Source organism: Lepus europaeus, chromosome 6 (assembly GCF_033115175.1).
Source record: "Lepus europaeus isolate LE1 chromosome 6, mLepTim1.pri, whole genome shotgun sequence".
Lineage (NCBI taxonomy): Eukaryota > Metazoa > Chordata > Mammalia > Lagomorpha > Leporidae > Lepus > Lepus europaeus.
This window is the reverse complement of record NC_084832.1, coordinates 64,718,251-64,862,429: the sequence shown is the minus strand read 5'-3', so window position 1 is coordinate 64,862,429 and position 144,179 is coordinate 64,718,251. Positions and strand designations below refer to the sequence as shown.

General features: G+C 44.7%; 1 protein-coding gene and 1 pseudogene across 4 annotated transcripts; one reads left to right on the top strand and one right to left on the bottom strand.

Moving 5' to 3' along the window:
- Nucleotides 1-10,710, top strand: part of LOC133762102 (guanylate cyclase soluble subunit beta-2-like) — a 73,761-nt pseudogene extending 63,051 nt beyond the window's left edge.
- Nucleotides 10,711-33,462: 22,752 nt separating this feature from the next.
- Nucleotides 33,463-107,908, bottom strand: RNASEH2B (ribonuclease H2 subunit B). Of its 4 annotated transcripts, none has more exons than XM_062194243.1 (11): nucleotides 107,818-107,908; nucleotides 82,871-82,942; nucleotides 80,779-80,886; nucleotides 75,801-75,877; nucleotides 70,946-71,060; nucleotides 60,586-60,650; nucleotides 57,893-57,998; nucleotides 55,641-55,722; nucleotides 52,860-52,902; nucleotides 48,203-48,283; nucleotides 45,449-45,885 (listed from the first exon to the last, which is right to left on the bottom strand). In XM_062194243.1, exons 2-11 carry the CDS (start codon nucleotides 82,914-82,916, stop codon nucleotides 45,778-45,780), a joined length of 831 nt encoding a protein of 276 aa, XP_062050227.1. In that variant the 5' UTR covers nucleotides 82,917-82,942; nucleotides 107,818-107,908; the 3' UTR covers nucleotides 45,449-45,777. The 4 variants fall into 4 exon arrangements, with proteins under 4 accessions (XP_062050228.1, XP_062050227.1, XP_062050225.1 ...); XM_062194241.1 differs by lacking the exon at nucleotides 107,818-107,908 and adding an exon at nucleotides 107,394-107,500; XM_062194244.1 differs by lacking the exons at nucleotides 45,449-45,885; nucleotides 48,203-48,283; nucleotides 107,818-107,908 and adding exons at nucleotides 33,463-34,454; nucleotides 107,394-107,500.
- Nucleotides 107,909-144,179: the final 36,271 nt, after the last annotated feature.

The following is a 144,179-nucleotide window of genomic DNA, read 5'->3' as shown; positions in this document are numbered from 1 at the left end:
CGTTGCAGTCATTTGGGGAGTGAACCAGTGGATAGAAGACCTCTCTCTCTCTGCTTCTGCCTCTCTCTAATTCTGACTTTCAAATAAATAAATCTTTAAAAAGTAAAATTGGGGCCGGCGCCATGGCTCACTTGGTTAATCCTCCACCTGCGGTGCCGGCACCCCATATGGGCACCGGGTTCTAGTCCTGGTTGCTCCTCTTCCAGTCCAGCTCTCTGCTGTGGCCTGGGAGTGCAGTGGAGGATGGCCCAAGTCCTTGGGCCCTGCACCTACATGGGAGACCAGGAGAAGCACCTGGCTCCTGGCTTTGGATTGGCGTAGCTCCAGCTGTGGCAGCCATTTGGGGGGTGAACCAACGGAAGGAAGACCTTTCTCTCTGTCTCTCTCTCACTAACTCTGTCAAAAAAATTAAATAAAAAAGTAAAATTGTTACTTTTTAAAAATTTATTTTAAGATCCTTCCTTAGAAATGTTTTTCTAGAAATTCTGACTTCCTGATACATAGTGACTTTACCCACCACATCACAATGCTGGCCCCTTAAACAGACTTTAAAACAGAGTGGGAAGTTTTACATGACATCAGGTGGTTGACACAGTACTCTTCTTTCCTATGTGACTTGTGCTATTACAAAGCCCCCAAAAGAAAATCACAATTATATTGTACCAAACAGAAATCCCAGTTATCTCTGACATCTGCCCATCACAACACATCTGTCATGATCCCAACATTACGTGAGTCCTGATGTTTCCTCTGAGTTTTCCAAGAAAGACGACACTCGTTCAACTTAGCTTTGGAGTTTAGATTGTCCCAGGTGTCATGATGTCAGATATCCATGGCTGATGTACACTGTCACTCTCAGCTCATTGGAAAGCATAATGAACCAGACTGCTACGTCTCCCAACTGCGCCTAATAGTGAGCACTGATGCTCCTAACGGGCAGTCCTTGGATCAGGAGCAGCGTGATCGAGGGATGAGAATTCATCTCAGGCAAACGAGATCCCTCTGCCATCTGGGTGGTGCAGTTAGATCGGGGTGAAAGGTCAAACATCCACGCGTGGGAATTCTGAGACTCTCGCAACTCCACGCTGAACAAGTCTTGTCTGACATTGTGAGCACAGGCTCATGATGATGGAGTCATGTTTAGCCTGTTCCCCTCTTCATGTAGTATCTCCGTTCTTTTAGCTACTACAACCCTACTTGGTCATGTTTCTTCCCCTGTTGATCAGGAAATGTTTTTTCGTGGAGAGAAAAGAAGAATGAGGCGATCCAGTTCAAGGGAGATGAGAGTGGAAATGAGGACATGAGACCCCGGGAGGCACAAGTGAGAAAGTGACGGTGGCAGGCTCGAGGAAAGGCTGAATCAAAGACAGTTCAGTTTAACATTTTTTGCAGAGAGAAATCAGAAGGAAAAAAAAGTACTCCAGGAAAGACTGTGGAATAGAGTGTCTGCTAAGCGTTCTGTGGAATATCATTCTTAGCATTACAGTCCTTCCAAATTCCTTGTGAGAATTTCAACCGGAAAACAGATTCCTCACCTGGTTCCAAAGAAATCTGCTCTCTGGAAGCGGGGGGGGGGGGGGGGGGCACCTGGCTGCTCCCAGGTGGAGACGATTAGTTACAGACTTCCCTGTATCCCCCTCGGCTTCAGCAGTTCCAGCTCCAGCTAGCTCCATTTCCGTTTTTACTCGGATCAATCCCAGCTCTAGAGAAAATGATAAAGGCATGAAATAAGTTTTGTGACCACAGTGCTAGTTTATGGAGATTTTTCTCTCTCTGATTTGGGCACCATTTCTACAAGTTGAGTGGGAGACAGATGTGCTGTTTGATATCCTTTGACAACCAGAGAAACTGAGGCACAAAAGGCATTAGATGTTTGAGCTCCATCTTTATTAATAACGAGCAGTAATGGATGCAGAGGCAGGTGGCCAGGTTTTCTCCACAGAAAAACTGCACTTGATCAGTAGTCAACTGCTTTTCCTTTGTCCTCTGTGACACGAAACCCAAACCGAGCCCAAACCTTTCAGACACGCTATCTTTATCATTTAAGCTCTGTGTTTCCGCTTTTGGAAATTGTCATTCCTTTTAAAATTGTAAGAACACTTATATCTAAAAGAAATCAAATACTGAAGTAAACTACAGTTCAAAACGAAAGGGAGGAGGGTTACGGAAAATAAAATTAGTAGAGAATTAACGGAAAACAAAACCCCTCATATCTGAATAAGTAACAATTTCCAGAACGCATAACATATTGCTGAACATGATCCCATGTTTTGTGAAAGGGACACAGAGAGAGGCTGGGCCATGGCGATGGAATGAATCTGTAACCAATGACTTCTGTACTCAGCCAACTGTGGTTTGGCCCCACCCACCAAAATGCTTCATTTGAGAGTTTTCTGAATCTCGATTCTGCGTTAGATTAGCTCTACTTATGCATGAGCTGCACACCCACACGAGGTTGCTCCAGGTCATGGCTGCCCCCCGCCCAGAACCTTCCAGCCCTCCTGTGCTCCAGAACCCTCTCTTGTCCTGAGATGCAGGTGAGAGCCAGCGAGAGCTGTCCCCATGCATCACAAGTGGCATCACCTGTGTTCCTTAACGAGCAGCACATGAGCAAGTGGAGCTGGTCTCAGTCTACCTGGCTCTGCAGAAGACGACCCATAGCTCTTAGGATCTTAAAGCAGAACCAGTAACTGGCTGTGGATGGAGAAGAAACGTGAGGTGCTAACAGCCCCGAATGGTGAAAGAAGCCATCCATCCCCTGGGGAGCAGAGCTAAAGACAGGCCCTCGAGACTTCTGCTTTCGAGAGCACTAGATAGATGTGTGTGCGTGTGTGCATGTGTGTGTGTGTCTCAGCTCTAAAACATCAGCCTCTTGCAACTCGAGTGTCTCTGGAATAATGATTTGAAGACAAGGCGAGCAGAGTGATAGATGGCTTCAAAGCTCAGACAGCGACCTTTCCAAGCCAGACGGCAGGCAGAGCACGGGGAGGTGGGGCTGGCCTCCATCCACCTCTCTTCCTACTCCCCCTCCTGTCTGGGCTCACCGTCCCAGAGGTGGTTCCTTTCCCAGGCCTTCTCCCTGGCCTGCTTCCAGCCCTTGGAAATCTTGGTGTGGGGCATGGAGTCAGCCCCCTCGACAGAGAATTTAAGGATCAGATGGACTCTGGGAGGTAGCTATGATTGTTCATCCCTAAATCTTCAGAGGAGGAGACAGGAGGCTCAGGGAGATGAAGCAATGCGTTCACGGCCACGTGTGGAGCAGTAGCAGCGCGGGGTCTGCACGCCAGCCTGCATGACGTCACTGCTCTGAACTCCCAGGCAGCCCCAGGCCTGCAAGGTAGGGGCAGCAGCACGACGAGGTGAGTCAGGTCTGCGGCATGACTGGTGATGATGGACGATGCGGTGTGGAGCCTCACAAGGCAGGGGCCAGCATGGGCGTCCTTGGCCTTGGTGGCGAAGGCAGCCTTCCCGGGCCGGGAAGGAGAGGACACCTAGGGGGTCGGCACTCTGTTCCCTGGGGCCTGGCTCAGATGGAGCCCTCTGAGAGGAGAGTCCTGTCCATGCTTGCAGCTTGACTAAGCGCTCTCCCTCTGCCTTGTTGCAGCATTGGATGGGCTCACACCTGCTGCCAATCCAGTGGCCGGGCCGGGCTCAGCGGACTGCTGGTCAGAGGAGACAGAGACATATCGCTTTCCCAAAGACTCCCTGTCGTCTGGTTTCTGTGTTGTGTTGTAACAGAGGCAAAACAGCCCCATGGGATTAGATCTCCCACCTCGGCCCCCTCCCCCTTAATTCTATGGTGACAAGGAAAAATAGCTTCAGTCCTCAGAACATTTTCAGCCGTGTCTCTGCTTCATGGTCCCTTTGAGAATCGAAGTCTAGAAACACAATCCTGATAAGTTTGGAAAATGTGCTTTTCTGATCTTGGTTCAAAGCCAGCCTCTGAACTTTGAGCCTTCGGTTGTATCTGTTCCCTAGGTGGCAAGCCTGGCCATGGGACCTGTCTCTGTTTTCCTGTATCGAGAAGGAAGGCTTCCTGCTCTCACGGGAACACTTCCTCTAAACCTTCCCTTAGGAGCAAGAGCCCCAGGGGCTGACTTCAGAGGACACCTTGGCCTTGGAAGCTTGTGTGAATTTTCTCCTTTTACCTGGTTGTGAAAGGGAGAGAGAGAGAGGAGAGGAGAGAGGAGGAGGAGGAGGAGGAGGAGGAGGAGGAGATAGGGGAGGAGGGACCCAGACTCTGTAGTTTAAACACAACACAGAGATTTTTTTGTGAAAGCACTCAGCCAGGGGTTCGGAAAGGAAGTCATTTTCATTCCCAGCTCTGGGAATTCTGTAAAAGCAACAGAACAAAACCTGCATTCCCCAGAGAGTTCCTGAAAGTAAAATGGAGGGGAAAATGTGAAAATCAGTGGAAGGCCAGAGCTCGGACAGATACGGAGACAGGGCCGTGTGCAGCCAGACACCCGGGCCCTGGGCCGGCTCCTCTGCTGCTCCGGCACAGAAACACCCTGTGCCACTGGGGACGTTCTCAGGGGCCCTTGCACTGGGAGGAGGGTGGAAGTCGTCTCTGGGTCATGTTTCTGCATTTGTTGATGGGGAAAAAATAAACCTTCAATCATCGAGAAAATCTTCAGAGCACACATAAGTCTGTAACTCATCCATGCAGGTGCTTTTCTGGTCCCAAGAAGATGAACTCCCTTTCAGCGGTTCCAGGGGACATGGGCAGGACCTGACCCTGTCCCCAGCCCATCCCAGGGCCAAGACGGGAAGAGGAGGTGACGGGAGTTCAATTCCTTGCTCCTGTCTTCCTAGATGGCACCCTCCCTGCTGTGTCTAACAATGGGCAGATGGGGGCGCTGTCCAGCAGGGCACAGCAAGCTCAGGTTATGCTGACCCCAACATTCAGAGGCAAGAAAACACCTCCCCGGCTCCACCATGTGATGTCTGGGCATCTCAACTTCACCAGCTGTGGATGGGTTAGGAGGCCTATGCTGTGGTGCGACGGTTAAGCTGCCACTTTGGATGGCAGCACCCCATGTCGGAGTCCCAGCTGCTCTGCTTCTGACCCAGCTGTCTGCTAAAGGCCAGGCAAGGCAGTGGATGATGGCTCAAGTACTCCGGGAGACTCCTAGGCTGCTGGCTCTGGCCTGACCCAGCCCTGGCTATTGCAGCCATTTCGGGAGTGAATCAGTGGGTGGAAGATCTCCCTCTCCCTCTCCCTCCCCATCTCCCTCCCCCCCCCCCCCCCCGGTCATTCTACCTTTCAAATAAATAAGTAAATCTTTAAAAAAAAACTAAAAGAAATGGAGTTAGGGACAGCTGCCCTGACTACCTGACAGCTTTTCGGTGAGGCCTGAGACATAAGTGTGCAAAGATGACAGCAATACTCACGTTGGTAGTAACTAGCAATTGTAGCAGCTGGTAGGTTTTACTGAGTATTAAGCACGTGGCAGGCACTGGCCCCCATGCACTGGTCACTTCTGCTCCTGGCACCAGCCCTGGGAAACAGCTCTTCTAGTCCCTGGCTGAAAGCGAGGAGGTGGGAACTCACAGAGGTTCACATTGCCGGTGAGTAGCTGAGGCAGGCTGCCTGGCGCCCAGACTCATCACACCAGCAGGAGAGGCAGGGCAGCTTGGAGGTGTGGCCATGGGAGCCAGGCCCAGCTCTACCCCTTACCAGCTATGTGTCATTCACAAAGTCACTAGACCCGTGTGTGTGCCGGGTTCCTTTGTGTAAAATAGGGATAGCAGAGATCCTGCCCCCTAAAGTTGTCATCAGGAGCTACTGACGCTTGCAAAAACTCTTTGCTTTTACTTTTTAATTTTTTAAAGATTTATTTTTACTTGTTTGAAAGGTACAGTTACAGAGGTGGGGGAGGCAGAGAAAGAGATCTTTCATCTACTGGTTCTCCCCTCAGGTGGCCACAACAACTGGCTGGGCTGGACCTGACCAAAGCCAGGAGCCAGGAACCAGGAGCTTCATCTGGGTCTCCCTGTGGGTGCAGGGGCCCAAGCACTTGGGCCATTTTCTGTTGCTTTTCTAGGCCACAAGGAGAGACCTGGATTGAAAGTGGAGCAGCCGGGACTTGAACCGGCACCCATATGGATGCTGGCATTGCAGGCAGCAGCTTAATCCACTGTACCACATCTCTGGCCTATACTTGGTGAAATAAGCTAGTAAAAAAGACAGATATTATGTGTTTTCCCTGAGCCGAGGTAACTATTAGAGTACCTGAAATGTAATGTATTGGAGTAAAATGCACATTTTGAGATTTGATGAGTGTTTACATCCCTTGTCTCTTCCATTGAGAAACAGTGATTTTTTTCACACTATTTGTTGAACTGTTTTACTTAGTGTAGAGTAAACTTTATGATCATTAAGTAAACTAAAAACAGATCTTTGTAAAAATTAAGAATGGGAATGGGAGAGGGAGGAGGAAGAAGAGTTAGAGTGTGGATGGGGGGAGGGAAGGGAAGTGTCACTATGTTCCTAAATCTGTGTATATGAAATACATGAAACTTCTATAACAAATAAAATTTAAAATAAAATAAAACAAAATAAAAAGTTGGAGCAGGTGCTGTGGTGTAGTGGGTAAAGCTGCCGCCTGCAGTACCAGCATCTCATATGGGCATTGGTTCAAGTCCCAACTGCTCCACTTTGATCCAGCTCTCTGCTATGGCCTGGGAAAGCAGTAGATGATGGCCCAAGTGCTTGGGCCCCTGCACCCGTGTGGGAGACCTGGAAGAAGCTCCAGGCTCCTGGCTTTGGATCAGCCCAGCTCCGGCTGTTGTGGCTGTTTGGGGAGTGAACCAGTGGATGGAAGACCTCTCTCTGCCTCTGTAACTCCGCCTTGCCTTTCAAATAAATAAATCTTTTTTAAAAAGGATTTATTTATTGATTTGAAAGCCAAGGTGAGAGAGGGAGAGAGAGAGAGAGAGAGAGAGAGAGAGAGAGAGAGAGAGAGAGATCTCATCTACTAATTCACTCCCCAAATACCCACAATGATACAGGACTAGGTCAGGCTGAAGCCAGGGGCCAGGAACTTCATCTGGGTCTCCCATATGGGTGGTAAGGACACACGTACATGGGCCATCACCAGCTACCTCCCAGGTGCATTAGCAGGGAGCTGGACTGGAAGTGTGGAGTAGCCGGGGACTTGAACCAGGCACTCTGATACGGAATACAGGCTTCCTGAGTGGCGGCTTAACCTGCTACACCCCCGCACCCACCCCTGCTTTACTTTTGGAAGGAGAAACGCGGAGCCTGTGGTCTCTGCTCCCAGCTGGCAGCTTGCTTCGCTTCCTTGGCCCTGTCAGAACCTGCCAGCTTCATGCTCAGTTCTACCTAAGATGCCGGAATTTGGGGAGCAGGTGTCCTAATTCTGCCTGAAAATGGAGAGGACTTTGCTCCGTGTTTATTGTGATTTTAATAATCATTTCCAGCTGTCACTGAATAACCGCATCTCCCTGGATTTGGGAGCCTACTATTTATTCTTTAGAGTAAACACTGCTGGAGGCAGATTGCCTGTGCCCGGGGAAACCGAGCCAGGAAGAGGCAGCGCTCCGTGAGCCCACAGCAGCCCGAGAGTGCTTTCATTTTTCCCTTGGAGCTGCTTCTCTGGGTTGGGGGCCGTGGCAGTGTTGTGCTAAGCTGGGGGTGTGTGAGCATGGCCCAGAGGCTGGTGTGCGGGATGCCCACTCCTCTGCACACATGTGCAAATGTTGTGCTGGCCATCAGCATCCTCCGGTCTGCCCGATGACCAGCAGCGGAACGTCTGGCTGTCACTCCAGATAATAAACTCGTTCATGAGTAGCAAATGCTTTCCCAAGCACGGCAGGCAGTGTGAGGGTAGGCTGACCGTCCTCAGCCTTCACACCCTGTACGAAAGAAGCACTCCCACACTCACAACCTGCTAGGTGCGTGTTCCCTGTGAGAGTGCTTCTCTCCAAACTCCCCACCGCCCACTCCAGCTCCTTCGCCCCAGGGCACCTGTCTGGGGCATGGCAGAGATGGATCCAAGCAGATGGCTGGTCCACAGGCCAAACACTGACAAATCCACTGGCCTTCAGCCCGTGGAGGGAGGCGGGCTCACTCATTAGTGAGATCTTGAAGATGATGCCCGCCGTCCCTCTGCACGTGGGCCCTGAGCTTATTCCCAGGGCTTCTCCAAGCAGCCCTGTCCTTCCTCTTGACCCTTTACACACCAAGTCCTTTGGGAAAGTCGGACCATGGAGGTGACCTTCATGGATGTCAGTGGACGCATTAACAAAAGGCCAGGGGCCCCTCTGCCGCCCTCTCTTGCTGCACGTGGCGTCCCCCTGCATGGCCATTTGAGTGCTGCAGCCTGGCCCCAGCCTGGCGCCTCACCCTTCCCTGGGTGCTCATTCTTTCCAGCCACCCCAGCACCCCTTCTTTCTCGCCCTCTCTCTCTCTTCCAACTTTCCTGCAGCTCAGTTGTATGTGAGAGAAAGAAGACGAATTGTGTGCCTGGCGGTGGAATGAGCTCATTTCCCTCCCCTGGGAGCCGGCTTGGTGACTGCAAGCAAGAGGGACCCTGGCTCTCCAAAGCCAGCCATCTGGCTCCAGCACGCTCACGCCCATGCTAATCCACCGGCTGCTTTCTCTTTATTCTTTCTGTTGGGTTTTGTTCCCGAGGAGGGACACTCCGTCTGCAGCTGTAAATTCAGAGCTGCTCCCCGCCATGGCGAGTGCTCTTTGGCACCCCTATTTATTCCCACACTGCGCCCCCCTCACCCCTCTCCCCTTGGAGGTGTCAGCAACCCATTGTTATCATTGGTGGGTCCCTGTCCTTTTGATGTCAGGGCTGTACTTTCAAATGGAAATCAGGCAATTATGCTCCACATGGAGAAATCTGACAGATGCAGAGGTTTTACACCACTGGCCATGTCTAGGGCACAAAGGCAGCCAGTGCTCCCAGGGGACCGTGAAATAACTAGAATATGTTTCAAGAGCGCGCAAAAATTCAGGAATAATTAACTGTGTGAGGAGGGCTCATAGATGCTGTGGCTGTTTAACTTCAAAATGTGATAATGATATGTCAACGAACTGCTTAATGCAGCCACGCAAAGGCGGTATTAGAAAATCGATTGCAACTTGCATTGAGACACAGGCAGAGGCTGCTCTGGGCATCTGCTTTCTGGTTCTAAATCCAAAGTTTCAGAGGATTTTTAACTCGTTTTGTTTCCCCTTCCCAGGGAGCTGCAGTTGGCACCGGGGGGGTGAGGGGTGGGAGCAAGCTGAGGACCCCCTGATGCAGCCAAGTTACGTCTCCATCCTCTGTGATCAGGGAACGTCAAAAAATTTGTGGAAAATGAAATTAAAGGATTAATTTATTTTGGTGCAAGAAACGTTTTGTAATCCATGCATACTTTTTTCATAATACACATATTCCACAAACATTGTGAAGATCCCTGTCTAGTAAATCCCTTGGCGCTCCTGCTGGAAACGATGGTGTTGACATCACGGTCTCCATGGCTACTATCCGTTGACCCTTCTTAGGGGTCAGGCACCCAGCTAAGCCCTCTCCATTCTGGCCTGGATGAAGTCGGTGTTGGGATTCTCCACATTTCAGAGAGAGGAAACGGAAAGCTAAGCCGAAGGACTGGCTTGCCGACCAACTCTGACCTCTGCTCTGAGCCACTGACTTGAGCTCTGTCTCGTGTTTCAACAGATCCTGGGAAGCAAGACACCTGCTCACTCACACACCTTTATGAAGTGCCCTCATGTCAGACACAGGCAGTTGGAGTGAATAGACAGGAGAGACTGACACAAAAGTTAAAACTTAAATTCTCCTTAAAATACCCAGCTGTTGGAACAGATGGTTAATTTGAAGCCTGAAACATGCAGTAAGATTCATCACTCAATGTGTCCAACACTGCGTTTAAATTAGTTTATTTTACCAGAGTCAAGTGCCCCCGACTACTTGCTCTTTCCTGTTATGAGGAAACCCGGGGCGGGGGCGGGGGGTCTGTCTGAACCTGAGCAGCCCCTACCCAGGAACATACACGAAAGCTGATGCCAATCAGAACTGAACAAAAGGGAGGACGTTTTATCGCACAGAAAAACTATTTTTTAACGAAGTACATGATACAGTAAATAAATGAAACAGCTTTACCTAGGAATCTAATGCTTTCTCAGATCAACAATGCCATTTGGAGAGCTCGTGAGGCCCTGTGGTAGAGATAATACATTAATCAAACAAAACTGGTGGTGTCACAAGACAAACTGTCTGCTAATTTGCTAATGCTTGGCAAACACCAGTCTCCCCCACAGCATGCATCCATAATGACTCATCTGGCCCGTCCAAGGTTGGGGAAACAGAGAACTCAGAGAATCAAACCCCTCAGAAAGGGTGCCTTGGTATGCTATTTTTAAATTAAAGGCACTTAGGGACCAGCGAATGCTGGATCTTCTCTCTGAAGGTCCCTTACCTTCTTAAGGGCTAAACCTGCCAAAGAGGAGCACAATCGCCTTCCATCTTCTCATGAAAATTTCACTAAGGAAAGAAAATTAAACACATACCACAGAGGAAGACACAGAAAGTCAAATATCCCATCAAGAGCCCACGGGAATGTTTCCCAGGTCAACTTGTATACTTCAGCCCATTCATCTCCCCGAAAAATCATTTATTCTCCCCTAAAACTGCCTAAGCCTCACTTTCCTCTTCACAGGAAGAGGATATTTAAGCTCCAACCACCTGGCTATTCTTTGAGTTTTGTATTTTGTGTGGTTTATGTGCATGTTAATAAATGTGTATGTCCTTTCTCTTGTGAATCTATTGTCAGTTTATTTCAACTGATTCAATTATTGACGCTCCAGAAGGAAAGTTTCCATTTTCCTACACTCCTCTTCAATAAACACCTTAATTATAAAGGATTGCAAACACTAATGACAAACACAATATAGGCCAGTTCAGCTCCCCCAGTAGATCACTCGGGAGACAGAACATCAGAAAGCTCATGCTGTGTGTGGAGTTACACAGGATCTCAGGGACCAGCCAACTGGAATCACTCCTGGTCTATAGAGACACGATGCTAAGGATGGAGGGAGAAATATTGTAGAGAAGGAAATGAGAAAAACAATTTTTTAAAAAAACTCAAGAATTAAAATTGAAGCTAATATCCCTTCAAATGTATGTAATAGCTAACATCAATCATTTGGTTAATGCTTGTGTTTCATTTTTAACATATAGTAATTTCTCACAAATAAAGTTACTTAATGTCTTCATTACAAGTTCTTTACAAGTCTAAAATATTTTTGATCTAAAATATTTTTGATTCAGCATGTCACAAAAAAGATCAGTTTGTAAACTAAACTTTCCCAGATTCAGTAAGTGCCATTTTGAAGTTTAAGATGCACAACTGCCGAGCAATTATGTATTTTTTGAAAGATTTATTTATTCATTTGAAAGTCAGAGTTACACAGAGAGAGGAAAGACAGAGAGAGGAGAGAGAGAGAGAAAGAGAGAGAGAGAGGTCTTTTAACTGATGGTTCACTCCCCAGTTGGCCTCAATGGCTGCAGCTGCGCTGATCGGAAGCCAGGAGCCAGGAGCTTCCTCCTGGTCTCCCACGTGGGTGCAGGGACCCAAGGACTTGGGCCATCTTCTACTGCTTTCCCAGACCATAGCAGAAAGCTGGATCGGAAGTGGAGCAGCCGGGTCTCGAACAGGCGCCCATATAGGATGCCGGCGCTTCAGGCTAGGGTGTTAACCAGCTGCACCACAGCTCCGGCTCTGAGCAATGATGTATTAACTACACAAATCTAAAGTGTCTACTAACTTAGCTGTAGTTAATGAACATCAAAAATACAAATACATACACATGTTAGTCATTTTTATTAAAGGTTTATTTATTTATTCAAAAGTCAGAATTACAGAGAGAGACACACAGAGATAGAGAGAGAGGTCTTTCATCTGCTGGTTCACTCCTCAAATGGCTGCAATGGCCGGAGCTGGGCCAATCCAAAGCCAGGAGCCAAGAGCTTCTGGGTCTCTCATGTGGGTGCAGAGGCCCAAGGACTTGGGCCATCTTTTACTGCTTTCCCAGGTGCATTAGCAAGCAACTGGATTGGAAGTGGAGCAGCTGGGACGGGCGCCCATATGGGATGCTGGCACTACGGGAGGCAGCTTTACCTGCTATGCCACAGCACTGGCCCCACATAGTCATTTTAACTTCAGAAATACAGAAAATCATTCAGAAAACCATTCCAGAGCTTTTTGGCCATCAACTTATGATACATATTTTTTAAAAAAGACTGTTCAAAGAGGACTTGGTTTTGCTTTGTATTCTTTGTGGCACATTTATTTGAAAATATTATAATGGTATTATAAGTGTGAGTTTTTCATAGCGATTGTGATTGGCACAATCAAAACTGAGAAGGGAGAAAGACAGAGAAAGAGAAATCTTCCAACTGCTGGTTCACACCCCAAATGGCTGCAACAGCCAGGGCTGGGCCAGACCAAAGCCAGGAGCCAGGAGCTTCTTCCAGGTCTCCCAGGTGAGTGGCAGGGGCGCAAGCATTTGGGCCATCCTCCAATGTCTTCCCAGGCCATTAGCAGGGAGCTGGATCAGAAGTGGAGAAGCCAGGACATGAACTGGAGCCCATATGGGATGCCAGCACTGCAGATGGCAGCTTTATCCGCTACGCCACAACTCTGGCCCCTCAAAATTGATTTTGATTTAGGTTTTCTGAACATATGCATATGTGTGTGTTTGGATACTAACCAGCCTTTCAGGTAACTTATTCATTGTGACTACATAGGTGACTACGTTGCATATCCCCATGGATACCTAAGCATGGTAAAAAAAGTAAAGCACATGTCTGACCGAGAGAGTACAGATAAATCAGTAGGGTGGCCACAGAGCAGCAACGCGTTCCATTAATCATGTTGATGAAACACATAAAGCCTCCGATCACAGGCAATGTGAACTTTCAGACACCATGCGATTTATTAGAAGAAGAAAAAACACACACCGGACAGGTCAGATACGAAACACATGTGGAACTTTTCAGATTGCACGCTTCGTATCTGTGAAAAAAGTCATTTCAGCGGGAGCCACAGTCGCTCGGGGAGGTGAGTCCCAGAGCTTGGGTTTACTGCGTGGAGCGCCTGATTTGGATGAGAATGTTCATAGTGGTCGTCTTAGGAACTAGAATGGTCAGTGAGCTGACTTCTCTTCCCTTGGCTTTCCTGAGTTCTCCAAATAACCCAGCGTGCCGGGTTTTCAGCAACAAGCAGACGTGGGCGGCCCTGAAGCCAAGTCCGCAGGCTTGGAGTTTGGCTCACAGGTTTGTGCAAAGCATTTTCCACCTTTGGGCCCTCGGTGTAGGAGGGAAACAAACCATCACAGTGCCTACTTGGAAAAGTTGCTAGGATGATCACAGAGAGAACACTTGCAAAGCACATAGTGCTATTAATGAAAAAATCTTTAAAGGGCCCAGATGTGTGAAGATTTTTATAAAACTAGAAAAAGTGGAAATCTCAGGGACAAAGTCAATGATTTTCTAACCCACCTTGCTGCCTGATCACCCGGCTAAGCAAGCACTCCATCCATGCCCTTCTGTGCCACATTTCCCTGTGTTTTTCACCCATAGCATTCACTGCTATCAGAAATGATTTAATTTGTTCATGTATTTGTGTTAGTCCCCATGACTGATTTTTTTAAAAGATACATTTCTTTATCTGAAAGCCAGAGTTACAGAGAGAAAGGGAGAGACAGAGATCTTCCATCCCCTGGTTCACTCCCCAGATGGTCACAATGGCTGGGGTTGGGCCAGGCCGAAGCCAGGAGTCAGGAGTTTCTTCTGGGTCCCCCATGTGGGTGCAGGGGCTCGAGGACTTGGACCATCTTCTGTTTCTTTTCCCAGGCCTTAGCAGGGAGCTGGATCAGAAGCGGATTGAACTAGCACCCATATGGATGCCAGTGGCACAGGCAGTGGCTTTACCGGCTATGCCACAGAGCCAGCTCCAACCCAATGAGTGATTTTTAAGTTACCAGTGTTTTTTGTTTTGTTTTGTTTTTTAAAAAAGCCTGCAAAACTCCTAAATGTGTAACAAATGGCTTTCATGGATCAGCATACCACTGTCTGATTTTCCATTTTGACAATTTCAACATTTTACATTTACAATTTCAACATTTACATAGTATAAGGGAGTTTGGGTTTGATAATGAAGGAAAATACATTCTTCTCCATACCCTCAAGGCAAGCACACAGGTGTCAGTTGATTTGTAGGTAATATAAGCTGTGGGGGCCATTAGTTGTAACAAAACATGACCGAATGGAACGCTTTTTAGGTTATTATTATTGGGATGGCAAAATGTAAAGACTTGGAAACCAATAGAAGCAAAAACACAGGCCCCATCCCTGCTTCCCCTGAAGAAATGCACCAGCTCTTTGAGTGTTTACTTTGTTTTAATTTTATTGCAAAAGTCAAAACAACGTGGAAGGCACATATTAAGATGTCTTCCTTTGCTATGGTTTGAACAGGGCTTGGTGCCCCAGCCTCATGCAGACGTTTTAACCCCAAAGCCTCCTATTAATGGTTGATGCATTCAGGGGGGAGGCTTGGTCTATGACAGCTTCTGAGATGTGGGCCTGGTGGGAAATCTTCAGGTCCCCGGGGACGTGTCCTAGGAGGCCAGTGCTGCAGAGCGGGTTGGTTACATCAGCCAAGTGTGCTCCTGTGTCTCTCTCCACTCCTGGCTCACCATGTGATCCGGCCTCCACCACATGGCAGACTAAGGGAGCTGCCCCACCTTGAACCGTGCACCTCCGAACAGTAAGGAAGAAGGAACCTCTGGTCTCCCAGAAAGCCCCTCCTGAGGGACTTCAGTCAAAGTAAGGAAAAGCTGACCAACACACACTCCTATCTCTGTTCCTTTCTCTCCTTGCTCTCCTGAGCGGTAGCCACTTTTGTTGCTTGTTTACATTCTCTTTGTGAACACAGAAGCTGGTGGTGTGGCATAGTAGGCTAAGCCTCTGCCTGTGGCGCTGGCATCCCAATGGGCACCAGTTCGAGTCCCGGCTGCTTCTCTTCCAATCCCGCTACGGCCTGGGAAAGCAGTAGAAGATGGCCTAAGTGCTTGGGCCTCTGCACCCGCATGGGAGACCTGGAAGAAGCTCCTGGCTTCAGATTGGCTCAGTTCTCGCTATTGCGGCCATCTGGGGAGTGAACCAGCGGATGGAAGACCTCTCTCTGTCTCTCCCTCTCTCTGTAATTCTACCTCTCAAATAAATAAATGAAATCTTAAAAAAAAAAAAAAAAGAAGCCAACACACATGGGTAATTTTAGTCCCCACTCCTACCTTTCTTACATAAAAGATGCTACAGTGTTGACACTGCTCTGCACTCAACTTTGTTCTCTTAACCATAAAACCTGATGTCCCACCTTGTCAGCACACACACAGCTTCCTTCTCTTTCTGCAACCGTGCAGATTTTCATTATGTAGCAAGTGAAAGAGTCCCTACAGGCTTGGTCCTCTTCCCACTTCCGGGGAGGGTCTAGCCGCCCTTCCCTGGAGTACCTGCTGGCCTTAGTGACTGTACAGCAGATGCCGCACAGTGAGGCCGTGGTGGTTGCAGGCAGTTTGAGGGGTGTCTGCTCCCACCTCTGCCACCTGGAACATTGGCTCTTGAGGCTGCCGTAGACGTCTGCAGAAAAGTCTGACTGAGCCCTCTGACACCAGCACCACCTCCTTAGCCCAAGCTGGCTGTGTGTAGAGACTCAGCCAGTTTCCAGCCATTTCACCATGCCGGCCTATTCACCAGAAAACCGCATGTATGCATTTTTAAAATTCCTACCCAAGTAAATTCATCCTTTAAAGTCCACTTTTTGACAGAATTTTTCAAATACTCCCATACATCATTATTTATTTAATTAGCCTCTTCCAGATAAGTATTCAAGCTGTTTCCAACCTTGTGGTATTTCGATCAGTGATGTAATGAATAATCTTGGCAATATCTCATTTTGTACAGACATATACCTGGTTTTAGTGTGGGGTATAGATTCCCAGAACTGGAATGAGTCAAATGATAAATGCATTTGCAGTTGGGTGTATTTCCCTCCATTCTAAGTGTCCATCTTCTTGCTCATTTTTCTACTAGCTTATTCTTTTACTTTTCAATTTCTAGAGAATTAGTTTTTGTGACTGCATGTTTTTTTAGGTACTTTGTCCTTGGGTTTTGCTTATGCTGATTTTTGCCATGTAGAACTTTATTTTAAGCCTCCTATATTTTTTATTACCTTTATGCTTTTAACATTCAATATTTGATGCATGTGGAATTTGTCCTGAGGTATGAGTTATGATTCTAACTTTATTTTTTAAATTGCTATTTAATTGTCTTCTAATCATTTATTGAATTAATCCATCTTTTTTACCATTTGGAACGCTAATCTTATCTACACTAAAGTTGATTATGCATTTAGGTCTCTGTCACTTCTATATGGATTCCTTATCTATATATTTACTTAATACCACATTGTTTTATTTTTTCTAACCTTTAAAATATATTTTAATATCTAAGATGGCTATGGTATCTCTAATACCATTTTAAAAAGAGTTTTTATGGGCTGGCGCCGCGGCTCACTAGGCTAATCCTCCACCTTGCGGCGCTGGCACACCGGGTTCTAGTCCCAGTCAGGGCACCGATCCTGTCCCGGTTGCCCCTCTTCCAGGCCAGCTCTCTGCTGTGGCCAGGGAGTGCAGTGGAGGATGGCCCAAGTGCTTGGGCCCTGCACCCCATGGGAGACCAGGAGAAGCACCTGGCTCCTGCCATCGGATCAGCGCGGTGCACCGGCCACAGCGGCCATTGGAGGGTGAACCAATGGCAAAAGGAAGACCTTTCTCTCTGTCTCTCTCTCTCTCACTGTCCACTCTGCCTGTCAAAAAAAAAAAAAAGAGTTTTTATGGATAGCTTTCCTAATTTATTTTGTCATATGAATTTCAGTATCAGCACCTTGGGTTACAAAAGTATCCTGGTAATACAGTATTAATTGGAATTACAAAGATTGATGGAGATGTGACATCCTTCTACTGTTCGTTCCTTTTATTTAAGAACGTGATACGACTTTGCTTTTGTTAAGGCTGATTTGTGCTTTTTAGAATTAAGTTTCTTCATATAGATATGGAACATTTCTTAGTTTTATTCCTGGTTATTTAAACTTTTTGTTGTTCTTGCAAATTTAAAAATGGTCTTTTCTTCCACTGTATCATCTTATCCATAGTTGTTTGAATATATGAAAGTTTTTGATATTTATATATTTATATTAAGCCATCTTACTGAATTCTTATTTTCACAATCCTTTTCATATTATCCCTTTGAGTATTTAAGTACATGAACATATAACGTGCCAATAATGATAATTTTATTTCTTTTCAATTTTTATATGCCTATTTTTCTCTCTGTTTAGAATATTCTTATTTTACGCCTGGCTTTTTAAAAAAATATTTATTTATTTTATTTGAAAAGCAGGGTTACAGAGAGAGAGAGACTATGAGAGAGAGAGACTATGAGAGAGAGAGACTATGAGAGAGAGATATCTTCCATCCACTGATTCACTCTCCAAATGGCTGCCACAGCCAGGGCTGGGCCAGGCTGAAGCCAGGAGCCTGGAACTCCATGTGGGTCTCCCGTGGGTGGCAGGGGCATCTTGGCCATCTTTCACTACTTTCTCAGCCCCATTAGCAGAAGTGGAGCCATTTGGAATACCAGCATTGCAACCAGTGGCCTAAGCCATTGCACCACATGTTGGTCCCTTCTGGCTTTAATGTGGACTCCAATGGTATTTCTCCAATGAACATAATGTTGTCTTTCAATTTGGTACATGTTAGAAAAAAATATATATCAGCTGGCGCCGTGGCTTAACAGGCTAATCCTCCGCCTTGCGGCGCCAGCACACCGGGTTCTAGTCCCGGTCGGGGCGCCAGATTCTGTCCCGGTTGCCCCTCTTCCAGGCCAGCTCTCTGCTATGGCCCGGGAAGGCAGTGGAGGATGGCCCAAGTCCTTGGGCCCTGCACCTGCATGGGAGACCAGGAGAAGCACCTGGCTCCTGGCTTCGGATCAGCACGATGCGCCGGCCGCAGCAGCCATTGGAGGGTGAACCAACGGCAAAAAGGAAGACCTTTCTCTCTATCTCTCTCTCTCTCACTATCCACTCTGCCTGTAAAAAAAAAAAAAAAAAAAAAAAAAAAAAGAAAGAAAGAAAGAAAGAAAAAATATATAACTATTTCAACTTTACTGAATACTTCTTAGATAAGCCATGGAAGTTGAATTGCACTGTGTATTTTGAGGATCCAAGGACATGAATATCTTTCATTGGCCACTGTACTAGTCCACTTTATGTTACTATAACAAAATACCTGGGGCAGGTTAACTGTATAAATAAAAGGGGTTTATTGAGTCTCATAGTTCTGGAGATTCAAGGCCATGATGCCAGCCTCAGCATGGCTCAGGTGCAGACTTGACTGAAGATGGCAGAACATGTAGGAGGATGAAATCATGTTTTTTTTTTTTTTTTTAAGATTTACTTGTTTATTTGAAAGTCAGAGTTACACAGAGAGAGAAGGAGAGGTAGAGAGAGAGAGAGAGAGAGAGAGAGAGAGATCTTCCATCCGATGGTTCACTCCCCAGATGGCCACAACGGCCAGAGCTGCACAGATCCGAAGCTAGGAGCCAGGAGCTTCTTCCAAGTCTCTCGCGCGGGTGCAGGGGCCCAAGGGCTTGGGCCATCTTCTATTGCTTTTCCAGGCCACAGAAGAGAACTGGACCAGAAGTGGAGCAGCCAGGACTCAAATCAGCGCCCTTATGGGATGCCGGCACTGCAGGTGGTGGCTTTACCCGCTACGCCACAGCGCCGGGACCAGAGATCACATACTGAAACCAGAGACTGGGGTCCCACAATCTTTTTCTCAGCGACCTAAGGACTTCCCAGTAGGCCTCGCCATTTAAAGCTTCCATGCTGTCATGACACTACTAACCTGAGGATCAAGCTCCCAACACATGAAAACTTGGGGGACCAACCACATCCAAGCCATAGTAATCACTGATACGGTGAACTAACATAAATAAACTTCCTGACACTGAAGCGTCTTTGTATTCTAAACAAATTCTACTTTGTCCCATTGTATTCTTCTTTTTTATTTTTTTATTTTATTTATTTTATTTGACAGGTAGAGTTATAGATACTGAGAGAGAGAGACAGAGAGAAAGGTCTTCCTTCCGTTGGTTCACTCCCCAAATGGCCACTATGGCCAGTGCTGTGCCTATCTGAAGCCAGGAGCCAGGTGCTTCTTCCTGGTTTCCCATGCAGGTGCAGGGGCCCAAAACCTGGGCCATCCTCCACTGCCCTCCCGGGCCACAACAGAGAGTTGGACTGGAAGAGGAGCAACCGAGACAGAATCTGGCGCCCCGACCGGGACTAGAACTGGCACTCATATGGGATGCTGGCGCCGCAGTTGGAGGACTAACCAAGTGAGCCACGGCACAGGTCCGTCCCTGTGTATTATTCTTCTTTGAATCTATTTGGTATTTTTGCATCAGCATTTATAAATATGCTTTTTTAACTACATAATTATTAGGTTCTTTTTTTTAAGATTTATTTATTTATTTGAAAGTCAGAGTTACACAGAGAGGCAGAGAGAGAGAGAGAGAGAGAGAGAGAGAGAGAGATCTTCCATCTGCTGGGCCACTTCCCAATTGGCAGTAATGGCTGGAGCTGTGCCGATGTGAAGCCAGGAGCCAGGAGCTTCCTCCGGGTCCTCCCACATGAGTATATAGGGCCTAAGGGCTTGGGCCATCCTCTACTACTTTCCCAGGCCACAGCAGAGAGCTTGATTGGAAGTGGAGCAGCTGGGCCTCAAACTGGCACATATGGGATGCTGGCACTGCAGACAATGGCCCTACCAGCTACGCCACCGCACCAGACTCATAATTATTAGGTTCTTTTTTTTTTTTTTTTTTTTGACAGGCAGAGTGGACAGTGAGAGAGAGAGACAGAGAGAAAGGTCTTCCTTTTTCATTGTTTCACCCCCTAATGGCCGCTGCGGCCAGCGCACTGTGGCTGGCGCATGGCGCTGATCCGAAGCCAGGAGCCAGGTGCTTCTCCTGGTCTCCCATGCAGGTGCAGGGCCCAAGGACTTGAGACATCCTCCACTGCACTCCTGGGCCACAGCAGAGAGCTGGACTGGAAGAGGAGCAACCGGACAGAATCCGGCGCCCCAACCAGGACTAGAACCTGGGGTGCCGGTGCCGCAGGAGGAGGATTAACCAAGTGAGCCGCTGTGCCCATCATCTCTTTTTCTTTCTGTTACTCCTGTGGATTCTGACATCTCTGCTTTGGGCACAAAGTTTCATTAAGTATTTTGGGTTTGCATTTGAATACCTTTTACTATTTTTCATCTGCACTCTGGCAACCTTCTGTCTACCATTTACTTTCCCTGACCTTCCCCTTGTTTTAGGTTTTGTGTCTTCTAAATAACTTGGGTTGGTTCTTGTTGATTTCTCATCTTCGAGGAAGACGAGTTTTTCTTGGACCAAATATTTGCCATCTGTCAGTCGGCTAGGAATTTGTTTTTAATAAACCAGTTTTGTGAGTGAGTTTCAGGTTTATTGCCCCCTGGCTGGTAGAAACAGCTCGTACTGGCCTTTCTCGAGGATCAATGCCCCTCTTCTTTCCTGGGGCTGCCAAGGTTGCTTTCCTGGCGAGTGTGGTGCACATGTGTGACTTTTAAAGATCCCATCGCCTCTGCTTTGCACAGCCAAATTGGGAGAGTTCTTGCCGTCCTGGTGTGTACATTTGTTCCCTTTGTCGTAGACACAAAGTGTAGATTTTGTTTCTCACCTCACCCCTCCATGTGTACAAATGTGCTTTTGCTGGTCTGACCCCTGCTGCCACACTCCCTTCCTCTCGCCTTCACTCGGACGTTCCTCTGCTTTCTTGTAGCCCTTGCATTATTGTTCATGTTGCTGAAGATACAATTTTTGTTCTCATTTCTTATTTTTCTTTATTTTCTTATTTTCATTTCTTTCTTTTTATTTATTTATTTATTTTTGACAGGCAGAGTTAGACAGTGAGAGAGACAGAGAGAAAGGTCTTCCTTCTGTTGGTTCACCCCTCAAATGGCTGCTATGGCCAGCGCGCTGTACTGATCTGAAGCCAGGAGCCAGGTGCTTCCTCCTGGTCTCCCATGCAGGTGCAGGGCCCAAGCACTTGGGCCAACCTCCACTGCCCTCCTGGGCCACAGCAGAGAGCTGGACTGGAAAAGGAGCAACCGGGACAGAATCCGTTGCCCTGACCGGGACTAGAATCTGGGGTGCCGGAGCCACAGGCGGAGGATTAGCCTAGTGAGCCGCGGCACCGGCCTATTTTCATTTCTTAGTTTCGTTTTGTTTTGGATGACTTCAAGGAAGAGATGGGCAAAAACTGACTTCTCATGTCCACCTTCAGACCACAAAGAAGAATGTTAGTATTTCGGACCTTCAGTGTGAACAGCCTAAAGGGCTGAAGGCACCTAATTTTGAAAATCTTTTAAGGAAAAACAATATAGGATCCGCTTTCCAGCACACAAAGATATTTCACAGCCTCCAGGTGGCTTTAGAGTATCCAGGTCTTTTCTTAGCTTATCGCTTGGGCAAGACATCTAATCTCTCTGGACCTCATCTTTCCAATGAAAAGGTTTGATGAGAGGATGCCTAAAGCCTTCAGGCAGAGTTGACAACCTGCGGTTTAACTCCAAGAGATGAATCACTGATGGTGGAATCTAGGGGTAGGGGTCCCTAGGTACTAGGAGAAACGTTGGGGGGCTTGAAGTGAAAGTAAACTATTTGTCTTGCGAAACTGTAACGTATGTGCCTGGTTCTATGCTGGCAACTTCATCTATGTTAATATTCCTGGGAGAAGGTTTTATTATCCACTCCGTTCAGAGTCATGGAAAATAGGCTGTATGAGAATAGGGGACTTCAAGAAGGCAGAGCCAGGATGGGAATGTTGGACCTTCCTGGCTTCCTTCCCACAGCAACCTACCGAGGCGTGTGGGCTGGTCCTCCTGCAGGCTTTAATTGGCGTTCATTTTCCTAGCCACTACTGCCTCTGCCCCTCGCCCTCCATCACATTTCCATAGCAATTATTTGAAAAACAAGATGTTTTAATACTCATCATACAGATTTTCACCTCTGATCAGTATTTTTAATTCAATCAGAATAACTAGATCACTTCTGCTATTAATTCATGGCGACCAAACCCAAGGTGTGCTAAGGGGAACTGTGTTCAGTCTGCTGGATCCTGGGATCCAGAAGTTCTACTCCCAACAAGGCGATGTTCATTTACTAAACACTTAACAAAATAACTTCAGGTCAATCATCTTTCATTCTTGTTACTAAGTGAGAGTTAGCAAGAGACAAAGGCAGAGAGCTCCCATCCCGTGGTTTGCTCCTCAGATGCCTACGGTGGGTGGGGCTGCTGGGTTCAGGCTGAAGCCAGGAGCTGGGCACTCAATCCAGGCCTCCCACATGGGTGCTGTGGAGCCCGGTCACATGAGCCATCACCACCGCCTCACAGGGTCTGCATTATTAGGAAGCCAGAAAGCCAGGGACTCTGATGTGGGATGCAGGCAATCCAAACCGCATCTTTTTTTTTTTTTTAAGATTTATTTATTTATTTTAAAGTCAGATTTACACAGAGAGAAGAGAGGCAGAGAGAGAGAGAAAGAGAGAGAGGTCTTCAACCCGCTGGTTCACTCCCCAGTTGGCCGCAACGGCCAGAGCTGCGCCCATCCGAAGCCAGGAGCCAGGAGCTTCCTTCCAGTCTCCCACATGGGTGCAGGGGCCCAAGCACTTGGGCCATCTTCTACTGCTTTCCTAGGCCATAGCAGAGAGCTGGATTGGAAGTGGAGCAGCCGGTTCTCGAACCAGCGTCCATATGGAATGTCACTGCTTCAGGCCAGGGCATTAACCTGCTGTGCCACAACGCTGGCTCCCAAAGTGCATCTTAACCATGAGCCTAAATGCCCATCCCCTCTATTTTAAAGACAGACCAACTAGACATCTTGGAAAACCCAAGGAATCTTTACTCAGATCATATCTTACAAAGAAGACAGAACAAATAATAATCAATTAGTGCTTTTCTTCACATTAACAAAAAAAGCTGCTACATTTTGACCATTTGCTGTGGTTCACCAATGAAATCAATGCAAGTAACTTGTAACTTTCCTATTTTAAAAAAATGCATTTCCTAAAATTTTATTTTCTACAAAGTTCTTTTCACGTTTTTGTATTTCCTCGGCTTTTATAAACCTATCAGCAGAGCAAAGTAGGGGCCGACTTCCTGTAGCCAGTCCTTAGGCTTTGGGAAGGGGAGTGCTTGTGTTGAAAAGCATTAACTGGGGCTGGGGCGGGGAGGGGGAATGAGCAGTGAACGGTTGGTTTCCATTTGGCCATCAGAGGACTCTGTTTTGCTTGTTAACAGTGGAAAGCTCACATCTTTCTTCACACCTGGGTAAATGAAGTCTCGGACTTCACACTTGCCCTACCTGGGCCTGTCCAGCCCCAAGGCCCCCGGACAAGTGCTGTCCCACAGGCCAGTTAGCCAGCCCTGTGGTTCCAACCACAACTTATCTTGAAATTTTTACTAGCACCTTTAGACTAAAGCACCAGGCAGAGAAAAGTGAAATTACATCCCAGAGAAGTTCTCCAAGAACTCATAGAACTGAGACCACCTCCTTCCTGAACTCCCACTGATTCTGATGCCCGCAAAAGGGCAGGTGTGTCGTGCAGCAAACGTGTGCGCTGTGAACTCCCCTTGGCCCCATGGCCCCTGTCTCAGACCACATCTGCCTGAATCCCAGTCGAGCTCAGGCCTAGCTTCTCCACGGAGCCTCCCGTCCATAACTGGCTGCCCAGTAGCTCCCTTCCTATGGTCCTTCTAGACTGCTTGAGAACTTGTATTTCCAAACTCCTCTGCCTGGCTTCAAGGCCTGAACGGCCTTACTGCACCCACCTAAGTACCCACAGCTCCCAGGAATCCTGGCTCCATATATTCCATTTCCTGAGCAGCCAACTGGTGCTACACAGGAAAGATCAGTCATAGCTCTGCCAAGGTCGGCTGACGCATCCCGTAGTCAGCTGTCTTACTCAGAGATGGGTTAGCAATGGCAGATGGATGGATTTACATTTACCAGAGGGAGGAGCTTCCCAAATACAGTAAATGACAAATGTGTCCTCTTCACAATCATGACCAGTTACCAAATAGTCACAATAAATTACTTAACTTTATCTTATATGTCCAGTGGAATCAAGGGTATATTTCTGGTGGGCAGCTGTGATGTAGCTACTGGCCATTGCTAAACAAAGCTCTGGGAGTTGTGGCCTGGAGGTTAAGTTGCTCCTTGGGATGCCCACATCCATGCTGGAGTGTCAGGATTTGAGTCCCAGCTCCACTCCTGATTTCAACGTCCTGCTAATCATGTGCACCCTGGGAGGCAGCTCAAGTTCTTAGGTCCCTGCCATCCATGTGGGACACCAGGATTAAGTTCCCAGCTTCTGGCTTTGGCCTGACCCAGCCTGGGGGGTGTTGGGCATTTGGGGAAGTGAGCTAAATAAATACAATAAGTAAGTGAACAAAAATAAAAATAATGCTCTCTTGAAAGCAGGAATTTAGCATAGCATCCTACACCAGAGTGCCAGGGTTTGATTCCCAGCTGCAGGGCCTAACTCCAGCTTCCTGCCAGCGCAGGGCCTGGGAAGCAGCAGTGATGACTTTATTTATTATTTATTTATTGACAGGCAGAGTTAGACAGTGAGGGAGAGACATAGAGAAAGGTCTTTCCTCCGTTGGTTCACCCCCAAAATGGCCACTCCGGCCGGCGCGCTGCACAGATCCGAAGCCAGGAGCCAGGTGCTTCCTCCTGGTCTCCCATGCAGGTGCAGGGCTCAAGCACTTGGGCCATCCTCCACTGCCCTCCCGGGCCACAGCAGAGAGCTGGACTGGAAGAGGGGCAACCGGGACAGAATCCGGTGCCCCGACTGGAACTAGAACCCCAGGTGCCGGCGCCACAAGCAGAGGATTAGCCAGTGAGCCGCGGCGCCGGCCATCAGCAGCAGCAGCAGCAGGGATGACTTTAGTCATTGGGTTTCAACCTCCTAAGTAGGGGACAGGCATGGTGTTCCCAGCTCCTGGCTCTATCCTTGGCCCATTCGTGGCCGTGTGAGCATCTGGGTGTGAACAAGCAAATAGGAGCACTGTTTCTCTCTCTCTCTCTCTCTCTCTCTCTCTCTCTCTCTCTCTCTCTCCCCCACCCCACCTCCCAATCAAAAACGAAAACACATAAACATAAAATAATGTTCCCCCGCATGATTCTGCTCTGCACTACAGCCATGTTCGGGAGTGACCCTATGAGCAAGAGCCCTGATTTGCATGGATTTGAGTTCCACCTGCTTGTTGGGTTGCTCCAGTCTTCTTGTGCTGTTTGGCAAAAGAGGTTATTGCTTTTTCTTATCAGTGTGCCTACTGATTGGTTGTGAGCTGAAAAACCAGAAAAAGATTTTTAAGAATTGTTTCAAAAATAAGAATAAATGGACCTTTGTGGACTCATAGACCTCGTGAAGCAGAGGTGGGGGTCATGAAACTGTCAGAGGTGGGGGTCAGGGAGGAAGAGAAGAGGGAGGGGGTGTCAGGATGGGCTGCATAGTGACACCCTCATGCCCAGACCACACCCCAGACCAGAGATAGCAGCATCTTGGGGTGGGGGGTGCTACCAAATGAGGTAGACTTGCTATCCCACGTGCACAAAAACCAATCTGTGACGCAGGTATTTTGAGAAGAGAAAAAGGCCCTACTTACCAGCCAGCAAAGGAAGCAGGAGACAGAACTCAAATCTGCCTCCTCGATCAGGGGTCTAGGATAGCTTTATGGATTAGATAGAAGCTCCGATTGGAGGGGCTGGCAATTAGGCCACTTTTGAGAAACTCCGGGAAGATGGGCTCCAGCGCTGGCTTTCCCTGTCCCACAGACCTCTCGCTTCTGACAGGGCTCTGGCAGCTCGGTTCCAGGCGTGCTTCAGTCTCTTGGTTCCCCAGGTTGGATTTTCCCTCTCCCGCGTGTGCCCAGGTCCCCCTGTGCAACCAAGCCCTAAATGGCTCTTCTAAAAAAACAAGAACATTAACAGATGTGGTCCAACCTCTAAGGCCAGATTTATTGTTAAAACACAGGGCAGGAAAGGACCTGGGAAATACAGCAGGAGGCTTTTGCGTTTGGGCATGGAAGAGGAAACCCGATGAAGGGGCAGTTTCCATGGGGCCTGGTGACAGCATCTCTCAGAGCTGTCTGGGTGATTCCCGACACGCAGCCAAGTTGGAGAAACTCTCGCTCCCCTGACAGGCATCACTATACAGGAATGAATGGGCCAATGGAACAAGAAGCTGTGGGGAGGAAGAGGCAGTAAAGCCAGGGAGATGGCATCTGGGCAAGATGGGAAGCCCCCCACCCATCTCTGCCTCCAGCCACTTCATATACAGCCAATGCATGATCCTAAGAAAAACATTCCAGGGGCTGGCATATGGGTGCTGGTTCGAGTCCTGGCTGCTCCACTTCCTATCCAGCTCCTACTGATGAGCCTGGGAAAGCAGCATCAGATGGCTCAAGTATTTTGGGGCCTGCACCCATGTGGGAGACCCAGAAGAACTCCTGGCCATGGCTTCAGTCTGGCCCAGGCCTAGCTGGTTGTGTACACTTGGGGAGTGAATCACGATAGATCTCTCTCTCTCTCTCTCTCTCTCTCTCCCTCTCATTACATATATAACTCTGCTTTTCAAATAAATAAATCCTTAAAAGAGGAAAAAAGAAAATACATTCTATCAGGCTTCAACCATGCTAAATTTCCTGGATCACTTTTAGTTCTGCCTTTTTATAGGCTGCATTTTCTATTTGGGTCAGTGAGATACGGTTGATAGATTATAATATTTCTTTATTCTTCCAAGAGTTTTTGCAAGATAGACTTAGCTGTAGCTCTAGAGCTAGGTCATTTTCTTGTTCACTTCAAAGAATATGTAGTATATCACTCAATAAACGTCACTGACTGCAAGGTTCTGGGGGATACAATGGTGTGTCGAGGGTCCCCAAGACACAGACATACTCACGTTTGAGTATTTGCTGCAAGGACTCACAGGAATTGGCTCTCACTGTATTCCCAGCTAAGCCTTAAAGATACATGGCCAGACCTGAACGAGGAAAAAGACCCAGGCCAGAGCCTGGAGAAAGCTGCAGGCAGGTTTCCTGCTGCTCTCTCCTTCTGAGAGGGGTCTCCCCAGCAGTGAGAAAGCAGCACCGCACCTGCGAAGTTTCCGTCTAGGGAGTCCATTACAGATCCCAAGGCTGAGGCCATCCTTGGAGGCCAGTCATGCAGACACCAAAATCCCAGAGCCGCAGAAGGAGAGCAGGTGTTCAGAATCAACTGCATTGCCTACACCAGCAGACGAGGGCATAGCAAGCCGCTGGGATCCTACCAGAGTAAGGTACCTGTCAATGCCCCGACCCCCGCCTTGCAGGCCTTCCTTCCTTCCTTCCTCCTTCCTTCTTCCTTCTTCCTCTTCCTTCCTTCCTTCCTCCTCCCTCCCTCCCTCCTTCCCTTCCTTCCTTTCTAGACTTACTAAGACAGAGTTAGAGAGCGGCAGAGGCAGAGAGAGATCTTCTATCCGCTGGTTCACTCCCCAAATGGCCACAACGGCCAGAGCTGGACCAATCGAAGTTAGGGGCCAGGTGCTTCCTCCTGGTCTCCCACGCAGGTGCAGGGGCCCAAGGACTTGGGCCATTCTCCAGTTTTCCCAGGGCCATAGCAGAGAGCTGGATTGGAAGAGGAGCAGCCGGGACTTGAACTGGGCCCATATGGAATCCCAGTGCCACAGGCAGAGGCTTAGCCCACTACCGCACAGCGCTGGCCTGGAGCAGCTCTTTCCAAGGAGAGCGTCTCAGCCTGGCTGTCCACCTTTCTGCAGACAGTTGGCTGCAGTGGTCTCTGCCTTTGTGAAGCTCTGTGGGATTGGGGAGATAAAGCCCTCATCAGTTATCAGGCCTACAAACCTAAGCGTGTGCCTGTGATAGTTCCATGAAGGAGAGGTCAAGGGCACTGTGCCTGCTGTGACTGAAAGATCTGAGCCAGCCTAGAGGTGATGGGAGGCTTCCCAAGGCTTCCCTCCGGCGGCCGGGGGAAGATCAGATCTGAGAAGCTCAGAGCATTCCAGCTGAGCAAACAGCACGTCTAAGAGGCAGGCAGCCAGGGTACGACTGGCACGACTGCGGGCCTGGACAGGGAGTGTGGCTGCAGAGAGAGGAGGTAGAGCTACAGCCTATGTGGGAAAATCGATGAGGAAGGAAATCTGTGGAATCTGGTATAATCTACTTACTGTGTCACAAAATTCGCCTTTCCGACATAAACCTTTCACCGTCTAACCTCGTTTGGCAACCACGATACAAAGAAAAATGTGCTTCAATCTCCTAAAATTCCCTTACCATTATCAAAGTTTTATAACTCGATTTATTAAGTTATTATTAAAATTATGTGAGATGTAAGGAGAAGTGCGACCTTGAGTTAGGATCCCATAATTTTGTTTAAAAAGGTTTATTGTATTTAGTTGAAGCAGAATGATAGAAAGAGAGGAAGAGACAGAGAGAAAGATCTTTCATCCACTGGTTTTACTTCCAGATGGCCACAATAGCTGGGGCTGGGCCAGGCGGAAGCTCTATCAGGTCCGGAGATGGGTAGCAATGGTCAGGTACTTGGCCATGTTGCACTGCCTTCTCAGGTGCATGAGCGGGGGAGCTGGATCGGAAGCGGAGCTCCAGGACCTGAAGCAGCCCTCCAACATGGGATGCCACAGCTGCAGGTGGTGGCTTAACTGGCTGTGCTGTAACGCAGGCCCCATGGTCAGATAACTTTATGTTTTCTAGAGCTGGTCTAAATAACTTTAAAGCCATTAACAAGACAAGAATAATTCGTTCAGTCTTTATTTTCAAAAACCAACTGCTAGGGCTCAGGACTGAGGAACGACGCGCCCCAGTTTTTGCTGTGGAGTTGAGCAGTGTGGTTACTGCATGCCAGGGAAACAGACGTGCAGGCTCTGTGCCAGCGACTGAGACATGAGTCGTTTGTCTCCCTCTCTCACCTCAGCGTTGTAGACAGGAAACAGTAATTCTCAGTCTGGGGTTTTGATATACTCCAGAGCATTGCAATTATTTTCTGGGTCAATAGGAAATCTTCAAAGCAAAATTAATTTCAGCATCCATTCCATGTCCCAACACACAATCTGCAAATCATATATGAGGTACTCTAAAAAGTTCATGGATAATGAAATTAAAAATCAGCTTATTTTGCTGCAAAGATTTTGAAATCCATGCATATGAGGAGTCATCAAAAACTCATGGAACGGGTTGGCACTGTGGCATAGTAAGCTAAGCCTCTGCCTGCAATGCCAACATCCCATAGGGGGCTCTTCTTCCGATCCAGATCCCTGCTATTGTGCCTGGAAAGCAGTGGAAGACGGGCCAGGTGCTTGGGCCCCTGCACCCATGTGGGAGAGCCAAAGAAGCAGTTTCCTGGCTCCAGGCTTCGGATCCACCCAGCTCTGGGCATTGCAGCCATTTGGGGAATAAACTACTCGATGGAAGACTTTCTTTCTCTCTGTAACTCTGCCTCTCAAATAAATAAAATCTTTTAAAAATTCACGGAAAATGCATATTATGAAAACTATGCATAGACTTCAAAATGTTTTGCACCTGAATTGTTTTTAAGATTTACTTATTTTACTTGAAAGTTACACAGAGAGAGGAGAGGCAGAGAGAGAGAGAGAGAGAGAGAGAGAGAGAGAGGTCTTCTATCCGCTGGTTCACTCCCCAGATGGCCACATTGGTCGGAGCTACACTGACCTGAAGCCAGGAGCCAGGAGCTTCTTCTGGGTCTGCCACGTGGGTGCAGGGGCCCAAGGACTTGGGCCATCTCTACTGGTTTCCCAGGCCAGAGCAGAGAGCTGGATCAGAAATGGAGCAGCCGGGTCTCAAACCGGCGCCCATATGGGATGCCAGCACCGCAGGCGGCCGCTTTACCGCTAAGCCACAGCGCAGGTCCCCTGGATTATTTTTTAATTCAATTTTCCATGGACATTTTAAAAAGATACTTATATTTTTGACTGATTAAAGGAAGTTCAGGTCGAATAGTCAGGATCTGCAGTCCTTCAGGTGTGGGACAGAAGACTCCTATTTGCTTACTGGCCTTGCTTCCTTATAAAACACTGCATAGGACAATGAACATGCATAATGTGATTCTTCCTCCAAGAAGTTTACCAAGGGACACAAACATTTTTTTAAGAGTTATATTCTTTTTTATATTTTTTATTTTTTATTTAAAATTTTTTTTGACAGGCAGAGTGGACAGTGAGAGAGACAGAGAGAAAGGTCTTCCTTTGCCGTTGGTTCACCCCCCAATGGCTGCTTAGCTGGCACGCTGTGGCTGGCGCACCACGCTGATCTGAAGCCAGGAGCCAGGTGCTTCTCCTGGTCTCCCATACAGGTGCAGGGCCCAAGGACTTGGGCATCCTCCCCTGCACTCCCGGGCCATAGCAGAGAGCTGGCCTGGAAGAGGGGCAACCGGGACAGAATCTGGCGCCCCGACCGGTAGAACCCAGGGTGCCGGCGCCACAGGCGGAGGATTAGCCTATTGAGCAGCAGGTGCCGGCCAAGAGTTATATTCTTATGTGAACAAAATTTTAGGGCTTAATGGTATGAATTAATCAATGGAGTATTTTTATTAATGAATAATGGTACATGGAAAATTTCTAAAACAGGGAGGTAAATACGAGATTATTGTACTTTTATCGTTAAATTTTAATTTCCCTCAGCCCTTCCCCATTGGTTTTTTTTTTTCTTGATTATTACTATTTAAACAGTCCCACAATAAATATTCTTGCAGCTTAATCTTGGCACACATTTTACAATGATTTCCTAAGCGTCTAGTTCTAGCAGTGGGTATTGCTGAGGCAAAGACACTGCAACATGTTCAGGCTTCTGGTATTCAATTCCAAGTCGGCTTCCAGAAGTTGCACATTTTTTATGTTCTCACCAGGAATGTCCTTTTCCTGTCTCCACTCCAGCTCTGAGCACGCCTGCTTCCTCAAAGCCCTTGACACCCAGGGCTGTCCATCTGAGTCCAGCCAGGACAGCCAGGACTATCCAGGATGCACACAACCTGCTGAGTGGGTGTGTTCCTGAGTCAAGGCCTCCACCCTCAAGAGATCCAGTGGCCCAGCTGGGAGACAGCCTTCGTGTTGGGGCAGTGCATGTGCAGAGAGAAAGGGCTTATCTGGAGTTCAGGGGCATGAGAGCTGTTGATCTGTTTTCCTTTGGGTTTTCTCATGAGGCATTGCTGAGGGATGGGATGTGTAGAAGAAACTAGGAAGTGGACGTATGAGCAGTGGCTGCTGGGCTGTCAGCTAGAGACAGGACAGTGGCTGGATGCTGGGACTCCGATCACAGAAAAGGACCTAACAGAGGGCTCAGCCGACAGTCACCAGCGGAGCTCAGCTGGTGACAGGTGGTGGGGGTTGCTTTTGCTTTCTCTTTTTTGTGGGACTGTATCCTGAATTACTTGTATACAGAAAAAAGTCCCATGAATTTTTGTAGTTTTCAGTATATTGGATTTGAAGGGCCAGTAGAGCCCTTTGAAGTTCAGAGGCCAATGGAACGTGAGCCTGGGCACAGGTAAGAGAGAAGTTTCTAGTGACAGCCTGAGCATCACCAGTGTCCGTGGCTTTGGGGTGTGTGTGGAGGGTGGGGGAGAGAGTGAAGCGGAAGGCAAGCGCCACAGTTGTTCAGGGGAGCCAGTGGAAGGAACAGAACTACAGCACCACATCTTTCACAACTAGGGCACCGGGGGGGGGGTGGGTGGGTGGAGGGTGGCTCACAGAGGTCTCCCAGGGTGCGTCTGCCGGAGGAGGAAGAGATAGGTCTTGGGCGCCCCTTGTCACCTGACAGCCACTGCACTAGCAGGTGCTGGGAGGCTAATCCATCTGCTCTAGGACACCAAACCCCTCTGCAGGAACACTCCAGGGCTGGCACTAATCTCTGGGACAGTGCTTGGGATTTTGTAAGACGACGACAGAAATAGCCACTTTAATTCCACGGCTGTGGAAAGACAAAGGTACTTCAGGAAGTTGGTGGAGGGGGAAGCGTGTGGCATAGCAGGTAAGGACTCTGCTTGGGATGCCCACATCTCATATTGTTGTACCTGGGCTTCAGTGTCAGCTCTGGTTCTGATCCAGCTTCCTAATAATGCAGACCCTGGGAGGCGGGAGGCGATGGCTCAGTGCTTGAGTCCTTGCCGCCCACATGGGATACTCAGATTGCGGTCTGGGCTCCCAGGTTCAGCCTGGCTCAGCACTAGCTATTACAGACATTTGGAGAGTGAACCAGTGGATGGGCTCTCTCTCTCTTCTCTGCCTCTCAAATCTGTAAAAGTAAATATTTTAGAAGTCATGGAAAATGAAATTAAAAGAATATTTCAGTGCAAAATTTTTGAAATCTATGCATACTTGCATACTAGTGGTTAGACCTCTTTTTTTTTTTTTTTGAGAATATATTTTTTATTCAAAAGGCAGAGTGACAGAAAGGAGAGCCAGGAGAGAGGGAGAGAGGGAGAAATTTTCCATCCACTGGTTCACCTCCCAAACAGCTGCAACAGCCAGGGCTAGGCCAGGCCAAAGGTAGGAGCCAGGAGCCTCATCTGGGTTTCTCAAGTGCATGGTAGGGACCCAAGTACTTGAGCCATCCTCTGCTGCTTTCCCAGGCACATTTGCAGGGAGGTGGACTGAAGCGGAGCAGCCCAGACTCAAACCAGGACTCCTAGATGGAATGCTGGGGTGTTAAGTGGCAGCTTAACCTGCTATGCCACAGCAGCAGCCTCTGGGTCAGACTCTGGATCCCTACAAACATGGCCTGGATTTCAGAGACCGTTTGTGTAGAGCGCCCCCCTGCTGGAAGCCTGCGATACTCACACATCCAGAAGTCCACAACTGACTGTAGAGTTGGATTTGGGGAGAGGAAGACCCACCTCTGCTGTAGCAGCTCAGAACTATTGAAAGTCCCTTGAGGTTATCAAGAATCTCCATGTGTGGAAGCAAGTATGGAAAACCAGAGACTGTCTCCTACATCAGGTCTACTTACCCGATGGAGTCGGAGATTCAGAAACAAGATGATTTTCTGGAGAAGAGGTCTGGGGTCCCAGCTGGAATGAGGAAGATCAGTGGAGAGGCAGTCAGCCCATTCCTCCTGCGCGTCAAGTGAAGTGAGCCTGCTCAAACACTCCGACTTTTATTTGTATTTAAATGTTGAAAGTTAAAAAAAAAAAAAACACCACTTTTTTGGTTTATTTAATTGGAAGGCAGAGAGATAGAGAGAGAAAGAGAGAGCGAGCCGCGAGCGAGCTTCCATATACCAGTTCACTCCTCAAATGCCCACAATGGCTGGGGGTGAGGCCAAAGCTGGCAGTGGGCGACTGTATTCAGTCTCCCGCATGAGTGACAGGAACCCAACTAATTGGGTCATCACTGGTGTCTCCCAGAGTCTGCACTGGTTGGGAGTTGGAGTCGGGTGTTGGAATTGGGAACTGAACCCAGGCACCCCCATGTGGGATATGAGCACCTTAATTCCTAGGCTACACATCCATTCCCCTTCAGATTTTTGCACAAAACCTCTACTGCCTCCAAAACACACTATATACCCACATTCCCAACTAAATTACTTTTTGGCATTGACTTCCAACTTTCCTTTTTATCTTATGCCCTCTAAAAAATAATAAGAATACACATAGCGGACAAATCTGTAAAAAATGAAGCCATGTTTATAACTCCAGATCATAAAGTGCACATGATTAGGTACTGCTATGAATCAGAAGCTGCCAAGTTGATAAGGAGTAAAGAAAGGTCAGGCTTTTTGCAAGTTTTTAAAGTAAGGGTTGAAACTTAGTTCACCAAAGCTTTCAGTGCAAGTGCTGAGGTCCCCACATACACAACTAAGATGTGCTAACCTGACCCAAGCAGAACCAACCAACAGGGCCAAATCTCACGAGGAACCTTCAGATCTGAAGCACTGTATGGGAATAATGCACACTTTTATGGGAAGATGAGCCAGGGCAGAGGGTGATGTGGTTTGAATTCCTCAGATAATGGGTAGTGTCACGGTCAGGCTCCAGACCACACAGACTCGCGATGTTGACCAGATAGATAAGTGTGCGTGGGTAGGTCTTGAAAATGCACTTTTTGGTGCTTGGTGATTTTCCAGAAAGCGCAGAAGAGAAAGTCTTGGTGCTTTTGCAATGTCTGACGGTGCAGGGCAGCAGCGAAGCCTTGGTGGAGCCGCCTTCACTTGTTCCTTTTCTGTCTCTGTGCTGCCATCTAGAGAGGAAAGGAAAACACAGGTTGGGGGGGGGGGGGGGAGCAGGGAAGGCACCTGATCCCCAGCGCCGCCGGCAGCTTCGGCACCAGGAGAGCACACCTGGCTGGCGCGGTCCTGGGAGCAGGCAGTGTGCACCTCTGTGCTAGGAGAAGGCCTCGGGGGAGGGTGGGGCTGCCTCCGTGGCCCTCCTGACATCTCACCCTGGGCTGACAGCAGGCTCCTGGACAGCAGGCCAAGGCGTGTGTTTTTCTTCCAGTGTTCAAAGGGAGTGAGATACAATGCCATGGTAGGGTTGACCAAACTTAGGGGGAAAAAAGCTATCATTTCAGAGAAAAAAAAAATACAAGAGGAAAGTTCTGAGATGGGTAATTCTTTATTTTTTTTTAAGTTTTTTTTATTTTTTTGACAGGCAGAGTGGACAGTGAGAGAGAGACAGAGAGAAAGGTCTTCCTTTGCCGTTGGTTCACCCTCCAATGGCCGCTGCGGCCGGTTGCACTGCGCTGATCCAAAGGCAGGAGCTAGGTGCTTCTCCTGGTCTCCCATGGGGTGCAGGGCCCAAGCACTTGGGCCATCCTCCACTGCACTCCCGGGCCATAGCAGAGAGCTGGCCTGGAAGAGGGGCAACCCGGACAGAATCTGGCGCCCCGACTGGGACTAGAACCCGGTGTGCCGGCGCTGCTAGGGGGAGGATTAGCCTGTTGAGCCATGGCGCCAGCCCAAGATGAGTAATTCTTAAACCACTTTCTTCTGTTTTCCTTTCCTTTTCTTCCTTTTTAAAAAAGGTGGCTCCTTAAAAAAAAAAAAAAAGCCGTATAGACTCCCTTGAGTCATGAAACAGGTAGCATCGATTTGCTGGTGGGAGAGGAAGCCCTTGATCTCACCCTGGAGAATGCAACTGAGCAAGTTTAATTACTGTGAGTTGCTCTCTTAATAGGTACAACATTAAAAATAATTTATTCTGGAACTCGAAGTCACCTAAAACCGTGGCGGTGGCAAGCCAGTTCCTCTGCTTTAGTGTGCATTAGAGAGGAGGGACTTGAGGCCCTCTGTGACCACACCCTTTCCAGAAGGCTGTGCCTCCCCGCTCAGCCTCTTCCCCAGCCTAGCCCCGTCTCACCTGCCAGCCGTGGGCCCACCAACAACGGACAGACACCTCGCCAGGGCTGGGGCTTTCGTCTGTCCTGTGACTGCTTCATTCCCAGGCTGTGCAATGTTTGGCACCAGCTGGCAACTTGGCACGTGCTTTCAAAGGACTCAGTGAACCTAACCTTATTCCTGGGCTTTGTTTTAATTTCACACATATTCTGATTAAACAGACAAGGGGTACTTCGAAAAATCTGTGGAAAATGGAATTAAAATACATGTTCATTTCAGTGCAAAAATTATTGAAATCCGTGCCCAATTTTTTCACAGTAGAAATTTTTCATGAACTTGAAGACCTCTCATACGCCTGGATTTCAACTTTTTTTTTTTTTTTTGCCCTGAAATAAAGTTCTCTTTGCATTCCACTTCCCATAAACTTCTGAAGTGTCCTGGTAAGTGTACAGCAACAGATTCTTCAGCATGTGTGAAGCTCAGACGCCTCTTAAACCTCACTTGGTGCCTTCTCCCCTTCAGACAGGCTTCATTAGCGTGAGACCATCAAAGCAACACTTATTAACGAAAGTCCAGTAAACGCTACAAAGCTGACTGCTGAATTAAAGATGTGGCGTGCGTATGCACCGCAAACCAGCAGCTTTCCTTTCATTCTGGCTTGCACTGCTGAGGACAAGCGGACCTGCAGAATTCATCAGGAATAGAGGGAGATGATGAAACAGAATCAATGTCATTTTGCCTTTCTTAAAATAAAATTTGCAATGAAGAGATTCCTTAAGGAACACAGAGAGCTGTGTGAATAGGAGCCTGGGTAAGCAGACAAGGAGGAGGCCTGGACCTGAGTGGGTGGAAAGGGAGGGTGCCCAGCTCTGCCTGGACGGTCTGTAGGGCCTCACTCAGACCATGGGTAAAACAGGGATGCCACCCACTGCGTGGGCTACCTGGAGACTGACTTAAATATTGCCACGTGATTGTTGCAGACACCATTAAGTCCCACAAACATAAACACAGGAGAGCCTTCTGGTTACTCTGATGGTCCCTGGAGAAGTTTTTTCAGTCTCCTTGTATAGAAACCGGTAAAATCCCATAGTTGCTTCCATGAGTCAGATGGAGCTGAGGGCAGTGGGGCACCATCCTAGCACACTCAGAGGATGCCCCTCCTCTCGTCCCAGGATGGTGTTCACAGCCAGATGCAGCCAGAGGCCAGAGGTCACTGCCTTTTGGACTGGTCCCAGAGAAAGGGCGTTCAGGAGATGCTGTGTGATACGAGGTGGCTGGTCAGGCTGGTCAGCTTGCCGAGAAAGTTCATCCCTAAGCTGTGGGAGGAGGCCGTCCTTCCAGGCTGGTGATGGGGCTGCTCCCAGGATGTAGCAAAAGTGAAGGGGAAACTGGTGTGGTGGGGTTTGGGAGTCACAGGTCCTGAGTCCAAGTTCTAGCTCAGTTATTTGTTGGTTGTATGACACTGGACAAATGAGCTGATCTTACCTTCTTCAACTGTAAAATGGGGATAAATAATACTGTTTGCTCCATGTGGTTTCTGGCAAGATTAGACACACAAATTCATGTGAAAGCTGCTTAGAAAGTTGCAAAGCCAGTGTTGGTTATTACCTTCTGATAATTGAGCTTTGTATTTCTTCCCATTCAAAAGTAATCACACACACACACACACACACATGCACGCACCAGACACCACAGTAGCCAGTGTGAGCATGTTGGTGTATGTCTTTCCAGTCAAACTGAGGAGTGCTTGGTGCATGGTCAAGACTCCGTGAATGCTAACACTGCAGGTACCGTCCTTTCAGGTGTAAAGGGGGAGAGGAGAGTCCCTGAGGGCCAGTGACTGCAGCAGCAGGACATAAAAGGAGCCGACGGTCCATTCCCACCCCATACGCACGAGGCGACTATGGGCCAACAATGCAGGTGCCCTGTGCATGGCTTACCAAGTCATGGCAGGACTGGGATGGCAACCAGGAACAATTCAGCTCCTTGGAACTAATCAGTCCTTTTTGAGCTGAAACATGGTTGATCACTGGAAATCCCTTTTCCTCTTCATTTATCTTTTCAAAGATTAACAAATCTGCTTACTGCTATCAGAGGTTTGCATACAAACTAAACACACTACTCAGTCAGTCAATGGTATGCATACCTTTCTCACTTCCAGAGTGCTTTGTGTCTAGCTAAGGCCCAGAGAAGAGAGATCTGATTCTGGGAATGGACTGCAGTACGATGCAAAACACACCCAACCCAACCCCAAACCTAGTGGACCACATGACATTCAACCTGATGGAGGAGACTCTTCTTGGGGGCGCACAACCAGAGAAGTGTTAAGGCTTGAAAGACAAAAGGGCCCAAGAGCTGAGAGCACGAGGAAAATTTAAACAGAAGGTGAATTAGAGGTACGAAAAAATGTGTATGGTTTGATGAAGAAGATGGAGGGCTTTTGTGGTGTGTGTATCCAAGTGGGTTTATAGTTTGCAGACATATTTTGTGGTTTTCCCAAACTAGCATATTAATCAAAAGGAAAAATGATGTAAGTAAGAGAAACTGAAGGCCAAAGGATTTCAGTAGGCATTCTATTGTTCGTTACAAAAGAGTCTAAAAACTCTCTAGCTTGAAATTTCTTAAAAAATTTAAAAGGCTAAGGCAGATATGTATTTAAATACGTGTATACATACAAGAGATCTTTACTCAGCTGAAGGGGAGTGACTGTTAGGAAACAACCATGCATAGCTTTCAAGGTTTTTGGTTCCCAACGAACTCATCTTTTAATTCCATTTTCCACAATTTTTTGAAGTACCTTTGTGTGACTAGGTATATGTGTATAATAAGGCCATTTTCCTAATTAGGCTATGTTCCTAATTACTCGCCAAAAAAACAAAAAACAAACAGTGGGCATGTGTAACACCTTTGGTTTTTCCTTTTCCAATTTCTATTCAACTCTTAGTTAATGTTGCACATGGCAAGTGAGATTAGGTTCTTCAGCTCGGAATCAAAGGTAAAGTCAAACAGGCAAGAAAACAAAGCAGCCGATTTCCTAATTCCCATTTAACCTGTGGCTGAATTGTGATGTGAGCCCCTATTTAAAGCTTCTGGGAAGACAGGATTTCATAATCCTTGAGAGCACATATTCTCAAACTTCAATAATACAGGTTGTGGGCTTATATAGTCTCCAAAGGCCATGCAAAGGCAAACATGTTGGGGTGGGTATTTGGGCCCAGTGGCTGGGATGCCTTGAGTCCTGCTAGTCCATTTCTGTACTTAAATATACAAACAGAATGAATAGGAATTCATAAAACATTTAAAAAGAATAAAATAAACACATGCAGAACTAAAGATTGTAGAATTTGAAATAAAAATACACTAATTAAGGTTACAGCAAACGAAATGCTACCAATCAAAATAAATTGGAACTATAGCAGGAGGAACAATCTAAAAGAACAGGAATTCAGTGTCAGGGCTATCACGAGGCCTGGTACACACACAATTGGAGTGCCAGAAACTGAGGGCATGAGAAGAAAAGAGGGGAAAACTATGAAGAAATCTTGCTTAAAGTTTTCCAAATTTGAGGAAAATTATAAACCTAAAGATTCAAGAAGCTTAACTGACCTCCCAACAAGATCAAAACAAAAAAAAACCACATCAACACATCATGATCAACATGCTGAAAACTAGTAAGGAAGCAAAAAAAAATCTTAAAAGAAGCCAGGTAGACATAATATAAAAATGGAAGAAATTTAAGGATTATCACAGATGTTTCATTGGAAATGATACACGTCAGAAGGCAATGGTCCTTTAAAAGGATAAAACAAATTGATAAACCTTTATCTGCACTAATCCAGAAAACAAACAAAAAGACACAAATGACCAATATCAGGTACGAAAGAGGAAACCTCACTAAAGATCTACAGACATCAAAGGGATAATAAAAATAGGAACAATTTATACCAAGAAGTTGGGTATACCTAGAAGAAATAGACACATTTCTTCAAAGACAAACCACTAAAGCTGGCACAAAGGAAACAACATTACAACAGTTTATTTATTTATGTTTTTAAAATGTATTTATTTATTTGAAAGGCGGAGTCACAGAGAAAGGAGACACAGAGACACGATCTTCCATCTGCTGGTTCACTTTCCAAATGGCCACAACTGCCAGGGCTGGGCTAGGCTGAAGCCAGGAGCCAGAGCTGCTTCTGGGTCTCTCATGTGGGCAGTAGGGGCCCAGGGACCTGGGCCAACTTCTGCTGCTTTCCCAGGCACACCAGCAGGGAGCTGGACTGGAAGTAGAGCAGCCGGGACATGAACCAGCACCCATATGGGATGCCAGCACGGCAGGCAGTGGCTTAACTTGCTATGCCACAGCACTGGCCCCTAGAACGGTTTATCTATTAAAGGAATTGAAATGGTAAAGAAAAAACTTTTCCAGAAAGAAAATTTGAGGCCCAAATAGCTTCACTGGTGAATTCTGCCCAACACATAGGCTAGAAATAAAACCCATCCCTTATAAACTGCAGAAAAAGGTTATGAAAAACTATTTCTCAACTTATTTTATAGTGCCAATTTTACTGATAGTAAAATTATTACAAGTAAACTATAGGTTAATGCCCCTCATGAACAAAAATCTTTAACAAAATATTAGGAATTAAAACTCAATACTGTACAGTACTATACAAAATGGAAATAAAAGATAACGGAAGGGGCCAGCGCTGTCGCATAGTGGGCTAAGCCACCACCTGCAGTACCAGCATCCCATACGGGTGCCAGTTCCTATCCAGCGCCCTGCTAGTGCACCTGAGAAAGCAGTGGAAGATGGGCCCCTGAATCCATACAGGAGATCCAGGAGCTCCTGACACCTGGCTTCAGCCTGACCCAGTCCCGGCTGTGGTGGCTATTTGGGGAGTGAACCAGCAGATAGAAGATCTCCATGTGTGTGTGTTTCTCCCTTTCTCTTTGTAACTCTGCCTTTCAAATAAATAAAATCAACCTTAAAAAAAAGGTAAATGTGCTGATACTTTAAAAAAGAATGGAGATTCATGGATAATGGAATTAAGAGATAATGTGAATTTTTCACAAATCTTTTGAAGCTCCCTCATTTATATGAAAATAATATACTATGACCAAGTACAGCACATCCCACAAAAGCATAGTTTCATATTCAAGAAATTATAACTCAAATATTAAAAGATATTCCTTTAGTAAAGAAAACTCCATGATCATTTCAAAAAATGTAAAAGAATTAATTGACAAAATTCAGTAACTATTGAAAATAACTCTTTGTACAAATAATAGAAGAAAACTTTCTCAACCTGATGAAGGGAACTACAACACACACACACATAGATGGATAATTAGAAATCCTAGTATGAATTTAGGGGTTCATGTACAAATCATACTCACATAACCACACACAACTGTCCAGCTTTGGCCACTAAGCGATGACACAATAGCATACAGACCTAGAGCCTAGATCTTGGTTTCTCAACACTGTTCTACACTAAAATGAACCAGGGACCCTTGAGAAAAGAGGTTGATCTTGTTGCAGGAGTCTGTAGTTCTATTTGCTCAGGCTGGTGTCTCGACCCCAAGAAATGTTGCAGGTTTTGCTTCCCATCAAATTTTTGAAATGCTTCAGCTCTTTTAGATGACAATTGTTTTTTTGCCCCTGGTTCTTTGTCTCGCATCCATGAAGAATGAGGAATATGGACAAGGAAGCATGAGCAAAGTGAAGGAAGTTTATTAAGCAGAAGAGTAAGTGAAAGAGAAAGCAAAGATGAAGGCGAAAAATCCCAGCAGCACTGAGATGGTTCCCTGAAGGTGGGGGCCGTTGAGTGCTGACTGCTAGGGATTTTCATGAGCTATAAAGGGGAAGAGGTTCTCGAGTACGGACAGGGGAGATGCAAATGAATTATTCAGTATAAGCCAGTTGGGGAGCTGGCAGAGTTTTCTCATGGTGAGCCAAGTAAGGAGTTGGCAGAGCCTGACTGGTTCAGGAGAGATGCAAATGAGGTAATGAGAAGTCTCCAGTCACGGAAGCCCTTCACAGAAGCCAGTTATCTGACCTCTTTCAGGTCCTCTGAGACTCACCTACAGATGGTAGGGAGCACCCACTCCCAACTTCAGGGCTTTAGCAGGGAAAGTACAAGACGAGTTTGGAATACCTTGCTGCAGAAATATAAGGAAGTATTAAAAAAAGGTGAAACATATCAAAAAAGGAACAAGAGGCAGCCTGAAGGGTCTCCCATGGGCCCTTCTAGGACAATATGAGCATCAAAATAAATAGTAAAAATAATAAGGTAATGTAACCCACCAGATGAAATGAAAATCTATAAGCCCATCCTGACATAAATTCATAAATAAACAAATAAGTGGAGAAGGGAAAACAAGATCAACTTCCCTAAAGAACAAGACCAACTGATAAATACAGAATGGTAGAGCCAGAAAAATGAGCAGCACATCTCAACACTATTTGGGTGAACATTCAATGAGAAATAGAACATGAGAACATTTTCCCACAAAATATCTATTAATTGCAAAGGTAACAAATAATAATTAGCAGGGCCAACTTGTGTGACCAAAGGATCATCACTGGTGTTGGAACCCATAGACTGCTGATGTCAGGCACTGAGAAAAACACATTACCTCTGAGGGTACCCACACTGTGTAACTGAAATTTAATAGAAGGAAGCATTAAGCAAGCTAAAGAGAAAACTATCTACCAATCAACATGCCTGTATTCAAAAAATGTCAAGTAAGACAATGAACAGGTAAGAAATTCTTCCAGATTTAAAAAACAAACAAACAAACAAACAAACAAAAAAAAACTATAACAAGAGGCTCCAGTAAGAGTTTTAGATATAAATTTTCCAGAAATAAAATATTCTTATGCAAAATTAACCCTTCCAGAACACTGGGAAACATGGAAAAGATAGCACAATTCTACACTTTGTGAAAAATCTAGAAGTAACATTGCTTTTGAATACAGAAGCAAAAAAACAAAATAAAAGCTCTGGAAACCAGATTGGACAAAGACTAAACCAAGGGTGAGGCATCCTCTGTGCTTTCCTGTATCTGTTGGCAGGTAGGATTCACTGTCAGAACTCTAGTATGGTTTAGTAATGGTAAAAACTGTATAGTCAGGGTCAGCACAAGTGCCGGTTCAAGTCCCAGCTCCTCTACTTCCCATTCCGCTCCCTGCGAAGAACCCTGGGAAAGCAATGGAAGATGGCCAAGTGCTTGTGCATTCATGTAAGAGACCCAGACGGAGTTTAAGCTCCTGGCTTCAGCCTGTCCCAGCTCTGGCAGTTGCAGCCATTTGGGGAATGAAGCAGTAACTGAAAATTATCTCTGTCGCCATAACTGTAGCTTTCAAATAAATACATTTTCTTTCCCAATTAAAAAACTTAATAGTCACCTCAATGGATGCAAAAAATACATCTAAAGCCAATCAACATCAATTACCAGTTAAATTTAAAGAGAACTAATTATAAAAGTAAACATCAAAGATGAATATTCTTGATCATTTTAACAACAGCCAGTTTGAGAAATTAATGGTAAAGCACATCAATAAAATCACAATTTGGGGGGGGGGGGGTGTTTGGCACAGGTGTTAAGACTTGAGGTGACTGTATCCCATATTGTAGTCCTTGTCCAAGTCCCAGTTCCTCTGCTTCTGATCCAGCTTCCTGTTAATGCACACCCTGGGAGGCAACCAATGAAAGCTCACTCAGGACCCTGTCACCCATGGAGAAGCTGGGTCTGAGTTCTAGGATTCTGGCTTTGCCCTGACCCAGTTCTAGCTATTGCAGGCATTTGCAGGTATACTGCAGTTAATAGAAGATCTTCTTCTGTCTTTGTGTGCCTCTGTCTTCCCATCTTTCAGATAAAGTGAAAAGAAATAAATAAAATCACAAATTAGATAAAGATGACTACTGCTACTCTTTAACACCGTTCTGAATATTCAAGATTTTGCATCAATATAAAAGAGGAATAATTATTGGAAAGAACTGCGTACAATTTTTAGAACATTATGTACCTTAGTATGTATTGAAAAAAAATCCAGGTAAATAAAATGGAAGTATTTTAGGTTAATGAAGTATAGTAAATTCATTATTTAAAAGATAACTATAGGGGCCAGTGCTATGGTATGGCAAGTTGAGTCACTGCCTGCAATGCCAGCATCCCACATGGGCTTCGGTTTAAGTCCTAACTGCTCCGCTTCAAATCTAGCTCCCTGCTAATGTGCCTAGGAAAGCCGTGGAAGATGGCCCAGATGTTTGGAGCCCTGCCAACCATGTGGGAGAACTGGATGAGCTGTTGTGGCCATTTGGGGAGTGAACCAGCAAATGGAAGATCTCTCTCTCTTGCTCTTGCTCTCTGTAACTCTGCCTCTCAAATAAATCAATCTCTTTTTAAATAAAAGATAACTATATAAAAAATGTAAGCCTTTACTATACAATGGCCAGTTAGTAGACACAACTGAAAAATAAGTTCCATTAAGAACCACAAAACTCCTTAGATATACTCCTAAAATGAGGTATCTAAAACCCCATGCAGGTAAAGAACCGACATCAGGGAACACGGTGAGGGGGTTTGAGTAAGCATGGAGAAGTGTTATATGCCTGAATAAGAACAATGAATTTTATAAAGGTGTCTGCTTTCTCCAAATAACTGGGTGTAACAATGAAAAATCCCATTGGAAGTTGCTCTGGGAAGTTGACAAAATAATCCTACAGCTCAAATGAAAAAAGAAACTGGTGAGAAAATAATCAAATTAGGTTTATTTCAGAACATATTTAAACATAAATTCTCTAGATTATTAAAGTAACCAAATGTAAACCAAAAGAGGGTGGGGGCAGGAGTTTGGTGCAGTAGTTAAGATACTACGTGATGCTGGAGTTCTTGGGTTCAAGACCCAGCCCTGCTCCTGATGACAGCACACTATGACAAGGGACAGGTTCCTGCCACCCACGTGGGAGACCTGGATTGAGTTCCTGGCTCCAGACCTTGGCCTGGCCCAGGCTACTGTGGGCATCTAGGGAATGAACCAGTTTCTCTCTCTAATAAAATAAATAAAATTTTTTTTTAAATTAGAAGAAAATATAGTAATTAGATTTCCTCTAAAGAGGAGCGTCCAAGTGCAACATCTATGTGAAGGTTAAAAAAAGTGTGTGTGTGTGTGTGCGTCCTCTTAAAAAACTAACAACATCTCCATGTCAAAAGATCACAAACAAAATGAAAGGCAAATAACAAACCAAGAAAAGAAAATTACAAGAAACACAGTGGACACAAATGAACATCCTTAAGCTATAGAATATTTTTGGTCAATAAGAAAAATACTGGTACTCTTTTAACAATGCACACAGACAATTCTCTGTAAGATGACAATCGATCAGTAAATGTGAAAAAATGCTCAATATTATTACTAAAAAGGAAGTGTCAATTAAAACTTCAGAAAAGTACCTTTTTTCCTCTTACATGCAAAGATAAAATCAACATTAACAGGTGGCATCAAGAGAGACTGGAACTTGTTCGGAGTGCAAGACTCTATTAGAGGGCCAGCGCTGTGGCATAGCGGGTAAAGCTGTCGCCTGTAGTGCTGGTATCCCATATGGGTTGGGCCATCTTCTACTGCTTTCCCAGGCCATAGCAGAGAGCTGGATCGGAAGTGGAACAGCCGGGGCTGGAACCAGCGCCCATACGGGATGCCACTACAGGCAGTGGCTTTACCCGCTTTGCCACAGCGCTGGCTCCATTGAAAAAAAGATTACTGAAACCTAACGACTTTTAAAAAGCAATGCATCCAACAATTTCGCTAGCCACTTTGTCTCACTGTGCTGAAAAGCACACTGCTACAGCTACTGTGTGGCGCAGCCGCACAAAGTCACAGGCACGCACTCAATCACTGTCACAGGTCAGTTTATTAAGGAAACTGTGAAGCCGTACGTTAACGTACTCACTTGATCACTTTTCACTACAGCAAATGATACTCCAAAGGCCATAGCTGTGGATTTACACAATGACATTCCCATATTTTGTTCAGAAATACAAAAATAAAGTGTTCAAGGAAACCTGAAAACTGCCGGCTTTGGTTTTTGTTTTGTTTTTTTTCCCCCAAAAGCAGTGCCTAAAGTCAGGAAGTACAGTGGCATTCATTGAGGAAGATGAAAATGGAGCGTTTGAAAAGCAAGTACTTGTGCTAGATTTCATTTTCAAAAAGTTCCAAATCTTTCATTTTTTTTTTTTACTTTTTGCACCAAAGAAGGACTCAATACTTTTCATTCCACTCTTGTCAACTTTAGCCAAAGCCTTCTGAGCTGCGGTCATTTTGCTATTTTTCTGTTAATGAAAATAAGAGAAGAAAATATCGTTACGAATGTTAGCATTTATAAATCATACTTGCAAACCAAACAAGACTGGGCGTGTCTGGCGGTTCACTGAGGGAGGTAAGCGACCAGCTTCAACCATGCTGCATGGGAAGAAAAACAGCTCTGATTTCTATTCAGAATACAGACCTAGGAGACAGAATGTGTTAAGACCAAACTGCCGCCTTCCAAGTAGTGCAATGTCACACCCAATGGCCTGCTCACAGGCCGCTAATTCTGGAGGGTGCATTAAGTGCAATAACACAGACAATGGAACTGCCGCAGGCAGCAATTGTCACAGGGAGGAATTACAGCCTTGTACTACCACTTGATGAATAATTCACACCAATTTACCATCTCATTTTATTCATTCGCTCTATGGGAAATCAAGGACAACTCTATTATATTCTGCAAAGCATCATGGGCCAGCAGGATGACTGTACTATTTTTTCTTTCAAAAAGAAATATTTTCCAAAAAGCTAAGTCCAAATAACTCTGCAGTTTTTCTTCCTGGTTGCTGCATTTTTTTTTTTTTCCTACATCTTATCAAAAGGTAAAAGAGGTAAAGAGGATGGTACAATAGCAGCTGATTTTACTTTGAGATCTCACAACTTGTTCCCAAGAAACACAAATCATGAGAATCAGCAAAGAAGAAAAAAAAATCACTTGTCTCCCCAAGAGCTACCAAAGAGAGGTTTACTGCAAAGCATCTTTTAAGGGCTGGGTCCATGGTTCCTGGAATCTTGCCTCTCCTGCTGTCGCTGTCACCGACATGCTATTAGGCTTCTCTTCTCTCACTGGTGCTGTGCCCAAGGAGATGCAAAGGGAGGGAGCATTGCCATGAAGGGGACCAGGAAGATCTCTCTCAGAGAAATTCAAAATGTCTCTGTTTCCAGAGCACTGAGAGAACCAGCCAGTCAGGCAAACCTTAACTCGGATTGCCATCTGATGTCACATGCCCAATAGATTACACATAGGTTGGAGGGCAATATTTTTAAAATACATTAAGTTCTACAGGGAGTAAGTAGTATTAAAGTCTAGGTGGAAGTTAAACTTTCTTGGGAAGAGCAAGGCCTTGATAAGCATTAAAAATAAAAAATAAAAAAACAGGGAAAGCACAAAGAAAAAGAATCTCTGAAAAATTTAAAGCTGTCAGAAAAATCAAAAGCAAAGGCTAAAAACATACTGCAAAATTATTTATACCCTGTTATGTATCACGAAGTGCTGGTAGCCTTAATTTACAATGGTCTTTATGAATCGACAGGAAAAATGTTATTTCAACATAAAAACAGGCAAGGGACATGAACTGAGAGTTTGCAAAAATGGAAAAGAGCAATAAGCATTAGAAAAGTTGAAAGAAAAACTAACTTTTCCAGTTAAATACAATTTTGACAGGCTATCATTGATTGAGTAAAAGCAATAATCAATGTTATTAAGAATGCATGACAATACCCATTGGTAACAATGTTTGGGGGCACAAATTCTGAGTACCTTTTTGGAAAGCCCTTTAGCTATATGTATTTCAATCTTATGAAACAGTTCATTCTCTAAGTTCTTACTTTTTAGTTCTAAATTGTGTCTAATGGAATAATCAAAGATGCAGACCACAAGAATGTTTCTAATGTCATTAAAACAATAAATAAACAGAAGAATCCTTTATGTCCAAAATAATGTGATAATTAATAATACATGATTATATAATATTCCATATGATGAAATAAAATAACACACATGACTGAGAAGCATGAACTCATGAACAATTTTTCAAGGACTATTATGACATGTGGACACTGCACAACATAAAGCTAAATGAAGAGGGCAGAACCAAAAGCTATATGGATATTATGATGTCAATTTTAAAAGCTCCATGTGTTCATATTACATAAATAAGATAAATCTGGTAAGAAATATTATAAGAATATCTGCTGGCATGATTACTAAATGGTAGAATTATTAACTTTTTTATTTTCATACTTCTCAGGAAGATTCTGGGCAGTAGGGCTAACAAAATATTACTCACAGAAACTCTTCCCATCCTGTCTCTATTATACCTAGCAAAGCTTGAGCCCAGTCTTGCTAAGTGTATTGATTGCCTTTGATTCACGCAAAGTCTTAACTACTCAACATTTTCATTGTCATGCACAAGGATGAACTAACTCATAAAAAGGTAAGTGAGTACCTCTCCATGGTCAAAACTGCAATCACACAACCAAATGCACAACTGTCCCGGGACAGTCACGTAGCACCACCCACCGAGTCCGTGCAGGATGCTTCCACCTGGACACACATACCTTTTCAGTCTTCAGATCTTTAGTGTTAAACTTAGTGTAATCTTCTTTTGCTTCTACGGGCTCATCTGATAACTTTATTTTCTGCAATGTTAGAGCAGTGAAGTGCTGTCAAATGTTACCATGACACATCAATGCAGTAGCAAAAAATGTGTAATTTAGCCCCACACAGAGGCTGCAGGAAGCGCAGATCTGCACTGGGATTACTTTTTGCCAGTGCACTTTTATGCTACGCAGGTTACATGGGGAAGGAAGCCACATAGCACTTCTGAGAAGCAGCCTTCGTGGTGGGCTGTGGCTGGGCTGGCACATGACCGGCCCCTCAGCTCATCCAGCGACACTCACAGAACCGCAGGTTTTCTATCAAGGATGGCAAGCATCCAGGTGACTGCTGACTTCAAGGCCAATCCAGGGGTAAATACAACACTGAAGCCAAAGAATTCCCTCTAAGGTGGGGCAGGTTCAGCTGGAACCCCTAGCTTCATTTATCTCCCAAGCTGGTTTACGTCCACTTAGAAGAGATGGACAGCATTATTCTATCACTGCCATCTTTGTATAGCTTCATGTCCTTACCTCCTTTTAATTACACGATTTTATTTCACCCACAAGAGAATAACCTTGCACAGCAAGCAGTCAGGAGAGGGAGGCACAGAGCATAGCTTAGTCACCAGAGAGGCTGTGGGGTGTGAGTGTTATTTTTATACAAGTTCTCTTTCTGGTGGGCCCAATGAAGCTACGTCAAACCAGCATGGCATACTTTCACCTTTCCCCTGAGCATTCTGAGCCAATGAATGTGAGAATCTTGTCAAGAGCTAACTGTGGGGCTGGCGCTGTGGCACAGTGGGTTAATCCTCCACTTGCGGTGCTGGAATTCCATATGGGCACCGGTTCTAGTCCCAGCTGCTCCTCTTTTAATTCAGCTCTCTGCTATGGCCTGGGAGAGCAGTGGAAGATGGCCCAGGTGCTTGGGCCCCTGCACCCGCATGGGAGACCCAGAGTAAGGTCCTGGTTCCTGGCTTCAGATCTGCTCAGCTCCAGCTGTTGTGGCCATTTGGAGAGTGAGCCAGTGGATGAAGACCTTTCTCTGTCTCTCCTTCTCACTGTCTGTAGTTCTACCTCTCAATTAAATATTACAGAATTATCATGCCATACCTAATCAGTAATAAGTACAATATCAGGGCCCCTAGGTCTTGCTGGTTAAAGTGAAGAACTGGCTGCACAGTGAGCACAAGCAGAATTTTATAGATCTTCAAGGTCTTTGTGGAAACGCTGGGTTGGCAAGACCCAAACCCGGGAAGCACATCTTCATTCCCAGCTTCACTTATCATGCCCTCCCTTCTGCTACACAAAGACCCAGTGGAGTTGGTGAGAGGCCGCCACCCACATAGCACAAGGGGATAAAAGAATACATGTCTTGAACTTCTTTGCTACAGAAAACAGAGAGGCATCCTGGGCATATATCACATAATATGGGAAAACATCCTTATAGCCAGATAGCAACACCCAGGACACGAATTGTCAAAAGAAAAAAGACTAGTTCATCAAACACGAACTCCCTACTAGCACAAAGTGTATGTATACATACAACTTTCTTAACTTACTTATTTCCACTAAGACAGCAAAGAGTGTATGGGGATGTGCATTTTTATTAGAAAGGTATTTTCATCCAGGAGAGTAGAACTCTTAGCCCACATCCCATGTCCGAGTTCCTGGGTTTGCGTCCCAGCTCAGTTTCTGATCCAGCTTCCTGCTACAGCACACCCTGGAGGCAGCAGTTGATGGTGCAAGTACCTGGGTCCCTGTCAGCCACATGGGAGAGCTGGATGGAATTCTGGGTTTCTGGCTTTGGCCTGGCTTAGCCCTGATGGCTCAGCAGGCATTTGGGGAATCAATCAGTAGATGGGAGATCTGCCTCTGTCTATCTCTCTCTGTCTCTCTGCCTTTCAAACAAGTAAACAAACAAACAAAAAAAAGATGAAAGGTCCCCGCATATGAATACAGAACATCTGCTAAGAGGACTGCCTTGTGCAGGTGTCTTAATCGCTCACAACCAAACCAGACATCAGTTATACGTGCTCACAGAAAACAAAAGACAACGGCTGCAGTGGATTCCGCACCTAACTCGTTTTTATGGCGTTCCCAGCACACTGTTGTACTCTCAAATATCAGGACTGGAGCACTGACTGAAACGTGCGTTGGTTTAAAAGACCTCATCCTATGGGTGTGGGGAATGTTTCTGCAGAGACAGGTAAGTGGTTCAGAAAGACAGTGCTGGTGGTTCTGAGTGCACGGGTCCAGGTCTGGAAGGAGGAGAAGAGACAGCAGCACACCACAGGGATTAACGCTGGGCCTGCTCTTCTTGTTATAAATGATTTGCAAGCAGGAACTTGGGAACACCTCCAGTCCCCCAGAAGTGCTCAGCTCTGCTGGCTGACCGTGCCAAATACGAAAGACGTAAGGGATGAGGGTTGAAAACTGAGCTTCAACAAAGACAGACACATGATAGTAGTTAAAAAAAAAATGCAATACACGGTAGGGATGACAGGCTCCATGCTATCAGCCACAATCCAGCTACAGAGAGACTTAACGGCTGCAGGGATGTATTTGATTTCTTTAACACAACAAGCGCACAACTGCAAAAATCCATCAAATCCTGGGCACACCCAGGAGAGCGTGCAGAAGACAAGTCCTATGCTTGTTGAAACTGCAGTACACAATACAGTACACCCGGAAATGGACACACCAGAACCCCAGAAGACACACCCCAGGGGATGACCGTCAAGGAGCGGGGAAAACAAGGCAGCAGATAAGGCCGAGACTCAGGAGGACCTGGCTCAGATCTAAATCTGAGCTTGGCAACTGCGGCTCACGGGTCAAATCCAGCTGGCTGCTTGTCTTTAGAAGCGAAGTTCTGCTGGAGCCTGGCTACGCTGACTCCTCTATGTATCGCCTGTGGCTGCTTCTGCACACCGCAGAGCTGAGTGTCTGCTGGCTTCAGGAAGTTTCAAGTATTTACTACCTGGGCTTTGTTGAAAAAGTTTGCTGACCCTTGAGCTAAATCATCAGTGGCAAAATCACACGTGACTTACATTCTGGAAATAAAATGAGAAAACTGGGGTAGATAATAAGCTTAGAAGTGCATCATCACTCCAGAAGGTACCCAAGGCTTTATGAAGCCTTCAAGAAGAGCTTTAGACCAATCTGTAAATGATCTGCAAGCTACCAAGGAAGACCGATGCACGGGAGAAAGAAATGGGCTTCATTTGCAGAGAGAGAGAAGTAGGAAAAGCAATTCCAGAGTGCCTACCCTCTTAGGTATAGCAAGACAACTCTGACTCTCTGTGTCCCCTGGAGGTACCAGCCACGATTAACTGCTGGACAGGAAGAAGCGTGCGTCTGGCCTGGCACGGCCCTTCTTGGATCTTACAGCAACTGACTCGGGAGCTCAGAGCTATTCCTCAGGAGAGTAAACACTGAACGTGTCCCTTCCTCCACCTCTAACAATGATGCCCTTTTCATCTTCAGTCCTTTCTGAAAAGCTAAGTAATGGGTATTCTGGAGCCACCCCGACCTCCAAATAGGACATGCTATGAAAAATCCTGAGCCTGCTGGCCACCTTGAAAGGCAAGGAACGAATGGAGGGGCTGCGAAAGCTGTTTAATATCCTTGGACACGGCGGGTGCTCAGGGCCTCTCCCGGATAAGCTGGGAGCTGCCCGTCTGTGTGTGTCCCTGTCCATCTGATGTGGCCTGAGGGACGCCACAGTCTGCAGCCAAGCGTGGGTATGAGCGGCCTCTCTGCTTCCCAGGTCTGGGAGACAAACACGAGCTGTAGGGGAGCTGTGGGTAGCAGTCTGAGAGTCTCTGGGGGAGACACGGGATTTCCCCTAACAGATAAAAGTTACAGATGAATTTGTTCATCACTGGGGCAGGTGGTTAGCCTAGTGGTTAGGACATATGTGTCCTGTATCACAGTATCTGAGTTCAGTCCCTGGCTCCGGCTCCTGACTCCAGCTTCCTATGGCTTCGGTGACGGCTCGCGTAACTGGGTTCCTGCCACCTACGTGGGAGACCTGGAGTAGGCACTGATCCAGTCTAACCACGACCATTTCAGGCACTTGGGGAGTGAACCAGCAAATGGGAGCTTGCTCTCTCTCTCTCTGTCTGTGTGTCTGTCTCTCTGCCTCTCAAACACATAAAATAATAAATATATAAACTAATAAGACAAATTCTGATATCATTTTAAATTCAGGGAAAAAAAAGGTCATCCTTGCTCAGAGGACTCTTTGTGTCACAAAAATCTTGCTCCTTGCATCCCTGTCCCAGTGGCAGCTAGATTTGGCAAAATGAGTTTTAGTTACACACAGAGTATTTCTGGAAATTAATAAAGTTGATTGATCCAGCTAACTATAGATGATTTCATTTTAACCATGTATCTGCAGCATTTTCATAGAGGTGTCTTGCTAAAACCAACTTGGTTTTCACAGCACTTAATTTACCATTCAGGTAAAATCCACAGAAATAAAAAAAAACTAGGGATGGAGAGCCCAGTATAATCTATATTCCACACAGCATCACTCCATGTGAGATGGATTTAGTATGCGGTCAAAGCTTAATATTTTTCCAAATTCCCCAAAGATCTCTTCGTCACAGTTTCTTACCTTTGATGGAGGGTTTGGCAATGGAGCTGGAGGTTCTGGAAGCCTGAGGAAGGTAAAAATAAGAATTGCAGTCATGGTTTTTCAGAGACAAGCAAACAGAAAGACCAGGCCAACTCAAGATTTAGTAAGTCCCACTTTTCATCCTAAAGCTGTCCCTCCATACATGTTACCGCTCAATCACTTCAATGTGAAGAACACAATTTCTCTACATGAACCAATCTTCATTTCGTAACTTAACTCTTTGTATCAGAATTTTCTGAAACTAAAAAATAAAATTAGAACCCACTGTTGAAATGGAATCAGTTTTCTTTGGCTTGGGTAAATTTGCATGTTGGCACTGGAGTACATTTTCTTCATAAATAAAGATGTTAGCCTATATTTAAAAGTGAAAACTATTTTAGCAGTTGACAAAAAGCTACACCAACTTCATCTTTTCTTCCGTTAAGAGAACTTCAGGGGCCAGCGCTGTGGTGTAGCGGGTGGCTAAGGTGCCGGCATCTCATATGGGCACCAGTTCAAAACCCAGCTGCTCTACTTCCATCCAGCTCCCTGATAATGTGCCTGGAAAAGCAGCAGAAGAGGGCCCAAGTGCTTGGGCCCTGCACCCATGTGCAAGACCTGGAAAAAGTTCCAGGTTCTGCCTTCAGAATGGCCCAGCTCAAGCCATTGCAGCCATTTAGGGAGTGTACCAGCTAATGGAACATCTTGCTCTCAGTCTCTGACTCTGTCTCTCTCTGTAACTCTGCCTTTCAAATAAATAAATAAATCTTTAAAAAGAGAGAGAGAGAGAGAGACATTTAATTGGCATATCTTTCTCCCAAAATCTTTAATCTAAACTTGAAAATTTTCAGTGGAAAGAAAAGAATCTCAACAAAGAACAGAATGTAAAGACAGTGTCTAATTGCATAAGCAGTAAGAAATCCAGGGGATGGGGCCAGCATTGTGGGCCAGAGGGGTAAGCCATGGTCTATGATGTCAGCATCCCCTATGAGCAACCTGTTCACACTGGCTGCTCCACTTCTGATCCAGCTCCCTGCTAATGTACCTGGGAAATCAGTAGAAGATGGCCCAAGTGCTTGGGACCCTGCCACTCATGTGGGAGACCCAGATGGAGTTCCAGGTGCTTGGCTTCGGCCCAGCCCAACCCTGGCCATTGTAGCCATGTGGGGAATGAACCAGAAAAATGAAAGATGGATCTCTTACTCTCTCTCTCTCTCTCCCCCGACCTCCCTCCTTCTCTCTCTAACTCTGCCTTTCAAGTAAATAAAATAAATATTAAAAATAAAAGAAACCCAGGGAAATATTAAGCAGAAAGGTATGAATATTAATGTAGAGTAGGTTTTCAACACTACTATAAAAACCAGATACTTCTGCTTTTTACACTGTATCCACAAAAATGCATAAGAAATAGACACTGATCAAAAAAAAAAAAAAAAAAAAAAAGGCAAGCTGGATCTAAGGAAGTTGCTAAAAACCACAACTATATTATTGGTCAGAGGAAGACACGACTCTAATTGAGATTTTAATAAAAGTTACACATCATCACACACATAAAATCCTAACAACTGCTAAACTCTAGAAAATAAATGCTTCAATAAAAGTAAAATATTGGGGCTGGCATTGTGGGGTGATGGGTAAAGCCACCTCCTGCAACACCAGCATCCCAGCTGATTCAAGTTCCAGCTGCTCCACTTCCAATGCAGCTCCCTGCTAACGGCCTGGGAAAAACAGTGGAAAATGACTCAAGTGATTGAGTCCCTGCCACTGTAGTGGAAGCCCTGGAAGAAACTCCTGGCTCCTGGCTTTCACCTGATCCAGTCCTTGCCCTTGTAGCCAGCTGGGGACTGAACCAGCAAATGGAAGATTTCTTCTCTTTGCATTTCTCCTCCCCTCAAAGTCTTTAAAATAAATAAATCAATCTTTAAAAAATAAAGTAAAATAAAGTGTTTGTATTATATTTAAGATCTTTATAAAGGAAGAGATACACAAGAAGTCATTCTTAAAACTCTTCTTCCATCCCTCAAGGACACAGGGTTTCACTTTATCTGATAATATTAAAAATGGTACAAAGCGGGGCCAGTGCTGTGGCGCAGTGGGTTAACGCCCTGGCCTGAAGTGCCAGCATCCCATACGGGCGCCGTTTCTAGTCCTGGCTGCTCCTCTTCCGATCCAGCTCTCTGCTATGGCCTGGGATAGCAGCAGAAGATGGCCCAAGTCCTTGGGTCCCTGCACCCACATGGGAGACCCGGAAGAAGCTCCTGGCTACTGGCTGTGGATTGGCGCAGCTCCAGCTGTTGCGGCCATTTCGGGAGTTAACAGGTGGATGGAAGACCTCTCTCTCTGTCTCTACCTCTCTCTGTAACTCTGTCTTTCAAATAAATAAAATAAATCTTTTAAAAAAATGGTACAAAGCCTGAATCATAATTTTCATACACATTCTACACACTATCTACTTGCCTTCCAACCTTTCTTTTTCTTAAAATGATCTCAAAGAATCAAGTTATATAAATCTCATTGCAGGTAAAATTTTAAGCTTATCTTCTAAAATTACACAAAGCAATAATCTCAGTCCCAAAACTCACTGCTTCCTGCAATTGGCTTCCACCAAGTCAACTCATTCCAATCAATACTCATGAAAAAAATCACCTCCAAAGCGGAGTAGAGTACACCAACTAACTCAGGAATAATCTGTTATCACAAACAGTGACAGGATAAGCCATGCAGAAACCTCACTGCTGAAGAAATCAAGACGTACAAAGGCACTGAATGAATAGCACTTACTTCAAGTACTTAGCTAAGTCATCACTTAGTTCTTTAGTGATGTAATCAGATACCAGACCATGGGCATAACGCAGATAATCCTCTGAAAGAAACAGAACGGGGAGTGGAAAAAAAAATGAGTAATGATGCTGGTGGTTTCACAGTCAAATTGACCTGAGTTCAAACTCCAGCTCTGTGTGGGGAATTAAGGAATTCACTGAAGCTCTAGCCTCTGTCTCTGCATTTGTAAAATGAGCATAGGAATACCTATCTTTTAGAGGAGCAGGGTGACAGGATTGGTAAGGAAATATCAGGATGAAGTCAAAGATATGACAAGAAGATGTAACCACAGTAGATACCCACTAAGTGAGAGCAATCACAGAGACCCATGTGCTCATCCTTGAGGTCCCTGCAAATAAAATTCAAAATTCACTCTAGCAACAGGAAATACTCACGTGGTTTGTAAAACCTAATGTGGTCCAAGTGAGCTTCAATACAGAATAAGTGAGTATGATCATTTCAGAGAAATAAGGTATTGCATACTAATGTCTCTACTTGGTTTTGTAAGAATCCTAAACATTATATGGATTCTCCCAAACTAACGACAACAACAAAACTCAGCAGAATGCATAATCATCAATTCTAAAGCATCTAGAGTCTCAGTATTTAATGCAGCCGTGAGGGGCTGGCCTTGTGGCATGGCAGGTAAAGCCGCCACCTGTGATGCCAGTATTCTATATGGCCATCAGTTTGAGTCCTGGTTGCTCCACATCCACTCCAGCTCCTTGCTAAAGGCCTGGGAAAAGCAGTGGAAGATGGCCAAAGTGTCTGGGCCCCTGCCACCAATATGGGAGATTCGGATGAAGCTCCTGGGCCAGCACAGGCCATTGTGGCCATCTGGGGCGTGAACCAGTGGATGGAAGACCTCTGTGTGTCTCTGCCTCTCTGTAACTCTGCCTTTCAAATAAATCAATGTTTAAAAAATAAATAAATAAAACGCAGCTCTGACTCCAACTAAAGACAGTTTTGACCAAAACAAACTTGTAATTCCAATTCCTATGAACTTCTTGAAGTCCCATCGTAGGTAGAACATGGGGGACAGCACTGGACTCAGAGCCACAGACCTTGCTGACTAGCCAGGGTAAGCGATCTTCCTCTTGGAAAATGAAAAACCACACTTCTCCATTTTTAAAAGGAGTCTGTCTACGTAACTGCCAACATCCCTTTCCTGCTTTAAAAACAGACTCTCTGGTTGTATTGACCCATTTATCCCTCCCTCGCTCCCTCGCCCTAACGTGACTCAGCCCTCCTCTTCCCGTGTTACAGCCAACTAAAGCCAAGGCCGGCTGAGAATCTCTGAGTGGCAAGGGTGCGCTCCCTAACTCCCTGATTGGCAGTAGCCAGTTCTGCGCATGTGTGAAGTGTTTCACGTTAGATCGCGGCCGACCAGACACTGCCTAGACGCCTGTCAATCACAAACAGGCCACTGTTGGTCATTTTCACTTTTTTAATGACTAAACCCAGATATTACAGGGTTGTTTATCCACAACAAGGGGACACTGAAGTGGAGTTTAAAATCAGGATAATTTCTGTCCCCCAATTTGTGGGTCCTAAGTGCCGTATATAACTTTTTTTTTTTTAAACTATACATATAAAAAGTATTTAATAGAATACTATCCTGGAAAAGTGAAACAATGTCCCTTAATAAACTAAAAGAAAAAAACTGGCAAGTGATTTGACTAAAATCAAACACTGAGAGTTAGCTTAGGAAATGCGCTCCTTGGGAATAAGACGCACAGAGCTGCAGCCATCGGAACAGCGCAACAAGATGGGGGGGGGGGGGGGGAGGGCGCAGAGTCAGACAGGCTCCACCGGTCGATCGCTCGGCTTTGTCATACGTCACTTGGGATAGAATCTTGACTCAGGAGACTCGCTGGGAGGCTCCGATGAGATAATGTCTGTACACTGGCAACTTAGCAGAGGGCCTGTGCCTAACACATTCTCCACGAACAACAGCCAGGGCTGTTGGAGTTTGATCACTATTACTGTAAAAGAACCACTTGCTGAAGGAATGAGTCAACTGGCAATGACAGAGTGATCCATGGTGGAATTAGCTTTTGATTCTGAACCAACATGCCCATTTTCCCAAGATCTAGGAGTACATGGGCAAGAATGTGAAACATCTGTGACAAAGATTTTTTAAATCCCAAGCATTCACACACAATCAACTTAACTCTAGATAAGAATCAATGCTGATGAAATGATTTACTTACCTTCGTTGTCACTGGCAACCTGGTCTCCAGAGAAAAATGCAGTTGATTGTACCCGGTTACCAACATTCACGTTATTGGTTTTTAATGCAGCCTTAGTTTGATTAACCTGTTAAGTAACCAATTGGGGAAATTCAGGGTATAGGTTAATAAAAACAAAAACAAAAACAAAACCCAAAACTTGAAGCTTTCTGAATCCTGACATGATATTCCAAAATGGAAAATTCCACCCCTGGTGTCATGTAACAAGTCAGAGTCCGCTCAAAGATACACTAAAAAAATGTATAAAATAACCTTGAGGTTATGTTTATAAGGTGTATATGAAACAGAAGGGAATCTGATATCTAGACTTGGGTCCCATCCCCAGGATCTCATTATGTATATTATAACATTTCAAAATCTGAAAAAATCCCAAATCCGAAACACTCCCCTCCCAAGCGTTTTGGGGAAGGCATGTTCAACCTGTATTTTCAACTTAACTTTCAAAATCCGGGACTTTCCCAATGGCCCTCAATCTGTTTCTTTTTGAGAAGCTACACTGTCTTCAGTAGATACTAGAAGAGGAGAGGTGGCTGCACGTTTGGAGAGGTTGAGCAGCAATGACATTTCTGGATGATGTCAACACGTGAATTCCTGAGGCTCACGTGGCCTCTGAGTCTGGTTGCTTGCTTGGGTTTGTTCTGTGATCACAGAACACTTAGTGATCCTCTTTTTCAGAAAAGGGCGTGAATGGTACTTCAAAATGTTCATGGAGAAATGTAATGAAAGGATAAATTAACTTCAGAGCAGAAACTTCTGGAATCTACGTATACAGGAGTTCTTCAAAAAGTTCACAGAAAATGTGTGTTATGGAAAAGTTATGCATGGATTTCAAAAAAAATTTTGCACCAAAATGAATTTATATTTTAAGCTCACTGTTCTGAAAACTTTGTAGAGTAACCTCATAGTATTTACCTCTAAGGATTGTTGTGAGGATGTAATGAATTAATATGCATCAAGCCCTTTGTTTTTTTTTTTTTTTTGACAGGCAGAGTGGACAGTGAGAGAGAGAGAGACAGAGAGAAAGGTCTTCCTTTTGCCGTTGGTTCACCCTCCAATGGCCGCCGCGGTAGCGCGCTGCGGCCGGCGCACCGCGCTGTTCCGATGGCAGGAGCCAGGTGCTTCTCCTGGTCTCCCATGGGGTGCAGAGCCCAAACACTTGGGCTATCCTCCACTGCACTCCCTGGCCACAGCAGAGAGCTGGCCTGGAAGAGGGGCAACCGGGACAGGATCGGTGCCCCGACCGGGACTAGAACCCGGTGTGCCGGCGCCGCAAGGCGGAGGATTAGCCTGTTGAGCCACGGCGCCGGCCGCATCAAGCCCTTTGAATAAAACCTGGCACAAAGTTTATATGCAGTAATTGTTTAAATAAAATCGATAATAAATATATATTTCTCACTTCCTAGGAAACAAAGTATAAATTTCACTCTGCTAACCATGTCATTTCATTTGCTAAGAGCAAAAAAGCAAGGGCCAAGAGTTTGCTCACCATTTACCCTCGTTCTTCACATACACAGAATACTACCACCGCAGATATGAAAATGACATGAAAAGTCAAACACGATGGCATCTTTTAAGTCTTTTCACTACTCTGTACCTGAGCAGCCCAACTAATTTCAAAGGCTCCATTTCCAGGTTCCCAGCCTCCCTGTGTGGCTGGTAGCATGAAATCACAAACAAATAGAAGAAGAGAATAGAAGAGATAGATAGAATAGAATAGAGGAGAATCTCTTGTATAAGGACTGGTGCACACTGATCTCATAAAAAGCTTGTTATTAATAGAGTTGGTTTAGTGGAATTTCTTAATCAATGGGAAAGTCTCTGATATTCTTAGACCAGGAGCTTACAAAGTTGTGTTTCTTTTCAAACTAGGAGCACAGTAAGAAATACTAGGGGTCTTGAGTAAGTTTGTGGAAAATATGTATTACAAGGAAAGAATGTACAGATTGCACAATATTTTTATCTTTTAATCCCGTTTTTCACAGATTTTTAGATATTAAGTTATGTTTCACGGAGCCATACTGACTACTTGTCCTTCTTCTGTGCCATGTTTGAGTACATTCTATCCTCTGCAAATCCATTTCATTCCAAGAGAAATACTGGTTGCGACCTAGCACGTCAATTGGAGAAACACTGTCCCAGATCTAATACCGAGTTAAAATTCTTCGTGTCACTAGGATACAGTGACGGCCTCCCTGGAGGATGACCCCTCTTCAGCACGCAGACACTGAGAGTGGGACACGGCTTCCCTAAGCCCAAATGTCGTCTGCCCCTGATGCCCGGTGAGCTGTGTGTGAGACATATCACCCGAGGGGACACGGGCAGGAATGTGGGCAGCAAACAGCAAGAGGCCTGACATCGTCTAGCTCGGGAGACTCAACTCTACACCACCAAATAGCAAGAAACAAGAATTCTTTTTCATTCAGTGATAGGCTCGGGGAGATGGAGGGTGCAGTCAAAAGCAATCACGGAGCTAAGTCCAAACACACAGCTGGGGAGGGTAGAGAGTTGACGACTTCTCCCCAGCCCGGGCTGCCACTGCACTTTTCCTCTTTCTGCAGGATGATGTTTGCATTCAGACCTACTGCCCTCTCCACAAATCTTTAAGGAGCGGGAAGTTTTTTCTTTTACTAAAAGGCACTACAGTGGTACCATACCTTTTTTTCCAGCCACTTTAATGTCTTCTCTTTGCTATACTTATAATATTTCTTGTTGTCAATTTCTGGATGAAATTAAAAGAAAAAAAAAGACTCAGTAAGCAGGTTAAACAAAAAACAAACTCATAAGGTTATATCATATAAAAGTTCACAATTTAAGAACAATTCATAATAGTTTATGTTCTTGAAAAACTCAGTGTATATGGGGTTGGTGCTGTCACGCAGTGAGTTAAAGCCCGGGTCTACAAGCGCCAGCATTCCATATGGGCACCAGTTCGAGTCCTCGCTGCTCTACTCCTGATCCAGCTCTCTGCTATGTCCTGGCTGCTCCACTTCTGATCCAGCTCTCTGCTATGGACTGGGAAAGCAGTAGAAGATGGCCCAAGTCCTGGGCCCCCTGCACCCACATGGGAGACCAGGAAGAAGCTCCTGGCTCCTGGCTCCGGATTAGCACAGCTCAGGATGTTGCGGCCATCTGGGGAGTAAACTAGCAGATGGAAGACTTCTGTCTCTCTCTCTGCCTCTGCCTCTCTGTGACTCTACCTTTTAAATAAATAAATAAATCTTAAAAAAAAAAAAAGAAAGAAAAAAGAAACTTCAATGTATGAAACTCAAGAGACCTCTGGAATCATCCAACCACTAAATGAGTAGGAATTTAAGAAAACCCTCAATGTATACAAAGATCCATAGAAAAAAGTAGTTCTCAAAATTCATCAGACATGCTAAGCAACTTCCATTTCTCTAATTTTAAATTTACCTCAATATTTTCAGTGAAAGAATTCCTTGCTAAAATAAAATCAGAAATCAAAAACGGAAACAACACTGGGGCCTATGATATTCACTGCACACATCTGGGTTGGGGTGGGGGGATCCTGTTGACTGTTCTGTACTTCCCCATGGGGCTAACGGAGCATAGAAGAAAAGATAGATCTGCCTTTTAATGTAGTGCCAACAGAACCGCAGCCATTTCAGGGGAGTTCAGATTTATGGCAGGCTCAACCTGGCCCTTACTGGGGACAAAGTCTCACCTGTGATAAGCAACACTTGCCCCCTCACAACCCACTCAGCTTTACTCCACGGGTCCTGAAGCCACGGTGTCCTCTGTCACACGTGCCATTGCCAGGTCTCCTCTCTGTGCAAGCAGCAGGGGTGGCACTTCCACCCCAGCTGCTCCCTCCACGCAGGAGTTTCTTCTTTTTCTTAACTTTACTTCAACAGAAAGAAACCTCTCCCCTGCTTGATCAGTCCCCAGATGCCCGTAATAGCCAGAGGGCGGAAGCCAGGAGGCAGAAACTCAACCGTGGCCTCCCAGCTGGGTGGTGGGGACCATCACCTGCTGCCTCTCAGTGGGCTGCATCAGGGGGAGGCTGGAACAGAGAACTGAGCAGGGACTCTGAACGCAGGGACTCAAGAGGTGGCTCACCCACTGCCCCCCAAATGCCCGCCCAAGGGACCCAAACAGTTCATTTACATATTCACTGAGTACAGGTTCAGCAGGCTGCTAGTCCACTGCCTTGGACTCCTGGTGGTCTCACACTCCCAGTCCTCTCTGGCTGTCCAGTGGGACTGAAACTGAGCCCCTGCAGCGTGGATGCTCCCTTAGCCAGGCCCCAGTCGATCCACGGCTTGCTGTTCCTGTGCCCACCCCGGCTGCAAGTCAGCTCCTTTTAAAGATTAACTCACTCCGTTAAGGGAGTTTCAGGGTGAGGGTCACTGGATTCAACTCCCACCTCCTCCTTCTCCCCCACCTGGTGTCGGGCCCAGGTTTCTACAACAGGAACACTGGAACAAGGCTGGAATCGCCTTTGTGGGCTCGGGGCTGGGACTGCCAGCAATTTCCCAATGCAGGACATTAGTGTGCACAGCAGTTACCGAGCCACCATCCCAGGACCTTGGAAAAGGCCTTTGGGTTAAGACTTATGACCCCCAGAGCAGGGCAGGCCCCCAGACTCCTGATCTGTCTGGCTTGAGCCAGACGCTGCTATTACTCTGTGTGAGCTCTGGTAAGCACTCAACTCACTGCACCCATCACACAGACAGGGCCAGGACCCTGCTCTCCTACTCCCTTAATTCTCACCCCGGTCTACGTGCTGATTTGTGTGACTCTAGCAGCTGAGGGGCTGACAGCCTGAGAGCTCTGTAGGGCTGCCCAGCAGGGTGGAGAGTTGATGAGGGAGGCCCAGATCTGCAGGGTGGGCAGGAGGCTGTGGGCCAGGAATGCTGGCGAGGCCCCCTCGGCAGCAAGGAGCTCCGCTATGATGACTGGAGAGCCTGCAGCCTTGTGCACACTCACCACCTGTGAGTGATGAGGGCACGCAGGGGTGGGAATGGAAACTGCTTATCCAGTGCTGTGCACTATGTTACATGGTCTGCAAGGGAGAGGGGCTGGGAGGCCCCACCCCAGTCATCTCGGCTCTTCCTCCCTGTTTTAGGCTGTGGTCATCAACATGGCAGGCAAGATGGGGCAGGGTGGAGTGGGACACAGCTGGAATAACGAAGGACAGCTAGCTGCTCACGGCCTGCTGTCAGAGGTGTGAGAATGTCTGCTCTCCGGCCACCTGGGCAGACAGCCCACCCGAGAAGTAAGGCCATTAAGACTGGACTCAATTTCTCCAGAAGCAATGTCCCACCCTCTGCACAAATCAGGGGAACTTTAAGAGCCCAAAGCACTCATTCAATAAAATGTATGCTGTGGAATGGCTACTTAGAAGTTCCATTCATTGTCCGAGACAGAGAATCTATAAAAACCTCAGTGTTCAAGTCTCTCCTAAGAAATCCTGCCCTGAGCCTATGGCTCGCTTCTCTCTTGCCTGTACCCACAAATGCTCCGCAAGGATGTGCACAATCCACTGCAGTGCTGCTTCCTGAGCGCCTTGGGCAGGCTGCCCCAACCCTCTTGAACAAGATCTCTCACAAGAGGCGGAGAGCACAGACGGAGCCCATGCACAGCGCAGCACGCACTGGCACCTTGGGGAATCTCACTCCCGAAGCCTTTCCCTGAGGGCTATGTTGAGCATGCAGTGAGACAATCCAGACCAAGCCTACAACTCAACTCCAGTCACACAGCCAGCACTTAACATTAAATAAGAAAAAAACGATGAAAATCGCAATTTGTGAGTAACAGGTCCCCCTCAGAAATGAATGTTTATTCAGGCCTGTGCCGAGTTCTCTGCGTACATTTTCTCACTGAATGGACATCAGGTGAAAACCATTAGTTGTGCCCGTCTTAGGTTCGAGGGACTTTAAGGAAACTGTCCAAAGTCACAGGGCAGTCCAAGAGGAGCACTGGGATTCCTGCCTGAGCTGACCCAAGGCTGTGGGTGTGAGGTTCATTTTACTAACATCAGTGAGGCCTACACCTTCCTCAATACTTCCCATCACCCCCATTTCGTGCAAAACAACCACTCCAGCATGGCTTACACAAAGCTGCTTTCTTTCTGTTTCTAAAGCTCTGATGATTTCTCTAACTCTTCCCAGCTATGCAGCTCCCTCCTTCAAGGCCAACGGTACCTTCCTCTTAATGACCTCATTCTGCTTCAAAAAAGACTAAATAAACCCAGATGAGAGCCCTACAAAGCTCTGAGCTGAGGTTCAGTGAGTCTAAGATCAAACTGTGTTTTCCTCCCAAGCCATCCTCTGGGTAGGCCAGGCTTGAATCCTGAGAAGGTACTCCTGCTTTGCCTCATGCAGGCCATCACCCCATCCTATGGGAGGTGGGAAGTGAGGAGTGAAAAGAACCTGACATTTTCTTGGTTTGGGGCGTGGGGGAGAGGGGGTAATGGTGGAGGTAAGAAGAAAATAAAACACTGTTAGGAATCAGAAATCAGGAGGCCTAGCTTCTAGGGCCACTTCATTTTCCAAAGTTCAGCTTCATTTGCATACAATGTTCATATACTACCACATTCATGTTAAGCGCACAATTTGAGGAATTTGGAGAAATATATGCAGGCATATGACCATCACCTCCACAAGTTCCTGTGAACACTCACATAGTCAATCCTCCCACCCCTACCCAGACCTCAGATAATCCCTGAGATACCATCACCAATTTAGTTCTTGCTTTATTCTGGAACCCCACAGGAATGGAATCACACAGGTGCACTCTTTTCTGTGCCTATCTTGTTTTACTCAACAAAACTCCTGTGAGACTCATCCATTTCTTTGCAGCTGGCAATGGTTCCCTCCTTTGTATTGTGAAGCAGGATTCTCCATATAGATAGACACATTTGTTTTCTCAACCACCTACTAAAAAATTTTAGGTTGTTTCCGGAATGGGGCTTATTTTTAAAACTTGCTACTATAAAAAAAACAAACAGAAAGGGTGCTTTGAACGTTCTTGCCCAGGTCTTCGCATGGATGTGTTTTCCTAAGTCTTGAGTAAATACCTAGGAGTGGAGCTGCTGAGTGGTAAGAAAGTGTCACATAGTTGTACCATTTCGTGGTTCCTCCAGTCGGATAAATGAGTTCCAGTTCCCCCACAAATCCTAACCTTTTTTCTTAATGATGTCTTTAAAAAACTGAAGATATTAATTTGAATGAAATGCAATTTATAATCCATGGTTAGTGGTTTTTGTGTCCTAAGAAATGTCTGTCTGCACCCAAGGTCAAAAGACTTTATGTTTTCTTCTAGTAGTCCAGTAGTTTCCAAGTGATCAATTTTGAGCTAATTTTTCTGTGAACGGGAGATGAGGATCAATGTTCATTATTTTTGCATATGGCTATCTAATTCTTGAATCAAGATTTGTTGAAAAGATTATCCTCTGTCCCACTGAATTATCTTGACACCTTAAAAAAATCAGTTAAACTTATGTGTGAATTCATCTTCAGATTCTCTTTTCTGTTCCATTTACTTATATATTTATCCTTATACGATACCATATTTTCTTCATTATTGCAGCTTTATAGTAGTTCCTTAAATCACACTTTGTATAAGTTCTCTATATTTGTTTTTTGAAAGTGTTTTGGTTATATTATAGGGCCTTTAAATGGTCATAAACATTCTATGCCAGTAAGTTTCTACCAAAAAATAAATTAAAAAGCTCCTTAAGCATTACATTGATCCTATAGGGCAATTGGAGAAAATAAACATCTTAACAGTACTTAATATTCAAATCTATGATCATGGTATATTTCCCCATTCATTTAATGTTTCTTTAATTTCTCTAAAAGTTTTCTGTAATGTTCAATACACTGGTCTTGTGCATACTGTGTCACATTTATCACCAGAGCTTCATGATTTCTGATGACAGTATAAATGGATGTTTTTAGTCCATTATCCAGTTCTTCATTGTTGATATTCAGAAATATAGTTGCTATTTGTATACTGATCATGTGTCCTAAAACTTTACTTATTAGTTTTAGTAACTTTTTATTTTTTTAAGATTCCTTTGGACTTTTTAACAATATGATCTATGAATATAGACAATTTTAGTATTGGCTTTCCAATCTATATGTTTTTTTTTTTTCCTTCTTGTCTTAATGAATCTGCTATATCCTTGTCTGTTACCCAATCTTAGGGAAAACATATTTTCAGCCTTAAAATGCAGATGATGTTAGTTGTAGTTTGCCATAACTTCCTTTAGCAGACTGAGGAAGTTCCCCTTCAATTCCTAATTTGCTGAGAACTTATATTATGTTCAAATTTTGTCAAATGCCCTGTCTATATCTACTGAGATAATCATACAGGTTTTCTTGGTAGTATGTAAATATGATGAATTTTACTAATTTTTTTCTAGTGCTTAACCAATTTTATGTTCTTGTAACAAATTCTAACTGGGTTTTATATTTTTGATCTTTATATACTTGATTTTTTAATATTTTATTAAGGATTTTTCAATCCTTGATCATAGGGAGTACTGATCTAGTTTTCTGTTTCTAACACTGATTTGCTTACTGGCAATTTCTGGTTTCAAAAAATTCCATCCTCATGTATTTCATAAAAGAGTTTGAACAAGTATTATTTCTTTGAATAATATTTCTCCCTTGAAGTACAATAAAATTCACCAGTGAAGTCAACTGATCCTAGTGCTTTCTTCCTAGAAGTTTTAAAATTATAAATGCATTTCTGTATTAAACCTTCCCTGGACAAGACAATCACCATATCCCCCAATGCTACACAAGGGCCCAGTGTATGGCCTACTGCTTAATTTTCAAATTCAAAAATTTAAAAAAGGCAAGAAAGTTTAAAAATGTTCACTACCCATAATTATGAAAAGTACCACTGCCTGTTCATTCTGTGTCCTAAATGTAATATTTGGGAGAGTTAGTCAGCTAGATAATATGTCCATATGCTGGAAAGGTTTTTTCCCTTATGTGTCTGGTGCCTATAAAACTGGTCTCAAACATCTGGAAAGATTGGGTTTACAAAATAAAGATGGAATAAAAGTGAGTTCACAATTAAATAACATGTTCAGCCATTGGGTAATCAGTTCACAAACTTGAATTTCCCTGATGTATTGTTGAACAAACTGCCTAGAGCACATTTTCACTTCTACTTTCTCAATGTTTTCCATAACCGAGAAACTCATATGGTCTCTTTTTTTCCCCCCTGCCTCCTGGGGACAGAAACTTGGCAAGTGTACTTGGGATATTTTAATCAGGTAAGTTTTCCTGGTTCTTCCTGTTAATCACATCAGACAGCCCAGCGCAGCTTTGGCTTGCAATATGAAACAGAGTGTTACATTCAAGATAGAGTTCATGACCCTTTATTAGTCCCTTCCCGTGTCATCTCTCCACTGAACGTGAGCTTCTTTGGCAAGACACAAGCTCTGGGCCCCAGAGCTAGCAAACAGAGACACATCATTTCCATCACTAATAAAGCAGGCAGGGCTAAGGTCATGGCCATCATCATTCCAGGTACAAATAACTGTGGCTGGGTCTACTCATCAGGGAGAAGGCAAGAAGAGAAAGCTCCCACAAAGGTAGAAGACTGAAGCAGATCTTTAATGCCACAAACACTCGGGACGGCAGGCAAGTTTTAAGGTCAAAATAGCTGTCTGGGGCTTTTGAGTGTTTCTTTCTGCGCAAGTGTGTGTGGAGAGGGTGGAAGTCACAGAACATCGCTTTCTTCTCCACCTTTGCTCCCTGTCATAGAAACTACCTGACCAGGCATCAGCGATCTTCGCTCTCTCTTTTATAAAGGAATCTCGAAGCAGGGGTAGGTGTCTGGCACAGTGGTTCAGATGCCACTCAGGATGCTTGCACCTTACACTGGAGTGCTTGGGTTTGAATCCTGGCTCCGCTCCCGAGTCCAGCTTCCTGCTAATGTGTACCCTAGGAGGCAGCACGTCATGGCTCAAGTGCGAGTCTCTGCCACCCACATGAAGAGGCCCAGATGGAGTTCTGGGGTCCAGGCTTCAGCCTGGTCCGGCCCCAGCTGTTGTGGGCTTTTAGGGAATGACTGAGTGGATGAGAGCTCTCTCTCCCTGTGTCTCTGTCTTCCCTTCTCTCTTTCAAACAAATAAATATGTAATCCTTGAAAAATCCATAGGTCAATTATAGAAGATGACCCCAAATACTAATTTAGAAATGGACAGTAATCCAAATTCCAGTCCAGCAGCCCACATACTCACGACAGGTCACATGGAGGACGGGGTGCTGAAAATGCTAGGAGGTTGGGACTGCCCTTCCCTCTCAGCTATCTCTCCCGTCTTCTTTTCTGTCGCCTTGTTTTTCACCAGACGAAAGGAAACCAGAGGGGACAGATATGATTCACAGAAAGGTAGGTTTCTATTTTGACCTGAGCCATCCCCTTAAAAACTCTAACAAAGCATTTTGTTGGTATCCCGCAGGCATGGGAAGGAGGGAAAAGTGCCAGGGTCAGACAGACAAGGGTTCAAATCTGGATTCTACCATTTCAAGTTCTGTAATGTAGGTCAAGTGACTCAAACTCTCTAAGCTGTAGATTCCTCGCGTGTACAAAATGCACGTCCTAAGAATAACAACCAAAGGACATCACTGCAAGGATTAAACAGTGGACGTCCGGGCGTGCTTTGCTCGGGTGCGTGTCTTCCACATATCTGCTCTGGCAGGCTCTAACAGCCAGTTGTGAACTCCAGAATGCTGAGCATTGCCCTGCAGATCTCCAAGAGAAAGCTGCCAGCCTCAGTGCACGGACTGTGCACACACACCTTCCATAAGGAAAAGCACTTCCCATAATTCTGTGTTGGGTTAAAAAAAAAAAAAGCACAGCAAGTAACTGGAATGACTCACGTGAATTTCGACAAAGAGGCCTTTTTAAGGATGAGGCGTAAATAATCTTTTTACTCCATTTATTCCCCTTTTGAAAATTTTCTGGTTTTGTTTTTAAACCTTCCCTTATTTCAAGATTTATCGGCCGCAGTTCGTTAAGGGAAGAATTTCATGACAAAACTACCAAATGTTTTACTGTACGGAATTTAATCTGAAATACTTTGTTTTGCCTTACTATCATGTAAAACAAAAAAGGATGAAAAATTTGTGGCCTAGGATTTTAGATCCTGGTATTTCAAGGTTGATAATGTAGTTTGAAAACAGAAGTGCAGATCTTCCAATAGTCAGGCAATGTTGAGGACGGAAGGAGATGAGGACACAAGTTCATATAATTATACAGTAAGTGGTCAGGGGCTCGGGGCATACTGGGAAAGGAGAAGAGATTCTGCCCAGAGACACGGACAGTGAACAGACACAGAGCCATTCGTACAGCATCAGAATCTGGGTGTCTGAGTTCTGCTCTAAGCTGAATGATCCTACACAGTTAATGGCAGAGTTCTGGATAATAAATTAATTGCATTTTCAACTTGTGTTAAATTGACAAAAAACTGAAATGCCTTGTAATGATGCTTTATTACTTCACGTTCCCATTTTCACAGGCTACTCCGTTTGTCACCTACAAGATCGCTGTTTCCTGTCACATTCAGATCAGGAATGTCTTTAATGGGGCTGCTTTGATAAAATCTTGGCAACACACACCCCTGAGATCCAAACTGCAACTCCCAGGGGGGCTCTGTGAGAATCAGGGGAGCCCTCGACAGGAAACGAAGCCAGCGAGTCAGTGAGAGGCTCCCCTTGCCACCAGGGGCCTGCACTTCTTGGAACCACCACTTTCCTGGGTCCCAGGACTGTCATAGTTGGCCGCACCATCTATGACCCATGCTATGTTAGGTATTAACCTTGAAACTACTCCAACGAGGTTTTTAGACCCTGATGCTCTATTTGTATAGTGTTCCTAGCCTGCCGAGACACAATCCTACACACTGTCTCACTGCCTTTCCTCGAGATTCTAGTGAGCGACAGCCAACACTCACCTCTTCACTCCCCAAGCTGCTCCTCGGGCCCACGTTTCCTGACTCCAGGAAGCCACCACTGCACTTTCTGTGCGCCAAGGCATAAGCCTGGAAGTCGTTCTTGCTGCCTGCTTCTCCCTGATGCCACCAACCCACCTGCTGTGGTTGAAACCCCCTTTAAGTTTTTACTTCCTTCTATTTCTACCACCTAAGATCAAGGTCTTGTGCTCGCCGGTCTTGATCATTGCAACAGCCCTTTTTGGACCTGGCCTTGGCCTCCTCATGCTACAGCACTGTCCTACACAAAGCTTCCTAGGCATACTACGTTCTTTAGGTCAGGTCCAAATGCATAGAAAACCCTTTCCCATCTGGACCCTCACCCTGTAGTCTTACCTCATTCTTTGCCAGCATCCTACACTCTGGCTACACCGAACTCCTTGGAATTTTCTAAACATGACAAGCCTCTCCATAACTCCACGTCCCCTTTGGACTCCACTTAGGGGTCATTTCCGCCAGGAAAGCTATACAATGCTCCCCACCCACAGCTTCCACCTAACCCAGGCCTGTCCTGTACAGCCCCAGAAAATCCAAGGTTCACCTCCATTACACTGCCCTGCTTGTCCTGAGCCCCCGTGATACTTGAAACAAAGTGAGGGAAAGGGCAGCATCTACTGTAAGTGTCCCCACAGCCTAGTGCTGGTGTTCAACATTGGCATCTTACATCAGCTGGCCCTCCATTCATACTCAAGTCAGTAAGAGTATACACCTCACGTCAGCACACAAATGTGAAATCTGCGGCAGAAGGCAGCTAAGTGACTTGCTCCAAGTCACAGAACTAGTCCTGAGGAGAGGAACCGAGACTAAAGCCACACCTGGGACTCCTAGCCCTAGGGACAGAGGCCACCAGATGGCACCAGTTGCAGGTCCAGACACTGAACAACCCAATGCAATGGAGGAACAGTGCTAGCAAGCGAAAGCCAGTCTGGATAACACTGAATAAGCATCATGGTCAGGCAGCCTAACCTAGCCACATCCTCAGAGCACCATGCAGCCCTCCTCCCAGCCGTGGCCTGAATCCAATGGCCCACTGACCGCACCTTTTTCCTCCGTCACGTGGCGAAGTTGCTTCTCAAGTGCAGGAAGTTTCAGCAACAAGACACAATCTGGATATACGTCATCTACCACAACTTGATCTAGGGGCTGAAACTTCCCCTGAAAAAAAAAAAAAACAAAACACTTCGGTCGGTCAGAACACAGGCATTCCGTCAACAAACTCAGACGTGCAAAGGAGGGAAACAGGCACGTTCCTCATGGCTGGCCCTTCCCACTTAGCCTGGAGCTGTTTCCCATCTAAGAGATCCCTGAACTGGGGCAGGCGCTAGAACTGACCTCCCTGCACCCCAGGAAGCGCAGGTAAGCATAAGGGTCGCAAGCAGTGTGTCTACTCAGGGATAGCATTCCAGAAAAGCTCTAGAAACCACAGCAAAGTGGGTAGACGCTGCCTGGGGCTGGCCTGGCCGCTCCATCTGAAGAACTGCCATGGTCACTCTGCAAGAGTCCCACCCAGCACACAAGCCTGGAACAAGGCCAGACTGGGTGAGAATGTTCTCCCTCCCTGTCCTCACTCCAAGGCTGCAGAGAGAAATGCCCACTAGAGAACGAGAAATGCAACACACGAATCTACTCCTGCCAGAGCTGACTGACAATGCACCTAACTTGAGACCAGATGAAAAGACAAGACAGCTGGAAGGCCAGCGAAGCTGCAGCCAGGCTAACGCAGACTCCGCCAGGGAAGCTTACAAGGCCTGGCTGTCACTGGGTGAGGCCAGCTAAGATTCCAGATCCTCGCTCTTCGCACACAGGTTTAGCCATTCTTAACCTTATCCATGGTAGGGAGACGCAAAGCTGCCTTGGGGACACCGGACTCTGTGACAGATGTAGGGTTCTGACGACGGCCCACTTTAGCTCACCCTACTTTTCCATCTCAGTGACAGCTCCTTTTTAAGACAGAAAAACTGCAGCCGGTCACCTTTCTGTGAAAAAGGCAGCGTTCTTTGGTTTGAAGGGTGCTATCTTATTCACGGGGCAGTGCGTGTGACAGCTCGTCAGACTTCCTGTTACGGCAACAAGCGGAAAGAAATGTCCCCGTTTCATGTCTTTTTGTTCCTTCAAATCACAGATTTCCCAAGCCTTACTGTCTTCAGATTCCTACCTTAAATCTATTTTCTTCCATGATCTACCAATACTTAAAACATTTCGTGGTGTTTTTTTTTTTTTTTATTCACTGATTTTATTTATTTGAAAGGCAGAGAGACAGAGTGGGAAAGAGACAGAGGCAGACAGACATCTCCCATCCACTGATTCATGTGCCAAATGCCTGCAACAGCTGAGGCTGGGCCAGGCTGAAACCCGGAGCTGGAAACCCCAATCTGGGTCTCCCAGGGGTGGGAGGGGCCCAGGTACTTGGGCATCACTGCTGCTCCCCGGGGTGTGGCTTGCCAGAGGCTGGAATCAGCAGCAGAGCTGTGGCTTAACCCCAGGCACTGTGACACAGAACGTGCGTGCATCGAGTGGCATCCTAACAGCTGTATCAATGCCCACCCCGTTTCCCTATTTTAAAACAACATTCCACTTACATGTAGGTCATATGAGTCACGGGATAAAATACTTTCATAAATAACTAGTGTTTTATACAGATGTATATGGCAAAGAAAACACTTCCTTGAGGAAGTACAATAAACAGCTTGCTTTGAAGATAAAATTAATAATATTTGGGATAGCTGGAAAGAAGAGTTATTTTTATGGATGTTAAAATACATCTAGTGATTCAAAAAGAGCAGTTCAAATTTCGAAAGTGTATGCCAATATTTTTCCAAACAGGAAATGATTGTGTCTGAAGCGTAGGCGAGGAAACAGATAGACACCTCGTGTGTCACTCTGAAGGCCATTTCTAGTGTTGGAGAAGGCAGGTTACCATGGTTTCACATGGACACCAGCCACCTCCCTGAGTGGTATTTCTGCTCCATTCTGTGGCTGTCAACTTGAACCTGCCGGAGCACCCCAGAGGTTCCCGGAGGGCCTCAGTGAGGTCAGTCTCCAAGAGTCAACGGTCCTAATGGGTGATGGGGAAACATCACCAAAGAGTGGAAAGGGGGTTAATGTTCATCCATCCGTGCTGCGAGGCTGGCTGATGACTCCCTCTGATAATTTGTCTTAGAAAATGCCACATATGAGAGACAACGGACGTTCTCAGCTTCCTCCCCGCAAGCTCCCAGGGCTTCCTGTGGGTGACGATGCCCATTTTGGTTTCCTACAGACGCATCGGGTACCAGTCTGTCTGCAGCTTCCAGGCAATGGGAACCATGATTAAACTCAGGAATAAAACGCCGCTGACTCTCAGTAAAGGACAGAGGGTAGAAAAGGAGGAGAGATAAAGCAGCTGAGCAGCACCAACAGAGAACGTGACCTGGAGTTTTAAGTCAGTTTTGTCACCATCAATATTTATTGCAACTTTAGTTGTCTTAAAGGCAGACTCTTCTAAGGAGCTTAACACCTATTTCTTAACAATTCAAAGGTTTTCAAATTGTGGTTGATGGATCTTCAGGGTCTTCCTTACCCTTTCAGGGGTTTCCCAAGCTCAGAATTATTTTCCTATCCATGCCGAGAAGCTATTTGCCTTCCCATGGTGTTGGCGTTTGCACCAGTGCACAACGGGCATCAGGCTGTCTGTCACAGCATTCTTCAACACCATGAACATGCAGTTAAAAAAAATGCCTGTTTCACTTAAGAATATCCTAATCAAATCCTAGAAGGAAGAATAAGCCTGTGTGGCGAGCGTGTGGCTAAAGCACATGGCTCACTTTAAGGGGAAGCACGTGGGTGACTGGGTGGCAAGCCGACCTGGGTGCTTTCTCCTGGCTATAAATTTCACCTGAAAAACCCTCCATGAATGACAGGCGTTCAGCCTTGGGTACTGGGCAGATGTGAATGAGGGGAGAAACTATGGACAGGACTTATAGCCAATGGTAATATTTGAGCTTCCAAGCAAAAATCAGAAGTGTAGAAAATGTATATTTGCCTCTATATCAGCTTCCCAACGCTTACAGAACTTTCTGACAAAATCAAAGGTGATATTAACAGAGGGTTTATATGTGGGTGCAGGGTGAGTTGCATTCACATCTGGAAGAGTAAACCAGTATTTCCAAATGACCAATACGTGATGTTACAAAACCATATATGGATAATAAGAAATGCTGATTTTTTTAGATTTATTTTATTTATTTGAAAGGAAAAGTGATAGAGGGAGAGACAGAGAGATCTTCTCTCTGCTAGTTCACTTCCCAAATGACTACAACGGCCGAGGTTGGGCCAGGCTGAAACCAGGAGCCTGAAACTCCACCGAGGTCTCTCACATGGATGCAGGGGCCCAAGGAGTTGGGCCATTCTTGGAATGCATTCCCAGGTGCATTGGCAGGGAGCTGGCTTGGAAGCAGAGGGATGCCAGCTTCTGCAGGCAGCGGCTCAACCCACAGAGCCACAACACTGGTCCCCAAAATCTATCCTTAGGACAAGTAAGACCAATGGACTTCAATGTAACAGAGCATGCAAAGTGCACTGACCAGGTTGCCAATTCCACCTTGCAAGTAACCTATGAAAAAAACCACCCCTTGCTGAGTTTTGAAGAAGAACTCACAATTACCTGAAAAAGCTGTTGTACTATTCCCCCCTTTTGTAACTACATATCTATATGAGGCCACACATTCTTCACATACTTCCACCAAAACAATATATAGAAACAGAGTGCAGAACCAGGTCTGAGCAACAAGCTGTCTTCTATTAAGCCAGATAGTAAAGGGATGTTCACAAATGTAAAACAAGGCCACATGCCTCATTAAATGTTGTCATTACATTAAAAATGTGCTATTTATATTAACATGCAACAGGGTTATGATTTGTACTTTAAAAAAAGAGTATTTTTAAATGTCTGGGTATTTTGTTTTTTGAAATTGCAAGACAGAGAGAGGGAGGGAGATCCCCAGATGTCCACAATAGTGGGAGCTGGGCTAGGGCTGGAAGCAGGAAGCAGGAAATCCAGATCTCCTATGTGGGTGGCAGGGGCACAACTACTTCAGCACCACCACTGCCTCTGAGGGTGTGCATTAGCAGGAAGCTGGAGTCAAAAGCAGGGGCCGGGAATCAGAACCCAGGATTCTTACGTGAGATGCAGGCGTCTTAGCCACTAGGCTGAATGCCTGTTCCCTCTCAGTTTTAATTTCTAATAGTCAATATCGACAGAATACGCAGGAACACAGTTCTGGGAACCCTTCAATAATTTTAAGTGACAAAGTATCTTGAAACCCAAATTGTCCTAGAACCTCTAGCTGGGCCGATTACTATTACGATTACGAGCCATAAACTCTTCATGTCACAACGGTAAATTTCACTCATCTGGAATTTCTTAGCTCTCAACTAGAGGCTGCACCTTAAGCAGCTTTTAGCAGACACGCCCCAGTTTACTTCTTTCACAGTCTTTCTCACTCATAGACAAATCTTTCTTCTCCTAAGTTCTGGGGTCATTCTTGTCTTTTTTAGGGGGGTGGCAGGAGGGTGGGTCAGTTTCTCAGCATTTGTTTGGTATTCCAATCCAAGGAGGGCTGGAAAGCAAACGTTGTCATGGTGAGGCCCTGTCAATCAGTGAGGAACACAGCACAGGGAGTCCGCTCAGGGCAGCTGGGCAGGTCAGGGGCCTGCCGGTGCCACCCGAGGTCAAGACTGAAGAGAGGTTCCTCAGGCTCCGACCCATAAGCACCCGGGATGCCTGGTCTGCAATCACCCAGCTAAATCTGCAGTGCACAGTGTACCTTTGGATGATTCAGAGGAGAGAAGAGAGGGTCAAGCCACCAAGAGTCCATTCAGGCTGCTCGCTGTAAATCCCCAAACTGGGACACTCACCTCTTTACCAGTTTTCATGAGGTAGTGCAGCAGCAGAAACAGGGGGTCCACAGGTGTGGCAAAGTGGAGAAGACCTCCTGCGTGTTAAAAGAGGACACGGGAATTAAAGGCTTTGGCAAGACAACTTGGTTATTGCATTTTAATCTCAATGTGAAAACCACGTGGTGACAATATGAGTGTATGTGGAATCCAAAATTCAGAACGTCTTCAGGTACAGGTCCCTGTTTCTACATGACTCAAAAGACAGAACAGCTTCAGACTATGTTACCGGTTTGCTTATTAATAATTTGAAATATTAATAAGCCATGTGGGCTCTTGTCTTATATTCAGAAAAGAATTCTGAATACTGGTACAAATAAACAGGCAGTATAGTAAGTCTTTTTTTTTTTTTTTTTTTATTAGACAGGCACAGTTAGACAATGAGAGAGAGAGAGACAGAGAGAAAGGTCTTCCCTCTGTTGGCTCACCCCCCAAATGGCCGCTACGGCTGGCATGCTGCGCTGATCCGAAGCCAGGAGCCAGCCCCCCTCTGCCTTGGTCTCCCATGCGGGTGCAGGTGCCCAAGCACTTGGGCCATCCTCCACTGCCCTCCCGGGCCACAGCAGAGAGCTGGACTGGAAGAGGAGCAACTGGGACTAGAACCCGGTGCCCCTATGGGACGCTGGCGCCGCAGGCAGAGGGTTAACCAAGTCAGCCATGGCGCCGGCCCCAGCGTAGTAAGTTTTAAGCTTTTTATTTAGTGAGAGAAATGCATAGGAGAGTGAGGGTGTTAGTCTAATCTAAGGGAGAGGGGAAAGTCTGGAAATTAAATTGGAATCCATACCAAACAGAGAGCAGGCCAAAAGCCACGTGCGGCAAGCATTTTGAGCAGCTGTTAACAGCTTATCCCAGGCAGCAGAGCAAAGGCAGAGAGCGTGGGGCAGCAAAGGTCTATAATGGCAAAAGAGGGCAAAAGGGGCCGGGCCCACCATGTCTCAGACCTGTAATCCACTTCCAAAGGGGAGTGGTTAATTAGTCTGATTGGCAGGTGGGCACACAGGTGTGGTCAGGTAGGGGCAGCAGGTCACACAGGGGCGTGGTGAAGGCATGGTCTTCCAGTTCACAAACCTGATCAATTTTACCCTGTACGCCCTGTACGCCTGCACATTAAATTCCTGGATGGGGAGGACAGCCAAGACAGTGAAACAGATCTGTAGAGAGCAGGCATCTGGTCTAGCAGTTAACACTGGTTAATCTGCCTGTAATCCATACAGGGGTGACCAGTTTCAGTACAGCTCTGGCTTCCGACTCTAACTTCCATCCAATGCAGACAGATCCTGGGAGGCAGTGGTAATGGTTCAAGTAGTTGGGTCCCTGCCACCAACATGGGGCACCTGGCTTGTGTTCCTGGCTCCTGGCTATGGCCCTGGCCCAGCCCCAGCCATTGCTGGTATCTGGGAAGATGAGAGTGCTGTCTCACTCTCCCTAGTAAATAAAAATTTTCAAAAGGAAATTGATCTTTACCTTCCTCACTTCTTCCTTAGAAATCATTTTTAAAAAGCCTCCTCCCACCTCTCAAAACAAGCAGGGGTTGGAAGGAAGCAGAGAAGGTGATCCAGGCCAACAACAGGAAGCCTATATGGCGTAAATCTATCTACAAAATAACAACACAATGCAATGTCCTGTGCTTTTGAGGATGAAGACATGGGAAAGCAGTACCATTCTCTCTGCACGGAGCTCTGACTTTGGTGTGTGGGCCTACAGTCAAAGCATCAGTGACTCAAAGCCCATGGGTTGGTAGCCACCAGGGACCCCACCCCAAGCTCCACCCTGGAGGAATAAGGCAGGAGGCCAGTGTACGCCTGACATGACCGAGCAAACGCAAGCACAAAACTGCAGCACGACGCAGCTGGCTCTCCAGGATGCAGGGGAAAAAGCAAATCAAAGCAGCCTGCCCGCTCCCCACTTCTCCTTCTTCTATGGATCTCCCCTCCAAGCACCCGGACCCTCTGCCCTCGGAAGTGAACCACAAGGGAGATACTCACAAAATGAAAAGACAAGCGATCCCTTCACTTCCTCCAAAGCCTATTATTTGGTTCCAGGAAACGCATGCAGAGTTGGCCTTGCATATCCCAGGGATACTCATCCATGGATTCAACCGACCACAGATTCAAAATATTAGGAAAAAACTTTGATCTCTACTGAATCTGTAGACATTATTTTTCTTGTTATTATTCCCTAAATAATACGCTACAAAAGGGATCTTCAGAATGTTTACGGAAGGAGCTGGTGTTGTGGTCCTGTGGATTGAACCTCTGCCTGTGATGCCAGAATCCCATATGAGCACTGGTTTGGGTTCTAGGTGCTCCACTTCCGATCCATCTCCTTGCTAATGCACCTGGAAGGCAGTAGGAGATGGCACAAGTCTTGGGCTCTTACCACTCACGTGGGAGACCTGGATGGAGTTCTAGGCTGCTAACTTTCTCCTGGCCTGCCCCAGCAGTTGTGGCCACTTGAGGAGTGACCCAGCGGATAGAAGATCTCTCTCTCTCTGCAATTCTGCCTTTCAAATAAATAGTTAAAAATTGTTTATCAAAAACGACTATTATGAAAAAATTATGCATGGATTTCAACACCTTTTGAAGTAAAATAATTTTTAAAAATTTTTAATTTATTTTCAGTTTATTTGAAAGGCAGAGAGACAGAGACAGAGAGTTCTTCTACCTGCTGATTCACTCCCCAGATATTCACAAGCTGGGGCTGACTCAAGCTGAGGCCAGGAGCCTGCCCTCAATCTGTATCTTCCAGGTGGTGACGGGGACCCAACTACTGCAGCCTTCATCTGCTGCCTCCCAGGGTGCATATCAGCAGCAAGCTGGAATCAGAAGTGGACCCGAGACTTGAACCCAAGTGCTCTGAGATGGGATGCAGCATCCCAAATGGCATCTTTAACTGCTCTGCCAAACACTCCCCCCAAACTTACCTTTTAACTTCTGTTTTCCATTAACTTTTTGAAGTTCCTGAATAACAACCACTTATATAGAATTTACATTGGATTAGGTATTATAAGCAATCTAGAGATAGAAAGCCATACTATGCTATTTTTTAAAAGATTTATTTTATTTATTATAAAAGCATAGTTACAGAGAGGGGGAGAGAGAGAGAGAGAGAGAGAGAGAGAGTCCATCTACCATCTACTATTTCACTCCCCAGTGGCTACAATGGCTGGGGCTGGGCCAGGCTGAAGCCAGGAGCCAGGAGCTTCTTCCAGGTCTCCCACTAGAGTGCAGGAGCTTTCCTAGACACATTAGCAGAGAGCTGGATTTGGAAGTGGAGCAGCCAGGATTTGAACCGGTGCCGATACGGGATACTGGTGTCACAAGCAGCTACTTTACAAACCACTACACCACAATGCAGGTCCCTGCCATTTTATACAAGGGACTTGAGCATCCTTGGATTTGTGGGAATTCCTGGAACCCAGATAACTTTATTCTCTAAGAGAGCAACCAAGTTTATAGCCAAGAAATGTTCACCCTAAAGTATTTTATCTAAGTGTCCACTTCACAGTAAACAAACAAAAAGAAGTAATTTCACATTAAGATTTTACTTGTTTATTTTTAAAAAGCCTATGGAAATAGCTATCAGAAGCTTAAAGTTCATTTTAAAGGAGGCACGCATTATGTTCAGAAATTAGGAACAATTTTCTAGCTCTGAAAACAATAGCCTGGTGGCTATTCTTAAAAACAGTTCTTTCAAGTGGATCTTAGTGGAGAATGGGACTGGGAATGGGAGGGAGGAGGAGGAAGAGGAATGGGAGGGTGTGTATGGTGGGAAGAATCACTATATTCCTAAAGTTGTACTTATGAAATGCATGAAGTTTGTATTCTTTAAATAAAAGATTTCTTTGGGAAAAAGAAAAAAAAAAACAGTTCTTTCTTACAGATTAATTAAACAGAAGACAATGCTGAAAAATAGGTAGGTACTTTTGCTGTGAGTCTAAAACTCCTCTAAAAATGAAATTCTGTTTTTCAAAAATGCAGGTACCAACTGAGACAAATGATCAATCACAGCCCCCAATATTGTCCAGTTTCAATCTGGATATTTCTGTGTCTGTCTAGCTACACCAATCACAAGTACATCACAACAGAAGCTGTGACTCACAGACTGCCAATGGGCACAAGCATATGGTAGCAAGGATGAAGATGAAATCTATGCTTCCCACCTTCCAGGCTACACCCAGGCTGCCACTGCATTTGGGGACTGAGAACCCCTGCAAATTTCTCATGCATCAATGTACATAAAATTCATCACAAGCAATAAACCCTTCTCCTGAAATGTCTTAGAACAGTGTGGTGACACACAGAGCCAATAGGAAGCAGAAGGCTTAGGGAGACACAGAAAGCACTTGCTGGAAACAATGAGGCCGTGGGCGGAAGGCACGCGGGAGACCTCCAACACCTGCTCACCACCTGGGCTCAGCAAGCCCCGGAACCTGAGAAGAACCGGGTCTCACCCTATCCTTCTCCCAGCTGAGTCTAGAACTTTAGTGGGGGCCAGGGGAGGAAGAAATGTACATGGCAAAGCAGCAAAACAGCCCTTTGTTATATTTGCTAGTGTACCTTAGAAGCTATATCAGTATCCAGTTTCCAGAAAATAAGATATTAAAAGCTTGAAGATCCTTAAAGAAATAGTCCCTAGTCAACAAAATGGCCCAAAGATCATCTAACTTCTCACTGAGGATTTGCTCGTGTCTTAGGAGGCCAACGAGAAGCGTCAGTTTAAAATTTCCTACCATCAAAGACACACAGGTGGTGACCTAAACTCAGTACTCAAATTATCGCTCCCTTTTTCTTTGATTAAACCCTGCTCTGATGCCAAGGACAGCTAAACCACGGAGTGGACTCCAACCCAGTGGACACTCCCATAGCTCCATGTGTGAAGGATGAAGAAACCCGACTGTGTGTTTAGTTAATGGAAATATACACAATTAGTCACTCACCTGATTGAACTGATTCATTTATAAACCAAGAATGGTGTTTCTCCTTGAAGACTTTGATTTCAAACAGCTGCTGCAGACACATATTGAACAAGTACATGGCTCCTTCCCCTGTTAAAACAAATCTGTTTTTTATTTGTAGGTTTTCTCTATCATGCACTTGCGGGCGTGTACACACACACACACACACACAGATCTAAAGACTACCCAAGAGCTCTGAGGAATGTTCCTAATAGGAACATAAACATACATAAATATACACTGTACAAACTGACTCCAAGGAAAGCTTATAGCTATTATACACATGCTTGTTTTCCAGCTCTATAATCCTCGCTGAACTTAAACCAAAGAATTCAAAAGTGCAAGTCATTTATCTTAACTGCTACAAGGCCTCTCATCAAATCCACCATCAAATCGGGAGGGAAAGCTCACTCCTAAACTAGCAAGACCTAATGGTGCAGCCAGATGATCTGAGCTGGCACGGGGGGCCCTGTCTCCAAGGCAGCATGTGGCTCCCCACACTTGGGGAAAAGGCCAATGCTAGAGAAAAAGGCACGGCTTTAAGCCACCGGGGTCAAACTGGAGGGCTTTCCTGTTCGTAGCCATGGGGGTGGGGAGGCCACGGGAGTGGCAGGAGGCCAGGCACACCTGCACTTTTCTCTCTGCAGCCCACAGATTTTTCCCCCCATCTACAGCACAATCTCTGGAGTCAAGGGCCCTAAGACTGAACCTTACCTCTATCACTTGTGCCTTTGGGAAGGTTACATAAACCTAAATGTTTCCTCATCTGTAAACTGCAGGCAATACCAGACCCACCTGCATTTTTCTAAGGACTTCAGGACAGAATATACATATCTCCTTAAACAAGACTGGGCATATAGCAAGTGCCCACCAAATATTAGACTTCAGCTTCTCACTGCCAATGTGACAAAAACATTTATTCCTCCGTTGTATATGAACATTGAAGGAGAAATTTTAGAAGTGCATGGTGGCTGATTTTCCCCTGGACCTATATTTGTGTGAAATGCCCTAGAAACTTTACAGCCAACTAAAATTTTCTTGAAGAACTATTTCTCACCTCAACCCTGTCTTGGGCAAAACCAAGAGTTTCAAATGATATGGCCGATCGAGTGCATTCCATTTCATAATGAGGAAAAGAACAGTAGGGAAAGTCAAGCCTTCTTTTCTCCTTTCATTGCTTGTATTTATGCCTCTACAACAACAAATAAACGTGGCAGCACTCCTGCACTTGCACGGTTCAGTATTACAGTCACCAGGGGAATGCTGCAATGTGCCATGTGTGAGGTGTTACTCCAAACCTTATCAAGTAGCGGAACGAGAGCATCACCCATGTCACCACATAGAGTCTATTTTTAATATGTTGCCTTGAAAAACTTTAGAAGACAAAACAGAAAATGCACTGTATATAGTTAAAATAAAACTGTTTGCCAATAAAATATGAATATCTTCAATATATAATACTTTTAATAAAAAAAATTCTCTGACAGGAAAAAAATGCACTATTTCTTGATGGGAACAAATAAGGAAAGTACAGTCAAAAAATAAAACTAATCAAAATCTTGGCATGTCAAGCAGAAGCCTTCTGCTTCTTTACTCTACTTGTTTATTTTACTTTATAACATCAAATGAATATAAATGTAGGCTAATGTTGGATAGCTACTCTAAGAAAAGTTGGCTTTTAAAGGCCAAAGAAAATTAATCTGCTTTCAGAGAGAATTCAAACACTACTTTTTTGTTTTGCCAGCAATCCTGATGCCTGAACAGTTCTGAGGATTAAAATTACAAGAAATTTTTAAAATGTTTACATTGAACGAATAGTAATGTCATTGGCTTGCTTTATTCACCTGCCATCTCAACTTTAAAAGCCATTCGAAAAGAAGACAATGGAATTTCAACATATTTGCAGAAAAACAGAATTAAAGGTAAGTATGTTGGTACACAAAAATTTACAAGCCACGCATGATCTTTTTCGTAATATGCGATTTTTGTGACCATCCGAGGATCTCCTGCATACTCCTCAGTCACAACGTTTAAAGACTTCGCAGTCATTATACCGGAGGGAAAGCACACGTACCTGAACACGGGCTAACCAGTTTTACAAACATGAGCCCGTTTCTCATCTTCTTTGAAGTATCTTTTAAATGTTCTGAAAAGAAAAGGTGAATTCGTAAAATTAAAATACATTTGCTTTGCTGCTCGCCTGACTTTGTTTACCTTTCTTCTACATATATATGGTTTTTTTTTTTTTTTTTTCCTAAAATTTTTAGCTCGGGAAGCTGCAGTTTAAACCCCAGCTTGGAACATGTGCTCCCACACCAAAATGCTAGTTGCGATCCCAGCTACTCTGCTTTGGATCTGGCTCCCTGTTAATGCACCTGGGAAATAATGGATGATGGCTCAATTACTTGGGTCCCTGACACCCCTGTGGACTTCAGGATCACTTTCTGGACCCTAGCTTCAGCTTGGCCCAACCATGGATGCTGCAGCCATCTGGGGAGAGAATGAGCAAATGGAACATTCATATTCTCTCTCTCTCTCCCCCTAATAAAAATTTAAAAAATAAGAATTTTAACTATCACAAACTGTGAATCTTGAGCAAATTACCAATTTCTCAGTAAGTGGAGGTAGAATTTTAGATAGTCTTGATTTTTTTCGAGAACTGATGAAGGAGCAGTGTTGTAGTGTTAGATGGACTGGGTATTAGTCTAGGCTAAGAGCTTTGTCACTGTGGGCAAGAGTCTTAATCTCCTGTCTCAACTGTCATTTACAAAAGGATATTAGTATATTTGCTTTTCAAGGGATTAAATTAGTTCATCTGTTGAAGGTATGTAACATGATCGAATAGAAATGTAAAATAGGGCTGGCGCTGTGGCACAGGCAGGTCAAAGCCCTGGCCTGCAGTGCCGTCATCCCATATGGACAGCAGTTCGAGTCCTAGCTGCTCTACTTCCAATCCAGCTCCCTGCCAAAGAGCTTGGAAAACCATCCGAGAATGGCCCAAGTCCTTGGGCCCTTGCACCCATGTGGGAGACCTGGAAGAAGCTCCTGGCTCCTGACTTCAGATCGGAGTAAACTAGTGGAAGGAAGACCTCTCTCTCTCTCTCTCCTCACTCTGTAACACTGTCTTTCAAATAGATAAAATAAATATTTAAAAAAAGAAATGTAAAATAAATGAAATATATTACCAGTATAATTTGTATTATTATAATTCTAAAGATTATTTTCAAAATAAAAAAAACTTTATTATTTATATTTTTACTGCTGTTATTACCTGTTCATGTCCTTTTCCTGTTTTCCTTATGGAGTATCCTTCCTTCCTACCTTCCATTTTTTCTTTCTTTCATTACTCTATGAATCTTCACAGGGTAAGGATATTAACTCTGTTTTAAACTCCACTTGTAATTTTCCCACCACGTGGAAGATATAAAATCTCTGTGTAATCCCATCAATCTTCTCCAGTATGGTTGAACACTTTGTGTCATACTTAGAAATGTCTTCTCTTCCTCATAAATTGCCTGTATTTTCTTATAATACTTTAAAATGTTATCCTGAACCTATCTGGAGTATCTGGGTGTAAGACAGGGAGAGGGAATCAAATGAGAACTTTTTTTCAGTGAGTTGGTTGGCCAGTCGTACCAGCACCACCTACTGAATATTCAGCGCTTCAGTACATTAAATATTTATTTTTATTTTTATTTTTTGACAGAGTGGACAGTGAGAGAGAGAGAGACAGAGAGAAAGGTCTTCCTTTGCCGTTGGTTCACCCTCCAATGGCCGCTGCGGCCGGCGCACCGCGCTGATCCGATGGCAGGAGCCAGGTGCTTCTCCTGGTCTCCCATGGGGTGCAGGGACCAAGCACTTGGGCCATCCTCCACTGCACTACCTGGCCACAGCAGAGAGCTGGCCTGGAAGAGGGGCAACCAGGACAGGATCGGTGTCCCGACCGGGACTAGAACCCAGTGTGCCAGCGCTGCTAGGCGGAGGATTAGCCTATTGAGCCGCGGCGCCGGCCAGTACACTAAATATTTAAAATGTATGTCTAAGTCTGTCCAGGAACAGTATTGTGATTCACTAGTCAGCCTATATTAGCATCCGTTCTTTAACAGTTAAATTACTATACATCTACATTTTATTATCCAGTAAGGTTAGCCCCCTCTGTTTCCTCTACCATATTTAATTGTCAAAGTTTCAATCATGTAAATTAAAACACCAAGACCATGGCAATTTTATGGCTAACATCCAGCAACTTCTGAGTGACCCAGCCGGAGGGCTCCTGGACAGAGTCCCGCTCCACAGGAACGGAGGGAATCTGATTAGCAGGGATCACGGACCCAATCTACCTAAGGAGCAAAACAACCTTCAGGGCGCGAAGGGAGCTCTTCCTCTCTCTTCTGCGGTCCCCACGCCCTCTGCTCCACTGCGGATCTTCATAAACTTGAAGATTGATTTATTTATCTGAAAGGCAGAGTTACAGAGAGGCACAGGAAGAGAAGGAGAGAGGGAGAGAGGCAGAGGCAGAGAGGGAGAGACAAAGAGACCTGGCTCACTCCCCAAATGGCCGGAGCTGCGCCTGTCCGAAGCCAGGAGCCAGGAGCTTCTTCCGGGTCTCCCTTGCGGGTGCAGGGCCCCAAGGACTTGGGCCATCCTCCACTGTTTTCCCAGGCCATAGCAGGGAGCTAGATCAGAAGCAGAGCAGCTGGGACTCGAACTGGCAGCCATATGGGATGCTGGCACCGCAGGTGGCGGCTTTACCAGCTAGGACACAGCGCCAGCCCCCGCTTCATAAACTTAAATCTGGCACATAGGGTTAGAAATTGGCTTACTCGTAAACGGTTAAAATACAGCATTCTTTGTTAAACTAATAATGACATCAAATATTTGAAAGGAAAGCAGCAAGCTCATTTTGAGATTTTTACTTTCAGCTGAGATGGAGTAAGAGGCATTTAACCTACCCTCCCACCTGAAACAACCCAAACTCAGACAAAACATGCACTCGGGACACGGGACAGCAAGCCTCGCAGGACGCCGATCCTGAGAGGTGGGAAACCAACCTGGTGAGCAGGGCCCACCCTGGCTTCCAGCCCTGCAAGGGCCCCGGGCGCGGTGCCAAGGGAGAAGCGGGCGAAGCGGGGCCGACCGCGGAGGTACAGGCCGGCGCGGGGAGTCCTGCGGCCGCGGTCAGAGCCCGGGAGAGGCGCGAGCCACAGGGAAAGCCGGCCGAGAGATCTGGAGCACAGGGCACCTCTCAGTGCATGCATGCCCAAGGCCTGGGAGAGAACCGTTTGAGTAGACGAGACGGGACACCACGACCCTCCCAAGGGGGCCTGGACTGCACCTATTCCCGGACAGACCAGGAAACCTCACAAATCACCGAGCGTAACGAAGAAACTCGAAAAGGTATGATTAGCCCTAGACTAAACACTGTTCTGGTCCCCCTGAATTGATTTTAACAAAGCAAGCCCCAGAGGATCAAACTGTCCCCAAGTAACTTAACTGTGATCCAGAATGAGGTTCAAGAATATTTATAGGAATAGGAGGATATTCAGCACCCAAAAAGGTAATTCACATCTGGCATCTAATCAAATACACTGGAATTAACAGACAAAGGTGTTAAAAACAGCAATCCTCTTGTAGAAAAAGTTAAGTAGAGACCTGGAAGATTTTTTTTTTTTTTTAAAGACCCAGATGTCTGAAGATCTGGTAAGATGGGATTAATGGCAGAAGAAAATCAATGAATTTAAAGCCATAGTAACAAAGAATGAAAACACAGTGTAAACATTTAAAAGGAAGAGTATCAGTGACCTGTGAGACAACTTAAAGCATCTGAATATACGTGTAACGAAGCTTCCCAAAGACAAGGGAGAACAGAGCGATATGAAAACCATTCGCAGAAAGTATTTCTGAAATGTTTCTACATGTGATGAAAACTGTAAGCCCACACACCCAAGAAACTCAATGACCCCAAAGCACAAGAGACAGGAAGAAATAAACATGGTGATAATTCAAAACCAGTAATAAACAGAAAATCTTAAAAGCAGCCAAAAGGAGGAAAAAAACACGAATTACATGTAGATGAACAAAGCTAAGGATGACAGCAAATTTTTTTGTGAAAACAGTGCAGGCCAGAAGACAACCAAGAAACATTTTTGAAGTACTAAAAGAAAACATCAGCATTCCAAAGAAACTACCTGTGAAAAATAAAGATGATCCGCAGACTTTTGTGGACACTTGTGAGAGCTGCAGGAAAGAATCAGCAAGAGGCCCACACTGTAAGTGATGCTAAAGGAAATCTTCCAGGCAGGATGAATGTGATTCTATATGAAACTATGAATCTAAACCAGAAAATCAGCAACATGGAATAGTGGCAACTCTGGTAAATAAACTGGACTTTTATTATGTCTTTAAAGGTCACTGGATGTTTAAATAAAAACAACTTAGGGTGGAGTTTATAACAGATATACATAAAATACATGATGACAATGCCATAGAGGCAAGGAGAAGAGAAATTTAAGTATACTGACATAAGTTTCTAGTACTATGTAAAGTATAATAACACTTGAAGGTAGATCTGATCATTTAAATAAGTCAATAATAAACTAATTACAAAACAACAAATACTGTCATCAGTATGACAAAGGACATGAGATACAATCATAAAAAATGTACCTGACCCAGGGCAGAGTACCTGCATTCAACCCAGTGCTCTGGCCCGACTCCAATTTCCTGCCTACATAAACCTTAGGAGGCAGCAGGAGATGGCTCAAGTCATGGGGTTCCTGCCAACCACCTAGGAGACCTGGATTGAGTTCCTGGCTCTCAACTTCAACATGGCCAGTCCTGGCCATTGCTGGCATTTGTGGAGTGGACCAGGAGATGAGAGATTTGTCTGTCTGTCCGCCTGCCTCTTCAATACATAAGTAATAAAGATGCTGCCTCTCTACCTCTTAAATAAATAATAAACATGTCTTTAAAGATAATCAAAAATAACTTAGAGTAAAAGCATAAAGAATGGATGAGACAAATAGGAAGTAAAGAGCAATATGACAGATTCAAGCCTAATACAGCAATCACATTCAATGTGCATGGTCTCAACACCCCAATTATAAAGCAGAAATTGTCAAACAGGATTAGGGAAAAAAAAAAAAAAAAAAACAAGATAAAAACTATATTCTGATGCCAGCACTGTAGTGCAGTGGGTTAAGCTGCCACTTGGGGTGCCGTATTCCATTCGGAATGCTGGTTCAAGTCCATTTCTCTGCTTTTTAACCAGCTTCCTGCTAATGCTCCTGAGAAGGCAGCAGAAGATGGTCCAAGTACTTAGGCTCCTTCTACCCTGTGGGAGACCAGGATAGAGTTCTTGGCTCCTGGCCTTGGCCATGGCCAGTCCCAGCTATTGTGGCCATTTGGGGTGTCAACCAGCAGATGGAAGATCTCGATATCTCTATCTCTCTCCCTCTCTCTCTCTCTGTCACTTTGCCTTTTAAATAAATAATTTTTTTTTTTGACAGGCAGAGTGGACAGTGAGAGAGAGAGACAGAGAGAAAGGTCTTCCTTTGCTGTTGGTTCATCATCCAATGGCTGCCGCGGCCGGTGCGCTGCAGCCAGCGCACTGCGCTGATCCGAAGCTAGGAGCCAGGTGCTTCTCCTGGTCTCCCATGGGGTGCAGAGCCCAAGCACTTGGGCCATCCTCCACTGCACTCCCGGGCCACAGCAGAGAGTTAGCCTAGAAGAGGGGCAACCGGGATAGAATCCAGCGCCCCGACTGGGACTAGAACCTGGTGTGCCGGCGCCGCAGGCGGAGGATTAGCCTAGTGAGCCGCGGCGCCGGCTTAAATAAATAATTCTTTAAAGAAAAAAAAATATATGCTACCTATGGTAAACATATTTTAGAGATACAAGTAGAGGGAGTGGTGGCACAGCAGGTTTAGGTACCATCTGCCATGCTGGCATTCCACATGAGCACTTGCTTGAGTCCCAGCTGCTCCAGTTCTGATCCAGCTCCTAGCTAATGCACCTGGGAAAGCAGAAGATTATCCAAGTCCTTGGTCCCCTGCCACCTATATGGAAGATCCAGATGGAGTTTCAGGTTCCTGGCTTTGGCCTGACCCAGCCCCAGCCATTGCAGCCATTTGGGGACTGGAGCAGGAGATGGAAGACATTTCTCTCTGCATCTCTCTGTCTCTCTCTCTCTCTCTCTGTAACTCTGCCTTTCAAATAAATCTTTTTAAAAAAATGAAGATTCAAGCAGATTAAAAGTAAAAGGAAGGAGATATGCTGCACTTAACATGCTAACACTAATCAAAGACAAGAGGAAGCAGTTATGCTAATAACAGACAAGAGATATCACCAGGGAAAAACATGGTCATTTCACAATGATAGAAGGGTCAATTAACTAAGAGGACTAAACAAATCTAAATGTTTATGCAACAAATACAGAGCTGCAAAATGCACAAAGCAAAAAGCTGATAGAACCCTCTGCCCCATCCCTCACCCCTGGCAAGCACTAATCTGCTCTCCAGCTCTATAATTTTGTCCTTCTGAGAGTTTTACATCAATGGAATCATACAGATTCAATTTCAAGAATCTTTATAAGACTTCCCTTTCTGTAATTCACTCCAGATAACAATGTAAAAAGAATGTACAGGATAACGTTTGCAGTGTTGAAAATTCTTCCTAAAGACGAAAGCAAGCAGTGGTGCCCCCAGTCCCCTGCTGTTTCTCCCTTGCCCAACATCCCACGTCTTCACTCTGTCTCCAGGCCCAAGAGGCTGGCCGGCTTTCCATCAGCCACACACCACTTTATCTGGATTCACTGCCATGGTAGACTTTCCACTTGGTGAATTACTGCCGACATTTATTTCCTTTGTTTCAATAGAACATTTTGCATCTAGAGAGTTATACATTCTCCTTCCACTTTCCTGTTCCTCCAGAGTTTAACATAATTAAAAATTTAAAAGGCCAAAAGTCTGAAAAGTATATTTCTAATAACTCTCCAAGGAAAGCCATGCTTCTATTTTTCCCATGAAGAGCAGTAAATCCAGAGGATTAGCTATAGCCTAAAATGTCAAGCTAAAAGAACTTTTGGAATTACTAACTACAAATAAATACTGACATTAATGTGCTATGCTGCAAATGCCAATGTTCTCTGAAATATGCTTTGGGAAATACAATATAGATAACACTAAAACGTCTATTTAGTGGGGAAAATATCTTCTTTCACAATGTACAGACAACATGTTGTTGGACTGAATCTTTCAACACAGAATTCCAAGTGAGACGCTGTATTCAGGTTGTTTTGCCTTTCTTTGCTACACAATGCAACTCTGAAGCAGTCTCTCCGGCCCGCATCACTTACCCACTTACCAACCACTGACTCGCAAAAATGGACTCTGCTCCCTGCCCATCTGAAGTTTACGGAAGTTCCGTAGAAGAGACAGATTTTTCAACATATTTATTATTTATTTGAAAGTCCTATTTACAAAGAGAGAGAGGGAGAGACAGAAAGAGATCTTCATCCGTTGGTTAACTCCCCAGATGACCAGGCTGAAGCCAGGAGCCAGAAGCTTCTTCCAGCTCTCCCATGTGGGTAGCAGGGTCTCAACCACTTGGACCATCTTCCACTGCTTTCCCCAGGCCATTTGCAGGGAGCAGGCTTGAAAGTGGAGCAGCCATGAAACAAACTGATGCCCATATGGGATGCCAGTATTGCAGGTGGTAGCTTTACCCATTATGCCACAACATTGGCCCCAAAGAGATGGATCTTAAATCAAATAATCATACACATAAATGTAGATTGCAAATGTAACAACTGCTAAGAAGAAATGCTGCTAAGAAAATATGAAAGAACTTTATGACAGAAGACGTATCACAGATGGAGTCTGTTTAAGTGCTCTGATTTGATGGCTAAGGAGTCAAGGGAATTATGCATTCACTTCATCAACTCCTGGGCCAAGCCTCGGCCCCAGAAAGTTTTTTTAAATTAATACATAAAAATTGTACATATTTACAGGAGACAGGATGATATTTTGATACACATACACAATGCATGATGATCATATCAGGGGGATTGATTTACTCATCACTCAAATGTTGCGAATGTTCAAAATCTAGCTACTTTTTTTTTTAATAATCTGCGAACTTTTAAAAATGTTTTGCTTATTTATTTTATTTATTTGAAAGGCAGCAAGAAAGAGGTAGAGATCTTCCATGCCTGCTTTATTCCCCAAATGCCTGCAACAGCTAAGGCTGGCCCAGGCTGAAGCCAGGAGACAGGAACTTAACCCAGGTTTCCCACGTGGGTGCTGGGACCCAATTACTTGAGTCACCACTGCTGCCTTCCAGGGTGCACATTAGAAGGAAGCTGGAGTCAAAAGTGGAACCAGGACTCAAACCCAGGCTCTCCAGTATGCAAGCCAGGTGCACCAAGTGAATCAAAACTGCTTGTCCAATTACTGGCCCTTCTCATGGCTACTTTGAAATGCACAGTACATACGATTAACTATCATCATCCCACTGTGCTATAGAACTGCAGAACATATCCCTCCTATCTGTAACATTATACCCATTAACCAACCTGTCCCTTGTCCCTAACCCCGCCTTTCCTAGCCTAGGTAACCACAATTCTACACGTCTAGATCTCATCTTTTAGCTTCCACACTGTTTTGACTAGATAGTGATATGGCCAAGAGCTGTGAACAGACTCTAATATTAGAGGCTCGTTTCGAATAAACATCCACATACCCTTGAAAGTAGAAAGATAAGATTTATTTACAAAGACTCCCGTCCATTAGAAACTTACAACCACAGCACCAGAATAAAGCATCACGGGCAACACATGTAGCATTCGGGAAGCAATCAACACTGCCTTCATTTGTTTTTCTTCTTACTCTTATATCCTTCCCTTATGTAACCCCTTACCTGTCCTTAACCTTAGCAGTGCTTGCCTATCAGCCAGAGGCAAATGTTTTCAAAGTTGTCTGTGAGCTGGCTTGGCCAGGGCCATATTCCCACACAATTTGATTAGAACATTGTTTGGGAGAACAGAGGGCGCCTTCTATCCCCAGATAGCCTCTGTGTTCACCCAAGGTTGTACAGACTCAACTCCTTATCTTGTTTACTTCTTGTCCTTGAGTCAAACTTTTTCCTTCTACTTTTAACAGTCCTTTTTTAACAGTACATATGAATGAGAACACACAGCTGACTTCTGACAAAGGTGCCCACAATATACATCAGGGAGAGTAGTGTCTTCAATAAATGGTCCTGGGAAATCTGGACATCCATATGCAGAAGGAAACTAGAATCCCATACATCTCAGCACACACAAATCTATGCAAAATGGATCGGGTACTTATATGTAAGAGCAGAAACTATGAAACTGGGGCTGGTGCTGTGGCGCAGTGGGTTAATGCCCTGGCCTGAAGTGCCAGCATCCCATATGGGTGCTGGTTCGAGACCTGGCGGCTCCACTTCTGATCCAGCTCTCTGCTATGGCCTGGGATAGCAATAGAGGATGGTCCAAGTCCTTGGGCCCCTGTACCCGCATGGGAGACCCGGAAGAAGCGCCTGGCTCCTGGCTCTGGATCGGTGCAGTTCTGGCCGTTGCGGCCAATTGGGGAGTGAACCAGTGGATGGAAGACCTCTTTCTCTCTGCCTCTCCTGTCTCCGTGTAACTCTGACTTTCAAGTAAAATAATAATAAATAAATCTTAAAAAAAAAAATAAAGAAACTATGAAACTACTAGAAGGAACCCTTGGGCAAATGGTTCAGGACACTGGCTTGGGCAAAGATTTTTTTTTTTTTAATATGACCCCAAAAGCACAGGCAATGAAAGCAAAAATAGGCAAGTGAGATTATATTCAACTAAAATCTCCAGCAAAGGAAACAAAAGAGAATTGACACAAAAGTTTTGTTTGATTGGTTCACGTTAAAAATTTTGAGTCAGGAGCTGATATTTGAAAGTCAAGTGATTTTACATAAAGTGCAGGCTTCAAATCTAAATATAACTCCCTAATTATGAAAACAAAAGTTATTATGCAAAGATTTTGCTTATGTAATCAAAAAACTCAGCAGCAACAAACTCATATTGACAAAGGGAAGTTACCATTCTCCAGATCCTCTAGTTCCCCTTTAGCATCCTGGAAACTCATCTTATGGTAGGATGATGACCAAAAGCCATGTCTGTCCACACTCCACTGCCTTGCTAGATTCTGTACTTCCATAGCAGGACTAGGTAAATATTGGGTGCTAAAAAAAATACTTGAATACCATTCGGTATTATTGAACCTTTTTAAATATTACTAATTTTGTTAACAGTTCAGGCACTGTTCTAGGCATTAAAGATACAGCTGTAAACAAGCAAAGCTCCTGTCTTCCCTTAAAGAATGCATCCAGCACATCCCTACATGCTCCTTGCCCCTTCTTCACCCCAGGTCATTAGCCCTCTTACTCTAACCTCAGTTCTCAATCCCGAGGTCCCTCCAGGAAAAGGTGTAAGACTCAGATCTATCAGACTTGGAAGCCCCTGAGCTACATTGTCCAACAGAAATAAAATACTTTCCACAAATGTGAGACATGTATTTAATTTACATGTTTCTAGGAGTCACAGTAAGAATACCCAAAATAAATTTTGGTAATATATTTTATTTGATCCAATCTATCTGAAACATTCTCATTTTTTCATGTAAAAAAAGTTTCATATGAAATGTGTTGGCATGATGTTACCTGTGGGTTTTACATGGATAACCTTTATTCCTACACTGTTGAGTGTTTTATAATGAAAGGGAGTCAGATTTTGTTAAATGCTTTCTCTGTGGCTATTGAAACGATTGTATAAGTTTTGTCCTTTATTATATTAAAATGATCTATTACATTATTTGACTTTTGGCATGTCGAACCAACCTTGCATTCCTAGGATAAATCCCACTTGATCACAGTACATAATCTTTCTCTATACTGGATTTGGTTTGCTATTTGTTGAGGATTTCTGTATCTATGTTCATAAGGAATGTTGGCTGCAGTTACCTTTTCTTGAAGTATTCCCTCTTTTCCCATTTTTTGAAAGGTCTATAAAAGATTGTGTTAACTCTTTCAATGTTTAGTAGAATTCACCAGTGAAACTGGGCTTTTCTCTGTAGGAAGTTTTTAATTTAGCAACTTAATCTCTTTACTCATTGTGGAGCTATTCAGATTGTCAGCTTATTCTTGAGTCACTGTGGGAGTTTTTCTTTCTAGGAATTTGTCCACTTCATCCCTTTATGTGTTTGTGGGTTTACAGTTGTTCACAGCACTCCCTTCATCTTTTTCTTATTGCTGTAAGGTTGGTTGGTCTATATTTAGAAATTTGAGTCTTGTTTCTTCCTGTATAGCTAAAGATTTATTGATTTTGTTGATTTTTTTAGAAGGGCTAGTTTTGGTTTCATTGATTTTTCTCTGTTGTTTTTCTATCCTTGATTCAATTAATTGCTGCTCTAATCTTTATTTCTTTCCTTCTGCTGGTTTTGAATTTAGTTTCCTAAAGTGGAATATTGGGTTATTAATTTGCTAACTTTTTACTTTTTTTTTAAATATAGGCATGCATACCTATATTGTTTTGCATTAAAAACTATGTTACATATATCCCTTTGTTATCACAAAGTATTTTCTAGTTTCCCTTATAATTTCTCCTGTGACCTGTTGTTCATTTAGAAGTATTGTAATTAATTTCCACATATTTGTGAATTCCCTAAATCTCTTTCTTTAATTGCTTCCTATTTTTATTCCACTGTTTTTGGAGGACATATTTGGTGTATCTTTGGCCTGTCATATATCGTGTTCACACTGGCTTTGGAAGAATGTGTATTCCACTGTTGCTGAGTGGAATGTTTGATTCTTGTCTGTTGGGGTTAGTTGGTTTGTAGTGTTGGTAAATCTTCTGTTTCCTTGTTGTTTTACACATTAGTGAAACTGGGGTTTGAAATCTCCAACTATTTTTGTTCAATTGTCTGTATTTTCCATTAGTTCTGTCAGTTTTTGGTTCAGGTAGTTTCTAGATTATGTTTATATTTTCCTGATATATCATTAAATATCCCTCTTTTTACAATAATAGTTGTTTTGTGCATGTATCTTAAAGTTTACTTCATCTGATTTCAGAATGGCTTTTGCAGCTCTCATTTGGTTACTGCTTATATGGAATGTCTTTTCCCCTCCTTTTACTTTCCACCTGTTTGTGCCTTTGACTCTAAAGTGTGTATGTTGTAGATAACATATAGTTGGATCATGCAGGTTTCCCCTTCATTCTGCCAATTTCTGCCTTTCATTAGGACTGTTTAATTCATTTATACTTTAATGTTATTACTGATCAGTTGGGGCTTATGTCTGCCATTTAGCTCTTTTTTTCTTTCTATATGCCATGTCTTTTTCCCTCTGTTCTGCCTTCTTTTGTGTTAAATGGATATTTTCTAGAGTTATCTTATTCGTTTCCTTGTTTCTTTTGCTTTTGGGGAAGTTATTCACTTAGTACTTGCCCTGGAAATTACAATTAACATATATTTTTTAAAGATTTATACAGGTGCTGGTTGGTGCCCCGGCTGCTCCTCTTTCGATACAGCCCTCTGCGAATGGCCTGGGACAGCAGTGGAAGATGGTTCAGCAGTAGAAGATGGCCCAAGTGCTTGGGCCCTGCACCCACAAGGGAGACCTGGAGGAAGCTCCTGGCTCCTGGCTTCAGATCAGCCCAGCTCCGGCCATTGCAGACGTTTGGGGGATGAACCAGCAGATTATTTTCTTTTTTTAAAAAAAGATTCATCTATTTATTTGAAAGTCAGAGTTACACACACACACACACACACACAGAGAGAGAGAGAGAGAGAGAGAGAGAGAGAGAGAGAAGTCTTCCATCTGCTGGTTCACTCCCCAAATTACCACAACGGCCGGAGCTGGGCTGATCTGAAGCCAGGAGCCAGGAGCTTCCTCTGGGTCTCCCTTGTAGGTGCAGGGCCCAAGCACTTGGGCCATTTTCTACTGCTTTCCCAGGCCACAGTAGACAGCTGGATTGGAAATGGAGCAGCCAGGCCTTGAATTGGCGCCCATATGGGATGCTAGCACTGCAGGTGGAAGCTTTACCTACTACACTACAGTGCCAGCCAAGACCTTTTTCTCTGTCTCTCCCTCCCTCTGTCTGTAAGTCTACCTCTCAAATAAATAAACAAAATATTTTTTTAAAAAATACACTTGAATTCTTACGATTATCTATAACAGTGCTCTTTATTCTTTGTGTAGATTCAAGTTCCCATCTAGTCTTTTCCTTTCAACCTGATGGCCTGCTTTTATGATTTTTATGGAAAAGCTCTGTTAGGGATGAATCCTCTCAGTTTTTAATTGTAGGACTGTCTTAATTTCCTCCTCATTTTGGAAGGGTAACTTGGACAGACACAGAATTCTTTTTTGAGAGTCCTGTTCTTTCAGCACTTTGAACAGGTATCGCCTGCACTTCTGGCCTCCAGGTTTCTGCTAGCTTCATGAGGAGTCCTTTCTCTCTGGGTGCTTTAGAGATTCTCTGTCTTTGGCTCTTGACTGTGATGCATGTAGCCATTCGCTACTTGAGTTTACCCTATCTGGAGTTTGCTGCACTCCCCAAATGTATAATGAATTTAAAAATCAAACTGGGAAGTGTTTGGACATGAATTCCTCAGATATCCTTTCTCCTCCCTTCTCGTCTCCTCTGGGACTCCCATTCTACTCATGAGTATATTGGTATGCTTGCTGAGATCCCACAGGACACTGAGGCCATGGTCATTTGTCTTCATTATTTTTTCTTTCTGTTCCTCAGCCTGTACAATCTTACCTGACCCATCTTCAAGTCTGCTAATTCTTTCCTCTGCCAGATCAAATCATTTGAGCCCATTAGTGAACTTTTCATTTTAGTTATTATACTTTTCAATGTAATAATTTATATATTTTTTAGAATTTCTATCTCTTCACTGATACTAGTTGGTAAAACTTCATTGTCATAGTTTCCATTCATTATTCAGACATGATTTACTTTAGTTCTTTGGCTATATTTATAATAGCTGGCTAAAATCTTTGTAGAGGGGCTGGCATCATGGCACAGCAGGTTAAGCCAGAGCCTGCCATGTCAATATCCCCTATGAGCACTGGTTTGAGTCCCAGCTGCTCTGCCTCTGATTCAGCTCCATGCTTATGTACTTGAGAAAGCAGAGGACGATGGCTCAAGTTTTGGGGTTTCTAGACCTATGTGGGAGACCCTAGGCTCAGGGCTTCCACCTGGCCCAGCCCTGAGGTGACCCAGCCCAAGTCATTGCATCCATTTGGGGAGTGAACCAGTGGATGGAAGATCTCTCTCTCTCTCTCTCTCTCTCTCTCTCTGCCCCCACCCTGTAACTCTACCTTTCAAATAAATAAATAAATTGTTTAAAAAAAAAAAAAGTCTTTGTAGAGTAAGTCCAACATCTCGGCCCTCTCAGAGATGGTTTCTGTTGACTCCTTTTCCTCACAATCTATGTGAGGAATACCATTCTTTCCTGTGTTTCTCATACATATTTTTTCTTTGAAAAGTGGACATCTGAGATCATGAAATAACAAATGTGGCAATTCTAGCAATCAGACTCCCCTTGCTGAATTCCCCCAGGATTTGTTCTTGGTTTATTGACCTTCCTGGATTAATTCAGTGAAGTTTGCCCTCCTTGTAGTATGCAGCTAAGAGGCCTCTATCCGGTTAGCATGACAGTTAGCTAAAACTCTGCACTAGTAACTCTCCCAGCGTTTGCTAAGCAGCTGTTTATGTGTTGGGCGTGCCTTCAACTTTCGATCTTTAAACCTCTGTCTTAGCTTTTAAGTGCTGTTTTCCCAGGCCCGATGGTCAGCCAGATGTGAGAGTCTGAGCCCCCTCAGGTCCTTCCTGGGCATGCACGCAGCCCTGCAAATCAAGCAGTCTTCTAGTTCCCTAGCAGCGTATCAGAGCTTCTCAAAGCCCCTCTGGATATCTTATTCCCCACATCTTTCCTTTAAGTTTTTGGCCAGCTGGCATCCCCTTCTCAGAAACCACAATTTTAAACAGTTGCCACTGGTTGTTTTTGACAAATGCCCTGAGAATAGGGCTTTTCCCTTAGAAAAAAGTCTCTGAGCTCCACATCAGGTCAAATAATGTCCCACAAATGAGACTTTGCCAGAGAGCTGTGAGACCAGTCAAACAGGGACACTACTCTGAGATGAACTTTCTGAGGAGCTGCAAACCAGTCTGTGGTACCCTGCACTTGCGAGGCTACTGGTTCGTAGGGCTACTGCAGAGTGGAGGAGAGGGAGGTGGGAGTAGTTCACATTACAATGCCACAAACCCTACTGCTCCTAATGAGATTCAGTAGCTGTTCTTGAATCAACACCTCTTAGATTGTTGGAAGTCTTCAGCTAACTTCAAGAGTTCTGAAAAAACTGATTTTGCCCATCTTTGCCGGTGTTTGCACTGACTTTTTGGGAGATTTACCCTCACTGCATTTTGAAAGCTTACTATGAGAAAAAGAATTCATATTGCTGATACCTCTGATAAATTCCTCAGTCTATACCTGGTATAGCCACAAAATTACACATGACTATAAATTAAAGGTTTTACCAGAATAGGAATTTTCTCTTAAATTTAGAAAATTCTGGGTTAGCCCACGACTTCACTCCTTATCCACCAGGCTTGGGAACTCTGTCCTTTTTCTACTTTCTACTCTTTTACCTGAATAATAGCTAAATTAATTAGGAAGGAGAAAATCCTGTTTTTATGTAATGGAAGAGGATCAGAAAAGAGAGGGAACAGGGCAAAGGGTCCTTATTTTTAAACCTATTTTTAAGTATAGCTCATTCTTCAATGATGTCAGCACAGACAGAATGCTGGATCTGGAGTGAGAGGCTCCCATTCCAATCCCAGGCCCTCTTCTTACTCGGCAGTGAGCGAGGCACACTCTGCCTCATTTATGTCATCCATAAAATCAGCCCAACGATAACCACTGCACAGGCTCTTGTTAGACTGAAATGAAATGTGAGGGAAAGGGCCTAGATCATGTAATAGGCACTCAATTAAGGATCAGTTCTCCGTCTTTCAACTCTGTGAAAAAGGTAAGGACATGAAGGGAATAATAAGACCAAATTATAACAGCCATCAATTCCAAGCATAGAGTTACCTAAGGGCGTAACAATCAGCCTTTCAAGAAAGAATCCCAAGTGTCTTAGTGAAAAAGCCAGAACCCAGTGCATTTTATGTGTAAAAATCAAGATAATGTAAAGCACTCAGCAGAGCTTTTGGCACTTGGGAGGCAACATGAACGTGTTGTTCAGCTTTAGAAAATATTCAATTAGAGATGATAAAATCAAGTGTTGATATTCAAAGAGCCAAAGTTCACTTATCTAGCAAATAGACATGTGAAACACCTTCTTCCAAAACCATGCTGAAAAATGAGATTTCACACTCTGCTTTCAGGAGTAAGCTTTATACTTTCTCTTTTCGATGCTTTTTTTCTTACCTAAGAGGCAACACAGCCATGTTGGCTAAAAGAATACTTTTGCAAAAGCAGAAAAAAATGCAGGCAAATCAGAAGCAGGTATCAGTCTTGCTGGCCATGTCAGCTCCGACAGTATGTTAAACTTCCCAGTCACCCCGTGCCCGGCCGCTCTGGGTCTTAAATCTGACTCCCAGCAGTCTGGTCTCTCAAAGAGCCAAGTGTGTGTCCCATGGGCCTCCATCAACGCTGACAGCAAACCTGCCCTCTGTCCTCCAACCTGATCTAAACTGCTCGACAACAACAACAGAAATGAAACTCTGATTGTCACTTTCCTGACATTTGAACTTTAAAGAAAACATACTGGTGGCCAACGAATGCAAAATTAAAAATAACAGCTCATATGTACCTATGTATTGGCCATTTACTGCCTCGCAGGCACTGGGTAAGTCCTTTCCATGGGTTATATAATACAATGTTAGTTCTCTCTCCTTCGGATGAAGAAGGCCAGTGCAGTCAACTGTAGAGCCAGAATTTAAAGTCAGACAAGTATTGTCCCAGGGCCAACGCTTTAAACTTTGATACTGTAAAGAAACTCTTCACTCCACCCTCCTTAACTCCAAAAACACAGACCACAGCTCTGAAGCACGGTCATTATCTTGAAATGACTGTTCCCCTATCACACATCGCACAGTCGTCTCAAACTGCCTTCCCTTTCCTGTGCTGTGCTCCCAGCCTCAGACACAGGAGGGGCATCTCGTCACTGCCCCCATTTCTATCCAGCCAGCACACCGCACTGCTGGGGAGTCCGGAAAGAGAAAGGATGGGGTCAAAGAGTGCATGAGAGAAACATCTAGTAACAGAAACAGATACAGTGGGGCAGGTGTCTGGCACAGCAGTTGAGATGCTTACTGGAATGGCTGCTTCCCACATCAGATGCCTGGGTAGGAATCCCAGCTCCAATCCTGATACAGCCTCCTGCTGATGAACACACTGGGGGAGGGAGCAAGGAACGCTCAAGTAGTTGGGTCCTTGCCCTCCCATGTGGGCATGCTGGACTAAGCTCCTGGCTCCCCATTTTGGCCTGCCCAGTCCTGGCCCTTGCAGGCATTTGGGGAATACACCTGTGAATGAGAGTACTATTTGTCTCTCTGTCTTTCAAATAAATAATTAAAAAAAATTAAAGTAAATAAACTCTAGTTTGATCAATGGCAAGAAAGTTGACCTTCCTATTAGGGGTTATGTTAACTTATATGGCTGCACACACATCCCAGTTCCCTGTGACATTTCAGTGTTTAAAGGCTGGGGTACCCAGCATCCATGAAAACAACAGGTTTAATCACTCAGTAACATTGAACTGTCAGTCGTGAAGTCAGCCAACACGGTCTGTTGGTTTTCGTGCACGGGCTGTGTAGCGGAGGCTGTTGTACAGCTGATGAAGTTGTTTGTCAACCAGCTTTTTAAACTGGGCAGCTCTTTCATATCCCCTCTCTTGGTTAAGACAAATTCTTTCTAATCATTTAAAACTCAGACATGAGATGAAAGAGAGTGAGCGAGCGAGCGAGAGAAAGAGCCACCTTTGTGCCCCGTGTTCTTACAACTTGGAAGCACTGGTGGCCCCGTCTGATTTTTGGCACAAGTGAACAAACGCACATTCTCTCTTACGTGGAAAAGCAAGTCCAGACATCAAAGCACCCTCCACTTTACTTTTAGGCTGTTCAGGCGTCAAGATTTAATAAAACAAAGATGAGATCATCACCCTGGTGCTCACATAAGACTGTGTCCTAAATGGTCTGGTTCATTTTCTTGAGATTTTAGATATTACAATACAGCCAGGCCTCTGGTTGCCTGCTGCTGGATGGCCGCAAAATCCTCCTTTTTCCAGTACCTTGGTGCTAGCAGCTTCCGGGAGTGTTAACCTCATCAATGAGCACGTGCCTTCCCTTCCCAAGACGTTTAAGCGCTGTCGCCAGAGCTCTGGGCTGGCAGAGGCCATCCTGAAAAGTTTCAAACCAGAGCTAAGCGAAGACGTGCGGCCTCTCCCCGCAGGCCCCAGAGAGCACAGGCTGGCTGCAGCGGGCAGCCTGTTTGCCATGGAGGAGGAAGCAGGCTTGAGGAGAGGAAGCTGACACTCGGGCGGTCAGAAACCCTGGACGCCCTGCTGCAGGTGTCCCCACTCAAACCAGCAGCCACCGCCCCCATCCCCACTGCACAGCCGGCCCCTCCTGGGAACACGTGAACCTGCTCCAAGAAGCTCAAGGTAGCTTTTATAACACCAAGTCAGATGCATGAATCCATGTTTCAAAATGCTAGTCATTTCCACACGAAGGCAGATGTGAGGACCATTCAAACGGGCATCCTACTTAAGGCAAGCGCACACCCAGGGGGTTTGCAAAAGGCTATGGTTAGCTGGCAAGTTTCACCTGCCTTGGACAGCTGTCATCGGCTCCTACTGTGCCCTGGTGCCCACAGTGCTATGGGAATCTGTCTCCACCGCTGTTGTACCTTTCTGTACTTTGCATCTGTATCCACCTTCAATGATAACCCATTCCAAACACGTACCCTCTACCGTGTGAACAACACTGGTACCCTGATGACACTCACACTTCATCCACATGGAGAGCGTCACTCATAAAAAGTTCTCTGTCGGCTTTGCTCACAGCAAAATCCAAACCCCCTAGCTCTTCATTAACTCAATTTAACTGTCAGATTCAGTGTAGAAATAAACAGTACCACGCAGTACCGTCATGCAACTCCACTGTCCCTGAGTGTTTAAGCATTACTGTAAATAAGTAGCAAGAGTAAACAGTGAAAAAGCAGAAATAGAACAAATTTTTTTAAATTTAAGAACATGGAATTAATTTTGTGATACACACTAACACAAAGACTGAAAGGAAACGCCTCAAAAATTGCTGTGTGTTTTTTTTTTTTTTTTTTTTTTTTGACAGGCAGAGTGGACAGTGAGAGAGAGAAACAGAGAAAGGTCTTCCTTTTCTGCGACCGGTATGCTGTGGCCGGTGCACCGCGCTGATCAGAAGCCAGGAGCCAGGTGCTTCTCCTGGTCTCCCATGGGGTGCAGGGCCCAAGCACTTGGGCCATCCTCCACTGCACTCCCGGGCCACAGCAGAGAGCTGGCCTGGAAGAGGGGCAACTGGGACAGAATCCGGTGCCCTGACTGGGACTAGAACCCGGTGTGCTGGCGCCGCAGGCAGAGGATTAGCCTAGTGAGCCGCGGCGCTGGCAAAAATTGCTCTTTCTGAATGGCAGGTAACAGACAAGCTTTCTGGTTTTTTTTTCCTTCTGTTTTTGTTATTACTGAAGTTTATACAAGGTAGGTATGACTGTTTTAATCAAAAGTTCTTACAGAAAACACTGGGAGAAAATGTGGAAATCAAGATTAGCCAAAAACAGGTTTAAAAAGACAACAACAAAAATCTGAAAACAATGCGAGATGGAGGAGGCATTTAGCTTAGTGGCTTAGACAGGAGTGCCTGGGTTCAATTCCCAGTGCCAACTCCTGCCTCCAGCTTCCGGTTACCACAGACCCTGGGAGACAGCACGTGACGATTCAAGTACTTGGGGCCCTGTCACTCCCATGGGAGACCCAGATTGGGTTCCCAGGCCTTGGTTCCAGCCAGCTCATCCCCTGACTGCTGTGGGCATTTGGGGAGTGAACAGCAGATAGAAGCTGTCTCTGTCTACTTCTCAAACAGTAAATAATAAAAACAATGGGGGGGGGGGGCAGCCGATGACCAGAACCAGCCTTCGTAGATGCTGCCGGGACACAGGCCCTTGCGGGAGGCCTCTGCTCAAACTCCAGGCAGCCTGCAGCCTCCAGGCTGGTTGTCCCGGGGCAGACAATGAAACAGGCACCACACCATGCAGATCTGGATCCCTTTCCTACCCTTTCACCCGGTGGCCCATTGCAGCTTAGCCAGCAGTCAGCCCTGGAAAAGGAAATCAGAAAGTCTGAACAGCCGTCCAGAAGTGCCACGTGACGTGCTCTGCTTTCCAGAGGCCCCCGGGGAGGCTGTGAGGACTAGAACCCGGTGTGCCGGCGCCGCAAGGCGGAGGATTAGCCTGTTAAGCCACGGCGCCGCCCTAGGACTGGGCTTCTTAACTGCCTTGGGGAGTGAACAATTGTCCCCCAGAAACCGGCCATTACTGATGCTATCTCTGCGGAAATAAATAACAAATATGACTTTTCTGAAAAAAAAAATAATAATAAGATTTAGTTATTTACTGGAAAGGCAGAGTTACACAGAGGGAGGGAGGGGGAGAGAGATCTTCATTCACTCGTTCACTCCCCAAAAGGCTGCAATGGACAGAGCTGGGCCAGGCCAGAGCCAGGAACCAGGAGCCGGGAACTCCATCCTGGTCTCCTACATGAGGGGTAGGCACTTGGGCCATCTTCTGCTGCTTTCCCAGGTGCATCAGCAGGGAGCTGGATCAGAAGAGGAGCAACCAGAACTGGCACCGGCACCCATATGGAATGCTGGCATCGCAGGGGAAGGCTTCACCCGCTGCACCACAATATCAGTCCTCCAAGAATAGTTTTTATGACGATGAAATGAAGAGGAATAACTTTATTGCAAAACAACATAATTGACAATTCTATCTGAAGCCCAGTGTGCTCTGGGGACTTCATAAGCATTGCCGATGGTTCAGTCTGCCTACCTGGGAACAAATGAATTTTATTAGTGGACCTGAAATCATGTGTTTGTTTTTTTTTTTTTTTCCCCTCACACAACATGTATAGTTTCTCAATGTTGTAATATCTCTTTGGAGATAAACCCTGTGAATGGATCAGCTCCTGACAACAATCAATGACGTCTTCCATCCTGTACTCACTGGATCTACTGACCTTACACCAGGATCCAGCTTAACTTAGTGGAACTGGTTAAGTGTACAAAACCTGGACTGCAGAATATTAAAAATATGACTGTTGGCCGGCGCCGTGGCTTAACAGGCTAATCCTCCGCCTTGCGGCGCCGGCACACCGGGTTCTAGTCCCGGTTGGGGCGCCGGACTCTATCCTGGTTGCCCCTCTTCCAGGCCAGCTCTCTGCTATGGCCCAGGAGTGCAGTAGAGGATGGCCCAAGTCCTTGGGCCCTGCACCCGCATGGGAGACCAGGAGAAGCGCCTGGCTCCTGGCTTCGGATCAGCGAGATGCGCCGGCCGCAGCGGCCATTGGAGGGTGAACCAACGGCAAAAAGGAAGACCTTTCTCTCTGTCTCTCTCTCTCACTATCCACTCTGCCTGTCCAAAAAAAAAAAAAAAATATGACTGTGACATGTACTATTACAGCAACAAAGAGGAATGGGAACTTCTAACATATTCCCAAAAAACAGAGAAGCTAATGGTCTCCTAAAGTAGCTAATACTGCAACGAAACATTTCAGACCATCCCAAACTCAAAGGCAGGCTGAGTGTGCTGAATTACGGTGCGGTTCTGTCTCCACCTGCCTATGTAAACCAACGTCCTGAGGCTGAAAACCCCACAAGCATCCCTTCCAAGTTCCAGCTTTTGTTTTTCTGGAATGTTCGGTTTCTCCAAACAAATTGAAATGAGAGGCAAGCAACCTAAATCCAACTTTTAAATACATCCTTTGAGATACAACACACTGCTGTGGTAGGCAGTTTGTCATGTAATGGGAATTAAGTATTGGCAACAAGTACCATCACAAGGTTAGGGGGCTTTGCATTTCTCTCATGGCCTGTTGAGCAATGCACTCACTTTCCAGTGCATGGAGAGAAGTTCTTCAGACCCAGAAGTTTTCTAAAACTGAATACAGGCTGTCTCTACCAAACAAGAGGGTACTTCAGCAAGTTCGTTCTATGGTATTATGGGAAAATGAAGCATGGATTTCAAAAAATATTTACACCAAACAAATCTTGTATTCTAATTTCATAGTTCCACAGGCTTTCTGAAGTACCCTTGCACTTTGTAAAGTTTTATATAATGCACTTTTTGTTTATTAAGGGTCCAACTTCACCGAAGCCACAGTGTGACCCCTTGGTGAGGGTAGGCAGTCCCCTGCTCTTGAATGCACAACTGGGCTGTCTTCCCATCTGCTGAAAAGATAACAAGTGCATCTGGGAAGATGGGCCTCCTACCCCAGCCACGTCAACTCTGGCCGGCCACAAAGAGAGCCAAACCTGTGTCTGGCTATTTTCATACCCCACACTAGCTCTCAAGGGCTGGTCCTCAGTGTCGGGGTTCCCAGAGGCAGTCCCCAGACCTGCAGCAGCAGTGACCTCGTTAGAAACGCATGTTCTCAGGCCTCAGCCCAGGACTACAGATTGAGAAGCTGATGGGGTGGGTGGCAGCTCCTCAAGTTCGCGAACCACTGTTGCACTTCTCTAACCGTTAACCTATGTTTGTCCTCGTAGAGCCTGTAGGTGGCAGTAAAGGCCGCCTGAAGAACCGGAGGGAAGGCGGCTGAAGTTGTAACTGCCCAGGAACCTGCTACCCCCAGGCCAGGCCACACAGCCCCATTGGTACCCTAAGAGCAGCTGAACCTCCAGTGTTTTTAAAGGTCACAGTGCATCTCATCCAACCGACTGAAATTATTCCCACAACCTGGTAACACTAAACCTGCTATGCTGGGGACACATGAATATTTAATTCTTTTGAAGGTTTTTATGTTCACAGCAAGGACACAACCCACTTCAATGAAGACCAATCAACAGAACAACCTAAGAAACTGAAAGGATCATCAGCTATTATGGATATCTGAATGATAACGCAGAAACCCCACTGGATTCCGAAAGCATGGGTAGTTTTTCTACCCTGCAAATATAAGTAATTGTACTGGGGTGACCGAACTGGGAAGAAAGGATTTGTCTGACGAAAGGCGAATCCCATGTACCCGGGCAGCCTTTTGCTAAAAGTCCGCCCAACCCTGAATTCTGCGTCAGGTGTTTTACCATGGAAGCATATCCATCGAGGATATGGAGCCACAGAGTCTCCTACATGTCCATTCCATTTTCCTGCCAACCTGTCAAAGTCCATGCACTGCTGGTGGAAAACCACTTGGCCACTGGACACGAACACGCAAGCACCCAGAATCAGCCGCGCCACTTCAGGAAACACATCCCAAAGAAATGAGAGCTTGTATCTACCAAACACCTCGGGGGAAAAAAAGATGCTCTTTGCAGGCTAATTCACAACTGAATAATCCAATTGCTCACAGCGAAACAGCAGCAGCTGCAAAAACACCAAGCAGCCAACAAACCCAACCAACTGCTACTTAAATGTGGATGCATCTCAGAGACCAGCAATGCAAAAAGGCCAGGCACAACGGGGTGCATTCCCAACCAAAACAGGCACAAACACTCTCTGGTGACAGGGGGAGGGGGTGGGGGGGGCAGGAGTAGGTTTGAGGAGCGGCTCAGAAAGTTCTACCTCTGGTGAACCGCATGCTCAAAACTCATCCACTCTATAGTCAGAAGGGAAAGTTAAACACACAAGCAAAAACTACTCTGGACTGTCGTGTAGCCATTTTCAAAATCTACCATTCCTGGGAAACCATACCAGTATCACCATCAGAGAATGTATTTGCTGCAAAAAATGCCCCGCGTTTGCGGACCTGTATCTCAACTTCAGATACAGCGAGCAGGGCATCTTCTCCCCCAGGGCTACACCATCAAAGCGGTCAGATCCACAGGGAGGCTGCAACACGTGGCTCTGGCCCACCCGGGAACATCACTCTCCAGAAATGGCGTTTGGCCCAACGGCGACCCTCCTCCAGTTTCCCTGCTGCCTGGCCAGCCCAGGCCTGTCCCAGGCCTGTCTCCAAGGCCGCTCTGGGCCTACTGGCACCCCTGGCTCCTATCCAGTAGGTCCCCGTCGCCGGGCCAGCTGCCTGACGGCGGACACCAAATTACCCCTCCCTGGGCAGACGCCCGGGGCGGGAGGCCACGCAGAGCGGCCGAGACCCAGGACCCGCCGCCCCACAGCGCTTCCGGGTCTCCAAACGGCGTCTGCCTAGGCCGGGTGGCCGAGGTGCAGACCCCGCCGGCCCCTGGGAGGAGCTCGGCCCCGCGCCCGGGACGGCGGCGCGCACGGGGGTCGGGAGCGCAGCACCTGCGAGCCCGCCGCCCCGCGCGGGGGCGTGTTTACCTGGGAGCAGGAACACGTGCTGCCGGCCGCCCGCCGCGTCCCCGCGGTCCACGCCCGCGGCCATGGCTGCCCGCTTCCTCGGAGGCCCCGCACCCGCCGGCCGCCGAAAATGGCGGGAGGAGGGGCTGTTCCGGGTGGCGCGCGCCGGGCCCCGGAGGCGGCACGGGCCGGGCGGCTGCGTTTCCGGGTGCGGCCCGCCGCCCGCTGAGCGCCTAGGGGTTGAGAGCCAGGCCGAGGCGCCGGGGCCCTGCTGCGGGCGCTCCCCTGCGCTCCTGGACCGAGGGCGGGCGATCGCCCTGCGGCCCTCCAGCGACTGGGCGGCGGGGCCCGCAGGGCAGAGGCAGCTCGCTGCCTCCCGCAGCCTAACAGGACCGAATAGGTCTTCCTTTTCCTACAACAGCACGCGACTGAGCCTGAGACTGACCGAAGAGTTCCTTCCATCAGATAAGCAGTGCCTGCCTGTGATTTCCAGAAGCTGGCCTTGAGAAAGCCGGCTGCAGTGGCAAAGTAATCTTTGCGACCGATATTTGAAATGATTTTACCAGAATGCAAAGGGGTATGAGTAACTCAGGAGGCGAAAGGCATGGATTCTAGGCTGTGTGGGCTGCCTCCTAATTAATGAAACCCTGGAGTCTCTCAATAGTGTGCCCTTTCAGCTCTCAGCCAAGTAACGTTTTGTAGCTACTTAATTGTACGGAATATCCTGCTGTGTCTTCCTCCTGATAAAGTCAAGCCATGGAATCTCCAAGGAGCTGCCCTGGCATCCAGGATAACCCTGGTATCAGACTCCTCATACTCAGTACTCAGCTTCAGCACCTCTCTCAGCAGTGGGACCTCCTTTGCAACCTCCTGGAAAGCCTGGGAGGGGGGTAGTGGGGAGGGGGTGCTCAGCAGGATGCCGGTTCTTGAGATGCCGATCTACTAGCTCCTCATCTACCGGTAGATTAAGCTTTTTCATTTCTTTATCCTCAAACCTTGTCCTGGTTATTTTGATTTGGCACCACTGACACGGATGGAGCTTTGGGTAACAAGAGCAAGCCTGTGTTAAGGACAGCGGTTATCACACCCAGATCCTAAAGTAACGTAGTCGTGGACCTTCGTTCTTTGAATGTGATGTGTCAGTGGCATTGTGGGTTGAAATGCATGTCAGGTTAGTGTGCGCCCCACTTGCTGGCAGTCCGCAGACCCAGGTTAGCCCTCATCACCAAAAAAGTGAACAACTTGGAGCATGGAATATGAATGCATCTAAGAAAGCTCTTTGTAATGAGTTAAAAATTATGACACTTTAAAAACAGTGTTTCAAAAGTATCATGAAATTGGGGTGGGGGAGGTTAAACTTTTAAAACAAATTTTAATTGAAAAAGTAATGCTTGGTACATGGTTTTTAAGATGAAGGAGAAAAATTCTTCTTTTATACTGTAAAGTGTGTCTCCTTCCCATCTGAGATCTGGAATACCTCTCCCCAGGGGCAATTACTATTGAAGGTTTGTCTATTTTTTGAGACCTCCCATGCAAGTAGAAGTTCATGGGTCTTACTTTTTGCAGAAGTGAGAGAATGGTATGTGTAACTGCTTTGTACGTTGCTTTTTCTTGCTTAATCTGGAAAAGAGTTAACATTTGCCAGTGGTAGGTCTGTCCCAGACTACTGCAAAGATTTGTAATGTCAAGCCTGTTTTCCATAGGGTGACATAAGTGTCACTAACGTGGATCGCAGGACACACCTGGTGGAGAGCAGGCCTTCTCAGCTCAGGAGGGGCGCCCTGTGCCAATTCTGGGGCAGACAACAGATCTCCCTCCCTCAGGACTGTATTATGGGGAAAGCTACGGTGTACAGGGCAAATCTCCAGGCACAGCATGGTCCTATACTAACAGCTACAAGAGAAGCTTCGCAGGCGGGCGCCATGGCTCACTTGGTTAATCCTCCGCCTGTGGCGCTGGCATCCCATATGGGCGCCAGGTTCTAGTGCCGGTTGCTCCTCTTCCAGTCCAGCTCTCTGCTGTGCCCCAGGAGTGCAGTGGAGGATGGCCCAATGGCTTGGGCCCCTGCACCCGCATGGGAGAACAGGAAGAAGCACCTGGCTCTGGCACAGTGCCGACCGTATTGGCCATTTCGGGGGTGAACCAACAGAAGGAAGGCCTTTCTCTCTGTCTCTCTCTCACTGTAGCTCTACCTGTCAAAAAAAAAAAAAAACAAACTTTTCCTGCAGTCTCTTGCTCTGTAACACAAAACTGTTCTCATTCTTCCCCTGTCCTTTCCAGTCCTTGCCTATATGAATATGTATTTTTATGCAGCTGTTTTCACAGTATAAAGACCCTTTTGTCTGCCATAAACATGTTTCCCGTGGTATCTGGAGCTATAGTTACTGGAAGAATGCTACTTCACACCATTAATGTACGAGGGTACTTAACCATTCCCCAGTGTGCAGTATTTAGGCTGCTCCAAACTGTTGTGATAATGCTACAGTGTATGCTATATGTGGACTATGCAACAGTTTGAAGTAATAAACTACATGTTCTTGTGGCAACATGGATACTTTATATTGAAAAAAGAAAATCAGACAGAGGAAATGATTGATAGCAGAATGCCATGTAGTTAAATGAAAAACATGCATAAAATAATGCTGTGGTTCACAAGGATCCAAGCATATTTAAGACCATGCATCAAGCATATATAACAAAAATGGGTTCTTTAAAATGGAGAGGGGTGATAGAAGGAATGGATAAGGGAATGAGGAGCAGGAGAAATCATATAAGAGAGGCTGGGTTCCCCTGGACAACGGTCAGCATGACCTATGAATGCGAACAGGGAACTCTCTGCCTCTTTTCTAGTTTTCCTTCTCCCTTGCTATGGTTTTAATGTATCTCCCAAAAAGCACCTGTTGGAAACTTCATCCCCAATGCAACAATGCTGGGAGGCGTTCAGACCATCAGAGCACCACCCTGATGAATGGATGGGTGACGATTATTAAAGGACTTGGCCATGTTAGGATTCAGCAAGATGAGTCCTCTCAATCCTGCATCGCCCACATTTTGTAGTTACCCTTACTTTATATAAACATATGGAATGTTTATAACTGTATAGATCTGCATGCACTCAGACTCCAGAACCACAAGCCCAATAAATTCCTGTTCATTGTGAATTGCCTGGCCTCAGGTATTCTGTTATAGCCACATAAAATGGACTAAGACCACTTCATTTTTTCAAAATTATTTTAGTAGCTTCTTGAAAGGGGGTGCTGTGGTGGTATAAAGGTTGGCTCCAGGTCCCTACCCTCCAGCCATAGTCCCCAGCACCACCCACCCTCTAAGCCCCATCCGTATTCTGGCCACAAGGAGCTGCCCATGATGCTGCCCTCTGTTCCATCCAGCACTCGGCATTGTCTTGTCAATGCCAAGACTCCCCTGCCGTCTGCCAACCTCACTCTTCTCCCTCCCCTCTCAGCCTGCACCAGCACCTGCACCAGAGCTCACCTGGACAATGCCTTCTTCAGAACTCCTCTTCCCACATCCCAAAGCTTCCCAAAGATTAAGGGAGAGGCCTCCAAAGGCTGGCTTGTAGAGAAGCCAGTCAATGTTCAGAGGGGAGAGAGCATACAGTAATTCACCCTTTGATCCTCCAAGGTCAAAGGTGGCTCTCAGCGTTCACTGCGCCAAGCACGGCACTAAGCCCTTAGTTTGGATTGTCTCTTTAACATTCCAGTGGCCCAGAGGGTAAGTGCTAGCATGACCACTCACATTTTAGACAGAAAGAGTACAGTGTTCAGAGAGATCAAGTAACTACCTGTGGGGGCACCACTGGCAAGGGGCTAGGCTCTTAACCTCCCCGCCCCAAAGTCCCAGTGCCTAGGACAAAGCTGTATGAGTACATAGCATGTGTGTGTGTGTGTGTATGTATATATACATATATATACACACATATACATATGCATATACACATATATATATACATATATATATATATATACACATACACACACACACACACTGACAGTGATAGTGGAGTATTCTCAAGTTTTGTAATAAGAACAAATTGAGTGTATCATAAAATATTGCATGAGTTAATTTTGATGTTGGTCCATTCTAGGCACACTAACGTGCAGAGAGATGCTGGAAGATGTTCTCCAAAGAGTAAGGAGGAAGCGGCAAGCTTGGCTGAATAGGGCATCAGAGAGAATCTTCCAAATGCCAGAAAGAACAGATGTTCATTTCCTAGCAAAAAAAAAAAAAAAAAAAAAGGAACTGAGTAGGACCAGGACCAGATGGAAACAAACGACTTTTAACAATGCATAGTGGTGATCAGAGCAGGGTAATAGAAGGGTTCTTGTACATATTATTTAAAAAGAATGCTTCTGTCAAACAAAAGGAAATAAAAACTACATTTGTCACCATTTTTATCAGGAGAAAAGTTAGTATCTTGCTTAGGTTTTGTGACCAAAAGCTCGTGTAATGGCAGTAGAGAAAGCAACACGGTCTTCAAGCATGAAGAGAGAGAAGAGAAGAGAAGAGAGAGAGTCAGCCCTTGGATGGTCAGCTGGCTAGCACTGGGCCCACGAGCAGTCCTGAACCACGGTTTCCGGGGAGAATATTCCCTTTTTGCTTTCTTATCCAGCCTAGCCTGAGGCTGACTTGTCCTGGCTGCCAAGGGAGCTGCCAGTTAGCGAGAACGAGTGCCTCCAGCTGCTGAGTTGGGACAGGGCAGCCCCTGACGTCCAGACGCTGGCCCAGCTCTCACAGCGAGACCAGGTTATGTTCCCCTTAGATGTCAGCCATCTCACTGAATACCAGACTCAGACAAGGCTGCTACTGAGAGCAAGATAAAGACGAAGCAAGGTCACCTCATAATTTTGCCTAAGCACAGATACAAACAAGGTTACCATGCCACCCACAAAATACCAAAGAGCCCAATCTCTTGACCAAAATGAGGGTTACTACTTCCGTACCAATCACAGCTTTAGTCTCACTCTTGTCTCCCTCCCCATAGATGATGAGCTCTTGAATGACCCAATCATAAGATGGTTCTGCTCTCCATCAGCATCCAACCTAGAGTGAATCCTTGCTTCTTCAGACCCTCTCTCAAATCACCCAACTATAACCCAAATCCTACAAAATTTCTTTCCAATAGCCCACCATCTGAGGTCTCAGTGGCTGCCTAACAAACTGCAGAGGAGTTTCTGGCTCCCTGCGCTGACACATATTGATACTGTGTTGATACATTTCTACCTGGGTTGTCTGTGGGTGCCTGCAAATATATGCAGTTATAAACATTAGATACATGATTATATAAAATCAAGGTACCTACAAAATGTAAGCAATTCGAACTCCAGTGTGTACTTTGGTACCTGAAAGCTACTGCGATCAAATAGATCAGAAAATTATAATCACACATTTTGCTGCTTGGGAAGCTAAGCAATCACTATACACTTCATGTAATTTCTGTAACTTGATGGCCTAGTTATTCTCACTTAATTTACTTTTAGATACATCATTAATATTTTCTACAGTGCAGTGCTTTGGAAGTGTGTGTTTTTTTCTAAGTATGCCTTCCCTAACAAGTTAATAAATTGAGAAATACTAAAAGGTTGACTACTTTTAATTAAAATATTTATTTTTAAAAGCAGGATATAAACTTATATAGAGAATATTATCACGTCTAAAAATAATAAAAATGAAATATTGGTGGTTAAAATCTGGCCATCATAGCCCTTAAGTCACTTCTTTCTACTTCGATGTATTTTCTAAAAATTATTCAGTGGGGCCAGCATTGTGGCACAGTGGGTTAAGCCGCCACTTGCAATATTATCATACCATAAGAACCCAAGGCTGCTTCACTTCTGATCCAGCTCCCTGCTAATGCACCTATTGTAAGTAGGAGTAGCAAATCCCATTAGGGTAGGGATGGAGCTTGACACCGGTGGTTGGGCCATGTGGCCACCTGGTTTGCAGCAATGGTGGTGGGGGCTAGACCCTAGGGTGATGTCAGGGTGTAGATTGCACCATAGATAAGACTGAGCCATTTTACTAACACCTATGGCCCAACTACTTAGGTCTCTGCCACCCACAGGGAGACCCAGATGGGGTTTGTGGTTCCTGGCTTCAGCATGGCCCAACTCCAGCCATTGTGACCATTTGGAGAGTGAACCAGCAGATGGCAAATCTTTTTCCCTCTCTTTCTCCCTCTCTCTCTGTTACTCTGCCTTTCAAATAATAAAATACATATTTTGTAAAAAATAAAATTGTTCTATTAATATTTTAAATTTGATAATAGAGATACTATTAATTTCTAGTTTCGTTTTACTCTGTATTTCCTCCTGTGTTTCTCAAGAATAGCATTCTGGTTTTCTTCTGGTAAATTCTGATTTCTTTTTCCAATGATCTCTATCATTGAGATGCTTAGGGATGCACATGCGTTCATAACACCAAAGCAGTCCATATCTGCTGCTTTCTTTTATCAGTAAAGACCCTTCAAGTAGTAATAAGATAGTTTACTTAGCTCATTGTAATACATTGTTTGAAAACAGTTACAGGAACTGCTAAATGTAGCTAATGTGTTGCCAAAGATTAACAGATTTTTCTGGTAATGTGAGCATTTCTCCCAATGTTTTGCCCATCAGCAAAAATAAGTAATATTGGTTCAGTATTTAAAGAGGAAGTATTGTAAAGTCAAGTTCATGTTTATTCTTGTAATTGTATTGATCATGCAAGAGTAACATTCTTGAAAATGTACTCTTCTTCAATAGCTGGTCTAATATTTCTAATTCTCCAGGAATATAATTGAACGAATAAAAGAGTGTCCTCTAAAAGTGACTGCAGTTCTCCGTTTTTAACATAAATATGAAGTACACTTTTTCAATGCCATCATCAAAACCTCCAGGCAGAGCAAATGAGTCTTGTGTATTTCTTATTAAGATTTCCAGAGGTGAAGAATTTATAACAAGACAAGCAGCCTTTGTTCTGGAGTTGGGAAGAAACCAAAGAGATTTTAAAAAGACTTAACATTGATTTAGAATGTGAAAGGATTGTTCTGTCCTCAAAGACGAAAATATTTGTTGCATAGGGTTGGCAATAGTTGACTAAATTGCCTTAAAAAATGACAAGGCTATAATGAAACAGACTTTATCATTTTTTATGAGGACGGGAACTGTTCAGACATTTCCATTTATTTAAAATGTGGGTTAAGATAAAAAAAAATAAGAAGTATGAGCAAGCTATGGTGCAATATTTCTGGCTTCAGAGTTAAACACTGAATTAGGAGGGAGATTTACTGTTGAACTTATGTTCAAATTGCTCAAACCATAAATACAGCCTCGGATAGAGGAGGTATAAATTTGGGGATAAAAGAAAAAGATAATAATACTTTCAGTTTTTCACATAATTCTAACAGTATGTTAAATAAATAAGCAACAGGTTAAGACAGTGATTACAAGGAGTGGCCAAATCTTTAGACATCCCTTGCTGAGTCTGTGAGTTGTTTGTTGTTTGCTTGCTAGTCATGTGACCTCAACCTACCTGAAGTTGCCTTCTTTGTAATTTCTAAAGTCAGATGTGTTTTCCGTGAGCCAACAGAAGATGGTGACACGCCTTAGACAACTCAGAATGGATTTTCTATCAGTATTTCCAAAAATGTTTTATTTAATAAGAATTGAATTCTTCAAAAACTGAAGTTACTTCACAAATGCTCCTTCTAACAAGGTCTAATCAAGCTATCATTTTGGATGAAATACACAAAGGCATTGTTGTCTTCATTAGGTGCGATGGTAGCCTCTCTTTTTAACTACGTTGGACAATTTCAGGCAGGAAAAAAAGCCGTGTTCTCTGTGCATAAACCTCCTGCCACAGCAGTGGAGCCAACACTACAGTTCACTTTCCTCGCTGAACTGTGTGTCTCCAGAAGATTCAGAGCCCATCACAATCATCCTGTTACCTTTCTTCCTTATTGAATGTCATAGACCAATCAACCTCCCAAGATTTTTTTTCTCTTATCTCCTTTACTATTTCATTTCCTATATTAGACAAATGAGATCAGTAGAGGCACATGTTTTGATGATTTTGCCGAGATCGGTGATATTAAGGCTATAAATTGTAAACAAGAGCTCATTTAAAACTTCCAATATACTCCTCTGGGATGGATTTCTGTAAGTTAGTGGAAGCTCTTTTTCTAATGTCTTCTAGAGCCAACTGAAGAATGTGCCCTGTAACAAGAAAATGTAAGGGAAGAGAGGCTTTGAAGAAGAGCTGGAAAGTTTTGATGAATGGCAGGAAATGATCTAAGAATGCAATAGCAACTTCTGTACATTTATATTTGATGTACGGTGCCTCTTTCCCTCACCCCACCCCCACCTCTGGAGCAGTCTGAATTAGCACAGTTTTATTTGTTGATACCTGCTCTGTGCCAGACACTGTTCTCGTGCTTGAGTCATATCCACAAACAACGCACAAAGATGCCTCCCTCCTGGAGGTTACATTTAGAACAGGCTGAAAGACAAGCAACAGACATAATGAAACAGTTCTAAACTGTGATGGTAGCTGGCTAGTGCCATGGAGGAAAGAAGTACAGCAGGGACAAAGGGTTCACGAGTACCAGCAGGGCTGCCATTTTGACATGGTCAGGGTGAGCCTCATAAGGGCAGTCACCTTTGCACAAGGAAGAGTGGGAGTCCCCTGGTGTGACAATCTAAGTGCATTGTGCCCCAGGGGGAGGAACCACCAGGACAAGGGCTGCACAGCGGCAGCTGTCACGGCAGCTTCATGGACAGCCAAAGAGACCTGTATGCCACTGAAGGGGGAAAGATGAGTTCCAACAGAGAACTGGCCAGGGCCAGTGTTGTGGCACAGGAGGTTAAGCTGCCACTCCCAGTGAAAGCATCCCATATCAGAGGGCTGGATCCAGTACCAGCTACTCTGCTTCAGATGCAGTTTCCTGCTAATGGACCTGGGAAAGCAGGGGAAGTGGCCCGGGTACTGCCACCCACGTGGGAAGTCCCAATGGAGTTCGTGGCTCCTGGCTTTGGCCTTGCCCAGCACTGGCTGTTGCAGCCATTTCTAAAGTGAACCAGTGGCTGGAAGATCTCACTCTGTCTTTGTCTGTCCCTTTCTCTGTCACTCTGCCTCTCATATTAAAAAAGAAAAAAAAAATGAGCTGTGGCATAGCGGGTTAAGCTTCCACCTGCAGTGCCAGCATTCCATACAGACTCCAGTTCGAATTCTGGCTGCTCCACTTCTGATTCAGCTCCCTGCAAATGTGCCTGGGAAAGCAGCAGAAGATGGGCTAAGTGCTTGGACTCCTGCATCCACTTGGGAGACCCAGAAAAAGCTCCTGGTTCAGTTTTTTGGCCTGGCCCAGTCCTGGCCATTGCAGCCATTTGGGGTGTGAACCAGTGGTTGGGGGTTCTCTCTTTCAGTCTACCCCACCACCACCATAACTCCTACTTTCAAAATAAACTAAATCTTTAAAACAAAACAAAACAAAATACTGCACAAAGAGCTTTAAGAAAGCACAAAAGTGCATACATAAGAGCCTGCATCATTATGTGGCTGAGGCCAAAAGAATAACTGCACTTAAAACTAAAAACCTGAAAGAAACCCAGCGTTTTTCAAAATATTTTCATTTAATTCACAGTTAAAACCACATTTTTCAAGATGACTCAGCAGTTACACAATGATTAAAACAAAGTTTTCATCAAGTAACACCTACACACATTGTGTTCCACGTACTGTTAATGTCTGTGGTACTATTCTACTAGGTTTCTCTCTGTTATTCAATACTGATAAAATTGACTGAATTGCCTTTACAGTCTAGTAGTGGATTGCAATCTGCAGTTGAGACAACATCGCTGTAGGCAAGGTGCTCATTTTGACCACAACCTAACATGTGGATAACACAATGAGCTTTGTTTTCAACTCTGGGCACATTTAGGCTGAAAACCACATTGGGGCTAATGACTTAACATGGGGACACCACCATTATGTCATTAATCAGATCCAATGTATATATAAGATGGCCTGCTTTCTGGGCAGCTACCATCACATAAACATTTTGTGAGGGCTGGGTCATCGCTACGAAGTGTAAAACGTGCAATTTGGGTGCATCATCTCTGACAGGCAGCCAACATTATGGTAGTTGGCTGAAGAGATTTTACTTCAAGTAAACAAATGTTTAATGTTTCCATAAATATATAGACATGATCCAAATTAGTAAATTTGCTTATAGACTTTTGTTCATTATCTCCAGACCAGTCTTTAGATATATTTAGTTTTGGAAAGCAGTGCAAATTTTAGAGCCATATCTCAAAATGTGTTGAGAGTTTCTGAAAATATTTGGAAAGTGGCATGATTCCTGGCTCCTGCGTTTGGCCAGGCACAGTTGTGGCCATTGTGGTCACCTGGGGAGTGAACCAAAGAATGGAAGAAAGAGAGAGAGAGAGAGAGAGAGAGAGAGAGAGAGAGAGAAAGAGAGAGAGAGAGGAGAGCAGCATGATTACAGAGGTGTAGGACCATCAGCACTTTTCTGAATTGCTAAATTGCCCTATCAGAACTCTGAACTCATTTTCAACAAGACTGCAGTTCTAGACACTTCAGAAAGTTCTCAGATCCACCACTGGATGGGTTTGATTTTTCTAGCATGCTAAAATCGCGCCCTCCAGCCAACTCACCACACAGCCACGTGCAGTTTTCTCGAATGTTACCCAGCAGATCTTCTGCAATGATGGGAATGCAGGTGTGCTGTCCGGGAGGCCATTAGCCAAGTGTGGCTTCTGAACACTGGAAAGGAATGCTGGTAGTGTATTTGAGAAGCTGAATTGTTCATTTCACTTTTAATTCCTTTAAATTTAAATAGCCATATAGGGCTAATGACTACCATATTGGATAGCACAGGTTTTTTTTTTTTTTTTTTTTTTTTAAATAAAAGATGTTTTATTTTATTTATTTTAAAGTCAGAGTTACAGAAAGAGAGGGAGAGACACAAGAGGTCATCCTTCTACTGGTTCACTCTCCAGATGGCCACAATGGCCAGGGTTGGGCCAGGCCGAAGCCAGGAGCCAGGAGCTTTATCTGGGTCTCCCATGTGGGTAGCAGGGGCCCAAACACTCGGGCCACCTTCTGCTGCTTTTTCCAGGCCATGAGCAGAGAGCTGGGTTGGAAATGGAGCAGCCAAGACACAAACTGGTACCCATATGGGATGGCAGAATCACAAGGTAGCGGCTTTACCTGATGTGCCACAACACTGGCCCCTGGATAGCACAGTTTTAAAACTGCAAACAGAGCAAGTTAGTTCTTTGCTTAAATCCTTCCAGTGGCTTCCAACAACCTTTCAAATAAAATCTAGACTCCTTTGTGTGACCTTTTCAGCCATTACAAGAGGACTCCTGGCTGCCTCGGGGTCACTGCGCTGCCTCGGGGTCACTTCTTTCTGTTTCCCCAGTGGGCCACACCCCATCTACCTTCAAGGACTTAATACAGGTTCCCTGGTCAGGAAAGTTCTCTCCACTCACATCCAGCACTTCCTGCGAGTCCTCTGCTCCCGGCTGACGCCTACTCATCCTCAGGTCTTCTTCTCTTTCTGCTTCACTTACTCATTCGCTCACTCAGCAAACATTTGTTGAGTCCTACATGTGAGCCAGGCACTGTGCTAGGTCCCAGTGAATAATGACAAAGGTAATACCCAGGACAAAACAGACAGTTTCTTGTCCTTGTGGAGCTTATAGTCTGGTTGGGAGGATAGAGGTTGACATAAATAATCAAAATAATAATAAATTGTGATAAGCATCTTGAAATAGGGTGCTGAGCTGGACCAGAGAGTGACAACAGGCGGAGAGAAGATTCTCACAGGATGTGACATTTTCAGTGAGACCCTGAAGGAAAAGGAGGATCCACATTTCTGGCTTTTTATGATCTGAAGACAAGACTCAAAAAGTAAAGATTATGGAAGAAAAGAATAATGTATTTGACTAAATTAACCTTTTTTGAAAATTTACAAAATAAAAAGTGTATATCCTATACCACAGCAATTTCATTTCTAAGCATACATTCTAGAGAAACTTTAATCTGTGCATACTTTGATGAGTACATGTGTGTTCAATATGGAGTTTATAACAGAAGAAAACCAGACACCCATCAATAGACAAATGAGGAAGCAAGTCATATCATTGTTACACAGTAGAAAACCAGTGAATGAAATAGGTTCATTTTGTCAGCTGGAGAAATTTTATAAACATGCTCATACATGTAAATAAATTCCAGAATGATCCCTGTACTGTGACATTGTTTATGTAAAGAACATGAACACTCGGGGCCAGGCTGTGGCATACTGGGGTGAGCTGTCACCTGTGACACCTGCATCCCATGTTGTGCCTGGGAAAGCAATGAAAGATGGCCCAAGTATCTGGGCCCCTGCCACTCACACGGGAGACCGAGATCAGGTATCAGGCTCCTGGCCTTGACCTGGCCCAGTCCTGACTGTTGCAGCCATTTGGGGAGTAAACCAGTAGAGAGAAGATTCCCTCTCTCTCTCTCTCTCTCTCCTCTGCCTTTAAAATGTATAAATAAATTTTTTTAAAAAAGAATATGATCACTCAAAAATGGTGCATACTATACATGATATATATATATATTCATAATAAAGTTTATGGAAAGTGCTTATTATGAGAAACTATGCATGTATTTTCTATTTTGTATCAAAATAAAACTTACATTTTAATTCTATTTTTCCACAAACTTTTTAAAGTACCCTCAAAAACTTATATACCTGTAACATATCCATGCATAATACATATGTGTGTGTGTATATATCTCCACAAGTCTGTATGTATAAATGTTATTTTACAATGGCCAGGAAAATTGTGCACTCACTTTCACAATAGTCACTACCCTTTAAGAGAAAGAACAGACAACGGTACAAAGGCAGCTCATCTTAGTTACTTGAACAAAATAGTTAAATCAAATGTGACAAAATTTATCTGTATTTTTGTGTATTTGATGATTAAAAGGGTTTGACTTATTAAATATGTACTGTAGATGACTTTTTAAAAAAAAATTTTTAAATGTGTTTTTGTTTTATTTGAAAGGGAGAGAGACAAGAAAGACACAGAGAGATCTTCTATCTGCTGGCTTACTCCCTAAATGACCTCAACAGCCAGGGCTGGGCCGGACCAAGGCCCAAGGACCGCTTGCTACCTGCTGCCATCCAGGATGCACATTAGCTAGAAGAAGGATCCGAAGCAGAGTAGCCAGGACCTGAACCAGGCACTCCGATGTGCGATATGGGCATTCCAAGCAGCGACTTTAATCACTGAGCCGAATGCCCACTGCTGGCCACTCATTGCAAAGCTGAGATCAGATACAAAATACAGCACCATGTCCTTGATGTGTAAGGAAGGCACGCTGGTAAGTATATTAAAAAAAAAAAAAAAAGAGTTACATGATGCAGACAACTGTTTTATTATTATTATTATTTTATTTGAAAGTCAGAGTTACAGAGAGAAAGGAGAGGCAGAGAGAGAGAGACAGAGAGAGAGAGATCAATCTTCTATCTACTGGTTCACTCCCCAATTGGCTGCAACTGCTGGAGCTATGCTGAAGTGAAGCCAGGAGCCAGGAGCTTCCCCTGGGTCTTCCACGCGGGTGCAGGGGCTCAAGGACCTGGGTCATCTTCTACTGCTTTCCCAGGCCTTAGCAGAGAGCTGGACAGGAAGTGGAGCAGCCGAGTCTCAAACTGGCACCCATATGGGAGGGATGCTGGCGCTTTGGGCCAGGGCGTTAACCAGTTGTGCCACAAAACTGGCCCCAACGGGCAACTGTTTTTAGTACAGAAAGTTCTAGTTCCTATTTCCATTTGGGGTTGTGATAAAGGGAACAGGCTTGAGACAGAGCCAGAAGACATTTAGATCAGAAGTTAGAAATAACTTTGTATCTCTGCAGACACTCGCAACTGCCTGGGAATTTTGGGACAGGGACTTTGCCGAAAAAGCTTAGGTCCTATCCTACTTGGAACTAGAAGGCAATATCAATGTCATTTATGTTCTTTGAAACTTTTTTTTCTTTTTTTTTTTTTTTGACAGGCAGAGTTAGACAGTGAGAGAGAGAGAGAGACAGAGAGAAAGGTCTTCCTTCCGTTCGTTCACCCCCCAAATGGCCACTACAGCCGACGTGCTGCACCGATCCAAAGCCAGGAGCCAGGTGCTTCCTCCTGGTCTCCCATGTGGGTGTAGGTCACAAGCACTTGGGCCATCCTCCACTGCCTTCCCGGGCCACAGCAGAGAGCTGGCCTGGAAGAGGAGCAACCAGGATAGAATCCGGCGCCCTGACCAGGACTAGAACCCGGTGTGCCGGCGCCGCAGGTGGAGGATTAGCCTAGTGAGCCGCGGCGCCAGCCTGTTCTTTGAAACTTAAGGTTCTGTCTGCCAACTCTGTAGGTATGAAGACTTTCTTTCTTGACAAAATTTATTTATTTATTTAAAAGGCAGAGTGGAAGAGAGAGAGAGAACGAGAGAGAGAGAGAGAGCGAGAGAGAACGAGAGAGAGAGAGAGAGAGAGAGAGAGAGAGAGAGAGAATCTCCCATCTGCTGCTTCACTCCCCAAATGACCAAAGTAGCCAGGACTGGATCAGGCCAAAGCCAGGAGCCTGGAACTCCACCAGGGTCTCCCATGTGGGTGGTAGGGGCCCAAGCACTTGGGTCATCTTCTGCTGTCTTCCCAGGTGTGTTAGAGGGAGCCGGATAGGAAGTGGAGCAGCCAAGACATGAACCGGCAATCAGATATGAGATGTCAGTGTTGCAAGTGGCAGTGTCACCCACTGCACCACAAGGCCGGACCCTGAAGATCTTAGCTGATCTGCTCAGAAGCCGTAGAAAGGCGGAAATGCTTGGAAGAGAACCAAAACAAAGCCCAGTCGTCAGTCGTCAGGTGCCTCTTCTGGGGGGGGGGGGGGGGGACCAGCAGCAACACAGGCTGGGGAAGGGTGGGATCGCAAGGGAGAGCAGCCCTTGACCTCTGCTCTCTTGCTCCAGTTATTTCTGTGCAACCATAAAAATCAAGCATCTGTAGGGGGCCTCTGGAATCCCATACTGTACTCTGTAGAAGGAATCCAAGAAAGAGAAGCATCACTGCTTATTCTTAAGGATTCTGCAATCCAGTTCAAAAAGGTCCACACCCAGGGAACAAGGAGAAAAACGAAGCACAGCAACTGATACCACAGCAGCAGTCCTAGGACTGAAGGTAAGAGGAGAGCAGTGGGTGCTGGGCTCCTCGGGAGGAAGGAGAGAGGTTCCTAACAAGCCCTGCAGGATGCACTGAAGGTGAGCAATCACCAGTGCAGGCTACATGTGCGCTAAGACCTGCGAGAGCGACCTCCCCAAGCACCAGAGCACGTTGCTAAATAGAAGGTTCTGGCTTCAGTGCAGATGTTTTAGAGAGCGCAGGAGGTGATGAAGTGAAATAATTGAATAATTGGTGGTGTGTGGTCACAGAATGCTTTGAACATCAGCCAGGGAATTCCCAGCTGGAGGATGAAGGGGCAAAGAAGCCAGTGTGTGCTCGTGAGTAAGGCAGGGACATATTGGAAATCATGTTTCCAAGGCTTATTTGGCAGTAATTTTCCTTGTTAAGTACTTCATATAGATTAGGTTTAAAATGAAAGGTGAACATGCTGTTTCTGCTTTGTATACCAAAATATAGATTTTCTTAAGTTAAATAATCCCTCTTAATTATTTTAGAACACACTTAAGAAAAGAAGCCTAAGGGGAACGGCGTTGTGTGCAGCAGGTTAAGCCGCCTCTTGCAGCACAGGCATCTCCTGTGGGCACCAGTTCGAGTCCCAGCTGCTCCACATGGGAGATTTGGAAGATGTTCCTGGCTCCTGGCTTCCGCCTGGCCATTGTGGCCATCTGGGGAGTGAACCAGTGGATGGAAGCTCTCTCTCTCACTCTCCCTCTCTCTAACTCTGCCTTTCAAATAAAATAAATCTTTTAAAAAAGTCATAAAGAAAACAAACCTAAGTATAATGGACAACGTCCATTGTCAAACAACTCATGCTGAACCTCAACTTGGAGCTCATTTTGAACATTTTCACTGTAAAGAAATGTTCAAGGTTTGAGGAGGTATGTTTTCCATGATTTTAACATCACACAACGTATACATGTACCAAAACTTCACAGGGCACCACGCAACTACATACAATTTTTACATTAAAAGTTTAAAGTAAAAAATTTTAAAAAAATAAAATCAGGTAAAAATTTTAAAAGTAAAAATAAAAAATTTTAGAAATTCCCATGTCAATGGTTTGTCTTTCTGTAGGTTTTCTTTTTTTTTTTTAAAGACTTATTTATTTACTTGAAAGAGTTACACAGAGAAGGAGAGGCAGAGGGAGAGAGAGAGAGAGGTCTTCCATCTGCTGGTTCACTCTCCAGTTGGTCACAATGGCCAGAGCTGTGCTGATCCAAAGCCAGGAGCCAGGAGCTTCTTCCAGGTCTCCCACGTGGGTGCAGGGGCCCAAGGACTTGAGCCATCTTCCACTGCTTTTCCAGGCCGTAGCAGAGAGCTGGATCAGAAGTGGAGCAGCTAGACTTGAACCGGTGCCCATATGGGATGCCAGTACTGCAGGCAGTGGCTTTATCTGCTACACCACAGCACCAGCCCCTGTAGATTTTCACTGCATCTAAGCACCAGAGCTATTTATTTCTCAGAAAACATCAATAGCAGTCACAATAGCTAGTACAGTGAACATGAAAAATCCAGACATCTTGACTATCTATTCATAAATTTTATTTCAAAATGCTTATGTGATGCTCATGTGTCATGGGGAGGGGTATTGGGATGGAGCTGACAGTTCAGTGAACAAGGGCAGCAGGTCAAGCACACCTTGGGCTCAAAAAATGAGAGTGCAAACCTTGGGTTCGGTCCTGACTCAATTGTTTCCTTAGTAAAGTCACTTCCTCATTCTAGATTTCACCTAACAAGAGAAGGAGTAAACTGGATAAACTAAAACAAAAAGTTATTCAACTCAACGTTTATGTGTAAGCACGTTAGGCTGTGTGTTGGCACATTGACTAAGTTACTGATTGGATGGGTGCCTTCTGTATCAGAGTGCCTGGTTCAGGTACCAGCTACACCCCTTCTTTTGCCAATCTGTAGTGTGGAAGGCAACATATAATGACTCAAGTACTTGGGTCCCTGCCACCCATGTGGGAGATCTGGACACGGATACAGAGCTGGGTTCCTGGTTTCATTATCCTGGTTCAGCCCTAGCATCTAGGGAGTGAACCAGTGGATGGAATTGTGTGCATGCTTTTTCTCTCTCTCCTCTTTCTCTTCTTTCAAATAAAATAAAAGTAAATAAATATTTCTATATAAGTACATTTATTCGTGTATCAGGAGTTCCATCTTGAGACCAGCCCAGCATTCTGATGCATAACAGAGTCAGTTTGGCAGATGGCTAGGAAAATCTCATTGCATGACCATAGAATTGTCTTGGGAAAATAATCTGTTCTGACTGAGTAGAGCTCACACACTTGGATCATCACAATTCTCTAGTCCTGGGAAAAGAGACAATACTGAGTATACTGTCTCTCTTTGGATTGAAGGTTGAATTCTAGAAAAATTTTAAAGACATCGGAGTACAAATTGCTTGTAAGACTACTTGAATTAGTTGAATAGTTTTAACTGAAAGGAATTAACATCCCTAACTGAAGCTGGTATAACAAACAAGAGCATTTATCTACATAACTGGACTCCAAAGGTGAAGCAGCATTAGTTTCATTGGATCTCACGCACACAACGTGGCTGTCAGTGGCAATGAGGGATACATGATTCCTGGTTTACACTGAAGCATGAAATAAATATAGTTCTTCTGCCTAAACCACCTCAGATGATGTGTCTACTCCAGGTTTAATCTCTGTGGATAGGGATTGCCATTGGCTTGAACTAATCAGGTTCTATGGTGGGTTGTCCAATGGGATCAAATGTCCCCAAGAGATGTAGAAAAGAAGTCCGTTTTTTGAAAGCTACTTTGGTCAAGTACATGCCATGTACCCTTCCTATGACTCTGAACTAGTGACTGAGCTATGGGAGAAGAAGGCATTTCCTAGCTGATGAAAAAACTTGCCATGAGGGCACCAGAGTCCTGGGTTGTTGACAAGTCTGAGTATCTACAAGAGCTGTGTCAGAGTTGAAAGGACATGTGTTCCTCAAATGAGTAAGCCCACCAAAGTGAAGTTTCGTAATTCTGATTGTTTCCTGTTAGTATGAATTGGGTTTCTCATTCACGTCTATTGATTTGGGCTGAAATCACATGTTCCCTGCAGCTGGAAGGAAGTTGCCTAAGCAAAGCTATCAAACACATGTGAGAATTGGAGACTACAGCAAATGTCCAGATCAGGTCAGGATTTGAGATGAGTGAAAATTCAGGAAATATATTTGGACAGACCTCTGGAGATCTGGCTGAAATGGAGAAAGGCAGATTTTTTAAAGGAGTATTTTCCCCTTGATTCAGGCTATAATTTTACTTCAAATCACAATCTCTTGATAGGTGGGTTTGAGCTGAAGAAATGCTGGCTCAATCTTGACCTCCGCCGGTGGCATCAGTTTATCATTTATGCCAGTTTACACGGTCCTGCCTGCTCCCCACATGCCCCCGCAGCAATTAGGACCTCCTTGAACAGATCAGAGAGCTATGTCTTCTGTGCAAATCTACATCTCACAATGCACCCACTTAGCATGTGAACAAGGAGGTTGGCTGAGGCCTAACCGGATTTCTATGCACCCAAGTGTGGTTTCCTGGTAGAGAACACGAAACCCCATCTCTGTGTCATTATGAATCTAACATGTATGCTAACTTCTTTTTATGCGCATCTGACTCATACTAAACAAGCAGATTTCTACTCCAAAGTTGGGGGGCGGGTAATTTATGTTACATGTCTGTAAGGCATTTTAAGGTTAACTGGGCCCTTTGGGTCTAGTTTAATTTGTGCAAAATTGCTGTTGATGATCAGAATAGCCATTTAAGATTTTTGTTAACAGTCTATTACGTGGGCTTAATGGAAGCACTCCAAAAGCAGCCTATTCACTTTCTCCTGTCAAATTCAGGTCTCAGAGCCTTCACAGATGTTATGAGTAGACATCACATGAAAAGGGGATAGAACACAAATTGAAATCAGAAGTGGACTCAAACTGCCCGTGCTGAGCTTTGGTTAAAAACATCTGTCACATAAAAGCAAACATCCAGAGCCATTGTGTCTTGCAATACTTGTCTTTATTTTTCATATCTTTGGCATTTTCGTCATTATATGTTACTGCTCCTTTTGGAATTTTTCCTACGAATGATTGCTCTTTTAAACATCATGGATTTCTCTTTATAAAAAACACTTACAAGGCTCTGGTACCAGTACTGTAAGAGTGAGAGCTTCGCTAGCAGAGTTGGAATTCTCATGGTCTCATGGAATCTGAAAAGTTAATTGAGAATCGCATGCTTTAATGAAACGAATGCATTTAACTTGCACCAGTCAATGTTAGGTCAGACTAGCTCTAGGGTTCCTCCTGGAAGGTTATTCTTCATCATTTCAGCATTGACAGCTCCCACCCTCATTTCACAGATGTCAATGACCGTGAGGATGCCTTAGGCCAGGTTGCCCTTTGGTACAATCAAGGAGGTTTCAGGAGGTTCTCGAGTCACTCGCTTGATATTTGTTGTAAAGTCACACATTTTTTTTTTCCAGATTAGGATTCTATTTCTCTCATTACTTTGTTTCATAGCTTTTAGAATTTGATTCCTTGAGTCTCTTTTCCAGGCTTTGTGTTTCGAAAGCGCAACCCCTCTACTTCCTGTTTCCTCCTCTCCTGTGTCCCCTTCCATCTTCTTTGACTTCCTTCCCCTCTCCCCTTTTTTGGTAAGATTTATTTGTTTATTTTGAAAGTCAGAATTGAGAGAGAGAGATCTTCCATCCACTGGTTCACTCCCCAGATGGCCGCAGTGGACTGGCACTGGGCCAGGCTAAAGCCAGGAGCCAGGAACTTCATCTGGGTTTCCCATGAGGGTGCAAGGGCTCAAGGACTTGGGCCATCCTCTGTTACTTTCTCAGGCCATAGCAGAGAGCTGGATTGGAAGTGAAGCAGCCGGGACATGATCCAGCACTCATAGGGGATGCTGGTGACTTAGGCAGAGGCTTAACCTGGTATACCACAACCTGGCCCCACTTTCCCGTCTTTTACATTCATTTCTTTTATAGCAGGATTTCTCTGAAAGCAGATTAGGAATTGCATTGGCTCCGTAGAAGAATCAAATGTGAGATCTAGGAGACAAAGGCGGTGATCAAAGGTGAGATCCAAGAGACAAAGAAGCCTCACTGCTCCCAGCCCCATGTTCTGCAGCCCAGACTGCACTACCTGCTCTCAGCAGCTGTGACAGGCACCAAAGGTGCTAAGAGATTGTAGGCAAATGCTTTGAAAATAATTGTTTTACAAGTGTATTTACTCACATACATGGGATATAAGGTTTAGATGGATCCTGTTTCTTAATACAGAGATCTCTAATGCTGCAGTATTTTATGTAGCAGTAAGCAAAGGGATTAAAAAAAAACTAATTAAAAAGATTGTGGCTCAGCCCACCCTAACCCAGCCTCTCTCTGATCACCTCTGGTCAGTGTCCAGGATCTCCCACTTTCTGAAGCTACCATTTGCAGAATGTGAGACATTCCATCAGTGCACGCTTCCTCTTCATTCAAACCAAAACCTCTTTCATAGCAAAGCTGAGAAGAAGGTTCAGTATCATGAATGTTGAGGTTTAAACACAAAGGCCCTGCAATCATAGTTCCGCCTGCCACTAAACATGTCACTGGAAGTGTTCTCAGGCCTCTGTATTTCTCAAGTATATTTTCAAAGAATTTTTTAACTGAGAGTTTATTTCTATACACCCCACAGTAATGATGCAAAGACCCTTATCTTCCCCTTTCCCTGTTTCTATTGCCTTTTAAATACTTTTTTCCTCTTTTTTAACAGAAAACTTTTATTTAATAAATATGAATTTCCAAAGTACAACTTTTGAATTATAGCAGTTCCCCCCATACCCACCCTCCCATATGGAAACCAACCCATCTCCTACTCCCTCTCCCATCCCATTCTTCATTAAGATTCATTTTTAATTAGCTTTATATAGAGAAGATCAACTTTATATTAAGTAAAGACTTCAACAGTTCGCATCCACACAGGCACACAAAGTATAAAGCACTGTTTGAAAACTAGTTTTACCACTGATTCTCATAGTACAACACATTAAGGACAGAGATCCTACATGGGGAACAAGTGCACAGTGACTCCTGTTGTTAATTTAACAATTGACACTCTTATTTATGATGTTGGTAATCACCTGAGGCTCTTTCATGAGCTCCCAAGACTATGGAAGCCTCTTGAGTTCACAACTTCGACCTTATTTAGACAGGGCCAAAATCAAAGTGGAAGTTCTCTCCCCCCTTCAGAGAAAGGTACCTCCTTCTTTGATGGCCCCTTCTTTCCACTGGGATCTCACTCACAGAGATCTTTCATTTAGGTCATTTTTTGCCACAGTGTCTTGGCTTTCCATGCCTGAGATACTCTCATGGGCTTTTTAGCCAGATCTGAATGCCTTAAGGGCTGATTCTGAGGCCAGAGTGCTGTTTAGGGCATTTGTCATTCTATGAGTCTGCTGTGTATCCCGCTTCCCATGTTGGATCATTCTTTCCTTTTTAATTCTATCAAGTATTCTTAGCAGACACTCATCTTATTTATGTGATCCCTTTGATGCTTAATCCTATCTTTATGATCAATTGTGAACTTAAACTGATCACTCTTTTCAGTACTCTTGATGTAAACATGAAGTCACTGAGATTAAAGTTGAGAGATCTGGAAGCTTTTGCTTTTTTACTTAGTAGAGATCTCATTTGAATGTGGGCACCCTTTATGGGACTCAGTCTACCCTTGGGCTTGGAGTTTTACCAACTCTGGCTTCTGTTTCAAGAACTGTGATTGTGTCTCTGTGGCAGACCTGCAATATAGCTGTCTTGATGTGCTGTTAACAGTGGGCTGTCGGGTGGCGGCGGCAGGTGGGGCATTTGCAGCACTGGCTAACTTCTGTGGTGAAAATATCTCTACCTCTGCCAATTTTCAGCTACCAACTTGATACTGCTGAACCCCCTGTTAGTAACTGATGTGCACAGTTGGCTCTGAACAGCAGGTGCAGCTGGCTTAGGGATTATTATGCTGCTCAGTAAATATTTACCTACTGCCAGCTCACTGCTATTGGGTACTGTGGAAGGAGAGAGTATATAAAATGGTGCTCCTGGTTTCAGAAAGAGAACCAAACCAGAGGAAGCAGGATACAGTAGTAAGCCACAAACTCCACAGAATGGACCCACAGGCAAGCCCACAAGACAGGCACCTTGTGCCTGGAGCGTGCAGAAGGGCCCACGAAGAGGAAGGAAGGAGGGAAGGCGTTTCAGGCAAGGCGAGGTGTGAGGCTCAGAATAGCATGGCAGGTTCTTATAAAAAACACAACAGGGCCGGCGCCGCAGCTCACTAGGCTAATCCTCCGCCTTGCGGCGCCAGCACACCGGGTTCTAGTCCCGGTCGGGGCACCGATCCTGTCCCGGTTGCCCCTCTTCCAGGCCAGCTCTCTGTGTGGCCAGGGAGTGCAGTGGAGGATGGCCCAAGTGCTTGGGCCCTGCACCCCATGGGAGACCAGGAGAAGCACCTGGCTCCTGCCATCGGATCGGCGCGATGCGCAGGTCACAGTGCGACAGCCGCGGCGGCCATTGGAGGGTGAACCAACGGCAAAAGGAAGACCTTTCTCTCTGTCTCTCTCTCTCACTATCCACTCTGCCTGTCAAAAAATAAAAATAAAAATAAAGTAAAATAAAAATAAAAAAACAACACAACAGGATTTTAGACACTGAGACAGCCTGGTAATCCTAAAGAGGAGGTATATATATGTGTGTGTGTGTGTGTGTGTGTATGTATATACCATTGTAGAATATTCCTTTCCCCTCCTGGGCATGTTTACACACACTGCTTCTTTGCTCCTACCTGCTAAGTTCTGGAGACAGGTAGATCATCATAGGTATTATTATTATTAACCTCAGTTTATAAATAAGGAAGCTTAAAATAAAGGCAGTTAAGAAACTCCATGGACTCTATTAAGCCCAGGTCCAGAATGTCTCACCCCACACCTCTGCGTCTGTCAGTCTGGGGGTCCTGCTCTGAGGTCTGATGGGGTTCAAGGTAGCCCCACCCCCAAACTCCGGCACTTGAGGAGGCAGCAGGGGCAGGGAGTTTTCCCAAACCTCCCTCCCTGAAGCAGGCCATAAAAGAATTATCTGACCTTCCTGTGCAGTAGGTCATGAGACCCGCATTCGAGAGGTGAGACATCTTCCCTATATTGGAGGAATGAAATGTCCACATCTCTGAGGATACAGGGACACAAAGAAGCTGGAGACGGGCCTTGCTGCGTGCCCCTTGGTTTATCTTCACTAGAACGTGCTCTGCTACCTTCCAGGGGTACTTCTGCATGCCTCTTCATAAAAATACCGGCTTCCCTGCTTCTTCAGGTCTTCGTTTCTCAAGATGTTCATGTCACAAAAAACTTGTATTAAATACATTTGCTGGCTTTTCTTGTGTGAATTTGTCTTTGTTATAGGAGTCTTAGACCTTGTGATGGATGAGGAAAAATTGTTACTTCTCTCCCCTACAAGTCTCTTGCTAGGTGACCCAATGGCGACACTCCAAACTACAGGACCATCTGTGCTTGGTTAAGGTCAATTTCTTTTTATAAAGAAATAATGCATTCCCCCCCAATACCTATTAATTAATTAATTAATTTATTTGAAAGGCAAAGTGTCAAAGACACACAGAGAGAGCCAGACATCTTCTATCTGCTGGCTTACTCCCCAAATGGCCACAATAGCCAAGGCTGGGCCAGGCTGAAGCCAGGAACCCAGAATTCCATCTGGGTGATAGGAACCCAAGCACTTGGGCCATCTTCTGCTGCTTTCTCAGGCATATTAGCATGGAGCTGGATTGCACATGGAGTATGCAGGACTCTTTAAGTGATGTTTCAATATGAGATGCCTGTGTTGCAAACAATGGCTTAGTCTACCGCAGCGCAATGGCAGCCCTGCCTCAATGCTTTTCAAAGAGTGAAGTCCACCACTCCCTTAATATCTGACTTAAAAAGGGCTGTGGATGTGGTGCATAGAAACAGCCACTGAATGAGTTGTAAAGAGAGCTGGATTCTAGTTTGGGGTCTGACATCGTGCTGTGTGATACTAGGCAGGTGACTTAACATCTCTGGGTTCTGGTATGTCAATTGATGAATTTACCTACATAGCCTCAGAAGTTCTGTTTACTGCTAAATGCTTCTAGACATATTTAAATGGTAATGAATAACTACATCACTATATGGATCTCCAGAGAAACTGGGGAGCCTGAAACAGCTAGGTGTGTTAAAGATTGAAGCATAATTATTTTGTAAAATAATTTCATTGAACTTCCTGGATACTGCTTCCCCAAGATGTTCCTCTAAGGATTCTACACTTATATTCATTTGAGATACTGTGGAAATAGACAAGTTCTATGAGTAGAAAAGTATATAAATTATTAAGTAAATGGTTTTAAATAATTATTCTTGCTCTTCTACAAAAAGCTTGAGACAGCTCAGGGTGAGGTATTGTGTTAAGCCTTTGCTTGCAAATGACAGAGACCCAATCACAAGCTAAATGAGCCATAAAGAACATTATTGATCAGGTAATTTAACTGTAGTATCAGCAAGGGGCAAATGGTCCCAGATGCAAGATCATGTCTCTCTCAGACTCTAATGTCATCTCCTCCCACACCTTGGAGGTTGTAGATGCCTGGTTTATTAGTAGTCAAAAAGATACCTGCTTATGTTCTCCCTGATTGGTGACAACTAACTGAGCACCAAAAAGGAAATCTGTTGAAGTGAAATGGACACTATGAGAAACAATGACTTGATCAGCCCTTGTCCTGACTGTTGATGATCAACTTAATACTTTATCCCTTTTAGTTTTTTTTTTTTTTTGGTTGTTCTACTTAATACTATTGGTTGAATTAATACACAGTTATTCTTAAGTGTTGAAAGTTAACTGAAAAGTGATCCCTGTTAAATATAAGAGTGGGAATAAGAGAGGGAAGAGATGTACAATTTGGGACATGCTCAATTGGACTTGCCCAAATGGTAGAGTTAGAAATATACCATGGGGCTGGCGCCGCAGCTCAATAGGCTAATCCTCCACCTTGCGGCGCTGGCACACTGGGTTCTAGTCCCAGTCAGGGCACCGATCCTGTCCCGGTTGCCCCTCTTCCAGGCCAGCTCTCTGCTGTGGCCAGGGAGTGCAGTGGAGGATGGCCCAAGTGCTTGGGCCCTGCACCCCATGGGAGACCAGGAGAAGCACCTGGCTCCTGGCTTCAGATCAGCGCAGTGCGCCGGCCGCAGCGCGCTGGCCGCGGCGGCCATTAGAGGGTGAACCAACAGCAAAGGAAAACCTTTCTCTCTGTCTCTCTCTCTCTCACTGTCCACTCTGCCTGTCAAAAAATAAAAAAAAAAAATTAAAAAAAGAAATATACCATGGGATTCCAATTCAGTCCCATCAAGGTGGCATGTACCAATGCCATCTCACTAGTCCAAGTGATCAATTTCTGTTCACAATTGATCATAATGATAGGACTAAGAGTCAAAGGGATCACATAAACAAGACTAGTGTCTGAAAATACTAACCGGTAGAATAAAAAAGGGAGAGAATGATCCAACATGGGAAGCAGGATACACAGCAGACTTGTAGAATCGCAGATGTCCTAAACAGCACTCTGGCCTCAGAATAAGCCCTTAAGGCATTTGGATCCGGCTGAATAGCCCATAAGAGTATTTTAGGCATGGAAAGCCAAGACACTGGTCAAAAAAAAAAAAATGACCTAAATAAAAAAATCTCTGTGAGTGAGATCCCAGTGGAAAGAACAGATCATCAAAGAAGGGGGTACCTTTCTCTGAAGGGAGGAGAGAACTTCCACTTTTGACTATGACCTTGTCTAAATATGATCAGAGTCAGTGAACTCAAAAGGCTTCCATAGCCTTGACAACTCATGACAAGAGCCTAGGGTGATTACTGATGCCATAAACAAGAGTGTCAATTTGTTAAGTCAACAACAGGAGTCACTGTGCACTTACTCCTCATGTAGGATCTCTGTCCTTAATGTGCTGTACATTGTGATTTAATGCTATAACTAGTATTCAAACAGTATTTTTCACTTTGTGTTTCTGTGTGGGTGCAAACTGTTGAAAGCTTTACTTAATATATGCTAAATTGATCTTCTGTATATAAAGAGAATTGAAAATGAAACTTGATATGAATGGAAGGGGAGAGGGAGCGGAAGAGGGGAGGGTTGTGAGTGGGAGGGACGTTATGGGGGGGGGGAAGCCATTGTAATCCATAAGCTGTACTTTGGAAATTTATATTCATTAAATAAAAGTTAAAAAAAATACCTGCTCCCCTGGTTCCTTGATTCTAACTTGAAACAATGCAAGGCAAGGACTCTGGATTTGGCAAACACCATAGCCACGGCTTGAGGGTGGGAGAGGGCAGAGACTGACTGCCTTACTGAAATAACAGGCCGTAGTTGGGTGGGTGGGAGAAGGAGAATTTATCTAAAAGAAGGTGATACTACTACTAGAAAGGGACAGACAAAAAAAAAAAAAGACATCGATACAGACACATAACCAGGACTATGGAATTAAGCCTGAAGAGATGAGACTAAACATGATTACTTATGCAAGAAGACCTAAGTTAATTATGGTGACATCAAATTAGCTCTGACACATGCGAAAGTCAAAGTAACAAGGAAACATCCTTTATAAGTAAAAGGAAACATTTTCATGTGTAAACTGTGCTATGGTACTTAAATAAGTTTACAGTGGTCATTGAATGAACAAAAATCTTGCACAGTAATTTCTACAGAAAAATGCAGGTAATTTTTATTCTTCCATTTTCCAAAAAACTAAGAGCATACTAACTCGCAGTTCTTTCAAGGTGTATCTGGGATGGTAAGAAGGTGTATGTAGGATGGGAAATGCAGGTAAATGCAGCTTTCAGGTGGTCATATGTATTTATGTAACATCCATTCAGTGGACTACAAATGCATCACATTGATGTCACTAACTTTTTACCAGTGAGTATAAGTGATTTCTGCTTCAACTTTAAACTTTTTGTTCAATGTAGAACATAGCCAATCATCTTATGTGACGTGATGTGAAAGGGAGCCTTTGTAAAAGAGGTAACACCAAGCTAGAGACAAAGAAAGGAGTGTCCCCTGGGAATACACTGGAACTTTGTCGCAAAAATGAAAGGTGTGGGATCAGAGCAGCCATCAGTCATTCTCAAATTGTTTGAGTACAAAATGGTTGACACTGAGACCCTGTGCTAGGGAAACCACGTAATATATTAATTGGCAACACCTTTTGTGGATATCTTGAGGTATTGTTATTCTGTTGTAGCGCAATTACTGTGATTTGTTTTGTGTACCCTTAATTCTTTCCATTGCGCTACTACCGTAAATTCTAGTATTTGAAAATATCCAACAAATCTCAAAAGGCTAAGAATTATCGACCTAGTAGACCATCAAAATAATCATTTAACTGAACTAATTTCAAACTATATGTTCTCGCCCTCTAGGAGCCAGGGAGGAAGACTAGGCTCCACCTCCATCACATCTATAGTAGTTATATTTCTATGTTTCACTTAAATAAATGTTCTTAAAACAAAATACAAAACACTTGGAATCACAGTTTCTCAGCTATTGTTCTTATTTTTGTAATATCTCTTGATGTTTCCTAGGCTTCCAAAATTTTTCTGTTATGGAATTCTCAAGTACCCAAAGGTGGAGAGACTATATCTTGGTCTGTTTGGTGTTGCTTAATAAATTAAAGGGGCTCATGTAGCTCACAGTTCTCCAGGCTCGGACGGGTCTATCTGGCCAGGAACGTGTGCTGTTTCCTGTCGTGGTGGATAACACTGCATGGCAGGAGGGCGTGAGAAAGTGAAAGAGGTCACATGGCAAGAGAGGAAGTGAGAGAAAGCCAAGAAAACAGAACTCATCCTAGAGCAACCTGCTCTCGTGATAACCAAGGCGTTCCAGGAGACCTAACCCATTGCTTTGGAACACACATTAACCCCTTAGGAGGGCAGTGTCTCCAATGACCTAATCACTTCCCAGTAGGCTGAACCAGTTAAAGGTTCCTTCCCTTCTGAATGCCATTACAAGAGGGACTGAGCCTGCAACACACAAACCTTTGGGGAAACCAACCCTATTCAAACCACGGAAGACTAAGTAAAATGAACCCCATTTACACAATATTCAAGTGCAACCATTTTTAAAAAAATTTTCCCATCTTGGATTTTTAAAATATTTCACATTGATCCAAAGGAATTTTGTTTATACATAATGTGAAATTAGAATGTTTGACTCTTTTTTTTTTCTTTTTTGACAGGCAGAGTGGACAGTGAGAGAGAGAGACAGAGAGAAAGGTCTTCCTTTGCCGTTGGTTCACCCTCCAATGGCCGCTGCGGCTGGCGCGCTGCGGCCTGTGCACCGCGCTGATCCAAAGCCAGGAGCCAGGTGCTTCTCCTGGTCTCTCATGGGGTGCAGGGCCCAAGCACTTGGGCCATCCTCCACTGCCCTCCCTGGCCACAGCAGAGAGCTGGCCCGGAAGAGGGGCAACCAGGACAGAATAAGGCGCCCCGACCGGGACTAGAACCCAGTGTGCTGGCGCCGCAAGGCGGAGGATTAGCCTAGTGAGCCGCGGCGCTGGCCAGAATGTTTGACTCTTTTTTAATCAATGACTGATTATAAACATTTTAATAAGGAATTTTCAGGAAATTGACAGAGAACACTCAAGACCATCAAGCAGGTACTGAGGATCCACTAGGCACAGGCCCAGCCTCATCTTGTTGTATCTATTATCCACTATATTTTTTAACTTATAATTCCTTCGGCAGTTTGTAAATCTAACAGATGTGGACTTTTTTTTTTTTTTTGACAGGCAGAGTGGACAATGAGAGAGAGAAAGAGAGAGAAAGGTCTTCCTTTTTGCCGTTGGTTCACCCCTCAATGGCCGCTGTGGCCAGCATACCACGCTGATCCGAAGCCAGGAGCCAAGTGCTTCTCCTGGTCTCCCAGGCGGGTGCAGGGCCCAAGCACTTGGGCCATCCTCCACTGCACTCCCGGGCCACAGCAGAGAGCTGGCCTGGAAAAGAAGCAACGGGGACAGAATCCGGCGCCCTGACCAGGACTAGAACCCGGGGTGCCGGTGCCACAGGCAGAAGATTAGCCTAGTGAGCCGCAGCACCGGCCTGGATATGGACTTTTAAAACCATAAATCCACAATTAAATAATCATACCTAAAGGCTTCCATAGCCCTGGCAACTCATGACTAGAGCCTAGGGAGATTACTGACGCCATGAACAGGAGTGTCAAATTGTTAAGTCAGCAACAGAAGTCACTGTGTACTTATATCCCATGTGGGAACTGTCCTTAATGTGTTGTCTAATGTGCAGTGATGCTATAACTAGTACTGAAACAGTATTTTTACACTTTGTGTTTCTGCGTGGGTACAAACTGATGTGATCTTTACTAATTATATACTGAATCGATCTTCTGTATATAAAGATAATTGGAAATGAAAAAAAAAAAAACAAAAACAAAAACAAAACCCTAGTGTTAAATTGGAAATGGCATAGAAAATTAATTTTTTTAAAAAAAATATTATATAGGATCTCTGTCTTTAATGTGCTGTACACTCTTGTTTGATGCTATAACTAGTACTCCAACAGTATTTTTTTTTCACTTTGTGTTGCTATATGGGGGCAAACTGTTGAAATCGTTACCTAATATATACTAAACTGATCTTTTGTATATAAAGAGAATTGAAAATGAATCATGATGTGATTGGAAGGGGAGAGGGAGCGGGAAAGGGGAGGGTTGTGGGTGGGAGGGAAGTTTTGGGAGGGGGAAGCCATTGTAACCCATAAGCTGTACTTTGGAAATTTATATTAATTAAATAAAAGTTTAATTTAAAAAAATGATAATCATACCTAGCAGAGTCAGCATTAATTGTATAATTACATCTATTTCCTAGTCCATGATCAAAATTCCCCAATTTTCTTGAATATATAGATTTTACAGTTCTGTTGAACTCACAGAATAAAGTCCATGGGCTGCACTGGAACAAAATGACTTTTATGTACCTCCTAATGTATAAAAGTTCCCCTTTCCCCTCTTTCAATCACATTTTTTTCTTTTTTTCTTTTTTTAATTTTATTTAATGAATATAAATTTCCAGTGTACAGCTTATAGATTACAATGGCTTCCCTCTCCCATAACTTCCCTCCCACCTGCAACCCTCCCCTCTCCCGCTCCCTCTCCCCTTCCATTTGCATCAAGATTCCTTTTCAATTCTCTTTATATACAGAAGATCAATTTAGTATAAAGATTTCAACAGTTTGCACCCACATAGAAACACAAAGTGAAGCATACTGTTTGAATACTAGTTATAGCATTAAATCAAAATGTACAGCACATTAAGGAAAGAGATCCCACATGAGGAGCAAGTGCACAGTGGCTCCTGTTGTTGACCCAACAAATTGACACTCTAGTTTATGGCGCCAGTAACCACCCTAGGCTGTCGTCATGAGTTGCCAAGGCTATGGAAGCCTTCCAAGTTCCCCGACTCTGATCATATTTAGACAAGGTCATAAAAGACAGAGTGAGGATAGTAACCAATGATCCTAAGAGTGGCATTTACCAGGTTTGAACAATTATACAGCATTAAGTGGGGAAGAGGTCCATCAGTACACACAGGTTGGGAGTAGAGCCATTGGTGGTAGAGGTTATGATTACGAAGGAGTGAGGCCCAAGTGCACTAGACAGGGTCTAGAACAAAGGACAGAGTCATTATTGGAGGAGCTAAGAAAGGTGCTGTCTAAGCTACAATTAAGTTTTCTGACTGAGAGGCAAATAGAACCTGACAGAAGGGGCTTGATAATAATCTGGTGGGCTTTAGGCCTTGTAAGTTAAGAGGCTCAGACCTATCTATCTCTTCACATGGGGTACATCCTAAGGGAGGTGTGAACCTCCTAGGGGAAGGCACTCTGTTGACTTTCATTACTTGGCTGGCCTGGAAGGAGAGCTGTCCAGGTAAAGGCAGGGGGCATCTCTAACAAGAAATTTACAGTTCTGCCTGCAATGTTGCTGACCCTACTTGACCATACCCTCAGCTGCAGTGGTCACTTTGGAAGTTGGGCTGAGTGAAGGGCTTTTCAGCTTAGAGCAAAAAGATCTGTGGCTCTGACCTGGGCATCCTTCGACTCCAGGGCAAGTCCATTTCCAGTGATCCAACTCTTGGCAGACTTCTGCTGAAGCCCAGGCTTACCACATTGAAAGCCACTGCAGTGGACTGGCCTGTTGGGTCTCCTTGAGGGCAGATCACTGTACAGATCAGCCATTAATAGGCCTGCCACCCATTGCTTCTGATGCCTGGCTTTCTTTTCCTCCTGGTTTGTGTTAAAGCAGACCAGAGGATGCAAGTCAAGGGAGTGCCCAAGTCCCATCTCTAATCTTCGGTGGCCTGAACTACAAGTCTATAGTCACAGGTATGTTCTGTAGTAGTTTTTCTAAGGTAGACAATGCCCATGAGGAAAATTATATTCTCACTTTAAAACTTTCTTTCCCTTTGGTCTGAAAGGGAGGCTTTTTCTACTTACTGTATACTTCGCTGATGGCGAAGTGAATCTACCTATGAGATTATTATTTAAGTTCTTATTTTGGCTATGCTATTACAGAAAAATGTTAGCCATCTCTTTTATAAGGTCTAAAGATTAAATTGTGCATCCTACAGATTCCTTTATAATAGAATTAGTTTCCTACCTTGAAGAGAATAGAGAAATGAAAAAACACGTTGGGCTTAGAATAGAGAAATGAGGGAGCAAGTCCTAGATCGCTTGCTGACAATAGCAATATCACATGAATACTTAGCAAACCGTTTCAACCCTTAGATAACAACTTAAGAAAACATTTACCAGAAGGTCCAATGCCTTCTATAAATTTTAAGAATCATGTATTTGAAAACACCTCTTAAATATCTAACATGGTGTAGTTTGTTTAGCCAGTAAACTTAAGCACAACCATATAAAATGTTTTTAGTTTCTTTCTACCAACAAGTTTGAAACATATGATACACAGGTTCAGGTCACACAAATTAAAATGTATCTTTGATTGATTTTAGCAGCTTAAATTTATGGACAATCTTATCTGTAAGCCAATTAAAATAAAACTCTTAATAAAATTTCCTCATGTGGACATACAATATGTACACACATATAACATAGCATAATAGACCAATATAGCAATTTTAATAATAGCTTTTAAAATCTTTAACTCTTTTTGTAGATTGCCAATTGATTTGAATTGCTTTTTGTTTTTAGTAACCTCAGTTAACCATACTTTCTCTCAGTTGGTACTGTTAATACATTATTGGCTTCATCTGTTTACAGAGCCATCCCAAAGTACTGAATACAGTAGAAGTGGCTGGAAAAAGTCCATAGGAACCTATAGGAGGACAGCTAAACACAGAACCAACAAGGCTTTAGTTTTATGAGCAGCACATCATATATAACTATGGATGACAAAAGACTTTAAGTTCCCATGTTTAAAATTATAAACTCATCAACCAACAAGAGGCACTTGCTTACTTCACAGTATTTTTGAAAGCACCTGTAGGATTTTACAAGTATTTAACCCTTTAGGCCTCTGGGGCTTTCTCATTACGATAACTATCATGTCTAGTAACACAAGATCATTAGACTTTTTAATTCTCAAACATTTGTATTAATAGCATTTTCCATTATAGAAACTTAAAGTCTGGTACCACATCACATCTCGACAGTCCTTCTAATATAATCCAAATAGCCTGATTAGTTGGTGTCTCTATAAGATGAGAGACATAGGTCCTTCGGTTTTGTCAGTTGGGCCCAAACTGGAAAAACCAATGTCCAGGATTTACTGGAAATTTTAGAGACCAGATTGTTTGAAACTTTGATTTTTTGAATGCCTGTCAAGAATGCCAAGAAGGCTCAAAATCCAAAATATCTGGTTGAAATAAGATTCCTTAAAATCATGACATAATATAGACCAAATTTGATCATTGTTACAAGGTGATTATTCAAATCTTGAAAATAAGCACATATTTAAATAACCCTTAGCTCTTAATAAAAATTCAGCTGTTTTTGAACAATTAGAATTTAACAGACATCAAGAGAATTTAATAGATTACTTTAACACATTGCTTTAACAGAGCATCAGAGTTTAATTCTATGTCAAAGAGAAATTGAGCTTCCTGTTATCTTTTGCTGTGAGGTTTCCTTCCTTTACCTTCCTTCATATTGGTGACCATGTTTCTGTGTTTCTGTGTGTAACACATCTTTAAGCATCTTTTGCAGGGCAGGATGAGTGGCAACAAATTCTTTCAGTTTCTGTTTGCTATGAAAAGTCTTAATTTCACCTTCATTCACAAATGAGAGCTTTGCAGGATATAATATTCTGGGCTGGCAGTTTTTCTCTCTTAGTACCTGGGCTATGTCTCGCCATTCCCTTCTAGCCTGTAGGGTTTCTGATGAGAAGTCTGCTGTGAGTCTAATTCGAGATCCTCTGAGAGTAATCTGACGTTTCTCTCTTGCACATTTTAGGATCTTTTCTTTATGTTTCACTGTGGTGAGTTTGATTACAACATGTCGTGGTGAGGATCTCTTTTGGTCATGTTTATTAGGGGTTCTATAAGCTTCCTGTACTAAGATGCCTCTGTCCTTCTCCAGACCTGGGAAATTTTCTGCTAGTATCTCACTGAAAATGCCTTCTAATCCTTTCTCCCTCTCCATGCCTTCAGGAACTCCTAGAACCCGAATGTTGGGTTTTTTAATAGTATCCTGTAGATTCCCGACAATATTTTTTAGATTTCTAATTTCTTCTTCTTTTCTTTGGTTTGCCTGTTTCCTTTCCTGTTCTCTGTCTTCTAAGTCTGATATTTTCTCTTCTGCTTCGCCCATTCTGTTTTTAAGGCTCTCTAATGTGTTTGTCATTTGATCTATTGAATTCTTCATTTCATTATGATTTCTAGTCACTATCAGAGTTTCTTGTTCCACTAGTTGTTTCATTTCATTTTGATTCCTCCTTAATATTTCATTTTCACGAGAGAGATTTTCTATCTTGTCCATGAAGGATTTCTGTAGTTCAAGAATTTGTTTTTGAGAACTTCTTAATGTTCTTATCAATTTTTTGAGATCCGCTTCTTGCATTTCTTCTATCTCATCATCTTCATAATCTTGAATTGGGGTATCTTTTTCACTTGGGGGCGTCATAGTGTCTTCCTTGTTCTTGTTACCTCGGTTTTTGCATTTGTTGTTTGGCATGTTGGAGATATTTGGTTTCTTCACTGTGGTGTTTTTTCTTGTTACACTATGGCTCTATATCAAGTGAACTGTCTGCTTTCGGTGGAGCCCCAGAGGCCTGAGATGAGTGTGGCCTGAGAGCTGTGTTTGGTTCCTCAGTGTTGAGGGTGTGTCAAAGATGACACTCCCAGGTTAGGTGTGGTAAATCTCTTTCTTTCTTTCTTTGATTCAAAAGGGAAGTAATTCTGCACAGCTGAACGTAATTGGAGGTAGTTAGCAGGCAAATGATATACCCACAGGAGCCAGAGATCTGAAGCTCTTTCCCAAGGACCACACAGGGAATCTCTGCTGCCCTCAGTGTGGGCTCCAATTCTCCTGCAGTCTCCCACTGGGTTGCCAAGTTAGATCCTAATCTCCTGTTATTTCACCCCTCCCCCCGGAGTCAGGTTTTTCTGCTAGGCTCAGGGCTGGTGCGGACCTGAGGTCGCCCTGCTTATGACGTATGTCCAAAATGGCGCCTGCTCTTTGTCTTGCTCGGCTTTGATGGGTGAGTGGAGGGAGAGAAACTCGTGTCCGTATCGGTCACTTTTTTTTTTTTTTTCCTCTCTTCTAGTTAGCCTGGTGAACTTTCCCCCACGGAGTTTCAAGCCTCGTTCCCTGTAGTCTCCTCTTTCCGCTTGCCTGCTGGTGTCTCGGGCTATTGAGGTTCGGCTCACCTCGCGTTCCAGCGCTGGTGCGTTGAGTCCGCCACTGGTGTCCCGAACTTGGGCTCCCACGCTCTCCATGCAGGTACACTGTGAATCACTAGTTCCAGAAGAGTTTCCTCTGCTGTTTCTTCCCCTACTCTTCCCTGACCCTGCGGTATCTCCACTTTTATTAACCTGTCTCGATCCCCGGACTAATAGTGTGCTCACTTCCTATTCCGCCATCTTGAAGTCTCTTCAATCACATTTTAATTGAAGACATGGATTCATCTGTCCCATAGAATTTCCCACAAGATGGACTTTGGGATAGCATCCTCATGCAGACCATTAACCTAACTTCTTGTACCGCCTGCCTTGTCCAGGAACCTGTTGCTTGAGTGTGAGACAGGCTTAGATGAGATTCATTTCTCCAGGCAGAATTCTTCATGGGTCCTTCCACGGGCTTATCATTGCATTGCTTCAGGGGGCACACGATGTCTGGTGGTCCCACTTTCAGCGATGTCTACACTGATCAAGGGTTCAAGTGTTCCTCTTTAGTCTACCTTTCACCTAGTGCTTCTCTGAGACTTTGGCAGTTTTTTTTCAGTTTTCACTGAAAACGAGATCTGATTCGTTCCTCCAGTGGAAGTATTTCGAATTTTTTTTCTTGATTCTTAATGTCCTTTCTCATGGAAGCCTTACATCCAATTAATCACCATCCAGATCAAATCACAACTCTCCATTTCAACCGTCCTTCCCTGCTTTCTTTGTTCCCCTTGTAATGTATCACTATCTAATCTGCGATGCACATGAAGTTTCACATAACCATTACGTATGCGCCTAAAGGCAGGGATCCTTCTTGTTTTAATTAATAGAATTAGTTGCTTCATAGAGTAGTTTCAAGGAAGAGAAAAATCGAGGAGAAAATATGTCAAGTTCACATGTAAGAGGGGACTTCAAGAAGTTGAGCTGAAACCAGAACACCAAGTCTCCCTCGGATTTTCAGACAAAGTTGAGAGCTTCCTTCCCCTCCATCAGACTGCCTTGTTTTTATCTTTGAAATTTATTCAATTGCTCTAGTAATTTGTTTTTATCACTTTCTGTCACTTGACCATGAGCCCTTGGAGGCATTCATTATCTTCCAGTCATCTTTGCATCTTTTTTTCCTAGAATGATGTGAACAACATCAGTAAGGGCTGAATAAGAGAATTCTGCTAAAAGTATCCATCACTTAGAAATTATTTTAATCTAGGGGCCAGTGCTATTGTATAGTAGGTTAAGCTGCCGTCTACAGTGCCAGCATCCTGTATGGGTTCTGGTTTGAGTCCTAGCTGCACCACTTCCAATCCAGCTCCCTGCCAATGTGCCAAGGAAAGCAGTGAAAGATGGCCCAAGTACTTGGGCCCCTGCACCTACATGAGAGACCCGGATGAAACTCCTGGCTTCTGGCTTTGGCCTGACTCGCCTCTGACTGTTGCAGGCATTTGGGGAATGATGGAAGACTTCTCTCTCTGCCTCTCCCTCTCCCTCTCTATAACTCTATCTTTCAAATAATAAATAAATCTTTCAAAACAAAATGAGTTTAATCTAATCAATCCAGATAAAATTTACTACATCATAGTCTATTGAGAATCTCTGTCCCT

What these genes read in the sequence shown, in the direction of transcription:
- RNASEH2B (XM_062194241.1), bottom strand. Translation starts at nt 107,457, where the DNA reads ATGGCCGCGGGCGTGGACCGCGGGGACGCGGCGGGCGGCCGGCAGCAC. An exon ending in TCATGAAAACTGGTAAAGAG is followed by an intron (nt 71,061 to 75,800) that starts GTGAGTGTCCCA and finishes TTTTTTTTTCAG; the next exon opens with GGGAAGTTTCAGCCCCTAGA. An exon ending in GACTTAGCTAAGTACTTGAA is followed by an intron (nt 52,903 to 55,640) that starts GTAAGTGCTATT and finishes TACCTTCCTCAG; the next exon opens with GCTTCCAGAACCTCCAGCTC.